Raw genomic sequence first — 144,179 nt, forward strand, 5'->3', positions numbered from 1 at the left:
CCATATACGTATCATTCAACGGTTCCTGCAAACGAAGGTTTGATCTTGAATTAAACACGCTTCACTGTGAATCCGTCTGGCTTGAATTTGAGCATACTTTTCTTAATCTAGATAACAAAAGATTCATATTAGGCTGTATTTACCGCTCACCATCTTCTCCAGTTCCTGAATTTTGCACAAACTTGCAACGCTCTCTAAATGTTATTTCCCTTGAAAATAAAAATGCTATTATCATGGGTGACATCAACATTAATTTACTAGACGATTTGTCCTCTAACTCAATCAACTATCTAGCTGCACTAAATAGCTTCGGGTATGAATGTTTAATCAGTCTTTCAACTAGACCAACCAGCAATAGCAATGGGTCCCTCGTTGATCATGCATTTTCAAATCTACTCACGGCACCAGACGCTGGAGTGCTAGAAATTAATATTACTGATCACTATCCCATATTTATGCGTTTCGATTCCGTTGCAAAACGTAATTCACCTTTCCTTTATTCGGCATACATTGGACAAACAGAAATTTATCGATGCCGTTGCTAACACTAACTGGTCTGAAGTTTATCTTAAAGCCGACGCACAAGAAGCTTTCACTCTCTTTTCATCTTTGCTCCTATCACATGTTCAATCCTGTACAGATAAACAAAAATGCAAAAAAAATAATAGCATCACCAACAAATCCATGGCTGACGAGCGGATTGCTAACGGACATGCGCAAACGTGACAACCTTTACAAAAAAAAACTAAAAGGCAACCGTTTAACACGAATTTGATTGCTCGTTACAAAAAATTTTGCAACCTAATAAACACGCAGCTAAAAGAAGCTAAAAGAAAGTATTATGAGCAAAAAATAACTGAGGCCGGAAATAGTACGAGAAAAAAATGGGAAATCATTAATTCCTTTTTGAATAGAAACCCACATTCGGATAAAATAACTACAGTTGTTCACAATGATGTCGCTTACAGTAACCCAACTGACATCGCTGATCAGTTTGCAACGTTCTTCTTTAACGCCGAGTCCACCCTATCTCCATTAAATGAAGTGGTCTTAGATCGCCTACCCCATTCGTTCTTTCTGTTTCCCACGACTCCAGGTGAAATAATCAGCGTAATAGGTACTCTAAAAATGACAAGTGCTGGCCTTGATGGCATTCATTCCTCCCATATAAAAATGGTAGCTCACCTTATATGAAATGTATTCTCTTCAATTGTGAATTTATATTTAAAACTGGTGTTTTCCGACGTGAACTGAAGCAGGGTAAAATAATCCCCGTACATAAAAAAGGAGATACTTCGTCACTGAATAACTACCGCCCCATTTGCATCTTGCCCTTTTTGAGCAACGTAATTGAAAAACTGATCTCTACACGTCTCACAAATTACCTGAACAAATTTAATATACTATCTCCCTGTCAATTTGGCTTCCGTTCCGGCTACTCCAGTGACCTTGCGCTAATTTCACTTACTTACCAATTAAAAAGGGCTATCGACAGCGGTTAGTATGCGGGAAGCGTTTTTATCGACCTAACTAAAGCTTTCGATACGATCAATCATCACATTCTTTTTAATAAACTTGAAGCACTTGGTATAACTGGCCCACCGTTATTATTATTGCGTAGCTATCTCCATAACCGTACACAAAAGGTGGTAATTTCTAATGCGCATTCCTCAACCAAATTAACTAACATTGGCGTACCCCAGGGCTCCATTTTGGGGCCCCTTTTGTTTTTACTCTATATTAATGATTTGCCGAATTGCCTCTCTTCATCCAGTTGTATATTTTACGCAGACGACACCACAATTTTTAACTCCGATTCCAGCGTTACGTCCTTAACTGAAAAACTAAATTCTAACCTGTCACAACTGGCTCGGTGGTACAGTAATAACATGTTACAAATTAACGCGTCTAAGACAACATTTGTCGTCTTCTCTTCACCGCAAAAACCTTCACCTTCTATCCCTCCCGTTAAAATTGCTCGCAATGACATCCCTGTAAGCGACTGCTGTAGATTCCTAGGCGTTGAACTCGACAGTAACTTGAAATACCACCGACACATAGCATATAATAGGAAAAAAAAGACGTATGGCGTTAGAATACTGATTAAATATCGCCTTTATTTAAATCCCTCAATACTAATGTCACTGTATTTTTCTTTTGTTTATTCACACATTTCTTACTGTATTACTTCATGGGGTAACACATGCACCACTCATCTTACTTCAGTTCAGACAATTGTAAACCAAGCGATAAGAATTGCCACGTCAAGCCCATTTCTCACTAACGCTACGTCATTACTTCACGAGAACAATATATTAACTGTAACCGAACTTGTTAATTATAGCCTTGGTATTTATATGTACATAATTATAAACAATCAACTTCCGCACTTAAATGCTATTCTTTCAAATAGGAATGTCACAAGGTTTGCCTTAAACAATAACTTTCTCTTGCCAAAAGTTCGCACTAATTACGGCATGCATTAAACCGTTTATTTTTCTGGAATTTCTTTTTGGAATAGTTTATCTTCTGACATTAAAGCATCCCGCTCCCTGAATGTAATTAAATCGAAGTTAACAAATCATATCATGTCAACAAACTAGCCTGTTTCTCTGTTTCTTAAATTGTTTCTTGTTCATTGCGAATTGCGTTCTGTAATCACTTGCTTATGTAATAAGCGTATTATTCTTGGTTTTCAATTGTTTCTGTGAGATTACAAGTGTATATTCTTACTTTATTTGTCTTAATTGCATTTTACTGTAGTTCTGTCTCTCTGCTATATACATTACAATTTTTTCACTTCTACATTGTACAAGAGGTCCCCTTACAGTCTCTGACTATGGGACCTCTTTCTGTATATCTTGCACATGCTATCTGAATTTTGCACAATAAACTTTTTCTAATTTCTGATTTCTGAAGCACACTGGCGCATGCCACAGCTTCCCTGTAGAATCAAGGTTTTGCGCGGCTGTTGTACACCTGTTCTAGTCACGTGCCATCACGCTCAGCTGTCACGCGGCTCGTACTATTCTAACCTTTTACTCTTCCAATAATTCGGAATTTTGTGAAGCTTACACATTCTCCCTCAACGCTCCTGATTGTGGCCAATCTGCCCAGTGTGTATGTGCCACGAAGAAAAGAACAACGACAAGTTTTTTTGCGCACGTACCATTGCGTGTGCGTGTGTGTGTGCGTGCGCGCGCGTGCGTGTGCGTGTGGGTGTGTGTGCGCGCGCGTGGGTGCGTGTGTGTCCGTGTGTGTGTGTGTGTGTGTGCGTGCGCGCGCGTCTGTGCGTGTGTGTGCACACTAAACTTTCTTACACCCTTTTAGCCAAAAAGGGTGTAGCATAAGTGGACAAAGGGTGTTGGGAGGCCTTTAAACCTTTTTTCTTGAATCTCAACACACTTTTCCTAGTTCTACACCCTTTTTGCGTGAAAAAAGGGTGTCAACTTTAACACCCTTGGTTTTTCTTAGGGTGTTGAAAGGGTGTGGAAAAGGTGTTCAGCTGTGCATTGAAGAACGCCATGTTTGGATGCATAATAGCACTGTAATAAAGAATACATCCCCTCATATACTCCTCTACTCGCACGAAATTTTCAAGCGCAAAAAAAAATAATAATTGCTCGTATACAATGATCGCTCGTTTCCATATGCGGTGCACCTCATGCCCCAAGTTTAGCTTTGGCACGTGAAACACCAATTTGAACCTTCAAAATTAAAAAGACTACAGTCGTGTGGCGAAAAGGGTGTTTACCGACTGCAACACACTTGGCTTTCTGTAGGTTGTTGAAACGGTGTGAAATAGGTGTTCAGTTTCAAAAAAAAGAACAGCGGAGCTGGGGGGTCGACCTAGTTTCTCCCGGTGTTGCCAAGTTTTGTTATGTTTGCGTTTTCTAAGCTTTCCAATGTTCTTACTAAGCTAGGATGACCATTGAGGGGTGAGGCCAAGTTTAAGCGGATTTAACAAGGCTGTTCCAGTGTCCCCCCCCCCCCCAATGCCAGGGGATCCAAGGGGAAAACAAGCTAGGTCGGACCCCAGCTATGCTGTTTGTCCAGCCTTGCAATACTATTGCAAGCTGCGCCAATTTTTTTGCCTTTTAGAATCCATAAAAGACTAGTACCTTTGAAATGGTACAGTAAGAGGGGCGAATACGCATTCGCCCCTTGGGCTCACTCTCTAACAAGCTCGAAAGCCGTCTTTTATAATACACTATCTGCGGTGGTTCACCCTTTACAGGTGCCGCAGTTCTTTTTCTTTGTATTTTTTTGCTAACGCCGCTGAAACTACCTGAAGCTTAAAGAGCTTCACTGGTAATAAATTCTGCCAATTCATATTGCTTTAAACATCGTGAGGTACAAAACACCCCCCGCTTGTAGAATATATTCAGTCCACCCGTATAAACAAGTAAAAATGCCTCCAAAGTTGGAGGTCTGTTCACCTTTTTTCTTAGTTTTGCGGTCTTTTCTTACACCCTTTTTTCTTTACGCTTTTTTTCTTAGTTTCGAACACCCTATAGCTTTACGCCCTTCTAAGAAAGAGGGTGTTGAAATAATGAACGCCCTTTTTGAAGGGTGTTGAGGTGGCGGGGAAGATTTGTTTGATATTTAATATAATTCTATAAGTTATGAAACACAAAACTACCTCGCAATTAAAAAGTTTTTGCAAATCGGCGTGTTGATTTGTATATTGTCATAGTAAATTCATACTTAAAATTAGCGCTAAAATATCTGTTTTTTGCGACAAGCCCACCGACTCCATCGGGGGCTTTCCTTTGCTGGATATAAAAGCAAGAACAGTACATGTAGTACTAAACCGCTTGCATCCTGTTGGTTTTCTTGCTCTATTCATTTGTGTTCCAACTGTAACTTGTGCGTATTGACTGTGTTGAATGATGCGCGCTCCGCCGATTCACATTGGCACTGCGCATGCCATCACCTTAAAAAAAGGGTGTGAGGCTCAACACCCTTTTTTTGGGGTGTTGAGCATTCTCAACACCCTTTTTTAAGGGTGTTGAGCTCAACACCCTTTTTTTGCCAAAACACCTTTTGAGGGTGTTAGCCATGGGACAAGATTTTTACACCCTTTTTGGCCAAAAAGGGTGTAAAAAAGTTTAGTGTGTGTGCGTGTGCGTGTGTGTGTGTGCGTGTTCATGTGTGCGCATGTGTGTGTGCGCGTGTGCGTGTGTGCGCCCGTGTGTGTGTGTGTGTGCGCGCGTGTGCGTGTGTGCACCCGTGTGTGTGCGTGTGTGCGCCCGTGCGTGTGTGTGTGTGCGTGTGTGTGTGTCAGCACGTGTGCGTGTGTACGTGCGCCCGTGTGTGTGCATGTGTGTGTGTGCGTGTGTGTGTGTGTGTGTGCGTGTTCGGGTGTGTGCATGTGTGTGTGCGTGTGCGTGTGTGCACCCGTGTGTGTGTGTGGGTGTGTGCGTGTGCGTGTGTGCACCCGTGCGTGTGTGTGTGTGTGTGACAGAGATAGAGAGAAAGAGAGAGAGAAATATCTTTAATTGTCGAGCAGAGGCTGATGTATGGGCCGGCACCCCTAGTCCGTGATTCCTTTGCTTCGGCTGGCTGTCCTTGCCCGCGTAACCAGGTTCAGCTGGGGGGATCCGGGTCTGGGCTGATTAGGGAAGCCCTCCACTGCTCCAAGGTGTGGTTGGGAAGTGGGGGAAATCTGGGGTGCGTTGGCACGCCTATACCATGTGGCATAGAGTGCCAGGCTGGTGACAGTGAGCACAGAGGTAAGGTTGTTGGGTGAGAAAGTTGAGGTGTAGGCGGGTGGGATGGGGCTAGGTATTCGTTTGGAGCCGCCGATGAGTTGTAACTTCATCTCGGGATAGGCGCCAGTGGGGTGGCGGGAGGCTGCGACGAGTTTGCCTATAATGGGCGAGAATTTCTCTGTAGCCATTCAGTGCGTGTGTGTGTGGGGGGGGGGGGTTGATCTTGTGGGGTGGGGGGGATTAGAAATTGGCCGCCGTGTGTATGAAATCGCGATCCAACTTGAAACTGTTGGGACTATTGTTCTGTAATGTGTACAGACTCAAAGTTCTTCTTGGACATTCTACAACGGACACTGAAGAAGGACATAGACATCACTTCGTATGTTATTCGATTTCTTCCAGTGGGCAGAGGCAGTGCAATTCCATGATCTCTTAGCTGTCCAGTTTGTGGAAGTGCCGCATGATCGATCGTCATGCAGACCACCCTCGTTCAACGAAATCGCTCTTTCAGGGGCAATGTGCACGGGTACGAAGCGTGTATGCTGCCCAAAGTGAGCCCCCACAATGGTTCTACCTCCTTGATGTGTGTTTGTGCCTTCTGACTTTTTGTTAGAACTTTTAACTAGTTCCCCTTCTTAAACTGTGAATGTTTTAAACTGCCCATATAGTGCGCATTGTAAGCGCATAAAATTTGTATGATGACTTTGTAAAAAAAGAGAGAAAAAAAAAGGTAGTGTCTCTTATCACGGCAACCTTGAGACTTACCGTCAGAAATTTCTCACGGCAGTCGCCTCTGATTAGTAAGCACGCCACCCGTCGATTCTCATGGACAAATATTTCCCGAAAACACGTTCCTGTAGCTGCTCCTGTGGCGCTGTGGTATGTAGCACCCGCTTTGAAATGAAGAGGCTCAGGTTCGAGTCCGGCATGGGGAAGTGCTCTTTTTTTTTACCTTTCGGAATTTTTGAATTTTTCGTTCATCGTGATTTTCTTAATGCTATTTTTGTCCTCTGGTTAGTACTATATCAAGCGATCGAGGCACAGGACTCCTAGAATGGGCATGGATTATGTTTAATAATATAGGTTGCGTTCTGTGTCGTTGCGCTGGGTTATGTTAGGCTCTTTGCGGTTGGGCTGGATTTGGGTGGGTTATACGTTCTTTTTTTAAATTTTTTTGATAATTTTTAATAATTTTTGATGCTAACATCTACAATGTCTATCAACACGACCGCACCGAGAAAAGAGGGGACGGAGTGCTATTGGCAATTAGAAAAACTATACCTTCATTCAGTATCGATACTAACAGTGCACTCGAAATCACCTGGGCCGCATGCTTAACCCCCCCTGGTCAAATATTGATAGGTGTGTGCTACCTCCCACCGGACTTTTCAAATTCGTTCATAGAACAACTTCGCAACAGTGTCACTATTGCTACCCAGTGGTGTAAGTTTTCCAATATTTACCTTTTAGGCGACTTTAATTACCCCCTTATTGACTGGCCTAATCTATCATCGTCTTGCCATACTTCGTTTGAATTTATCAGCCTTACATTAGACTTTAATTTGTTCCAAGTTATTTCTGAACCTACTAGGGGTTCTAATACTTTAGACCTTCTTTTAACTAGCTCCCCAGAAAACGTTGGAAACATTTTATTCATTAACGGTTTTAGCGACCACAAAGTACTCCAACTACCCATTTATGTTCCATCAACCTTCCATGGTTCCAAACTAAAAAGAAATTGACATTACAATACAGCTAACTATTTGAATATGAACACTGAACTAAATGTGTTTTTAAACGAAACTTTTTTACCCTTGTTCTCTAGCCGATGTGTCGAAGAAAACTGGATGCTGTCCAGGAATAAAATGTCAGCGCTGATTGATAAATATGTCCCTCTAATCTCAATAAGTACGGATAAAACTAACCCGTGGTTTAATAAGCATCTTAAACGTTTGAGGAACAAAAAGCTTGTATGTGAACGCAAAGCGTGCTTCTAGCCCAAGCTCTTGGGCGAAATATAAAGAGTGTCTAAATAACTACACGTCTGCTATCACCGCTGCTCAGCACGAATATTTTCGTTTCGACTTGCCTTCACTTTTCAAATTTAATCCGAGGAAGTTTCGGGACACAGTTTCACCTCGTAAATCCGATAATAGCATTTCTTTACTAGGGGACAATCAAATGCCTCTTAGAATCGATGAGTGTACGTCAGCATTTATTACGTCTTTTGCATCTGTTTTCACGCGGGAAGATCCTTCCAATATCCCAACAGTTCAAGATTTTGACTGGTCATTCATGGAACCCATCGACATCACAGTTCAAGGAATCGCATCACTAATTACTAACCTCAAAACTTCAACTTCCACTGGCATAGATGGTATAAATTCTAAGGTGTTAAAAAATACGATGTCCCTTTCAAGTCAGATTCTTTTTCACATCTTTCGACGTATCATCCGGGCAGCTACCCAAGGACTGGAAAACTGCTAAAGTGGTTCCGGTATTTAAAAGTGGCTATAAAACTTCCCCCCATAACTACCTCCCCATTTCACTGACTTGCATTTGTTGCAGGCTTCTCGAGCACATCATCGCCTCCCACATTTACAATCACCTCGAGTCTAACAATTTCTTTTCACTTATCAACACGGGTTTAGAAAAGGCTTCTCATGTGACACTCAACTATTTGAATTCACGACTGACTTGCACTTAAACATGGATAACAGTAGACAACTCTAAGGCTTTTGATCGCGTCGCTCACAGCCGCCTCATCTCTAAATCATCATCCCTTCAATTAGATTCCGTTACACTATCATGGCTCCATAACTTTTTATCTTTACGCCAGCAATTCACAATAGTCAGTTGCTTCAGCTCCCCTTCACTGACGTCACATCGGGCGTCCCTCAAGGTAGTGTTCCTGGCCCTTTGCTCTTTCTAATTTACATTAATGACTTACCTACTAATATTTCGTCTTCCATGCGGCTTTTTGCAGATGATTGCATTTTTATATCGTCCCATTAGTACCACTCATGATCATATGGCCCTCGAAATGGCCTAAACATAATTTATAATTGGTGTAACACTGGCAGATGACCCTTAACTTATCTAAGGGTAAAATAATTTCTTTCTCTCGCAAGCGAAATAATTGTAACCATACATATTCTATTAATACGACTGACTTGGCAAGGGCAACGTCATACAAATACCTAGGAGTACACGTAACACCTAACTTGTCATGGTCGTCTCATATAATCACAGTCTGTGTCAAAGCATCGAAATCTTTAGGTTATCTACTCCAAAACTTGTGTAACGCACCTACTGACATCCGTAAATTACCTATTTAACTTTCGTTAGTCCACAATTAGACTTTGCTTCATCGGTATGGTCACCACATCAAGCTTATTTAATAAGAACAATATAATCAATTCAAAATAGAGCCATGCGCTTCATTTCTCGGTATTATGATTTTCACGCTAGTATTACCCAAATTAAAATAGATATATCAATTCAGCTGTTAGAAACTCGCCGTTCCATCGCTCTTCTCTGTCTTCTGCACAAATACATAGATTCAGCTATGCCATCACCATTCCCTCTGGAAGATCCTGTACGCATGTCAGCACGGCTTCGTAACCAATTCAGTTTCAAGCGAATATTCGGTAAAACTCGTTCCTTCGACTCATCCGCCCTGCCACGTGCCATTTCATTGTGGAATGATCTTCCAAACGCCATCGCCTGCTTATCAAACCGTAATGCATTTCATGAGCGGCTCACCAGCCATTTTGCTCAAAGCTTACTCGCAGATCCTAATCTTGTTGTCATATGGTCAAACTTATTTTTCGTTTCTTTGTTTAACATCGATATTATAGCCTACTTTAGGTGTAATAACACTTGCTCATAATTGTATAATGATGCTGTCATACAATAATGTTTAATGCCATTCGCGATGCTTGTTTTACTTTTCTACCCAACCTGATACCAACATGTTCATAATACCCCGCATTACCAAATTCGTGATGCTTCGTTGTTTTCATTCTTTACCCCAAATTAAATTTCATTGTACCGCGCTGTGTATTTTTGTTTTATTTTGTTCCCCGCGAAATAAGTAAATAAATAAATAAATAGTCTAGGTACAATAGGTTAGGTTAGGTTAGGTTCGGTGAGGTTAGATTGTTAGGTCAGGTTGGGAGGTAATATTGTTCAGCGAATTTTAGGCCAGCCAGCTTTTATGGACAGTGCCATGATAATTTTCCGGTGGTAATTCTCACGGTTGGCGTGAGATTAGATGCAGCCGAAAAAAAAGAAAACGTGCGGATATAGCACAGTTGGCAGAACACCATGGGCTGCTACTGCGCAGACCCGGGTTCACGTCCCACCGGCCCACACATGTATTTTGTATTTACTCTTTACAGAGGCGGCCATCTACTTGACCGGAGAACTACAACGACAACGGCACTTTTTCGCAGAATGGGGCACTCGAGGCTTTCTTTTTAAATGGGGCACCCCTGCAACCTTTAATCGGTGGGCAAATGCAATCTGCTTGAGCTTTGGATTCTTGTTAAAATGCTGCATTAGGGCCCCTCGCGGATGGGTTTTCCTAGACGAACAAACGCGTTTTGCAACAAACGCGTTTTGCGTTTTGCAACGTGGCAAGATACACATAAACAAGGCGATCTTACAGCTGTTTATTCAATGGAATCATACCCTAAACCCATCACACCAGATACAGTTGGCTTTACGTTTTGCGTCCTTTGAACGTCTTATCTCCCTTACTCCAGACCACAGTCTTTCAACGCTTCTGTTCAGACACACAGCACATACACACGGCCACAACACGCGCAAGACGGCGTAAAAGGATACGAAAGCGAAGAGTGTCCGTCGCAGGGGGGGACCACACGACGCATCGCAAGTTGGCGGTTTACTCACTTCTTCGACTTCTTGTTCTTGCGCGATGCGCACTTGTGTTTAGCCGGTTTATCGTCGGTCGAGGCCTCGGGCACAGCAGCGTCGTTGCCATCTGCGGTGGTTGCAGGGGCCTCCTCTGACCCGACGGCCTTCTTGGGGCAGCTCGAGCCGGCGTGTCCCACGCGGGCGCAGACAGCACAGCGGGGCGCCATGCATTGCTTGCGCAGGTGTCCCTTGCCCTTGCAGCGCAGGCAGAGCGGCAACCGGCCCACTATGGTGACCAGCGACACTGTGCAAGCCTTGAATTTGAAGTGGTGTGGGACGTCTTCGACCGTCAGGCCGTCCTTGAGCGTCACCTTCGCCGAGACCGTCGTCCACTTGGGCTGCTCGGGCGGCTCGCTAGCCAGTGCCGCTCGCTCGATTCCTTGCACGCTGCAGCAGTAGTGCTTGAGCATTTTCTTCACGGCCCTGTCGCGCACCTCCAGAGGAACCCAGTGGATCTTGACGTGAACTTCCCTGCTTCGGGCATCGAGGACCAGGCACCGCCTTCCCTTCACCGTGAGCTCCTTAGCTTCGAGCAGGCGTTCCTGGCTCTCAACGTTGCGGAACCGCACGTTCCACAAGTGGTTCCTTTGAACAGCAACGCAGCCTCGGAGGCTGCCGAATACCGAGAGGCGCTTGAACTCCTCCATGAAGTCGTGGGCGGCGTATGGCCGTCCATCCGGATCGCAGTGGAGGTAAATGGTCTTGAAAGAAGATCCTGCCACTGGCAGCGGAGGCACAAAGAACTTGTAGCCCACGGAATCCGCGACAGTTGCCGCTGCACAGCTGGGCGACGCCATCTCCGAATATTCTGCCCCAGTTCTGACGACGATTATCAGGATGATCATGATACCAGGAACGGCCGCATTTTTCATGCGGCGCGCACTCTGCTAGCGATAACTGTAGCAGACGACGTGGCACCCTCGAGGGGCAGCTACGGCTCGCTGAACTATATTGGTTTACACCATATCCTGAAGGTCCGAGATATTACATCAGGGGAAGGAGAGAACACAAGTTGCCAAATTTGAAACGTGACTGTATAGTAACGCTGCGCACTGCTGTGCGGTTTTTTGCTACATGTATTTACGAGCTTTCCAATGACATGCAGAAAAAAAAAGTAAAAACAGATATCCAGACGAAACATTCCTTCTCCTCCTGACCCCGACCCTTAATGTAATTATTTCTGAAATTAATGTACTTTAATGTAACAGATCAAGATGCGATAGCGTACAAGACAAAGCTTAAATGCAGCAACCGGGACTTGTGCACAAGCGCCGCCATGTCTGCCGCCGAGTGAAGAAAGAGAAAACAAAAATGTCTATTAACAGCGGAGCTCTTGTAGGTCGGGCCTTTTCGTCCTTCTGCTGTAGGTCGTGCGTCACGCAGGGGCACGGAGCAAGAATATATTAAAGCGAAGCTTTCTATGTCTCCCTGCTGGCGTATGCAGTGTCGAAAACGCACTGCAGGAAAGCCAATTTTCTCTGGCGATGATGACGATCCTGGGCGGTGTGAAAGAAGAAAAAAACGCTTCCTGTGGTGAGAATCGAACATGGGTCCCTCGCGTTATTAAGCCGACGTCTATCCGATTGCGCCATCGCGACACTTCCTTCTATGCCTGATTTGGGTCAATACATACATGCAAAACATCAACAAAATTACACCTCGTGAAAAGGCACTAGCACGTACTATTATGAGCAATATGAAAGGGAACACAGGAACCCGTAAAAAACACCCTCAGACCCAGCTATGAGTGATACGCAGCGGCCGCCGTCGGAAGCAAAGTGGAAAGGGGGGTGCTGTTCTAACCACTGTTCCCCATCCCGCCGTGCGTCTTATCGGCTGTCGCACGATACCATATTATCGGCGAAATGACGTAAACTGCTGCTTTGTAGAAATGCCAGCGTGGTGGGAGTGCCAACAGTTAGTGGAAGAGCGCCCTCCTTTCCACCTTTATTTTTCACAGCGCCATCCGCGTATCACTCCGAGTCTGTTTCGAGGCTGTTTGCCACGCGTTCCTGTGTTCCCTTTCATATTGCTCAGAATAGTACCTTGCTAGTGTGTCACGGCCGAAGTAGTTTGGATTTGTAGAGGGGTGCATTGACGTGCAAAATTACGCAGAAAAATCATGCGCCCCTCCGTCTAACGATGGCGACGTTTGAACGCGAAGCTTTCTTCGAGCGAACTCAAATGACGAAGGGTCAAAATCAAAGCCGCTGCGAGCAAAAGTCCAAACTGCGTGCGAGTCAAAGTGAAATCTCAACGAGTCAAAGACCAAACCTCCTGCGAGTCAAAGTCAAACTCAGACGACAACCAAGGAATCCCGCACGAGAAGGCTTCGCGTTTGACCATCATCGTCGTGAGACGGAAGGGTGCATGGTTGTTTTTCTTTAACTTCATCCACTATCATCATCATGGTCAGAGAAAGGTGGCCCTCCTGCAGTCCGTTTTTAAATGCAGAGCATTTCAGTAACTCACGATGTCACCCGTATTGGCGTCCGTAGTCCGCACGCTTACTGCGCATGCGCGTCGAGTCGAGGCGAAAGCGAACACATCTCTCGCGAGGGGCATTGGATTGGATTCGAACACTCTCTCGCGAGGGGCATTGGATTGGATTCGATTGGATTGGCTTGGATTGGATTGGCTTGGCTTGGATTTGGATTGGATTGGATTGGATTGGATTAAAGTGGATTGTGTTGGATTGTGTTGCGTCATAGCCGCGGCACGTTGCGTCATAGCCGCGGCAGACGCGCTTGGGCCGGCGCATGTGCAGTACTCTCTCTTCCGCGGTTTTCTCTCCTTCGGGCGCGCTGCGCATATAACCGGTGTGCCGTTCTCCGGCCAAGCAACATCCGCGGTTGGCTCAAACACCTAGAGTCCACGCCGCTTTACAAGTACGCCAACGTCGTCGACTGGGACCGGCTTACGCAGTCCCCTCAACGTATATAAGCGGTGGAGCGCGCGTTCGGAATTCAGTCAAGGGCGTCTTTGCATGGCTTACGCTTGACGTGACGCTTTGCTTGACTCGAGTAGATGCGACGCATTTACTCGAGTTCCCCCCGTGGGAAGATGCGGGCGGCTTTTTGACGCAACGTACGCCATCGGTGACAGCATGCTTCGCTTTAAACGTCACTGAAAGAGAATACCTCGAAATGGTTTCAAATCGGGATAGTTTTCATTTCCTGATAACTTCAACTTCAACGGTAAAAAAAAGCACAGTACAAGAACAATGAACGAAATTTGGTAGGGGCTGAGGACTATTAATGGGATGCTTTTCGTCATAACAAAAAGAAAAAAAAGCACGACAGGCACGTTGACAGTCCTCGAAATGCTTGTGCGCATACATCCTAAAACAACCAACCGAAACCATCCTCTCAACTAGACCAAACCACAACAGCTTTATAAGACATGCTTTCGTGCAGACCGATGCTGACACGTGTTATTTCATTTCAAGAATAGAAAGCGATGTTTCTTTTCGTCTTTTGCTCGGATGCGCTAAATTCAGAGATGCCCCTTTTGACGTATACAGGCGCGGTTTTTACATAGATGTAGGTGAAAGAAGTTCTAAACTACTTTCGTCCGATTAATTGTGGGGTTTAACGCGCCGACGCAACGCAGGCGATGAGGCGCGCCGTAGTGGAGGGCTTTGGACTAATTTTGACCACCTGGGCATCTGTAATGTGCGTCGAAATCTCGTACGCACGGGCGTATTTGCTTTTCGCCTCCATCAGAAAAGTGGCCGCCGCGGCCGGGAATCGAACCCGCGACCTCATGCTCAGCAGCGCAACGCCTCAGCCACGAGCCACCTCGGCGGGTAAACTACTTTCGTCCGATCCACCTGTTATGTTATACACGTTACATCGGCTTGAGTATCTCCCGTCCACCGCGTCGTATTACATTTCATGCATTTATCTTCCATTAAAAAAGGGAGAAAGGGAATAATGATGTCATGTCGGAGAGCGATATTTTATGCACTGCGACGAAACATTCATGCATGAGCGAGCCGGTCGACGCCCACTTGTGACTGGCAGCTTGAATGTTTGATTCCTCCGGTTTAAGATTTGGCCTTCTAAAGAAGGTTCTCACATGTTGTGGAAATACGCAACTATGAAAACACCGGCCATGAAAATTCAACTTATACGACTTAAGGTACCACTGGGCTTTGAAACCCACCACAGTTGCTTATTCAACAATGGGTAGCAGAACACCAGGTCGTCTGAATAAATTTGCAACCCCATATCACTGCGCTTTAAAATCACGAAGTAATTTCGGCGGGTTGTACGTGAACCCCGCATTCAACTTCGGTCTACTTTCTGCTTTGTGACCGTCAAATAATACGTCTTTTCAAAAGCATGAAAGATAAATTCAGCGCAACCAACACGCTAATGCAACAGAGCAAGAAGGCGGAGAAAGATTAGTAATTACCCGAATTGATCAAAATACGATACCCGCACCAATCCTTTTCTAGCGATGGCTCCAGAGCCAATGCAACCTATAACACCTCCAAAGCCTTTCGAGATTGGGATTTCGAAGAGGAAGCTTTACCCAATCCTGTCACTTTTGAATACTTTCGCTTTTTTCTGTCTTGTCTTCAATACGTCGCTCCAAAAAAAAAAATTAACTGAAAAAGATTACAAATTTTTGTTTAAGGGTCCCCCTTACCACGGGGGAAATTCGAAGCCGAGTCCTCCTTTGCCTGCGACCGTCACTCGAGCGATTCTCATGCATTTCTATGACTCGGAGGCAATCTCTCCCGGCGGGAACGAGCACCGGACGACCGGAACGTCGAAACAAAACAGACAGTATTAGAAAAGGAACTCGGCACGAGCGCCTGTCGAAGCGGCGTCCCTTCGCCAAACGGCACAGGCGCTCCAAGGAGGACGACACCTTTCGGGGTTCGGGTCAATGACCTTTCGCTCCATGTAAAGTAAGCCATTTGCAGGTCAAAGCCTGCCCCGCCGTCGCTACGAAATGCGGCACCTATAATTTAAGTACGTTCGCTTATTTTGCCTTTCCTTACATTGCTCGCGCGAAAAAAAACAAAATGCGGTAAGCGCTGGTGCAATTACTTCCATATTAGCATTCACGGTCGCGCTCGACATTGGTAAAGTTAAAACGGGAACGCGTGAGCAAGCAAGTGGGTGAGTTAGCAAGTAACCGAGCAAGCAATCATTGATAGTTTTGGTTCCATGGAGAAGGGGGAGGGGGAATAAACTTTATTTGCAGTATGCAAATTATGGGCGGGTGGTGACCGCTGGTCGCAGCCCAGCGATGACTTCGACAGCACGTTCCACTAGGGCTTTTTGAACCCGGGGTCAGAGCCGCCCAACGGCCATTGATCAATAGAGGTGGTTAAGGGGGCACGCCCACATATAGTGTGGCAGATGGTGTCGACATCTCTGTAGAGGTGGCATAGGGTTGATGGGTACTGATCAGGGTTTATGCGATGAAGGTGGGTGCAGAAGGGTATTAATTTGAAGGAGCCGCCACAAGCGTTCTGGACTGGGGGTATTCCTGGCAGAGGATGCGGTAGTTCTCGGTAATATTCGTGTACGTAATAAGGCTAACTCTCGCAACCTGACGTATGGCGCCTGTGTTATCCTAGGCTTCCTCAAAAGAAGACTCTATAGAAAGTATTAACGTGTCATTCTGACAGTGTGCACGAAGTAACGAATTGACAGGCGGTTTTTCTGCGCCAAGCACAGAATCGTGCAAAAGCAGCATGTATCCCTGCCTATAAACCGTTGTCAATTACACCAATGTGGGTATGTAACACTTCATTATGTCTTCAGGTGCACAGGCTGCAGGATTAATAGAACGCGCGCAACTTTTTTGTTGCCAACCCCTCGACTGCTTGAGCTCAAAGTTATTGATTGATTGATTGATTGATTGATTGATTGATTGATTGATTGATTGATTGATTGATTGATTGATTGATTGATTGATTGATTGATTGATTGATTGATTGATTGATTGATTGATACATGCCCCAGCAAACCAAGCTTATAAAGCGTTTGCCAATACACAACGGCGGGTGTGTATTACTCTGTGGGTATGTGTCACTTTTCTAGACCTCGGCTATGCTTCGGCTTGGGCCGAACGTTTCACTTGTAGGCTCTTCGCCGTGCGCGGAGCTGCAGTGCAGGCCTCACCGAGGCCTATTCCCACCTATACGGCGTCCGATCCGCCACTTTTAGTGGCTTTCGAGAGGCGTGCCTTGTTGTCTTGCTAGATCAAGGTGTGGGATGGTAAAAAAAAAAAAAAACATCTTTATTGAGCAACCAACGGAGGGGAAAATGGATGTGGTCAGCCTCCTGTGGCCAGGAGGCCGCGAGCCGCCTGCGCCTAATCCAGGGCTCGTAGCACCAGTGCAAGTTGACGCTCCGGCGCCGAGCTGGTCAGTGCAGACTCCCACTGATCAAGGGAGGGGGTGGTGGGGACATGAATACACAAGGTGGTGATATTGTGTGAGGGGTGTCACATTCTAGGCGGTTGTGGGGGTAAAGGGACGGAGATATGTGGGCGGGGATAGTATGGTTGTAGAGTATGTTTGTAGACGCCGATATATGTGAGCTTGGTGGTTGGGGAGACTGTGGTGTGGGGGAGGGCATGTTCTTCTGGTGTGTTTAGTGCGCGAGGAGGAAGCTGTAGGTAGAATCCAGCGGAGTTAGGGCTTGATGGTCATAGATTAGGCGCCCGGCGCGGTGTCGGTCCTTGCGCATGGGAGTGTCCGGGTGAGGCGATCGCGGGCTGCGGCGTGCGCCGCCTCATTTCCTGCAAGCCAGCATGGCCTGGTGCACAGATGACCGAAACTTCAATATCCTCGGGAGGGTGTTGCAGCACGGGGAGGGCTTTGGGTGGTGCAAGGCCAGCTTGATACAGACGACAGGCTTGTTGGGAGTCCGTAATGACGGTCAAGTATGGTTGATGCTGGTGTGTGGTAGTGGCATGGGCGATGGCAAGCGCTTGTGCTGAGCTGACAGGCATATTTCGATATGTGACGGCTGTGGCAAGATGTCCGTTCGAGTGCACGGTAACTAAGGTGGTGCGCGTGCGGTCTGGAGTTTGAGCAATGTCCGTATATCATGTTTTCCGGGAGTCAGTGCGATAGCGTTTGTCGAGCATCTTCACCCGGGCCTCGCGACGTCCGCGATTGAACGAAGGGTGCATGTGTTTAGACGCTGGGCTAATCTTCAGGCGTTGACGAATGGATAGGGGGATGCGTTAAAATTTGTGTTGAGTGGAGGGGGTGGACCGGCCAATGTTTTGGAGAACGCGTCTACCAGAGGGAATGAGGGCTAGACGATGGAGGTGGGACGTGCCCTGTGCTTCTAGTAGCTCACTGAGCGTGTTGTGCAGGCCGAGGCGAAGCAGATCGACGCTCGTTGTAAGTATAAGTTTGGAGTCCAAAGGCAGCTTTGTAAGTTTTCCTGATTATAGCATCGAGCTTGTTGGCCTCCTGCGGCTTTAGGTTGACAAAGTTCCATAGGTTATGCGGCTGACCAGCAGTGCTTGCACCGGCGGCAGGTGTCTTGTTCTTTGAGGCTGTGAGTGGATCCCCGTATCCGTCGTATTAGGTGGGTGTGGATCCGGGCAAGAAAATTTATTCTATTCAGTTTTAGCTGTTCAAGTATTTTCAGTCTATGGCAGACGACCGCATGTGTAAAACAGGGTGCCCGGATTCACTGCTCGCCGGCGAGTGAGTCTTCCCTTTCAATTTCACCCACGCATTCCGAAATATCCAGAGGTCTACGTGTCGTCGTTCGCTTTTCTAGTGAATCAGAATTATGCTGGCATTTTTCCAGGCTAGGGGCACGTTCTCGGGCATTCTGAAAATAGAATTTCAAGCTTTTTCTAGTACAATGTCGTCTACCGTGCTGTGACGAAGACAGCGTACATCTAAATTGCGTGTCTGGAACTTCGAACATTCAGAAAGGCAAATAGACCGCAAGTGTTCAATGCACATGTCACACTCAACTGTACAGCACACGTGCAGGCGTATTGCTTACCTTAGCTGAAAATCTGATGGTTACCGTGTCGGAAGAAAAAGCTCTGATGTTTCATGGCCTGTTTCTTGTTTTATTGGAGGCTCAACTGGAACTCAGCTCAACTGGAACTCACCTTCAAGTCACTTTATGGGAGTTTATCATATACATGCGACGTTTGCGTGCTGCCCTCTGACGCATTGATAAAGTTCTAACTTTCAGGTTTTTTTCATGCTCTTGAGACATCATACTCAGGACGTGGACTGCCAATAATACTGCAGTGTTATCTAAGATATCTAAGACCACACAGTTTTTTTCAACCCGACTGTCATCCCATCCACGAGTATTCGTTTCCTCGTTCGTCTAGCATTATCTGTTATTTAAAGCAACAAGGAGTCGACCGATACTATCTACGCGAGAGTTTCTAGATGTGACGTTGACCAACGTCTGTACCGGTTTGTGCCTTACACTCTAAAATAGGTCACGCGTAGTAAGCGTGAAACACGCTCCCATGGCGTCGTAAACTTCGTTTTTAGCACTACGTGACTCAAAATACGCGTTGTTTTCTTCCATCCAAGCGTGAAACGGGTCAAGAAAATCCACATTCGCTGTCTGTTATGCGTGATGCAAGGTTATGTGCGTGTGAACCGGAAAATTCACACTTAAAAAAATTCAGCGCCGCCGATCCCGCCTCTCTTCATCACGCATATACATACCGTGATACAAATCCCGAAAGGGGCCGTGTGACGTGTTGCTGCATGCTGCTGTCACTTGCGCATCCTTTCTTCTTTTTCACGCGAAGGCATTGAAAGGTGGCGCTCGCTTCAGCGATTTTGGAGGGAAAACGAAGTTAAAGCTGTCGGAGGCATCGGCTGAGGCAGGCGCTTTGTGCGTCGTGTGTACTGTGCGGAGTGCTCGCTTTCGTGTGGTAAAAAGTGGCGAAGAAGGAACAACCTGATGAGTAATTTGACATCGACTAACCCGCGTGGTGTGCCGCGCCGTAGGTGCGAGAGCCCCGAGTGACGACTGTCGGGAATTCTCGCGCAATAGTACGCCGTTCACTGCGAACTCCAAGTTTCCGGCCGGATGGCGTTCTTACAGTGGGAAGTCAGCTGTTATATACGGTCGATTAGAATATCAATTTAAGCAAATTGTTTCCTAATGCCCTTTTTATTATGTATTTTAGAACTGTTATCCGAATAACTACGTTTTTAGTGTATTGTGCAGATCTTCCTATTGACCTTGGAACTTCGCATTAGTTCTCCATATAGCTTCTGTTTGACACGGGTCATGCGGTCGACCGGGAAAAATGACAAGAAGGAAGGAGTGGTTTTCTCGTTTTCGTGGCTGCGAGTCATTTCTCTTGTTCGCCGTCGGGTTTCCGCCGGTACCGCCGTCGTGCGCTCGGCATCTTTGGCTCGTTGGCGTAAATTTCGCGCCCGCGCTCGCGGTTCGCGTCGGTGGCCGTTCTCAGGAGAGGAGGCGCAACACCGCCAGTGGAGCCGCCTGCTCTCTCCGTCCTCCGCAGAGCACCTCGAGAACGACGAAAAATATTGTATACCGCCAATTCACAAAGTCGGCACGCCAGTTACGAAGCGTTAAAAATCATGTCCCATTCTACATAACCGCCGCTTTGAGGCCACATTAAAATGTGCGCGTTTGTGCTGCACATCGCGGCAGAAATTTGCGTGTCGCATGAGAGTGCTTCTCCGCCGATACCCCTCCGCTACGCTGACATCCTAGCCCATTTACGCCAACAACGCCAGCACTTCTCTCTACCCCATCCGAACCTTCCCAAGACCGACGAGTGCATCTTACGGCGGCTGCAAACCAACACCTTTCCCCATGGTACACGCCTTCATGCTATTTATCTTGCACAGTACTCTCCAAAACGCAAACACTGCCCATCCCCATGCACCCTATACACATGGTGTGGGAGTGCCACTTAACCCCAACTTTACTCCCCCTTCCCAACCCAACCACTGAGCAGTACAGTGGTAGGGCCAGCTGGCTAGCGGCGACCTGGGTGATCCCGGGTGCAACTGGCCGCACGTGTCCACGGCCTCCTGGACTGAGGACGCCCCCCGAGAGGAACGGCTCAACTAACTCCATTCCAGCTCAGTAAAACGTTTTCACCACCACCATGAGAGTGCGAACGTGTAAGTATTATATTGCAGCCGCATCTTTGCCAGGTTTGACATGTGGACATCGTTTGACGGTGCACTGTATGAGGCGACGTGAAGCAGCTGGTATGCAGCAGAACCCAGAGAATTCGTGAAGTTGCAACTCGACACGTCACTGGAGGAAGCCTTGGGGCTGTGTTCGTGTTTGTGTGTTACATAAAAGACGTTACACATCCGTCTGCTTTTGTGCAGTTGCTAAGATTAGCTCGGGTTAAGTTACGCGTGATGACATCGACGAAATTCCATGGGCGCTCAGAATGTACGCAATTTGTTGAGGAACTACACTTCGCCTAAGTTCATAGAAAAGTTTACGTGCTGCTTTAATGCGGCATCAAGAGTTCATATTGAGCCTATTTTACATGTTTTTCTTTCTCGGACTTCTCTCTATGAAACAATTCTTGTGAGTGATTGTGAATAAAAAGTTTCGCTCAAATTTGAAATCTGTTTAAATTTCTTTGACTCTAATCTTTGGTTCAAAATGTTACCCTTGGCAGCAATCTTCACCAAACTTCCTCACTTGCTTTTCTTCACAACCGTATGGGTATAGGTGCCGAAACAATGCACATCACCGGCTTAATTGTATGGGATTCGTAAGGTGCACTTGTTCAGGTTGCTTTATGAACGTTTTTCTTGCACTGCGTTCAACGAGGCTTGGGTTTATCACAACCGAAATTCAGAGGCAATCTTAAACCCCCTTATTCTGCTGACATTACTAAGTTTGGGGCCATGTATAAAAAAGAATTAACACCGCAATCGCAACGTGAGGCTTGTCGATCTGTGACTTGCGACTTTTATAACGCTTAGTGAAGGTGAAAAAAAAAGGATTTGTACTTACCTGATGCGGCATTCTCCAGCTGTGTATAAGACGTCTCCCTGACCGTCAAATCATTTAAAAAGGAAGCTGAACGAAGACGACGTTGACTTTGCCGTATTTATGGCCATGGTGGGTGTTCCAAGCTACCCAGACCATAAATACGGCACAGCAACCATTATCTTCTTTCAGCTTCCTTTTCAAATTACTTCTGGCGGTCTGAGAGGCGTCTTAAATATACACAGCTGGAGAATGCCGCATCAGGTAAGTACAAATCCTTTTTTTTTTTCACCTTCACTAAGCGTTATAAAAGTCGCCAGTCACGGATCGACAAGCGTAAGCGCTTAGCCTGATAGTTCACTAGGCCTAAAACAAGCGCGCAAATAACATCCTTTACTCACACTTCGTAAGCCCGTTCTACACGGTGCGTTTTTTTGCCTGCGAATTCGGTGGAACGAACATTCGCACTTCCGAAGTTCGCAATGTTTGGAAATGTCGTCTACATGGCCTGCGAACGTCACGATATTCGCATTTCAGAGGCACATTGTTTGCAGACTGAATTAAGTCTGCCGCGAGGAAAGCTTGTTGTGATGTTTTAAAAAAAAGGTTTTATTTTACTTTCTGTGCAAGTTGTTTCAGACTGTTTTGAATAAATATGAGTTTACCTGCGGTTTCATACAACAATCGTCCATTATTTATCAATTACACGCACTCATAGCGGAGAAGACAAACACAACAAGCAACCCTGCGTTCGCTTGTTGTGCGCGCCTAGCACATCTCCGTTTACCTCGGCCGGTTCTTCTTGGGTTCTGTACTTGTTCCGCCACTTGCGCGGATACCGATTAAGCATTCGATGAAAACGGCGCGTGGCATCGTGTTTTGAACGCGCGTGCGTGTGTTTCGGTGCACCCGCGCTTACGCCGCGCGTATACAAGCAACGCCATCTGGTTGCTAAGCGTGCAGATGGTGATGCCGTGACGTTCACCTAGCTGTGTTCCTATTGGCCACAGGTCCGGCCCCTCTACGCCGCACGAGCCGCACGAGCGGCGTTCGCGGGGGATGCTCGACCGTTTCAAACATTTGGCACTTCGCCGCAACAACGAAAAAAGGTGGTTTGCCGCACGAGCGGCGCAGGGAAAATCGCACCATGTAAAACGCATCCTGCGAGTGATGCTTAGGAAGCGTGATTTTTCAGCCTGAAAGCACATCACGCTGGGAACAAGCGTGCAAAAATTTATCGACACTCATGCTTGCTAAGCGTGAAAAAGTTTAAAGTGTACGCATGCTCGTGCACTGGTATGAGAGCGCCACTGCTATGGTGTGTTCGGTGCCGCGTCGTGGGCCATAAAACATCTTCGCCTTCGGAAGGAGACGGCTTCCGGCAACATCTCTCCTTGCAGGGTACAAATGCCAGCGCGTGCACCTTGCAAAAAAGCGTATCTTACAAAAGAAATAACGCGATAGAAAAAGCAAAAAGGTGCTTTATCAAAATTGAGCAGTCATCGCAGGCAACTGGCAAAAAACTCTTGAGCACAAAAACCAGCTCTAAATAAGCGCTACGGACACTGTTTCTGCGTGCTAAAAAAATCTCTCTTCCCATGGCCGCCTCCACCACCCCCAACTAAAAGAAAGAAAAAAATGCAAGACGAAGGCCCACCTGCAGAGTGTGCTCGCACCCGCGAGCACACCTGCAATAGAGAAGGAGGAAAAGATAAGTATGTGACAGAGCGACTCGCGAGGTCGGCAACATATTAATTCGTTTATTTCGTTTTAGATAGTGTGCAATGCCCACCAGATCTTGGAACAATTACGAAGGGAAGACAGGTCGGCGGCTGCCCTGACTGTCGATGCCTAACTCGGGATGGTGCTATACCTGGACCATCAACAACTTGGCCACGTTGCGCTCCCTAGGGTGCAGCGCTTTAGGTGCGCCGCCAAGCTCATTGTCTGGGTCGGATGCACACTCCCGGAGCAAGGAAGGCGGCGGCGGAAGCTTCACATCGGACAGCAGGGTCGACTGCGTGCTTGCCGCTAGCTCCAGTCGCACGAGTGCTGGCACCGCCGCTACGGACTAGTGGGGGTCCTCCGGACAACCTCCGTCTCCCGGCCCGGACTCGTTCTCCCTCGGATTCACCACGCAACGTCTGCGAATGCGCGGCACTAGGCTTAGAGATATTGGTGCAACACTGAACACCTTTCCATCAAGGCGTTCAATAACGTGGTTTACAAATAAAAATCCGCGGACCCCAGGGGGCCCGCGGGGCATTTTAGGGGTCGCGAAGCCCTCCCCGAAACTCCCCCACCCCCCTCCGCCAATTTTTTTTATCTTTCTTGGCAAAACCTTCCCGGTTATGCCAAAAGGTGGCCTTGAGCCTGTATGACTTGTGCGAATTTCCCCGTGTAGCGCAATTTTTATGTAGGCTTTTTGCACAACAGGCCAGCTATGCGGAAAAGCCAGACACATGAAGAAGGCAGCCATACCGGTGTTCGGGTGACTTTTAGCTGCAAGAGCAAATTGTTTTACAATACGACACAGCATAAAAGTTAGACACAGAGGGCAGGCATTTAATAAATATGTGGGCGACGTTCGCCGCAAGGGCAAACTGACATTACGGCACGGATCAGCATAGTTCATCGTATTGCAAGTCCGAAGGGGTCCCCGACAAACTCGGGGTTGAGAACCGCTGCTCTAATGCTGAGTGAATGATAAACAGAACACAGAAAAAATGGTAAAGCTCTCGCTTTGTAATGTGTGACTACAGAACATTTATTTTTCCAAATGACTTTTACTTCTTCCTCTGTATATCAGCACCTTTTTGTGTCACCACCACGAAGTAGCAGATGCGGTTGCAAGGGCACATAGGAGAAGCGGGAACATTCCCTCCCCCTCCCCCAACACATTCTAGGCAAGCATTGCTCAGCCATGATCCTTATTTGTTTTACCTTGAGAGAGCCGCCACAGCCACTCAGCTCCAGTTAAAGGTTTGTTATGAATCCGCGTGTGGTTTTAAGTAATGCACACAGTCGCCGAAAAAGCCAAAAAACCACAGGAAATTATGAACCTGCTTTGCTATTTGAACTAATAGTAAATATTCAGTACCCGAACCAGGCCATTCCTGTTATATTCTGGAGCATAGTTTTGAGATTTTTGGGGCGCGTTTAACCGGTGTTTAAGACCAGTGGGATGTTGTTTTAAGTTCAAACTGACTTTAGCTGTACCCAACCTACCTTAAAGGAACTCTGCAATACTTTTTTCAACTGTTTTTGATATGTTAAATGCTTGCAGAACGTAGTCAACCAACACATCAACCACTTAGATTTGGGGGTCACAAAGTACCTCAGCCAGAAATTACGACTCTATGCTCGTCAGATAACTTAGAAACTCGCTCAAACGATTTTTCTCTCTTTCCCGGTATTGGCGTTCTTCGAACGCTCGAATGGCGTTATTACAGAGATGTAGGGGCTATTGGCTGGCTTTCCTTCAGGTGCAGCTAGCAAGGAACGCATTCGATAGCCACTTTGAAAAGAAAGCCACAAGAGCAAAGCAGAAACGGAGGCGTATCTGCTGCGACGAGCAAACCACGCAGTGCCGCTCCGTGCTGGCAATAGCTATAGCTTTCGCAGTGCTTCGTGATGCGAAGTAAAGAATCAAAGCGTTTATAGAAAGTGTTGCAGAGTCTCTTTATTTTTTTTGTGTGTGTGCGTGCGTGGACACTTCAGGCGCATATCTGACAAAAATTTATGGGACATCTGTTGGCAAATCTTTAAGGATGTGTGAGCATCTTATCCCCCTACCTCGCTGACTTGAGGCCCTGTCCGATGCGCACGCCTTGCTTTGGTTTAAAAAGTCTGCAACACGGCGTTTCTCGCACGCCCCTTGCACACCGCACCAGCCAAGCTTTGCGTTTTAAAGGGGCCCTGAAAGGCGTTGTGAGCACACTAAATGAAGTAGCGCAATCATTAGACTGGGTCGTCAACGTCATCTGTGCCAAGTATTACTATTTTACGCGTAGCGGAAAGCTCGCAGTTTTGTTGCAAAATTTGTCGCTTTTTTTTCTCACCCTTCCCTTCGTGTTTTTGGACGCCGCCATCTTCACATGTCTACATCATCGATTCCCAGATGTTCGTCATGAGCTAGACATCCTGCTATTGGGCGGCTTTTTCACGCACTTCCGGCAAAGAGATGAGTCGTCTGCTCAGCGTCGGCTCGCCGGCTGATCTGCCAGCGGAGTGCCAGAGTGCTTGGACATTTTACGACAAACGATACAAGTGTAAACAAACGCTTAACCGTTGTTATTGAATGCAACACGGCCATAACACGACATGGATATTCTCTTACCTGAGTACGTTCCATAAAGAAAGCGTTGAAGCCTCGTGGCACTTCTTTCGTGCAATCGCAGAGAACGCCCTGAGCCGAATGCCCGGGTTTGACGCATACATTTTATTCAACTTCAAAACAATCCAGATATGCGTTTCGAACGAACACAACGTCACAACATGCGTTGCAAGACTGAACCGCGATTGACAGACGATGGGTTTCCTCCTCCTGCCCGTCGTAAATTCGGCACTCCCCTCGCGCGCGGTTTGCGGGGACGAACAGCAAGTCACTTAACTCTGGCGCACAAGCCGAGATGACTTTTAGCCACGCACACGGCACATACCCCATGCGAGGTTGAGTCGTACGTCGCCCGAGAAAGATAATCCAGACCATGGGACTGGGAAGCATGGGAAGCACTATCCACCCGCAGAAGCACAACGTCGCATTTCATCGCGAAACAGAGGCGTCCACAACACACACACACCATCGCCTCCTGTAATATCAAACGCATCTCGCACTTCCCAATGGGAGTGAGTGGTACGCCTGCAGTGCCCACATGTCGCGAGGTGGGGCCCCGAGCTGAACCGGGATCACGCAACCGTAACTGACTTCTGGAGCGGTTTGTGCCTTGTTGCCAAGGCAACCGATGTTTGAGATTGTCAAAGAAATGGCGCTCGCTCCAGCGCTAGAAAGCTCAGAGCCGCGCCGGAGCATGTTTTGCGAACGTTGCCGCTCTCCACCACGCGTCGCCCCAAGCTGAACTGGTCACATGATGGAAGCGTTTTGTGCACGCGTGTTCTGTATCGGCTTAAAATGTCTTTTTCACATGCAGCCGGCAGGAATTACCACCGCCGCAAAATAAGACCCGGCACCAGCGGGGCCACATCTGATACGCCGCTTTTTGGATAAACAGTGCGCGGTGCAAGAACGGGACCGAGCGCACGATCCTCCCCGAGCGGCTGCGAGTTCGCCGCCGATAAAAAGTCGCGTGCCGCCGATAGCAACTCCAGCAACGTACAGCGCGAAAGGGCATGGCCAGGCCGCCGCACAAATGCAGCCAGATTTTTCGTTCGCTTCTCCAGCCTTGAGCGGAGTGCGGGATTCATGGTGTCAACAAAGCTTGCCCGTAGCAGACGGCAGTCTCGGAGCGCCATAGAGGAAGTACGTCATTGCTGAGGAGCGCAGCATTATGGGAGGGAAGGCTCGCGCACCGTCAACAGCGAAAGGAGGAGGAAACGAGGCGCGACGATAATGCGCAGTTTTTAGATGCAGAGCATCTGATTCACTCGCCTTGTCCCTCCGGCGTCGTCGTCGTCGGCGTTGTCCTCCCCTCCCCATTCTCCTCGCCGCGCCAGCTGCGCTCTCCGCCGCTCACCCCCTCTCTCCGATAGCGAACGCTCTCTCGCGAGGGGCATTAGATTGGATTCGATTGGATTGGATTGGCTTGGCTTGGCTTGAATTGGATTTGGGTTGGATTGGATTAAAGTGGACTGTGTTGGATTGTTTTGCGTCATAGCCGCGGCACGTTGCGTCATAGCCGTGGCAGACGCGCTGGGGCCGGCGCATGTGCAGTACTCTCTCTTCCACGGTTTCCTCTCCTTCGGGCGCGCTGCGCATATAACCGGTTTGCCGTTCTCCGGCGAAGCAACATCCACGCTTGGCTCAAACACCTAGAGTCCACGCCACTTTACAAGTACGCCAACGTCGTCATCGACTGGGACCGGCTTACGCAGTCCCCTCAACGTTATGCGCGCTGTAAAACGCGGTTCCTTCGCCGCTCCGCCTATGCGTCGCATCTACACAGGGGTTCCCGCGAGGGGAGGTGGGAGTTTTTGATTTACGATTTCTCAGCTAATACTCATCGCTTTAACAAAATTCTTGCGGGAGGAGATTGCTAATACATTGCTTTATTTGGTTACATGTACATTCATGCATCGGCGGAAGGTATTTCAGGACCCCTTTAACCGTCTCAGTGGTTACGTTTGCGTGCTTCAGCAGCATCATTGGCTGCCTGTCGCCCCTTTCATTCTGAACCAGTATCGGCATTTCGGCGCCGTCATTCTCATTCCATCTCTTTTTTTTTTTTTTTGCCTACTCGGCTCTGCACTCGCTTCGCACTACATTTTACAACGCGTATGCAACCGGTGATAGGACGCGTCGGACAGTGAACGTAGAGAACAGCAGCCAGTTCCGCCGCCGGTTCGGGGCCTGGCTTGTCCCCACCACTTTGCGCACGCGCTCTTTTGTGGTTGACAATTCTCGACTAAATTCTCTCTGAATTCGCCATGTCGACAAGAAGTTGTTTTCTGATAGGACGTATTCCGTGCTTCCTGCCGACAAATGGCTGTGCGCGAATTCGCAATTTTGATGTTTTGTGACGTTTAAGGGGGACTCACCTGTTAACATTCCGAAGGGACTCACTACATCATGGCCCACGGGCTTAAAGGAGCCATGAAGAGAAAACACAAGTTTCGTTCATTCAAAAGATTGCGTCGTTAGAATCACACTGACACCACTTTTAAGGCAAACTTGGCTCAAATAAGCAATATAATTAGGAAAAAAGGAAATGGTCATGCGACCCACTAGCTCATTTCCCGCAACAGAACCTATGATGTCATTTGAGCCAGCTCTGCGATTGGCGGAGGCCGGCGAAAGCGAACGCAAATTAGGCAGAGCTTATAAGCTTCCCGAACGAGCTATCTACGCCTAAATTTAGGGCACATTCTTTTTAAAGCAGTAAAGCAGTAAGAATCGTGGGACAAACCGTGGAAGTTACGAAATCACACGTAAACATAGAAGTACCGATGCGTACTGCTGTTGGTACTGCGCGCACTATGCTTGGTTTAGCTGCACAGGACTGCGGGGCTTTGGGTTTGTCTCAGACAACACTGGCGGATTGACGCAAGCAAGGGTCTTACGTGGTCTTACGTAACCTTATTTTTCGAGCGAGCCCTATGTTTCATGAAGCGAGTATTTTCTCCCTGAAAAAAACAAACCCAAGGCAGAAAACGGCTTGATGATGATGACGATGATGATGATGATGATGATGATTAAAGGCCTCCCCTTTGAATCGGGGTGACGGCATGCGCCATTTAGCCTAGTAATTTAAATTTAGTTAACCCTCAACTCGGATTTCTTTTTAATTCTGCCCTGCCGCTACCCCTGGCTGGGATGACACTTTATCGACTTCCCTGCTTTTTTTCCACCAATACTCCAGCCGCTGCTTAGTAATACCTACTGCTGAGCAGTTAATGCTTCCATCAACTCCGAAGCCCAGTGCCTCAGGAAGTAGGACTTTCCCCCCAATTTTAGCCGGCTGAATTTTTTGGCATTCTATTACTATGTGGTCGATTGTTTCTTTATCCCTGCCACATCCCACACATGTCTCATCCTGGGACGAATATTTGCTCATGTAAGTTCGAGTTCTCAAGCAGCCAGCCCGCGCCTCAAAGAGCAACGCACTACCTTTATTGTTGTCATAAAACTTCTCTTTCCGGATCTCCTGTTTGCTTGCTTTATAGATTCCCAGTGATCTCTTCTTTTCCATCATCTCTGTTCACATGAGCTCTGTCCACTGTTTCCTTCGCTTGCTTTTTAACTTCCCCCCCTTGTTTATTCGCCGCGGTCAAGTTATATTTAGCCGCCACATTTCGCGTCCTCTTCCGCCATTGGGTGTCCACACTTTTAAGGTACAGGTACCTGTGCGCTCTGGCTGTCCAGTTCTCATCTAAATGTCTAAGCCGCTCCTCAAAACGTATTTTACTTTGCGCTTCCCTCGCCTCAAATGAAGCCCAACCCATATCGCCCTGTACCGCCTCATTTGTAGTCTTACTGTGAGCTCCCAGTGCTAATCAGCCGACTGCCTTTTGGTTAACCTCCAGTCCCGCCAGGATATCTGACTTTAAGCATAATACGGCATTAGAGAACGTGAGCGCCGGCCCCATTACCCCTTTCCAGATGCCTCGCACTACCTCGTACTTATTGTATCCCCAAAGTGCTCTATGTTTCATTACTGCTGCGTTTCGTCTCCCTTTCAGTTTGAGGTGTTCTTCAAGGACATTCAGGTAGCCTTTCCCGTCATTAAGTCAGATACCCAAGTATTTGTACTGACTTATGGCTTCCTGTTGAATCCTTACTCGCGCTGTATGTGCTTCCTCGTTAAACACCATGACTCCAGATTTCTGCGGGTTAAAATGTAGACCTAGGTACGTTGCCTCATCACCACAAATGTCGGCCAGTTTTTGTAGGTCTTTCGCATTATCTGCCAGCAACACTATACAGGGTGTCCCAGCTATCATGCACCAAGATTTAAAAAAAGAGTAAAGGTGTAACTCGAAAGAAACCAGGTGCATAATGTTTGCAGTACTGTGAAGAAGCGGACAGTATTTTTTTCTTTAATGAGACTTAATTAACTAATTGTAATTAATTGTCTAACTCGAGAAATACTGTCCCAATCACTAAAGTGTCAATGAGGCACTTGTAGGTAACCACGAGGGGCATCTAACTGCAGTATTTTGAGCGATGAACTAATTGCGTACACATTTATTCTGACTGATAAAGGAAACCCGCGAAATATGAAAAATACCACGTGACGGCGCCTCCGCGCGCACCGTAAAGCAACGCCCTCAAACAGGCTGCCTCTGAGTTAGCCAGAACGAAATAGACAAAAGAAAGAAAGAAGAAATCGCGACCGAGTTTGTTCCTTATCTGCACACGCGTCCCGCGAATCTTGCTGCTGCTGCTCCTTCCATGCATGCTATTATCAAGGTGATGCGCTGTCTCTTCGGGAGGGTAACACGCGAAGCAGTTGCTTTCAATCAGCTTTGTTTGGGGACGCTGCTTTACAATGCGCGCGTAAGCGTCGTCACGTGGTATTTTTCATATTTCGCGGGTTTCCTTTATCAGTCAGAATAAATGAGTACGCAATTAGTTCGTCGCTGAAAATAGCGCAATTAGATGCCCCTCGTGATTACCTAAAAGTGCCTCATTGACACTTTAGGGATTAGGACAGTATTTCTCGAGTTAGATAATTAATTACAATTAATTAATTAAGTCTCATTAACGAAAAAATTACTCTCCGCTTCTTCACAGTACTACAAACATTGTGCACTACGTTTTCTTCGAGTTACGCAATTTCTCTTTTTTTTAAATCTTGGTGCATGATAGCTGGAACACCCTGTATATCGTCCGCGTGCGTCAATCTCGGAATCCGTTGCTCCACTAACTCTCCGTTGCTTCGGTACGACAAGTCAAAGCCTAATCCACTCCTCCAACCGTATTTCCATTCGGGGCACCCCTGTTTTAAACCACTTCGATTGTACACGGGTTCTGTGCCTGTACGCCCTTCCCATGTAATATGCGCATTGTTATCCTCATATATTGCCCTTAGCAGCCCTACAAATTCTGACCCAATCCCCTCTTCTTCCAGTATATGCCACAACAATCCCCTGTCTACATTGTCATAGGCTCCCTTTATGTCCAGAAACAGTAGCCATGTTGGTCTGCCCTGAGCTGCCGAAATTTCGATGGTCTGGGTTAATACGAAAATATTGTCTTCTAAGCGCCGACCCGGCCGAAATCCATTTTGCAGTTCCCCTAAAATACCGTTACTTTCCACCCACTTCAACAACTCGGATTTGATGGCTTGTATAGCTAATCTATAGAGCACTGACGTGACTGTAATCGGCCTGTATGTGCTCGCCTTGTCCTTCTCTCCCTTGTCTTTATAGATCAAACTCATTCTGCTTTCGCGCCATTGCGTGGGAATCCTCTCAGATTTTATAGCGCGCTCGATGGCTGTATACAAATGCGTCTTTCCCGCTGGTCCCAAATGGTTGATAATCTCTATTGGGATTCCATCCGGTCCTGTTGCCGTATTTTTGGGAACATTGTGTTCTGCCTTTTTCCAGTCCGAAAATTCTATATTAAATTTTTCATCTGTCGCGCTCCTATTGACCACCTGTGTCCGATTAGCCGATATCTCGCGTGTTTGGCCAAAAGTATTTGCAATGACTCGATGTAGGTACCTTAATGCGCTGTCCCCCAAAAGAACGTTACCGTCCCCGTCCTGTATCCGAGTCTGCACCTCTTTAGTCGTCGTTCCCAGTGCGTTTAAATTATTCCAGAATTTTTGGGGGGCGCTCTTATCGTTCTTACGTATACCTGATTCCCATCTTTCACTCGCGCCTTTTAATCTTCGCTTGAGCTAGTTTTTGCACCACTAATTTCTTTTCTCGGTACCGGCTCCACCGTAACTGCACCTCTTCATCCTGATATCCCATTTGTTTTGCCTTTCTGTGCAATCTAGAAGCCCGTTGTCGCTCTTCAATAGCCAGTTTAATTTCCTTGTCCCATCACCTTCGTGGTTTCCTTTTACCCCTCCAGCGGTTTTTTTTTTTTTCCTTACTTAGTTTATTTCCTTTTTTATACAACTCACAACCTCGTCATATTCCCACACCTTCGTGGCTGGGCCTCTACTGCTCTTTCGATGCTATTGACGATGTCTGTTATCTGTTTCTCGCTTAATTTCGGGAGCCCAACCTCCGGTATTTCCTGCCTAGACCCTCCACTGTCAAATTTCAGGATTATACGCCTGTGGTCTCTGCCCAGGCTGTTTTCTCCTCCTTCATATATCGTCATTTGGTTCAACCGCTCGAACGTGTGCTCTGAGACCAGGTCGTAGTTATCTGCCCATCGCATTTATGCTCCCGGTTAACTATCACCAGTTGCTGTTCTTCACATATATCTAAACTAGGGCGCCGTTATAGTCCGTATATTCATCTTGATCCTCAATGTGGGCATTTAAGTCTCCTACTAATAGCACCTCGCCGGAGCTTGGCACCAGCCGAGTGTGCTACCTGCCCTTCCCCGCCCCCTCCACCAATGCAGAGCTGGGTAAGCTGCACCTTGCCGCAGACCTGCTCCTGGAGCAGGGAAATCAGAAATCAGATTCAGGGGGCCGTCATCCTCATCGACTCCTGGCCTGCTTTCTTGCGACTGCGAGCGGCGGACCAGCCGTCGAGCTCCAGCGGGTATACGTGGAGCGATCGCTGGCGGCGAAGTTTCACCTGGTGTTGTCCCGCGGCTGTGACCTGCGGCTCCACTGGTTGCCATCTCATGTCAGCATCCCCGGGAATGAGGTGTCTGACGCCCTGGGCAGAAAAGCTGCTCGCCAGGAGGGGTCCCTGCCTCCCGTGACCTGAGGATCTTAGATGCCGCACAACCCATCCGGGCGCGGGAGATGGAGACGATGCACCCGGACCCCAGAGTCATCAGCGGCCAAGCTCCACGGGTCCTTCCTGGCCGCATGAGCAGGGACGCCCGCTCCATACTTCTCCGCATACGGCTCGATTGCTGAAATTTGTCAGCCCGCTTGCACCGACGTGGCCGCCGGTCGTGGGCCACATGTGCCGCCTGTCCAGGGCCCGAGACCATGCAGCACCTGCTCTGCTCCTGCCGCCAGCACGTTTCCCCGAGAGCAGAGCTTCGGGCCACACTCCAGAGTCTCTGGCTGTCCAGCCACACCCTGATGAACCTGCTGTTCCCAACGGGCCCCAACTCCATCCTGCGGGGAGTCTTCCGACTTGTCCTGGCCTCCTTGAGGAGACCGACCTCATCAAACTGCTGTAGCCGAACGCCTGCCGGCCAGCCTTATGCCTTTCTTGTACCAACGCACTCCTCTCTTTCTTTCTCTCCCACTTTCTCCGTTACCACTCGTTCTCACCTATACCCTTTCGTTTCCCCATCTCCTCTTCCCCCGGACTGGGTTGTATGCTGGCGAACTCTCAAATGAGTTCAAAATATCCCCAGTCCACTTCTTTTCCACTTTCTATTTCAAGAAATCAGTCACTAACTCACACACTCCTAACGCCGGTAATGGCCGCCTTTTCTATTCAGTTTCGGTTCCGAAAAGCCAATGTCGTGAGCCGTTTGCGTCTCTCGCGTTCATGTTTGAAACGTAGTATTTTGCAGTTCGCTCTCTTTTTGTGCGTACTATTAGGTGACATTATTTCTACGTTCTCGAAAATTTGAGTGACCATTACCGGCGGCCGGACGTGACGTACGTGATGGAACGGAAGCAGTCTCGATAAAACTGGCGGCCGCTCAGAGCCGCCTTCAAATGCTCGTCGTAGCGTCGCGTTTCGCACTGTTATTTACACAGATGAACTCCCATTTATGTTTGCCCAGGATAATGGAGTTAGGCACAATTCCAACATCGCGTTGCTATCAATCGAAATAAAGTAGACCCCACGACAGTTCTTTTTCCATCAGAACAACTGCCGTCGTAGCAATCCTTGGCATTGTCAGTAAAAAAGCGGGCCGTTATTTACAAAGCTACTCGCTCGTACGATATCGAAAATCAGCTTTGGTTAGCCGGCGCCTCGGCTATCACATCGCTCTCTTTGAAGGGAACAAACCTCAAGCGGACAGAGATCAATCACTATTAAGTGCGAATGCACTTCTTAAGCGAGCCTGAATCGTCCACCGCCGTCGTCCGCATAGCAACAGCTGCGGGGGCGCGCGCTCCTCGTCTTCCCTAGCAACGGGGGGAGATGGGCGCGCGCTACTCTCCTCCTCCTCTCTCCGCTCAGTGACTGCGGGTGTTGGGCGCCTCCTCTCCACTTCGGGCGGGAGAGCTCTCGCTCGCGTAGCGGGCGCTCCGCATTCCGACGCGTGAGGGCGCTCGTGTAGCCCTCGCCGTAACGGCAGGCGCTACTCTCCTCCTCCTCTCTCCACTCAGTGACTGCGGGTGTTGGGCGCCTCCTCTCCACTTCGGGCGGGAGAGCTCTCGCTCGCGTAGCGGGCGCTCCGCATTCCGACGCGTGAGGGCGCTCGTGTAGCGGCCGCGTGGCGCGGGAGGGTATTAGTCGAGCGCGCGCCGTCGTCGAGAGCGGTCGCTGGTCCTGCATCTCGATAACGATGATGGCGGACCGGGCAACGGTACCAGCAATAACGAGTGAAATATCTTTCTTTGTAGTTGTGTGCGTGTGTGTAATCTCTCGACTACTCATTAAGATCACGATATCCACCGTAATCGCGCAATCAACAACCGTGCATTCGCACTTACACACTCTCCCCCTCGGGGAAGTGCGAGGGAATTTTTTTTTATTATACATTACTTGCAAACAGCTTCGTGAATATCAGCCCAAGATTGTTCGCCTTGCTGCACGTCGAGAATCGAAATATAGAAGGGATCTGAAACTATAAGCCAGCTTCCACACCTGAATGATGCCCTAAAACACGAAAAAAAGTTACCTATCTGCCGCTGTTTTCTACTTTCACCACAGACATGTGCTGAATGCATGCAGGCAACCAAGTGTGCGCCGCCATATCTGTGGCCAAGCGTCTGTTGCTAGGCAATGCTGTGCGCACGCCCCGCAGATCAGGCACCCCTCTTCTCCTCCATGCAACCGTGTGAGTGCGCCCACGGCTGGGCTAGAGCAGCGGCGTGCGCGCGTTGATGGCGGAACTTTACGTCGAGACGGAGCTGCATTGTTCTCGCCGGCGCAGCCGCCGCTGCGAAGGCCGTATCAACACAGCGCGCGCCGCCGCTCTAGCCCGGCCGTGGTGCGCCGTCACTCGTTACGTCGGGCTCCGCGGGATGGCGGTACTTGTCCATGCTAAGCACGGCTGTGAAACACATGACTGTTTCACGTTACAAACTCTACCTCACCGAACGCACAGTATTCCCTCGAATTCAATGCGAGTGTGATTAATAACATATCTGTTGACGCCACCGTTTAGAATCGGATTGGAACGGAGCTAGCAGATAACTCACGCCGGTGTTTTTTTTTTCTTCGGCGTGCGGGCGCAGTGGCCCAAGCTAAAGTGAACTCTTCCATAAGAGTTGCCCAAGCCGCGCCCAAGCCGCGCCGTGTCCTTGGCGCATCGGCCATGTCTGTGGCCGTTTCCAGTGTTGCCAGGCGAAGAAATTGACCGCTAATCTTTTCAACGAATAGCACCTATACTCGCGTGTACAACTCTAGTTAGGTGGCAAAATTTTGGACAAGTCAAAGGGATGGAGGTAGCGTTGGCCCAGCCCAAATATTGCAAATATTGAACGCGGGAGTGCATGAGGTCAAGAAGTTATAAAAAAAATACTTTTTTTCCTGTGATAGATGCAACAGTAATGACAAATGTAAGCCAAGTGTGCGCGTCGCGCTATTTTTTTTTAGCAGAAATATCCTTTTCAAGTACAGTAGACTCTCGATAAACGGAACTTCAAGGGACCGGAAAAATTAGTTCCGTTTAACAGGAGTTCCGTTTACTGAGAGAGATATTCCAAGGTGCAAATTTCTGTGCGTACACACTTCTAAGGGCATTTCATGGAACTCTAACCACTAGAAAGTGACTGTAGCTGATAGTTTTCAGAAAGCAAGAAAACTACAAGAAGCGTAGGCACAGCATTGACAAAGTTGATTTGGCAACAATGAGTCGCTGTGCACTACAAAATGCGTCAATTATTTTTGTTTGAGTCCTTGCAACTGCATCTTCACGGAGGCTAGAAGCCTCAACTTCGCGAGTGCTTACGAGCCGCCGAATTTAGAAGACGGCAACGTGGTAATGAAGGACGAATAGCACAACGATGGCACGAACGAGGCGACAGGAGTGCGTCTAGAATCGAGACCGAACGACTGGAACAAGAACTGCGATGTTGCATTCGTTGCGCTAACACGGCTAACCACTTACGAGACGAGGCTTACGAGGCCAACAAGGCTAAAAAAGCATGGAGGAAGAAAAAAAAAAAAAGAACGCAACAGCCGGAACCGTAAAAAGCTGATTCTCATGCCAGTGGATTTCACAAGAAGTTCCATTTCCGGTTCCGTTTACACGGTGATGCGGAAATTTTAGTTCCGATTACCGAGAGTTTTCTTTACGTTATGTGAATACAAAACCAACCAAATTCCAGGCAACTGTTCCGTTTAAGCGGCAATTCCGTTAAAGGGACTTCCGTTTATCGAGATTCTACTGTATGTATGTATGCATAAATCTTTATTAAGAAAAGGGGTGGCCAGTGGCCTAAGAACGGGGAGGGGGGGTTTGGAAGGAGGTGCAGGGCTCCTCTGGGCCCTAAATTATTCGGGCTACGCCTGACTCTTTGGAGGACTCCCAAAGGGAAAGCAATCTCTCCTTGGCATAGGATTCATGGGCGTACTCCACTCTTCGTATGATGCCACCTGTTGGGGGTGTCGGGCTCGGAGTTCACGGAGGCCCCCCCAGACCCACAGGAGGTGTCGAATGTCCTGCTTGACTGTGAAGTAAAAAAAATTTTGGTAACTCCAGAACGTTCGCAAGCGCGTGAATAGTGTGTAGACTTCTAATCTCTAATATTGCACTGAAAAAAAGGAGAAGTTTGCTACATATGTGGTTAGTTTTGAACATATGATGGCGACGGCGATACAGCGCGGTGGTGGGCAAACGCGGACGTCCCTTCGCCCGGCGGAGCGCCGTGCAAGTCGCCGGAGAAGCGCGAGCTTCACGGGACAGGTTCCCCAACATCCGTCACAGGCCGCACGGAACTTGTTTCGGCGACTCTCCGCCAGGTGCAAACGTCGTCTGCACGGAGCTACTGTCTCACGCAGTTTGTTTGTCGTCACTGGAGTCGTTTATAAGCATATTAAGTCCAAAAAATCACGCGAACGGCTCACGCCATGTTCAAAATATTCCCAGTAACGCCCTACTTGCGCCGCGCGGAGAAACATCCGTCTACGGTGATAAGGCACAGCGGCAACTTCCGGTGCCGTTCTTAAGTTGTCACCGAGTATAGAATAAACTCAGTTTCAAAGTTCTGACGCTCAGTTCATCTGTGACAAACGCACTTGAATTTTGTGAGTTTGAATCCGCAAAGCTTGAATCCGCAAGCTTGAAAGCTTGAATCCGCAATTTAAAGGTGCTCATGGTACGCCTGAATTAACAAGAATCTTTGACCGCCATTTTGATGTCTTGAACTCAAGAAATCCGTTCAGCTGGTCATACAAGACACCTCTCCGAAAGGCGAATCGGGCTTCAATGAAGACTTTTTTTGAAAAGGCTGAATTGTACATAACATGACGCAAGGATGCACAAAAAATCAGTGTTTGAGGGCCTCAAGAACACTGTATATTTGCAGGACTCCTTATATGTATGCACGGTGTCAGCACCTTTTGATGGGTTTGTGGCGACGGGAAAAGGAAAGGGCGGCTAAAACAACAGCCCTACTGTCTGTCAATTTACAGCTGCCTACAAGTGTCTTTTTATTAGAACAGAAGTTGCATCATCAGATACTGGAAACTCCTCTCGCGATATTGTGACTGATCTCTGCCCCTCAGGTGATGAAAACCTCGTTGAAACGCCAACAGCTTTCGCCTCGTTAAGAAGATCATCACTGTTGCAGGTACTGAATAATGATAACTATAACACCCAGCGGGTCGACTTCCACACAAGCCTTTCGCTTGTTCTCAGTGCAGTAGTGCCATATACAGCAGTATTTGGGGCACGGAGAGTATATGGAGGCACATCCCGCAATACTGCACTACACTGATGTCCACTGAGCTTCCAGAAGTCGTTTCTGCGAAAACAAACGGTGGTCTCGTGGCACCATCGAAATACTTCTTGAAATTGCGCCTCGTCGTGGAAAAAGGGTTAAGTGTTTGCAGGTTTAATGCAAGGGTGAATGTTCTACACGTTTAATGCAGCCGTTATATGCAAATAGTGAGGGCCAATAGTGGAGGTGTTGACAGTATTGTTTGAGCAAATATTACTTGCTGAGTTGGAGCCTCATCTGTTGAACTGCGATGCATTCGACAATCACATTTAAGTTTTGTCGAAGAAGGTTGCCAACGTGTATTCAAGAATCAGGTTCAGCCCATTGCGACTGAAATCAACCGGAAAAACTTGCACGCACAACGGTGTATGAACACAGCAGACAGTCTAATGTTTCGTAAAACCTGCAAACGACAGATAAGAACCAGAATTGAAGGAAGCTGGCTAGCTAGTATGCCTTCGTATTTTTTGCGGTTTTTAAGTGCGTGCGTTTTGTATAAGTCGCCTCATAGCCTAGGTTGTGATAAATCAGGCATTTTTTTTTAAAATTGGTTACTCTTTTATCGTGTGTGACTTTTTTCTTTTGAAATTGTGTAAACCCTGGGGTGAATAAAATTCGTGTACCGTTTGTTGCTTCCTCCATGTGCCTCTCTTCTGGAACGTTTCGAGCAAATATGCCTTACATCATGAACGGCTGAATGCGTATTCGCTCATATGTAATCACGTACGGCACATATGTAATTCTGTAAACAGCTGCTTTGGGAGGCAGTAATCTGTTGTTTTAGCCACCCTTTTCTTTTCACGCAACCAAAAAATGTTTCGATGTGGTATTGAGTCATCTTGAGCGTGAGCGATTTCGGCAGCTTCCTGTCGCCACAAACACATCAAAAGGTGCTGACACCGTGCCTACATATAAGGAGTCCTGCAAATACAGTGTTCTTGAGGCCCTCAAACACTGGTTTTTCTTGTGCATCCTTGTGCCATGTTATGTACAATTCATCCTTAAAAAAAAAAAAGTCATCATTGAAGGCTGATTCACCTTTCGGAGAGGTGTCTTGTATGACCAGCTGAACGGATTTCTTGAGTTCTAGACATCAAAATGGCGGTCAAAGATCCTTGTGAATTCAGGCGTACCATGAGCACCTTTAAATTCCGGATTCAAGCTTTAATGTGAACTCACAAAATTCGAGTGCGTTTGTTACAGACGAACTGAGCGTCAGAACTGTAAAGCGAACTTTCATCTTTGGTGATCTAATGTTCGTATGCACCACAGAGTGCACAAAGGGGAGATGAGGTGGGACCAGCCCAGCGGATATAAAAGTTGAGCATAGGAACTCTACATCGGAAGGTGGTTAACGGGACCTTGCACCGACGAGATTCAGAAAAACTGTCCTATTGCCGCGTGGAGATAAAAGCACTTATAAAGGCACTGCTTTCACAAACTCGTTGGGTCGTTTTTGGTCGAGGTGAGTTCAGTTGGCCTTTAAAGGAGCCATGAAGACAAAATACAAGTTGGGTTTATTAGAAAGACTGCTTAGTCCCGATAACAATGATACCAATATCATCGCAATCTTCGAACAAATAACGGAGATATTAAAGAAAACGTTTGAAGCAGTCGCGACCCCCTAGCCAATTTCCCGCAACTTTTCTATGACGTCACGGAACCTTGTTTGTGCGATTGGCGGCCGCCTAAGAGACCTGTCGCGACGACACATGACTGGACGTCTGTAATGGGGCCTCTAGTTCCATTTTACCGCATCACTTGAATGCTAACGTGCAGTTAACGCACTGAAAATTATGTTTTATTGTTGGCCCGTATGACGTCATTCTTGCTCATAACACGTCACTGTGGCGCAAAATTTGAAGGTTTATAAATACTTCTTGTTTTTTTTTTCGTTAAAAAAACATCTTTTGTGGCTCTAATGGAGCTGAGTGAGATACTGAATCCTCGTTCTTTCAAATTAAACAAAGTTGTATTTTCTCTTCATGGCTCCTTTAAACGCATTGAGGAAATAAATGCTTAAACGTCGTCATTGGCTGCGCCCCAAACCTAAAGTGACCTAAAACATACCAAATCACTATTAATAACAAAAACAACACGTAGACTTGTGTTTAAAAAATAAATTTAGAAAAAAAGAGGTAAGCAATCAAAAAGTGCCTTTCCACTCCGGCAAAGTGGAAGACTGCGACAACTCAAGGCCAATCCCCGTAGAGAAGAGACGCCAAATTCGATTCCCGCCAGCGGTAGCCGTTTTCCTGATGGAAGAAACATCCCCCTCGCGAGGGGCACGATCAAATGCAGAGCATTTGAGAGCGCGGCGATGAGTGCGTTCCAGCCTCGCCGACACCCGCCTTTATCACGCCACTATCGCGCCACGCGCGCGCGATGCTGACGTCACGATCACGCCACAGATGTTGTTGATCCCGCGATGCGCGCGCCCCCACCTGTTGGGCGCGAACCGACCGCGGTGAGAGCGCGCGATGCGAGCGGAGAGTAGGCGAGGAGGAGCGGGGCTGACGAGAGAGCGCGGCGATGAGTGCGTTCCAGCCTGGCCGACACCCGCCTTTATCACGCCACGATCGCGCCGAGAGGGCGCACCTGCGAGCGATGCGGACTACTACGGACACCTAGAACGGGTGACATCGTGAGTTAAAGAAATGCTCTGCATTTAAAAAATTAGGGCATAGACATGCTGGGGCTCGAACCCAAGCCGTCAGCGCCAGTACTCAGCACTCTACATCGAGGCCACAAAACCCGAGCTGTTCTAACCGAACGGTGGGCTTGTTTTAGCAGGCGCTCAAAAGAATGGCGCGCGCAGTGACATCACACATGTCACGTGGGTGCTCTGCGCAGCGAAGCGTTTGGAATCACGCGATTGGGCAGAGGCCGTGGCGGACAGTGCGTCTTCGCCGTTGACGAGACGCCGCGCAACCATTCTGGTTGGTGTGTGTCTTTCCTGCCTTGTATTTGTCGACATGCTTTATGCGAGACCGTGAATATAACCCCTGCCATAGTGTGTGTGTTTGAATCGCGGAAAGTTTTCGTACCTGATGGTCCTGGCTATGGGGCTATGGCCTGAGTCTGCCACTGAAAAGAAGCTGTCCAGATTAGGATGGGTAGAACTACTGGGGGCAGATTCCGATCAGGATTGCGATGCTGCACTGCCTGCTGTCACCCACATTGGCATTTACATAACATATTGCCTGTCTAGGGTTCGCTCACTCACTTAATTTCCTGTGGAAGATCGCTATTTGCTTCCTCCTGTCGTCATTTCTGGTCCGTGTTCCTAGATAAAGACGTAACTCTTAAGATTTGTCTTGTCCTAGTGGTGGTTAGGCGGGCTTCCTTAGCCATGGATGGATCAGAGCAAGGGTAGGAGTCATAAATTAGTGCTTTCTAGAATCCCCCGCTCTGTGCGGGTGCACGTACACGCGTTGAAGCCGGCTTGCAGGATGAGCTGTTGTAATTTCTTCTATTGTATTCTGGGGGCCTGTCTTTGTTAGCGCATCGTTTCGGGCACTAATAGTTATGCCAAGTGACACTTCAGCGGCCTTTTTAATAAGGTTTTACAATAAATTTTTCACCACACCTTTAGAAAGGGCGAGGTATAGCAGGTGGTATCTCATCCTTGAGATCAGCATATCGCATTCCTAACACGCAACACTTCCGCTTCCTGAAGGGCGACGTTATGCTGGGTAATCCTTCTAAGCAGATAAATGATTTGGCTGCCTTGCTTCAGAAGGGCTGCTGTGACGCAGACCTTTCGTTATTCTAGAGTCTGAGACTCTGAGCCCTACAGCCTTGATTTCTTCCTTTTGTGGTATCAGCGATCCATTACCCAAGCAACCACGGACGTCCGTGGGACGTCCGAAATACAGCCGAACATCCAAGGCCCATTTTGGACGGCCACTGTACGTCCATGTTTGGACGTACATTTTTGGACGTACAGAAGAAATCCAGAAACGGATCTACAAGTCCGAATTGCATCCGCCAACGGACGTGAAAAGTTACCACGAAGCATCAAATAATGACGTAAACTGGATATAAAAGCAAAAACGAAAAAGCTACTGTGCTTTTCAATTAAAAAGATTTTGTACATCAACACCCTGGCTTGTAGGTTGCAAGTTTCTTCTGCATATTTCTAGTATTAAGCGTAGTTTTTTTTTAAATTTTTTGAAGCACTTCACCAACTCCAACAATGATCTCTTCAGGGAAGGATATATAAGAATTGAGAACCGCTAACGAAACATGTGAAGCAAGTTCACTTTGTTCATGTGTGCTATCTGCCCGGCGCAGTGCGTTAGCCTTGCGCTGTGTACGGTACAATTCGTTGTAAGAACATTAGCTTGTCGTTATGTCGTTCTGGAAATTTTTACTGAACATGTGAAATACAGCCAATTTCGGATGTCCGACTGGACGTACGGAAGTGTTAAAACCGGACGTCCAACGGACGTACATGGTACAATCGTCCCTGAAACGGACGTCATACGGACGGCGTACGGCCGACGGACGTTCGGTGGTTGCTTCGGTAAGATAGATTTGGATCTTTTCTTGTTTCTGATTTTTGTAATGTTTAGTTACGATCAATACTAACTGTTTAGTGGGGGAGCAACTCAACCGTTTCTGATTGCTGTTTTCAATATTCTGTTTAATGCTGTCTGCAATATGTTTTCGATATGACCCATGCAGTGACCCCTTGGTGGTCCATACTGTGATACCGGTGGAATATTATGTGTATTTAGAGTGCGTTACTAAGACCTCTGGAAATGCCGAGCATGGGTGAAAGCTTGACATTCCTCTCCGTGGGTGCGAATTGTCTGGGAGGTGTATATGTCCAAAGGTAGTTTCAGCGTGCGGCCCCGCAAAAAGTCACGTACGTACTTTTGCATGCGACGCCCACAACCTGCCGTCTCAAGTATGCCATCATGTCGTACTCAGTCCTGTCATGCTCAGTAGATCACTCAGAATGCCATCATGCGTCATATAATCGAATGTCACTCAGACTTCTGTAAGTTGGAGTTTCACATTCTGTGTGGATACGTGTGCTCTAAACCCGACCATTTGATGCGGTAACAAATTGTTTTCTTCTAGGTGCTAATTCTTTCCATAACTTTTCCGACGCGCGATGTAAGGGTCTTAATTGGGCTTTCTGTGTTTAGGGATTAGCGACTTCCGCCTCTTTCCATTCGTTGGGAACTGACATGCATCATTCATTATTTTGGGGAGATAAGTTCATAGTAGGTCTTGCTCTACTATATATAATTGGGCCATTAATATATTCATTGCTGTTTTCTAGTCCTTCACAATTCTTATACGTTGGGTAATCTTTTTGGGGAAGGTTTGAGCCATCGCCCTCATAAAATCTTCATGCCCATCATACTTTGCCGCTAGAGTATCGATGCGCTTGCCCAGCTCAGTTCTCGAGGCCACAGGTTGCAACAGATTGTCTAAGGCGCGCCGCGTGAGGAATCAAAAAAGGACCTTTTTACGGTAACATGGGGTGTGCAATGAATTAATTTTTGAGACACGAAGGAATAAAACTGCGCGGAAGACGAGAACGAAAACAAGAGGGTGATCGGACGAGCGCAACTTTCAACTTTTTGTGGCCTGAGCTTATTGCCAGCACAGAACGATAGTAAATGGGTGGACTTTCATCAGGACGAGAATCCTATGTGCATATCATAGCGAAATGTCACAATATTGGCCCTGTCGCCCGGCACACTGCCCATGTGCAGGGCATTCCCGACCCAACAGAAGTTCAGAACCCCATTTTCGGCAGCCCGGACATGGGTCGCTTCAAATAAAGTTTCATCTAATTTACTAACAGCGTTAATTTTAATGTGGATTCAAAAGAAAAATATGATTCAAAAGAAAAAATATTCATCATGAAAAATATGATGAATAACAGTATTTGGTGGGCACAGCCTAGAGGGAATTAGCCGTCACCACGCTTCAAACCGAAACCAGAGAAACTTCTAACATCATCATCATCATCATCATCATCACCGAGACTGCTACAGCAACCAAAAAGTTGCTTGCACCTGCAGGTACGTTGAAGTGGCACCGTGGCTCCAAACTTGGAAGAAAGAAAACCAACGAGCAAGTCATCATCGTGTTTCTCTACTCTCATTAAGCACTTGGACAAGTTGCTCCCATCGCGGTGGAAACCGGACGGAAAAATGCCCCGCAAAACGGAAAGTTTCGTCATGTGGACCGCGCTGGGAATCGGCACCGCCGTCGTAGTCTCCTTCGCTACCACGGCACTTTTGCGCAAGCGAAAGCGGGCGAAGGCGAAACGAGTTATAGACACGGTAAGGGTGATTTTCAGCTATCACCGAGGTCGGATCATGCTTCCGCACTGCAAAGGCGGCGCGTCCGTCCCGTGATACTGGCCCGGAGTAATGACCGGCAAGGGTACGTCCTTCACGGCCAACCGCATTGGCGTGGCACCCGAGAGTTCTATTATGCTAGGCGTCTCTGCACCGATGTGGAAAACAACTGCGAGCAGATTTCCCCTTTCGGGAGTCGTAAACAGGCTGAAAGAAAGAAATTGGGTTCTTACACCAGCACGCTTTTATGAATCGCCAAGGTTGCGACTCCGGTTTATATTCAATGGAGTTCTTGTCTGTTCACAGAATGAATGGATGACTCAATGTCTAGCATTGCAGTCGCGTATTGAGAGAAGTACTTGCAAGAAGGTCCCTGCACAACCACCTGATCGCACAGGCACTGAGCGCCTACCCCGACTTGAGTTGTCATAACTGAGCTTTCCATTTGGTTGAAATGCTGAGGCAAGACGGTGTGTTTACATGTCAAGGGGACGAAGGAGCTATTTCATTCCTTCAAAAATCATGGGCTTAAAGCTGATACCAAAGATTGAGAACTAGTGAATCCTTTTAGGTGGTGTCAGTGACTTGTCTTTCAAAGCACGTTAAATGAAATTGATTTTAACCCTGTGGTTCGCGCATTACAACAATTGGGCTGCTGTACTATTAAAATCTAAATGGACTAACCTTTAGGCGACACTTCAACTTTCATGCTAAAATAAAAATTATATATTTCAGATCTTGGAGCTCCAGAAGCCTTGTGTTCGAATGAAAGACCCCGAACATGTTGAAGAACTTGTGTGCAAATTGATTAAAGGAGGCCCAAAGAAACTTCAGGTATTCACATTTCTCTTGCTCTAATCAGCTTTTCAAGTGCAGCCATTACTGGGTTTTTGATTGTTCATTTTTGCTTCTCGTTATTGGTTAACTATTTTGTGCTTCTGCAGGTTGTTACAGATTTTGACCACACACTCTCAAGGGCGCATATGAATGGGAAGCGTTGCTGTTCAACTCATGGTAAGTGTTTGTTGAATACATTTTAATATGTATGAGACTTCAGCTTCATGGCCACAGCCACAACAATGCAACTTACGACTGACTTTTCTTCAAATAACCACATTTTTTCATGCACTGCAGGGGTTCTTGAAAATAGCCAAATGATCACAGATGAGTACCGCGGACAGGTGAGGCACAGCTCATGTGCCGCTAATGTGGCTGTAAAGCATTACTTGTTCTTTTTTACAATGATCTCTCCTCCCATCTCCGTTCTTTTAGGCACAGAAACTGTTTGAAAAGTTTTATCCCATCGAAATCGATCCCTATATGTCTACAGAAGAGAAGATACCATTCATGGTAGAGTGGTACTCGGGGTCTCATGCCATTCTCGTCAACAGCGGAGTGAAGAAGGCAGATTTGCCCAAACTTGTCGCAAGTTCATCCATCAGGCTGAGGTTGGGCAACTTCCCAGTTCTTTTTTCAGCACATATGTGTTCTCACAAGCGTTGTTTTATTTCTTTATTTATTTTTGGCCTTGCAGGGATGGCTGCGAGCCGTTCTTTGAAATGCTGCACGAGCATCACATACCCACCCTAGTGTTCTCTGCCGGCCTTGGTGACATCCTGGAAGAAGCCCTGAGGCATTTCCAGTGCCACTTTCCAAACCTCAAGTTTATCTCCAACTACATGCAGTTTGATGAAGAGGCAAGCTTTTTTCCTTTTTTCTTTTCTCCTCCGAAGAAAAATATCATGACATTGATTGCACTTCCAGCCATATAATTTTCTAGTGTGTAAATTTGGTGACACATTTTTCGGTGCTGAAACTAGGACAGGGGTAGAAAGAAAGCAGAGGGAGAGGACAGGGGATGGGTAATGTGTGTTGGCGGAATTGCAGAGCTGGAGAAAAGAGCATTCTGATCGTGTTCCTTTCCCACTCACTCAGCACAGCACCAGTTGCAGTAATACAGGAAATGGACAGCCCTATTTGGTTCCACAAGAACCCGGAGGAGGGCGGGATGGGCAGGGGCAGTGTGCTTGCACGTTGCTGACGACATCTCAGAAGATCGCCTTTGTTTGCTTTCAGAAAACAGGAATTGTTTAACAGCCAGATGAAAAACGTGTGCACATGAGTATTGAAAGCCTTGACACGGAGCGAGGAAACAAGAGCGCATTTTTGTTCTTTCCAAATGTGCTGCCTTACATGTGAAAGAATTGCAGTGTAAAACTTTATTCTGCTCATTTTCTTGAAAGTGCATTTATCAGGCGATGCAATTACAGTGATAGGGGCGTGGATTAGAATGAGTATTTCAGTGACAGGCAATACATGCAGTAAACACGCACTGTACTTATTGCCAGGTGGTGCCTCTTGCTTGACTACATCAATGCATTGAACCGTTGTTAAACATTTTAAACTAAGTGCTACGTAAAAAGAAGTCTTAGAGTTGTTTTAATTTTCAAATAGGATTCTTGAGAAAGTAAAGTTTTTAGCAGAGGTGTGTGAATATTCGAAGCACCAAATAAATTACAAATGGTGTGTGCTATTCAATTTGATTCGCAGCACGGTTTTACCATTCAAAGTATTCAAATTTTTTTAGTATTTGAAGTTTAAGAATAATTTAGCAATAAAAGTTAGCTCTACGTCACAACATCTGAACTTTCAAGCTTTGCCACATGACATGTTGTTTGGGTTGCTTTTTTGTACGACGGCAGAGCTGTGCGAAAATGCCCTTCATGTGTAACCCTTGCACAGAACAAGTGTATGCTAACTCTGGTGTATGTTCGCTGAAGTAGAACGTTACGTATGCAAATTGTTTAAGCTGATTAACTGATTGTGTGGTTTAACGCACTGACGCTACGCAGTCGATGAGGCGCGCCGTAGTGGAGGGCTCCGGATTAATTTTGACCACCTGGGGATCCTTAACGTGTGCTGAAATCTTGAACACACAAGCGTTTTCGCTTTTAGAAATTGCTTAGAGTCAAAAAGAGGCTTTCTGTCAATACAGTTGCATGAGTGGAGAATCGAGAGATGTTAATTGTTGTCTTGCAGTGAGGCATTGGTCATACCAACCACTAGTATGGCTAGCAGGGGCCTGTTTTCAATGACCGAAGGGGCTGCAGCCAGTCATACAGTAAGAGCTTGTTAATTCAAACTTCATTAATCCAAATTTATGGATAATTTGAACTGTACCATTTGGCCCGGCCAAGTCTTTATATAAGGCTATGTATAAAGAAGCCCATTAATTGAAACCCAGGTGGGTTCTGCCACAGATCATTTGAACGACGCACCACTGCGCCATGCCTTGTTGCTTGGCTCACAGCCAGAGAAACGCACCTTGTGCCTACACACAAGGCTGTGTAGAACAGAAAGGGCAAAATATGGTGAAACCAATCTAAATCCCACATAATGGACATTTTGAGAGACGCATTCTTTTTGAACTACGTTGGAGAGGATGCAGTGGTGTGTGTGGCGCGCTGATAGGTCGGAGCCTCGTATCTCAGGTCAGAAGTGCAGAACCTGTCACTGCCCCGTGATGACAAGTGGAACGGGGACGAAGCACAGTGCGGCTGTCCGCTCAGAAGTCATGGCCGGTTGGAATGCTGCCCGTCTCTTCTTTAGTTTTTAAAAAGGCGAAGATAAAACTTTCTGCTACATCAATTTGTGAGAGCAAAAAGTGCCGAGTGTTGCCCTTAGGGACAAAGGGAAGGCTGCAAGGGACAAAGGGAAGGCTCAGTTGTAGTCTAGCGAGTGTCCTGTGTACTTCTTCTTCGTCCGCGTCTATTTTTCGCTAGTAAAATGCAGTCAGATAACCAACTAGCCCAACTTTATGCCTTAACTGCAATCACGGGATTTTTCGAGCATCAAAGTGTCGACATGCCCTTCCCAACTGCAGTGCACTGTTGTTATTGTTGACTTTCATTATTTCGAACTTTCATTAATTCAAACTGAGCTGGCATCCCCTTGCAGTTCGAATGAACGAGCTTTTATTGTATATATTTCATCCATTCACAGCATGTTGAGGAACCCACATTTCTTGATGGCAACGTAGGCCAAATTTTTGTTCCAGTCCTTTGCAATCACGTCTTAATCTTCTATTTTCAATTTCTTGTACTATTTTTATCCACCTCTAGTACATGAACACCCAGATGTGTTAAGTCCTGATTTTGTAGTTTATGTTTTGGAAGCTGCATGAGTACTAAAGCAGAGATTTTCATACTCGAAAATATTCTGTTCGATTCATGGTCAGTTTTTACTATTTGTTTTCAATTCACAGAGCCGCTTTGATATTTTCACATTTCTAGTTTTTAGTAAATAAACTTATCATTACTCAAATTCTAAACGTTTTTTAAAGCAATTCCTCTGTATACTTAGATGACAGGTAAGGCCAGAATGTGGGTTAAAAAAGTCCTCCCCTTTCCTTCAATGCGCTGGTATAGTTAGTGGCAGAGCAACTGAGGGTGTCACAATTGACAGTAAGAAGAGAAATCTTCCAGCAACTGCGGGAACATCGTCAAGAGTGAGAGGCAACGCTTGCGTGGCCTAAGTACTTACTCGTAGAATTGGCATCTACGTAGCTTGCCAGGCAGTTTTGCAGGCCCATGCGAGGACAGCCCTTTGTAGCAAGCCAGCATTGGCGGTGCAGACATACTTTCTCCCCTCCTAGGCCACTGCAGCTAATGTGGGGAAAGGGGCCATGGCATCCTGAGGGGGTAAGCAAGCAGGGCAAGAGCTGTGGACAGGCATTTGGTGCTTGTACACTGTGGCAGTGGTGCAAGTGTGAAGCATGCGTGCGGGTATGTTGACTTGACAGGGGTCAACATCCTCACTTTACATACTTCCTGATTTTCTTTCGCTGCTCAAACAGCACAGCTGCCATTTTAGGCTTTTGGATGGTCAAGTTGGCGGCCTAATGAAGCAGCAACAGTAGCAGCCAGGCTGCTCAATGAGATCTTGAACGTGTTCACGAAGAAAAAAATTTGTCCAGAAAAAAAATTACCACTCGTTTAGCTTTATTCGCAAAATACATGCAGCCTGCATTGATGGTTTGTCTGGGTGAAATTGCATTCCCAAAATGGTGCATGACAGTGAATGCAACCGAGGAGATATTCTCATCATTTCTCTGGCCTACCGCCATGGCGAAGCCAGCTGTAGAACAAAATCTACTGTGTAGTTGAATGATGGCAGTGCAGAAATAATTTTGTGCATGGCTTCTAAGAATTGGCATGTGCAGTTCTTCTTCTCTCCTTCCCCCTGGAATTTTCAGGTTTGAAGGAGGAAGAGGGTGGGGGTAAATATGCCTGTCGTGAGATAACAACCACCGGTAGTTCTTTTTCTTTTTGTGAGCAATGCAGCAAGCTTATGCGGCTTTGACATCTGCTCTCACCATGACCAGTCAGCCACTTAGCAGCGCCATTGAAGAAAAACTTAATAGCAGAAAAAGAGTCGTAAGGTTTCTTTTGCTGTATACAGTCATTTTTTTTTCTCCTTGTCACGTTCTCCCTCTCCTTTTTTTCTTCCCTTGGGTTTCCTTTCCCTCCTAAAAGAAAGCCTACATACACAATTGCTTCCAAGGACGTGCCAAGTATGTTGTCCCTGCTTGCCACTTAGCAAGAGACGTGGGTTTTTCTCACACCACTGACTGCATGCAGCATGGCATGACTGCTGCACCAAAGGGGCAGGCAAGCCAGGCTGTGGTGCTATGGTACAGCTGATCAGCTGGCTGAGCACAAAGCCTTGCACTGGGAGTGGGGCGGCTAAGTAGCCCCAAGGGGGCATTTGGCCTACACAGCCCACCTATGCTGAACCACGTCTCTTAATGTACAGTCCTGGCTCTCTGGCTACCAGAGAAATGCATTCTCCATTGAAGCAGATGATGAGAAATGTTTGTTATAGGAAGTGTTTGTTTAGGCAAAGCTGCCAAGGCCAGCTTCAGGTAAAATTGCGAGTTCCTAATTTCGCCGGAATGGCATCCAGAGAGGTAGTTTATAAATATTTCCCTTGCCCCCTCATGTCGTACCTGCCGCACTAAATAAAAGTTACTATTATTATTATGTGATCACATTCTTTCTTCATAGAGTTCTTTACTGCATTCCTCTCAGGGCACCATAATTGGCTTCAAGGGTGAGCTGATTCACATGTACAACAAGAACCATTGCCACGTGAATAGCTCCGAGTACCACCAAGCACTGAAGGACAAGACCAACATTCTTCTCCTGGGAGACTCTCTCGGTGACCTTGACATGCTCGCTGGCAATCAGCAACAAGATGTGGTACTGCGCATTGGCTTCCTTAACAGCAGGGTAAGACAGGCTACTGTGCAATCTGATTCAAATGTTAGTGCAGTGTTTATTTCATGATGAAGTTCATTACTTTTAGTTGTAATTGGATTGCGAGTTGCCGTGAAGGGAGCCGGAGCTCTTAAAGCATATCCGTACACTGTAAAAAAAATATATAACTACATGAAAAAGTTTTGTATCTTTATCTCAAACCCCTTCCCCATCAACCTTTTTGTTTGCACTTGAACATCCTTTTATTGTATTCTGCATTCTGAAACAGAAAGTACGTTTAACAGGATGCCAGAAATATTTGGCTCACTGACAGTCTGAAAGAACTGGTGACACCTGCCAGTTTCGGTGCTTTTGACTCAGCTAAAGCTGTATCATCTCCAAGTCAATGCTACATTGTGAGTGGCTGTTCACTGCACACAGTTCACTGTTCACAATACAGTGTCCTGAACGAGTTATTAACAGCGGAGAAAGTGCTGCACCTAAGTCCCCCAAGACAGAAAGGCTGTTGCATGTTGCATTGAATGACCTATTTGTGAATCGCAGTGCCAGAGTTGAGGGAAGAAATTTGGGGGTCAGTCCTCTTTCGCAGAACTTGAAAAGAGGTGTATTTAAATGCACAAACACATACGCACATCTCCTCAGTCGGCTTCTCATGTTAATGAGAAGTGGATGACACAATGTTGTCATTCCTTGAGGTGGTGTCATGATTCCGTTCCTCAGTGCGTGGGATCGTACACCACTGTTCCCTTTCTCAAGTGTGAAAGTGAAGTGTCTTTCTGCTCTGCTGTCTACTCACCATCCACTGCCTTTCACAAGGAGTGACCTCTCACCCCTCCTTCCTTCCCCACCGAGTGAGGAATCACTGCCGTCTTATGAGCGGAATCTTGATGATGCGTGGAGCAAGGTTTTCCTGGAACCAGGCACATGTGCTGTAAGATAAAAATCCTTAAGGAATTATGTTTCCAGTGGCACATAAGTGGGATTTATAAGAATCTTGTGCATCATCATAACTCCTCAACGGCCTTGAACCCCATTTGAGCCTCAGTGTTGACACCTTAGCCGGAGTGTGTATTGAGCAGGATGAACTAGTGGCGGAGGGACTTCATGACATACATGTGTACAGACAAATTTTCTGCTGTAGCGAGGTGGATATCACATTCTGCGATTCAACAGAACCCAATTGTGGATCTCCAAAGTTAGTGCAAGGTGGGCCCCAGAATGCTCATGAAGGCCACTAGACTGATGTGCTGTCAGGAGAACTTGGGACACGGTTCGTGAAGACAAAGTGGATTTTTTAAAGACGATAGTCTTTCTTGGGCTACTTAAACCCAGAATTTTTGGTCTGTCTGTATGTCTGTCTGTCCGTCTGTCTGTCTGTGACTCGATTCAGCCAGCCGGCCAAAGTAAAACAATGCCTGTGCAATAGTCTTATATAGTCACAGCTAAATGTGCCCGTCTAAGTCCGGTGTAATGTTCATACTTGTCAACATTGTTGAAGAAGAACGAGACACTACGCAAATATGAGACAACAAATTAATACAGAAGTGATATTTGCAGCGTTCCTTTATAAAAAATAGTACATGTTTGATTTTGGCGAGATTAAATACTTCATCAACTGAAGAAAAAAATATCACTGTGCCGTCGCGTGCTGTCGCCCGCGCCATATAGTTTCTGGCGGCATTTGAAGAAATCAAGTGGCAAGAGTTACGAAAGGTTCCACTAGATAGGTTCCACGTTCTGCTTAAAACGCACGTGGACTAGGGAAACGCGGTTCTATAAACTTTGAAGTAGGGTGCCTCGATTAACACGCGTCTTCGCCGTACGGCAGCGTTGGCATCGAGACACCGGGTTTGGAGCAGTGGAACGCGGGAAATTTAAAATGATTTAAGCAAACCTTTGGCGTCTTTACCTTGGGAGGAGCGCGACGCAACAGGAACAACACGAGAGGTGAGCGGGAAAGCGAAGGGAGGCATTTACTTGGCAAAATTCGATAAAGACTATCGTTTTTTAACGACATTTGCAACGAAAGGAGCAGATACGCGGCCAATTTTTTTCTTCAGTCAGCCCCCGGTGATGACACTAGGGTCTGTAACAGAGACCCGAAGTCCAAAATAGAGCCGATGCAGTGGAACCACAAGTCATAACCAACTACGAAAAAGTGCAAGACAGAAATTTACAAGCAAAGTCACGGTGACTGTCTTCTGGGATGTTGAAAGCCTGCTCATTGTGTTCATGCCACACTAGCCATTCATTACTGGGGAGAGCTCTGCAAGCAAAGAGAAGGGGAAAGCTTGCAGCCGGTGTCCTGCTCCTTCACAGCAATGCAGGTGTTCAAATGTTACATCACGCATTGCAGGCTGCCATCCGAGAGTGTGGGTTCAAGCTCCACCCATCTTTCACTCCTGACTTGGCTCCCTCTGATCACTTCTTGTTCTGTGTTCTGAACAAGGCTGTCAGTGGACAGCAGTTTTCAAGTCATGAAGACATCAAGGCAGCTGTGGCGTCCTGGTTTGAAGATCAAACTGAAGATTTTTTTTTTTTTTCCTCGGCTAAGTGACACTCACTGGAGGAGATCCGGATGAAGTGCACTCAGCTATTGGGTGACTGTATTGAGAAACAGAATAGGTTGAAAAACAAATTGAGAAACGAAATAGTGGCATGAAAAACAAAGGACTACATTGATCGGTAACTGGGACTTAAATGTTAGTTCAATGAACCACCTACTTGATTGAATGTTGCACAGACAGGCGTGCAACACAATGTGGTCGCCGACTTTGGCAACTGGAGCCACGCAAGTGACAGCATGGGAGAGTCACCTTCAGCAAACACGGGTGCGCTTAAAGGGACCCCGAAAAGCTTTGTGAAGGTGGCAATCAAATGCATTCAGGTGGTAGAACACATAACGGGGGATTTTTGAGCCAAGTGTGAGCCCCATACGTTGTACAGATAATTTGTAAACAATTTTTGAAGATCGCTTTTCTCAGCCGACGAGCGCGACGCCGCAGCGAGCCGACCGCGGCTGACGCAACGGCGACCGCGGGTGACGCAACGGCGATCGCTGCTGACGCAACGGCGAAGGCGCCCCCTGATTCGCCCAATCGCCGGCAAGGTCGGCCGCCGCCGGCGTCACTGCCATTGGCTTCCGGCTGCTCTTCCTCCTTCCTGCGCGATCCCGAGGCAAAGGCGGGTCCGCAGTGATTGACGCGAGCCTAGGCGCAGGAATGTAGCTAGCTGCTTTGAAGGAGGCAGAGAGGGAGGAGGAGTCGATCGGCAAGTGGGGAGAGGTGCCTTTAATTGCTTCTGGCGCAGCTAATACTGAATGTAGATCAATAATTCCAACGGCATTGCATCGCTATATTGGTGCTACGTGACAATGCAGGCCTTTTGTAACTTTTACAGAAGGCTTTTCTGGGTCCCTTTAAGTGCACATCCACTAGCTTTCTTACCTAGGTGTATCAGTGATTAAAAGCTCCTCGTAACAGGTTGTTCCGCAGACCTAACGCTAAGCAATTAATCAAAATGTCAGACCATAGTGTTTTTTTTATCCTATTCTGCTTACCCTGAAAAACAGCTGCAACATTCTTTTTGTGCAAAAAAATCTATTTTATGCACTACTATATAAATGGCGGTTAAACTACTACTACAGTAGAATCTCGATAAACGGAAATCGCTTAAACGGAATTGCCGCTTAAACGGAACGCAAGTAAGTTGGTTGGTTTTGTATTCAGATAACGTAAAAAAAACTCTCGGTAATCGGAACTAAAGTTTCCACGTCACCGTTTAAACGGAACCAGAAATGGAACTTCTTGTGAAACCAATTGGCATGAGAATCAGCTTTTTACGGTTGTGGCTGTTTCGTGATTGGTTTTTTTTTCCTCCCTCCTCGTAAGCCTCGTCTCGTTAGTGGTCAGCCGTGTTAGTGCAACGAATGCAACATCTCAGTTCTTGTTCCAGTCGTATGGTCTCGATTAAGACGCCGAGATTATGGGGCTCTGCGCCTATTGCCTCATTCGTGCCATCGTGGTGCTATTCGCGCTTCATTACCGCGTTGCTGTCTTCTACATCCGGTGGCTCGTAAGCACCCGCGAATTTGAGGCCTCTAGCCTCCGTGAAGATGCAGTTGCAAGGACTCAAACAAAAATAATTGACGCATTTTGTAGTGCACAGCGACTCATTGTTGCCAAATCAACTTTGTGAATGCTGTGCCTATGCTTCTTGTAGTTTTCTTGCTTTCTGAAAACTATCAGCTACAGTCACTTTCCAGTGGTTAGAGTTCCATGAAATGCCCTTAGAAGTGTGTACGCACATAAATTTGCACCTTAGAACATCTCTCTCAGTAAACGGAACTAATTTTTCCGGTCCCTTGAAGTTCCGTTTATCGAGAGTCTACTGTATTTTCTTGTTTTAAGCTGCATTAAATGCAAACTGGAAGAAAATACCTATTCTAGGCTTGTTTGTTAGTGCTCTTACTTTCTCTAGAGCTGATGTTCTGCTTGATAACAGGGGTTGTTTTGTGCTAAGACTTGACACTATTACAAAAAAAAAGCAGAAAACAAAAACTTGCCAGGGACATGACATCTGGGTGGCTAAACAAAGTTTAGTTTAGGGGCCTGGGCTTTCGGCATCTCGTGTCGTTGTCGTAACCGTCGTCTCATTTAGTCACGGTGCTAAAATACCAGGACACCCATTTATGCCTCACGCTAGAACGTAACACATGCTAATAAAGCACCGGGACCCTAGTTTACGCCTTGCGCTGAAACGTTTTGTAACGTTTACTAAAAAAACACACGTTTTCGCCTCGCGCTAGAACACTTCGTGCTGTGAAAACACGAGACTTTTACAGCAAAGCTGTATACCTCTATCCCCAATGGTTTTATCTCCGTTGGCAAAAATGCCAAGGCACCAAGAATACAGTTATACGCAATGCATACTTCTCCCCCCCTCACCCAGGTTTCACGTTAGTGATGTGGCCCGGGATTTTTTATTGCACAGATTTTTGGGTGCCCTGCGACAGTGTGAAACTTGGCCAGTTGGCACATACTATAAATTAACTGTAAAAGTATAAATACAGGGAAAAAAAAATTCCCGCGCCTTCCCGCGAGGGGAACACGAGTAAATGCAGAGCATTAGGGCCTCAGTACTGGTTGAAGGCAGTGTTGCTTCCATCGCTTCTTCTGTGATGCTGGAGTAGCAGACACGAGTAAATGTGGGAGCGAGCGTCAACCAAGGAAGGAAGGAGCAACGCAGTGACTGAAGCACGAGCGACCGCTAGCCGCTTTATATTTGCAGCGCGCGCAGTAGAGGGAGAGCAGTATGGGGGGGAGAGCGCGCATGCGCAAGCAGCGCGCACCCTTCTACGCCCCACCGCGCTGCTATCACGCACGTGTTACGCCGAGACTGCGACGGAGCGAACGGGCTGACTACGACGCATGCGCGCTCCAGCTGCTGTTGAGAGAGAGGAGGGAAGGAGGAGAAGCGCACCTGCTGCGGACGGGGAGCTGTGGATGCCGTCCGACGCAGGAAGAGGCTAAGAAATGCTCTGCATTTAAAACACACAACACAAGTTCCTTTCTTCACGTCTTAGTGCTGCTGCCCTTATTTCGCCAGGGTAACACTGTTTCACAAATCTATGGAGCTTATTTGGTTCGACAGACTATCCCAGATATCTCCTTCCATAAAAGTGTTTTTAAAGCATGAATTTTAATTGGAGCAGTAAAATACCAAAGCTCACTTCATCTTGGCTTTAAAAGGGCCATGAAGACGAAATCCAAGTTTGGTTCATTAGAAAGATTAGCTCATTAGAATAACAGTGACACCACTTTTATTGTGAACTTCACTTAAACAAGCTGTATAATGAGGAAAATAGAGAATAGACATGCGTCATCCTAGCTACTTTTTTGCGCTGAACTCGTAACGTATTATGGGCAGCTTGTTGCAATTGGCTGAGGCCGTCAAAATCCAACGAAAGTAAACAGGGGTTTTAAGCGTCCCAAATGAGCTATGTACTTGCGCCTAAATTTAGCGCAGATTCTTTTTATAGAAGTAAGACTGTTGGACTAAGCAATGGAATTTATGAACGACCATGCAATAAAAGAAGCACGAGTGCGTATGGCGTGCACCATGCCGGCTGACATCACAACGCGATTACTATCAACTGCAATGATAAGCCGGGTACAAGCCTGGCCAAGAAGAAAACTGTGTGTGGACACTGGCCCTTCAGCAGTCTCGTTCCACCATCTATGGAGGCGAACAGTAACCTGGCTAACAAAAGAAGTGTTTTTGCTGTGGGCGGCAGCCGTCATCAACATACTGACATTTGTTTTGTAATCCTGCCCTGGATATGTCATTGTCGACATCACAAAACACACAATGTGGCGGGAGAATTAAAATTTTGGCTTTAATTGTTTCCTTTCTCAGTGAATAGAGCATTGTTTGCTGCTGGAGAAGCGCTGAGGGAACTATAAAACGGCAAACGTTTCGAATAAGGCAGACTTGTATTTTGTCTTCATGGCCCCTGTAAGCCTTTGCTCTGCCTTGACCTTCTACTAACCTTAGAAGCTTGGTGTTCACAGGCTTGGTGTTGCAAAGGCCGTGATGGCCCATGCCACAAGGAACACAGGGTCATGATGCATTCTTTTTATATTCGTCAGGAGCTTCAGGCTTCGACACGCCGCGGCCAGTTGCCGTGGCACAGGCCTTTTTCCATCTGCTAAAAGCTTGAGTAGTGTGTAATTTTTTGCACCGTGTATATTACGATCTTGTAATGCATTTAAGCTCAATGTGCTGGCTCCCTGCACCTGCCAGTTGAATGAAGCATGCACAGTCATGAACCATGGCCTGGGGAAAGCTGCTTTGCAGCATTAGCCATTCTAAATGTTGCCTGGTTGTCACTACTGAATATAAGCTCAGAATAATTTTCAGAATAAGTGTTTACGAACACATTGGTATTGTTGGTTTGCCCTGGCTTACAAACTGTAATGCAACTTACAAATTGAAGTTTTGAGATTTCACCTAAAGGAGTACTGACACGAAATTTCTCGCTTTCAGGTTTTATGCTGTAAAGAATACCTATTGGCCCAGTAATTACGAAAATCGAACCGAAAGCCGTCAGCCGCCAGCATAGAATTAATTATAGCACGTTTATTGCAACCAGTTTCAAATTCGGTCGCCGCGCGGGAAAATGGCTGTTCGAAGGCCAGTCTGCAAGCGGGCCAGCCTTACGTCACGGTCTCACCCGTGACGTCAGGGACGTTCGTCGCATCGTCTGCTACGATTGCACATGGTCCACACTCGCCCGCGCAGTCGACATGTCGTCTGAATTGTCCGACTCGGATGAGTCGCTGTCACCCGACAGACAGAACAACTATTTGGCCAGGCGATTAGGCCGGCGATGTCTTCGCCGTCGTCCGTTTTTTAATATCACTGTGGCTCGAACCGGCGCAGACCGTGATAGCAACAGCTTGTCGCCACTCTTATAATCAATCTGATCGCGAAAAAGAAGTTCCACATGCGAGAAAGTAGATGTTAGTGTGGTGAAAAATTGTGCTAGGGGTTGTTATCAGCGCTGAATTTAAAAGCGGCGTTCAGATATATGCCGCGATGGTAAGCCTACGCTGACCGACAGCGGAGGTTCGGCCGTTCGGCGCTCTGACCCAGCACTGCCGGCACCGCGGTGCGGCAAGCGGCCGAAAGATGTTGCCACCTGCGCGCTAGAATCAAAACAGGCCACGGCAGATGTCTTGATCACTGATCGCCGAAACGGGAATTATCGCCAAAATAAAGCTCTATATGCGAAAAAGGGGACGATAGTGGATTGAAAAGTTGTGTAAGGGATGGCCATTCGCAGTTGTACAGATACCGGATCAAATATTCGCCACGATACTAAGCCTAAAGTTCCCAACACCCAAGCTGAACCGAGCAACGCCGAGCCCGCTGGCTTGGGCGACAGTTCTTGCGGCCGCCGCCGCGCACGAACTCAGTCCACGTTTAGCACTGCATGTCGTCGCGTGGAAAATAATGCATCTTGGCGTCGTCGTCGATTTGCTGGGGGAGGCTTCCACGAGCAGTACTTCGCATTCCGCGAGCTTGCCATAGCACAACTTGGGCGAGCTCGGCGACGCGCACCGCCGCCGACATCGCGCACCACGCGGTGCCGGCATCGCGCAGTTTTCGGCACCAGTGCAAGGCAACACCATGCGCCGGCCACGAACTGAAGAGCAAAGACGTCGAACTCGCAAAGTGCGCAAAGTTTACAAGCATTGCTCACACAGCTACACCCACGTCTCCTGCCCAAACGAATACCACCGACAACAGCAGCGCAGGATATCGTTTCCGGTTCCGAAAACGACTATATGAAGTCACCCTGAACCGGCCAGACACGCAGGCCGATGTTTCGTCACGCCGAAAGCGATTTCGCTAGTGCTGCCGATTTGTGGAAGCTCGCGGCCGGGACAATCAAACTCGATTTTAGATGTGATTGCGGCCTCGGATCACTCCAAAAATTTCTGTGAGGTATCTGTACAAACTACTGAAGCCATTTATATCATTTTTTAGGCGTCAAAATTGGTTACTAAGGTGGTTACTAAGTTGGTTACTAAGGAATTCGTGGTACATATAGCCTTTTCCCATGTTTCTGTTGCATAAACTGAGTTGCAGCTTAAGCGTGTGTTTCGTCTCCTCTTTACCTTTGTCTTTGTTTAATGTTCGCTAGTACCATGAATTCCTTAGCTGAGTTTTCACCATGTTCATCTGTTTAATGCGCATGCTCACCACGAATAAATAAAAAAAAGCAGTGCGGATACCAAGAAGCATTACTGGAAACCGCACTTGCTGATTAATTTTGTGCCACCCTTGGCTGCAGCATCGCAGAAAAATACACGTTCAGTGGGAATAACTGTAAAGTCAAATTTCTGCCATACTTCACATTGGAACAGTGCCCCCCCCGTCCCCCCCCCCCCCTCTTTTTTTTTTCAATATTTACAAGTTACATCCTTGAGAAACAAAATTTTTGCGTCTCAACAAAAATTTCTCAATCTTGCCAGAAGGGCTCTTACCTGGAAGGTAGTTTTGTTAATATAAGGTGTGAAGGCATGTTTCTGTTGTGTATGGCAGCAGCTGCCCTGCGTTGCTCTGAATAGGGAAAAAGTTGAGCCCATGTCAAGCCTGGCAAAGGCAAGGTGAGGGCAAGTCAGTCGAACAATTTTTGAGCATGGCTTCTCCCATTAAATAGCCAAGGTGCCAGCTATGATGTGGGAAGCCGCCAGTAATCTTGTAAACTCTTAGGGATAGCACTTGGCTGCGCTAACTCGTGTCAGTGTTGTTTATCAGCTCTTGGTAAAAGCCTATGCTAAAATGAAAAACTTCTCTCTTTGTACAGATCGAAGAACGTCTTCCGCAGTATATGAACAGCTTCGACATTGTCCTTCTTGACGACCAGACGATGGATGTTGTCAACGGGATACTGCGAAAAATCATCTATTAAAGCAGGAGAATGAGTGTGATGACTGGCGCAGTGACCCTCATCATACAGCCCTTCACTTCTCAGTCAAACCCGTCGCAGTGGCTCTGTGGCGAAGAGATTGTTCTGCTGAGCCCATGGACACAGGTTCGATCCCAGCCGCACCGGCCGTTCTTCTAATGGAGGCAAAAAATGAAAACGCCTGTGTGTCGAGATTGCGGTGCACATTAAAAGGTCCCCAGGTAGAAATTATTCAAGAGCCCTCCACTATGGCAGGCCTCATAACCCAATTGTAGCTTTGGTGCCTAAAACCTTCAAAATTAGATTTTTTTTTTCACTTTTCAGTGGAAAACAGCAGGGGAAGTTTGACATAGTTAACAAGTAGCGCATGGTTCAACCAGTGTGATTGTTTCTGCCTGTGGCAGCTGCTGACAGAAGACTTAGTACTATGCCTATTGATCATGACAGGGAGTTGCGAAGGCTTTTGTGGGTTTGTGTTTTGCTGTAGCATTTGGAGAAAGGGGAAAAAAAAGCACAGAGAAAACCAGTCAGAGGACAAGCATATCCTGTAAACCAGGTAGAAACTCCATTGTTATATTGACATGTTTGGGCTATTCCTTTGTGCTGTATAAACCTTAAGTTATTTTAACTTGACCTCATTTCTGTGTGTGACCTGCTGCGAGTGTGGTCAAATTCCCCTTTTTTTTTGGTCAAATAATTATGTAAAGCAGTCTTACTATGTTCGAACCTTTGAGCATGCTTGTGCAGAATAAAGAATTATTGGCAATGGCACTATATCTACCGTACATGCCGTGTCAAGTTTAGAACCTATACACATCTTTTGCAGCTTGTTAAGGAGGCACTGAGAAATGTTCGCAGTGTGGTAGAGCTCTTTCAGCTGGAAGCTGTCCCACTACTTAAGCCAGGCACTATTTAACCACAAAGGGATGTTGCTTTGTAAATAAATACTGCAGTTGAAGCACGCACATTGTCACAGCTACTTTGCCTTTTACTAGCCGTTCTACCGTTTTACTCTAAAGCATTTGAAGTGGTGTACATGTAGAGCAAGCTGGATTGCTTTTTAACTATTCTACCTGCTTGTTTTGAAGCATTTGAAGTGTGCATATTATTAGGCCTGCTTTGCTTTGTACTTGTTACTCTATCTGTTTCCTTTAAAGTGTTTAGGTGTGCACTTTCATGAACCCGCTTTGCGTCACATCACATCACTTTAATACCTTAAAGACCCCCCCATGTCGGGGGTATTACATAAGGGGTGGGTTACAGATAAATGTACACAGGTCGTCAAATGGGAATGTGCGTGGTGACCTTCTCTTTAAATGTTGATGAACACGTGATGGCCGGATCGTCACAGGGAAGGCCATTCCAGTCCACTGCTACACGGGGGAAAACATGCAGGGCCCCGGTGCATTGTATGAGTGACAATTTTAACAAAATTTATTATGACCCTCATTGGTGGTGTGCAAGCTTTTGCCATGGGCAATTTTTTGTTTTTAGATTTTACCAAGGAAATTTATTGTGTAAGGGCTATTTATACTAGTACACGTTTCCATCTCTCAGGGTGCATTTTGAAACGGTTGTGTAAAATGCTAAAAACACACAGCAAGGTTGTATAGTTTACAAAGTGGCTGGTGAGATTTAAAACTGCTAAGGGCATTATTGTGAATGTTTCCTCTGCGTTTAGCTGTAGATATTTTATGGCAATTTTCGCTCGTCTGGGCAGCAGTAGGCAGTTTTTATGTCAACATGGCAGCCGTGGCTCTGTGTGAGCATATAGTGGGGACAAGATTTTACAGGCACCATCATGTCTCGTTACTATTGATGCCTCTGTTCCCCAGACAAATCTTTATGCAGCGAGTTGTCCACAACAAATCAAGGTCAAGAACAAGCATAGGAAATAAAAATATCAATATCTATTTAAGCGAGAAAGACGTGGCTTTGCACTGATGCTTTAGAGCTTATTTTTTTGTGTCCGAACGGTGCGACGCATCGGCTACTTGAAATGCACGGTCTCCGCACCCTTTCTTTACCAAACCTTGACAACCTTCATGTTGAGTAAAGGTTGCCCATTCTTGATTGGCTGCTTCTCTCAGCAGTGTTTACTTCAATTTGACGTGCGTAAAGGGCAGCTCCACTGATAACCTCCAGCACCTGGTCGTGACTCTCAGGATCCCAGGCATTGATATCGTCGTCTGTTCGTAAGAGTGTTGACGCCTCTATTTGCGAGTTCTTTTCGTTTAACTCCAAGGAGCCTCCCTCCTGTCTTGTGCCATCCAGATCCATTCCTGGCCGTTGGATTTTTAAAGACTACCATAAAGTTCCGATCAAACGCCCACCCCCAAAACATCGCCCACCCCCCTTCAGGGGATAAATATTCAATTTACTAAAAAGACCCCAAAGATCGCCCACCCCCTAAAATTGATGGCTTTAGTGCCGGTGACTGAACAAAGTAAACACGAATCATCTATTCATGTGTTGATGCGGTCACTTATTTGTCCTTTCCACACTTGAGGCAGAAGTTTGCCCATCTGGTATTTTTTTGTGATAGCTACGCAGTTTTGGTTGGTTGTGCGGCCACTCTTTTCTAATTTTTTGCACCTGACCTGAAAGATTGCCCATCCCGTATTTTTCTCTTGATATCTCTGTGCTTTGAATGGGCGTTCTTTCGGAACTTTACGGTAGCCTTTCTTGGGCTACTTAAACCCGAAACTTTTGGTCTGTCTGTTTATCTGTCCCTCGATTCAGTCACCAGGTCAAAAGAGAAAAGAATTCTGACGCGAGAAGTTTATATAGGCAAAACCTTTTCAAACCATTCTGGTGCCGTACTTTATGGTTGTCTACATTGTTAAGCAAAACGAAAACGAAAGCCTCGAAGCATATTCGAGGCAAAACATAATGCATAACTGGTGATAGGAAGCGTTCTTTTAATTGCAAATACATGTAGATGTGTGCTTGATATTTCCGACAGCAAATAAAAAATGCGCATTGAAAACAATATTTTGACCCCAGCATATCAAAGTAGCTTGCGCCCAGGCCTAGACCTCGTGGCGGCACTCCAAGTCCAACAGTAACGAAAGGTTCGTGTGGGTGGCGCGTGAACAGAGGAGTGCAAGAAAATTGAATTGACTTGTACAAACTTTCACCATGTTTATTGTGTGAGGAGCCAGACAGGAGGGGAAGAGCATGAAATGTATCGGGGAGAGAAGAGAGGCGTTTACGTGGCAGGGGCAGCGGAAGACTATCCTCTCTTGGTGACATTAGCAGCAAAGTGAACAGACAACTGACAAATTTTGTGTCATTTCTCCACAGGGTTTTCTGGCTTTCCCTACTCCTCGTCTAGTCTCTATGCAGCCATTCTTTTGCTATTGTAGTCCACCTCTTCTCGGTCCTCCACATTGATGTCCAGCCGTACTCCTCTTTTTACTTTGCTCCTGAACCCAAGGCGCTCATTTCTTATCCCTAAGCATAACACCAGTCATGCTCATTTCGATGGCACTCTGGGTTAAGACTAGTTTCCTTTTTTAGGAGCCTAGTACAGCCCTAAATTCCTGCCCCATTGCACCAGGAGTACATGCTGGCTGTGTAGCATTCTTTCAGTGACGAGGGTAACCTTGTGTTCATTGCCTGAGAGTGCTGCCCGAATGCACCCTTGAGCCCGCACTAATTATGTGTCCAGTTTCTTTTTCATGGCGAGGGTTATGAGGAAAGAAATCAAGTATGGGATAGCAATATTATTGACTACAATATTTGCGTGCACCATATTATTTGTCCGTTACACTGGTTTAAGGACTCGCAGTTCGTGGTTTGTTGTGCGAGGGATGTAGTGCCGTACAAGTTAGTGGCGACTAATAAAAGGCAGTCCAGCCTTACTTTTTACGCACGATGAATGGTCAGTTATCTTGGAAAAAGGTGATGTTCCTTTTGGCTTTAAAAAAACAAACAAAAAAGAAACTCAACCATATTGAGGAGCACATACACCTTGTCTCAAGACAGGCAACGCACCGAAGTGATTTTGGGGGCACACTGATGACCTCTGCAGCTAACATATTTTTTGAGGTGATGTTAAATACGTGTATTATCCACTTCAGCCTGCAAGTAACTGTCTGAAGCCCAGACTGCAGGGCCCTATATTACCGAGGCACAACTGAAGGCAACAGACTGGTTGGTGCAAATTTTGGCCGCATTGCAAGGTGTCCATTTCATGGGGTCTGTATTGATGAAAGACAACGTGTTTCTTCTTTCATTGTCAAAGCTTGCCTAGGTCAACTAGCAAGAAGAAAGGAAAGAGGGATGTAGGTAAAATCTTGCTCCAGAGTGGGACTGAGCGTTTACTTTTGCACCAAGCCCCACACCAGATGAACCATGCAGAAATGAAATGGCTTTTTGCACAATCTGCATCACTTTGTAGATGTGAAGCTGAATTACAGTTTTATAACAGCAGCATCTGTGTCCCCCCAAGAACTCCCAGATGGCATGGGACAGTGGGAATGACCATGTGCCATCCTGCTCACTTCATTTTGTGCTCTAGTGCCCTCAAAAGTGATTGAAGGCTTATTCTGTGCATTATGTTATAATGTTCATCACTTTTGTTTGGTGTAGTCCTGTAGTGAAACTGCTTGCCCTGATTTAGCTGCTTCGAATCTAGTCCATGGAGTTCTTGCGAGAGTTTGGCAAAACGAAGACTGGTAAATATGCAGCAGCTAATCGTGCACCTCCGTGCATTCCATTGAGGATGCCACATTGTGTGATGTATAGTAAAAAGTGTCTAGCCAGTGGTTTAGGCAGGTTTGCAGGTTCCTCTTGAAGGGTGAATTGACTAGATAGAAGTACAGCGCTTACTTAGCGGAACACTAGTGGTGGCCACTACTTTACTTCCATGAGCCGAGGTATTTTGCCAGCAGAGAGATCTTTTCTTTTAGGTGAAACAGTCTTAGGCTATTTTTTCAGCATTTCATGAAGCAGAAGCCCATAAAAGACTATGGCCTATGGGTGTCCGAGCGTGCACTTTCCTGAACTCCCGACTGGTTGCTCTTTTCCGTGGAGTTGGCTGTGGGAGCACGCACCAAAGCCTGGGCTTGTACCCAGTAGTGCTTGCGTAGTGGGTAGAGGGGCAGCGGACAGGGTTTCCTTGGAAAGTCGAACATCAAGCAGAGCTGTGAATTTTTGTGTACTTTTCACGTACACAACACAATTGCTGAGAAATTGGCCACTTCTTTCTGGTATGCATTGCGTCAGTTTTTCTTTAGATTGATTGGCTTCATTGGCAAAATATCATTCAGTGCATGTTAGTGGCTAGCACATTAAGAAGAAGCGACTCAAACATGGGAAATAGGTAGTGCAGAAGGATTTCGCTTCCAACGTTGATGTTCAGCCTGGTGAATTTGGTATTTACTTGCATGATTTGTTTTTGGGTTTCATTGAGCCTAATGAGGCCACATGGGGACACGCAAAGTGAACCCCGTGTGTCAACAAAGCATATTAAAGCTTGTATATGATTGAACGTTAGAAGAAAACACTTCGGTTACATTTTTTCTTGCTTGCATCGCATGGTGTTTTACCTGGTTGCTAATGTAAAAGTTGGTGCTCGTAGTCCTTCTTGTGTTGAGTGTCAGTGCTATGCGTGATAAAAGAAATGCCAACTTTGTTGTCATGTTCGAGATGCTGCATAAAAAAATTGTATTGACAGAGATTACTTGTTAGTTGGTACAACTTGTGTGCCACAGTTTCAGGCTTATATTTTTAAGTGTGCAAGTACATAACTTGAAAGTATACGTCTGTCTTTATACCAGTGGTGTCCTGTGATAAGCTAAGGGCAGCATTCATCCAACACTGCTCCCTTTCTCCTGCTTTAAGTTCTGCCAACACTGTGATAAGCATGCTAATCAAGTCTCGCATTTGGTGACCTTTCAAACAAAATGAAGGATTATCTGCGAAGTCTTGTCTGATTTCTTGTTCGGAATCTCGTGGCTACACAGGCTTTTTAGAATGCAGATTCCAGATTACTATAAAGCCAGCGGCCCTATTCTCAAATTAGTTCTGCACCATTATAAGAGGTGTTGCCTTGGCAAGCAGTAGTTTTACAATAAAAACTGCTTTCTGCTTTTCTGGCCCCTTGTCCCATCATTTTTAGTGAATCAAACCAAACTGCAAGTAAAGCCAAAATAATGTTGCTTGACTCAGATGTTGCTGCACTGCAAGTATGCATGCTAATGACTCAAGTTCCTTTGTAATGCTGTGCCTTCATTCAATTGAGAGTGTCCAGGTTAACTGATGTCAACAGGGACAATCACTGCAGACATTGTTAAATATGCTCTTCCAGTTCCGCACTACGTAACTGTTACCATCAAGACTTGGCGTTGACTGTTAGATATGATTGTTCATGCGAACAAAATTTGTTCGCGCGCAACCAAATACAATTGTGTTTTGTTGGTTATCTGTGAACAAAGTGGTATTTCTTTACAAAGATAAAGATGGCAAATAAAATCTTGTTGCACTGGGGTTCAGTTGGTTGTCTGTGAACCAAGTTGTATTTCCTTGCAAAGACGGCAAATAAAGCTTGTAGCACTCTGGTCCAGTTATCTGTTTAGCGTGTAGCAAGACGTACTGTTAAGGAACAAGAAGAGAGCGGAGTGGGTCGGGGAACAAACACTTGTTATGGACATGTTAGTAGAAATTGAGAAGAAATGGGTGTGGGCAGGGCATGTTATGCGAAGGCAAGATAACGTTGGTCATTAAGGGTAACAGAGTCGATCCCTAGAGAAGGCAAGTGTGGCAGGGGGTGGCAGAAAGTTAGGTGGGCAGATGATATCAAGAAGTTTGCGGTGATAAATTGGTCGCAATTAGCACAGGACCGCGATAATCGGAGATCTGTGGGAAAGGCCTTTGCCCTGCAGGGGGCGTAGACAGGATGATGATGATGATGAAGAAGACGTACTGTTCGTGGTCAGCGGCTAATGACAAACACTTTCTGGTCCGGACTAAATGTGGAGAGCATGTTTTTGCCACGCAGTCTTGATCCAGCTATGCCGCTGTACGGGAGCACCGTCTGGAAGATTGCGGACCACGTTGAAGCCGAGTAACTTGAGATGAGCACACCCCATGCATCAGCTCGAGCGCACGTCCCCTTTCGCTTCCATTGAGTCATACACTTCAGCAATCTTTTCATTGACTTGGTGCCTTTCTTCGACACGAAGATCAAGAAAGGTGCGGCCACTTTTCGCATTCCTGAAGCTCTTGGGAACTATTCAATTGTGCTTAAAGTATCTGAAGAAGCACCACTGCCGCACCTGCTCAAGACGTTGCGCATGATGCTACAGTCGTCGAATAGTTCCCGAGAGCTTTAGGATGTGAAAAGTGGTCGCATCTTTCTTGATCTTTTTGACGATTGGCAGCGCTGACAAAGTCAACGAGTTCGCGCCTCTCCGGGTGCGCAACCAGAAGACACGTGTGTGGGAGTTGGAAAACTTGACCGCCAGATTGAATTTTGTCACGCCGTCACCAAAGTGTCCATGTAAACTGTGCACAGCTCTTCTCACGCACACAGAAATGTCCTCTTCTTTCACTTTCCTTAATGTGCAGATTTTGCCAGTCTTTGCATAATATTTTAACAAGCACCTAACGATGCTTCAAGTGCACCATGATTCATGTTCATTCCGAAAGAGAATAAACTTTAATTAAATCAAGGAAATGCTTCAGAGAGGCGTCCTCATTCCACGATGCCTTGAGCTCGGGCTGTGTCAGCGGCCCTTTTGATCAGGCGCAGCTGACGCCGATTGGAGCGCCGAACTGGCCAAACCACTCGCCGACCCTTCTCCCTCTACTGTGCCTTGAGCTCACTAGTGGAGCTGCCTTACTACCCTTCAGCCTTACGAGCTGAATTACTGCTCTTTAGCTGATAATCAGAGCGATATGCAACGGCTCATAAATATTAGTGGTCAGAAAGCCACAGACCTCGGGTTAAATTTTAGCACTGACGCAGTTGAGTGTGGATGAACGAAGGGGACAACTACTGAAGAACCCACGAGGAGAACCTTAGGAATAAAGGAAAGCGAAACACAGCTATTATGAAATACTGCAGCATAGAGCTCTGTGGGGGTAGAACAACTATGAAGTAGTGCGAGGAATGTGGAGAGGAGGAATGGTTCCAGGCCTCACATTTGTGAGTGCAGTACTCTGCTTAAAATCAGATGCTCTATCTTGCCTTGAAGTGAACCAGAGAACTGTAGTCCATTTGGCCTTAGGAGCGCATGGTAAAACATACAACGAATCAGCGCAGGGAGATATGGGCTGGGCGTCATTTGAAGTTCGAGAAGCTCAGAGTAAAATATGCTTTGAGATGAGGTTGAGGGCAATGGATCAACGAAGGTGGATAGCTAAAGTTTTTAGATACCTATACATAAAAAGCGTGGACACGCAGTGGCTTAGGAAGACTAGAAGGCTAACGATAAAATACGGAAAGAACAATGGAGAATCAAAGACAGCCAAGGTAACTGAAAATGAAGCAAGCAGATAGAAACAAATAAATGGAGAGAAAAAAAATGGAAGCTAAAATGTCGTTTGAGATGTACAGGGCAGAGAAATTGGACATCAGAAAGGAAAATTTCTTTGATAATTCCAAGGGCAGTGCTTTGCTTTTTGAGGCTAGAGCTGGTTGCTTGAGATCTAAGAGCTTTATGGGGACGTATGCGCAAAAAGACGAGGTATGCGAGCTCTGTGGAAAAGAAACAGAAACTATGCGGTGCATAGTTTTAGAATGCGAGTGTATCCATCCAAATCTACATGATGGAAATATTCGTCTTCCAGAAGCCCTGGGATTTAAGGGTAGCTCAGAGGGAGTTAACTTCAAGGCTGTCGAGGCGACGAGGACAAAGTCGAGGACAAAGAGCAGAGGGAAACATTGCTTAGGACACCTACCTAGCTAGGACAACAGAAGAGACTGAGAGAGAATAAACATTTATTGAGCGTAAGTGCTGATGGCAGGGCACTCGCCTGGTGGAGGGCACCCTTATTCAGGATACCCAGGCTGCGACTTGCCGTCCAGGCCCTCTTGACCAGTTCTTGCTGGTGTCCGAAGTCCGTATCGCCCAGACGAGCCATCCACTGCTCAAAAGATGGGAAGGGGATCGGGGGTAGGTTTGGAGTTTGTTGGCACCCCCATACCTGGTGGTACAGGGTGCCGGGTGTGGGACACAAACTGCAAAGGGAGGGATTCTGAGTGGGGTAGATAGGACGGTGCTGTGGGAATAGGAATTTGTCTGAACCGCTGAAGAGTGGTGGCTTCTTCTATGGTTAACCCAGGATGAGGTGGTGGGAATTTTCTTCTGCCAAGCCTATAATGTTCCAGGATGTCTGAATATCAGAGAAGTGGGTCTGTTTGCATGTCAGCAGACAATAGAAAAAACTTAAGTATTGTGCCTGCCCTAAGAGCAGCGCTAGTATTAAACGAAGAGTATAAAACATAGGAATATAAGCTTTTTTTGGTAAGATGACACATCAATACCCTGTTACATCAATCGTCATCAATCAGCCACTTCAGCTGTCCTAGGCTCCTTGCCATGCTCCTAACAGACCGCCACCTTCGCATATCAAGCGTGCCTTCCCTGCAATTAAAATACATTAAATGTTAGCAATGTGTTTTCTTCATTTTAGTGATCCCGACACTACGAAGCCTCGTCGTAGCAGCCAGGATTCCACAGGTGCCCGGACGTTTACTCGCACCAAACGACAATGTCGGCATTGTGCGTGGTCCTCGAAAGCCACGCCAGATGATTCGGTTGCAGTGTTTCATTAATTCAGTTTGTTTTTGCCAGAAATAATGCACTCTGACCCGATTAGAATCTAGAAGAAAAACCGCATTTAGACACTGCTTGGAAAAATTTTCAGCAAGGGAGCGATTGTTAAACCTAGAGTGAAAAATGCTCCCATTAGCTTTTTTTTGCCGCTGTCAGTAACAGTGCTCTAGCGTTCACCCGCATACACCTTTTAATTATGCTTGTACCACCAGGCAAAACAATTCAACGAAACTGAAACAAATTTAAACCTACCACCTGTGGTGGGGCATCCTATTTTATTACGTTTACCACGACCGGATCTGGACGCTTGCACCTCCAGATTAGCCGTGTGTTTACTAGCCGAGGTTTGTTGCTTTAAAAAAAAACGTGCTGCGCAGAAATTTCTGCGCATGTACTTATTGTACGTCTACATGTTTGCAAATTTGTATGGTTATAAATGTTTGGTTCAGAAAAATGCCTCGAAAAGCTCGATTAATTCTGTTACCATGCATTTAATATTCGTGATGTCGAAGTGCAGGAAAGTGTAGTATGGGGCGCAGATGCCCGTTTTCACGCTTTGGGCGCATTTCCGTTGTTCTTTAAAAGTAACGAACACATCAGGTGCACAAGGGTGAACCGACAACGCTAACTGAAGAAATCATGCATGCTGCACGTGATTGCAAGAACGAACATTATAAACTGAATCACTGCTCAGTGGAAAGTGGTAGTCATCCAGAGCGAAATATGTCCAGTGGACTGCAATGTTAACCGCGACTTTTGATTCTCAAGTTCCTTATCCGCAACGTTCGAAGTTGGCCAGTACGGGGCTCCGTACATGAGAGGAAGACACCTGTGCTAGAGGATGGTCAGAACACCGTGTTACGTGACGGAGGCTGGTGCAAAGGAACTCTTGAGCTTGGAGTGTCTGGGCTGACATGCACCTTGCTTCGCAGAGAGTTCCATTCGTGGACGTGCACCTTGGAAGGCCCAGGCAGATGTGCAGAACTTGAGCCTGTGCACTCTCTAGTACGCTGTAGTTCGTCTTAGACAAACTAATCAGCGCTGGGAGGCTGTACCGGAGAATGCAAAGAAACAGTGCTTTATAAAGTCGCAACAGTGAAGGCACTGAGCAGCCCCATTTTTTCTTGTCAACATAAGGAAAATAGGCATAAATGAGTGCAGGCATTCTCAAAGGTGACAGATCTGGGGGCCCAAGACAGTGATCAATCTAATGTTACTCCAAGAAATTTATGGTTGTGAACCTACGGTACTTCTGTGTCATTTATGACCAGGGGATAGTGGGTACATCCCGCCTCGTAACTGCGGCACACTTTTAGGGTAAAATCAGCAGCCCGCAGGTACTGAGGTACTATTGAACTGCAAGAAGACCTTTCTTCAGTTTGGATTGCGTACTTCTCCGGTTTTTGCCAGAAGCCCAGACACAAATGTCTTCAGCATAGAGAGGTGTGTTGACACCCTGGGGTAGTACTTTTGTGATGCTAATGAGGCAGATGCTAGACAGGACAGGACTTAGAACTCCGCCTTGAGAGATGCCCTGTGTGATCTCATGCCGCCTTCTATGGTGGTCATATAGACATGCCAATTCTGCAAGTAGTCACGGAGCCAAGTGTGGATCTGCCCTCGTAGCCCTACAAACGTCGTTTCCCTTCGAATAGCTTCATGAGCAATGCTTGATGTCAAGAAAGACAGCTACTGTGATATTTTTTGCAGCCTTTTGCCGATGAATGTCCCTCACCAAAGCAATGACGTCGTCAATGCTACTTCTTCCTTCTCTGAACCCCGACATCTCGGGGGGTACACTTCCCTGTCCTCAAGATCCCAGACGAATCGCTGCAGCACCATTTTCTCCACTACCTTCCCTATGCAGCGTAGTAGAGCAATAGGGCGGTATGAGTTGATGTCAGTCGGCGGTCTTCCAGGTTTGAGGACCGCTACTAGGTGAGCAACTTTCCAGCTTGCTTCCACGCGACCTGTCTGCCACGAATTGTTGTAGAAGGTAAGCAGTTGCCGGAGGGCATCACTGCCGAGATGTCGCAAAGCGGAGTATGTAACGCCATCGGCAGCTGGTGAAGAAGGCAGGTCAACGGACGCTAAAGCTGTGATTAGCTCATGCACAATGAACAATTCATCCATGAATGTAGCATTCGTAGCAGAGAGCTAATCAGTCAGGACCTCTGAAATTGCTGTAGAGCTCCCGGGAGCTGTAATCTTGGTGCAAAATTCGTCAGCTACATCCAGTTCATTGACACCATGCTGGAGAGCTATTGATAAAAAATTACGCCCACCTCCCCACGCGGGAACCCTGGTGTGATGCGACGCTGAGGGGGGTTCAAGCGCAAGCGGAGAGCAACCGTCGACCGAAAGGCCGCCGGAGAGCGGCACACCGGTTATATGCGCAGCGCGCCCGAAGGAGAGGAGACCGCGGAAGAGAGAGTACTGCACATGCGCCGGTGCCAGTGCGTCTGCCGCGGCTATGACGCAACACAATCCAACACAATCCACTTTAATCCAATCCAAGCCAATCGAATCCAATCCAATGCCCCTAGAGTGTTCGCTATCGGAGAGGAGAGGGGGTGAGCGGCGGAGAGCGCAGCTCGCACGGCGAGGAGAATGGGGGAGGGGCGGACGCCGACAACAACGCCGACGACGCCGGATGCAGGGACAAGGCGGGTGAATGAGATGCGGTCGCATCTAAAAATGGGTGAGCGTGACTCGGTGTTGCTCTCAAGCTGCGGAAAACTTGCCAAATGCGAGTCAGCAGTATGCGGAGATCAAGCCTGGAACAAAGTTCTCTCCAACGCTGTTTTGCGAGCTTATTCATGTACTTCTGCGCTTCTGGGCACGCCTTGAAGCTCGAATCTGGTGATAGCGTTTTTCTTGCACGGCACTCTGCTTTCCTACGAACCGTGTGAAGGCATTCAGCAAGCCTGCCTTTCCGCCATGGAAGTTTGCACTGTGGGATATATGTGTCACCATACCAGGTATAGGCATAAAATCATTTCTGCCCGAGCCAGCCTTGTGGTACTTCACACTGGAGCACATCAGCTCACGTTCACGAATATACAGACGGGTGTGTGAAATCTGACTCGTCAGCTATTGGAGTGTGGATTCCGCCGGTGGGACTAACTCTAAAAGAGAAACTCAGCTACAAGATGTCATCCACCTTCACTGAGTTAACTGCTATTAGGGCGGCACTCCTTCACATCACCAACAGTCCCGGTCGGCAATGGGTGATCTTTGTCGACTCGCAGCCTGCCTATTACCGATGAAGCCATCCCACCGCTAAAGCCAAATTGTGCGCGAGCTAAACAAATTGCACACACTTGGATTACAAGACAGGCACCGCATCTCACTTCAGTGGCTGCAAGGTCATTCCGGTATCCAGGGGAACGTCATCTCCGACGCAGCAAGCAGCGAAAGAGGCGCACAATCTGCTTGTCTATCGGAATCCAGTGTTCTAGACAAGACGGAAGTACGGCAGTCTCTGCACTGGGATGGGAACTGCAGCAGTCAGCTCGGCCGGACCCTCTTAGGATACCCTTGCCTCTGCATGCGATTGACCCTTAGTGCAATTTCCAGCTTCTGCGAGGTCTACAAAAGCAAACTGAGGGTGTTCTTCACCGACTATGCCTGAACGTTGCCTTCACGCGTAGAGGCTGAACGAACTCGCCACTGTGCTCTAGGAAAACATATGGCATGTTTTGTGCTACTGCCCACAGCATACAACTCAACGCGAAACCGCAAAAAGAACTCTTGTGCGACCCCTACGCAGAAACTCAGAACTGCATCACTTCCTTGGTATGTGGCAAAATCACACCGACATGGCACGAGGGACAAAGGCTCTAACTTTTGTTTCCGACTCGGGATTAATTGAGGTTCTTTAACCTTGCGATCCTCAGATTTTTTTCTCATAATGCTGTAAATTTTTTCTACATTCTGAACTGATTTCATTTTTTTTCTCTCATTCATTGTTGCTACATACTTTTTTCCCCTTTTAGCCCCGCCGTTTGTGGGGCTAACCTCTTCAGTATTCATTAATGCTTTCTCTCTAGACTCTCTCTCTCTCACCGGCAACGCGCTCTCCGAGAACCATCGTCTGCTACTTGCGGGCACTAATGCAAACGTGAACTCGTGCTTCTGCAAATTTCTGCCTGGACAAGGAAAATAATGCAAAAAGAAAAAGCAAATCCCTACAGATGTCCTTGTTTGTTTACCATCCCGCGAGCTTTTATGCTACAGTGTACTAGACTAAAGGTAAAATGTGTTGTACAGGGGGAAAACCAATGAAGAGAGTGGGTCCCTTTTGCAAAGAAAAAATTGTATAGAGTGCAGGCATTCTTTAAGAACTCCTGTTGTAGCCAGCACCACCTGCAAGTTTTTAAATCAAACTGAAAAATTATTTAAAGGGTTTTATTAAAAGTTTATATCATGAAATGAAGAAATAATACTACTATTTAGGGCATTAAATAAGGATTAATTTAAAAAACAAAACTTCTGAAACCAACTGGTAAGCAACAGCTGCCACGGGAACTGCTTACAACAGGAGTTCCTCAGCAGAAATTTTCATCGCAAAAGGGACCCCCCAAATCGCCCCCGAACGACACACCTTTCTCTTCTAGTACACTGTACTTATATGGAGGCATTGTAGCTTCGTAGTTGGAAGGTTGCGATCAGAGACGGCCGCGACGAGCGCTGTATGCAAACGCCGCATCACACAAAAGTAACCCGACCACTATGCTCGACCAGACAGGATGCTCTTTTTCATGGCTTCGCAGATCTTTGGGTGCCGCTGCGAGGCCGGGGAGGAAAAAAAACCTAACTTTTTGTTTTCCAGAATTCTGAGATATTACTTTTCGACTCCATTCGCTAAAATAAATTCTTGAACCATATCCGTAACATTTAAAAATGGTAATTTCTCCTTTGGCGTGGAATGACCCGGCCAGCTGTTATTGGCAGTGGGTGAGAATTGTGGTGCTTATGTTGAATGCTGCGGCCAAATTGGGATTGGAGGAGGCACTGTACTGCGTCACGACACAAATGCGTGTACCCACTCCCCTAGAGGCATCAGAAATGTTTTGTCCCATTAAATGCATCTGGCCGGATTGTAGGCGGGCACTCCAATGGATGCATGGATGTAGACCTGCACCCTGCTCCATTCCCGCAGGATAATCAAGTTTCATATTGCAAAAAAAAAAAAAAAAAAAAAAAAGGTGCCCCACTTCGTACAGATGGTTAATTAGCTAAGTTGCAACGTGCGGCCGGTGTTTGCCATTGCCACGTTGATGCTGCTCCGCCCGCACCGCCGCTGCCCCTGCCCGCCTGTCGCGCGAGCTGTGCTTTCGCAGTAACTCGCCGAGCATGCACTCTGCTGCGAGCAAGCTGCGTCTTTCGCTCCCTTCGATGCGCCGTTCAGACTTACCAATGTCGGCAGATTCGAGAGCGTAGCATTTAGCTTACTTGTCACTCCTTTCCAAACTTTTTTTTTGCCCATGCGCATGTGGTTGCGCCGGAGTTTTCTGCGTACACGGGACTGCTGGATTCGTTCACTTTAATATATTTAATACGAAAATCGATGACATCGACTGCCAAATGTCGCTGAGCAGGACAACGTATTTCTCCTATCAGGATTTCATTTCTGGAAGGGTGGTTTCCAAAGGAAAGTGGAAGCGCAGAAAAGGAGGAAAAAGTGAGCGAGTGAGTAAACTTCATTACAAAAAGTATGGCCTAAGTAGGGAAAGGGAAGTGGGAGAAGAGGGTGTGTGTCCGCTAAATAACGCCGGTACACTGCAAAGTCCCACAAGCTGAGGAGGGTGACATGGGAGAATGACTGTGGCGAGGACTAATCCACTTTCATTACAGCTAGAAGCTAGTATCAAAGTGTAGGCAAAAAGTAAAAAAAAAAGTAGAAAATTCAAAATTTAATATATATTTTGAAGTCTATCGTATCGTTTTGAAGCTGTGTGCGTAATTTGAAACATATATAATTAACAGTATCCTTTTTTTATTACAGGCTCACTTTAGCGACCATGCACCCTCCCGAGCTCAAAAATTTCAGGAGGGGGCCTGTTACCGGCTTTCTCCGATAGTTGACAAGATGAGCCGCGGCAGTCGTAATTGATGAACAGCTAGCCTCATTTTGTGCGAAGCACCCACACCGCGCTTTCTTTACAAGCCGGTTACACAGCTTAAAACGAATGCCTAGCAGCTGTCAGAGAACGTAGAAAAGGCCTAAATTATCCTATTAGTGTGAAATAAAGCGTGTGAATAGTCATCATGCCAAAAACATTCTTCGGGAGCTCGCTCATACCTGCAGATGGCAGCAACAGCACTACTTCCAATCAGTAGCGTTAGTTCTTGTTCTGGAGAAAAGAAAGCAACAGATGCAAAAAAGACAAAACAAGTGTAAGGTATTGGTTCAAGGCGATCATACACACGAAAAACCAGCCCAAGTATGGTACCTGGTCTCCCACTCTGCTGAGACTCTTTGGAAAGAATGGTCATCTGTTGACGCAGTCTGGCCAAGCTAAATTATTGTAATCTTTGCTGAGATGGGATTGATTAATTGATTGATATTGGCCTCGATCATGCTTTGTTGATACACAATATCAATCCAAGCTAAATCATCACCCTCATCCAAGATTATTCAGAAAAGGCCAATAAATTAAGACCACCATTTAACAGTTCAGCTGTTAATGGAAGTTTCCTGCTATATGTTCTTCGCAAGCACAGGTGTGGACATTCCTAAGAACAGCACAATTATAAAGAAGTTTCATGATGACCAGCTTACACTGACAATTGCAGCACGTGGTGTGGGTGCAATAAGTTTTTTCAGCAGGTCCAAGGAGCATTTGAAAGCAAGAAGCCACCCTGAACTAGGTCGGCCAGGGCTACCAACACGGCTGCCCTAACTACTGGATCTACACCTTGACGCACATAACCTATTGCCCCTCCCCCTCTAGGACATTGTATCAAACTGCACTCCATGAAAAGTTTGAAGGAATCACTCCCTGCTGCCTAGCACAGCCCCAATTTATTGCCCAGAACCTTGCCCACACCACTTTCCCTTGGCCTCCCCTTTCATAGCTGCTGCAAGCACTCAGCTACACTGCTGGCTTATTTCTGCGCTATCGCTGTACTATCCACAGCTGCTTTTCTTCCACTCAAGATAGCACTTGTTAGGGTTTGACCCACAGAGCTTGGCCGAGCATTCCATGAAACTGCAATGCTTACTCAATGCGTTTGCAACTGAACCAACAACTTAAGGAGCACACATCTGCAGTAGCGCAACTTCAGCCAGCCAGTGCAACCTAGGGACTCCTGCAGCAAATTAAGTGTGGCAGCTACCGATTTTTATTCACCTCCAAGTGCACCACCCGCAGTAAACAATGAATGGAAGACGTTTGCATTGGCTAATCAGAATATGCAAATTGCATACAGCACGTGGCTATGTGAATCAAACAGAAGGTTTCAGATATTTATCCCTTACACACTGACCCAAATCGAAAATTAAGAACTTTGGAAATATTAATGCAAGCCTACACATTGCACATGCTGAAGTCTTTCACAAATATTACAGCAAAGCTGTATACCTGTGCCCCCCAACAGTTTCATCGCCGTGGACATCAGTGGCATTCAGGTCAAACATGGAGAAAACAGGCAAAGCCAGCAAGTAAAACATGACACTTTACTTTCTGCAAGGTGAGACACTGCGCTCATCATTCAGCCTTCGCCTTCTTCTTCTTGGGTTTCGGCGGGGGACTTTTGGCCACGCTGCCATTGCAAGTGGAGTTTTCCACACTGGCGAGTTTCTTTTTCTTCTTGGGAACGGCGGCAGTGTCTTCAGCGCCCTCTGCGGTTGCATCCACGGCCACCTTCTTCTTCTTCTTCTTGGGTGGGGCTTCTTCGACCTCCTCAACCACCTCCTGCACCGCCTTCTTTTTCTTCTTCTTCTTCTTTTGCAAGGCAGCCTTCACAGCCTGTGCCTGCAGAGCATAAAAGGAAGAATAGAGGATACAACAACTGCAAGAGGAGCACAGAACGGCTGCTCAGACTCGAGAGATGGCTGGATACATTTACCGTGCTATTCACCCATCACAAAAATGGGGGCAGAAATAATAAAGGCCTGCCAATAATTTAATTAAAAAGGTACCGTAGCAGCAGCTTTACAAAGGGTGTCCCCTTATTCAGACAGTTTAGCGATTGCAGCTAGGACTGCAGTCAGACGGCATGGAAATGTTACGTGACCACTAACCCTAACTAACCGAAACTGCAAATATACGATATTGAAACACGTGTCCAGCAACGCTCGCATACAACAGCTTCACCATTCAAGCCTTGGGTGTGAGTGCAAACATGAATTCACAGGAAGACAATTAGAATAACTCAAAAATGCAACTTAAACCACTGCAGAAATAGGGATGTCAGAAATTTTTAGCCTTTAAATTCTTCTCCATGCCTGTCCCTACAAAGTTTTGTCAGAACAGCTGGCACCACATTCGGGCAGCAAGTGCTGGGGGAGTATATGTAAAGGAGGTATATGGTGTGCAGTACTTCTTTCCATAAAAAGCCCTTCAGGAGATCTCAAGGTGCTGCGCGTCGGGGTATAGGTCAGACATAAAAAAGGGCAAAGGTGAGGAGGAAGACCAACGAGGTTCAGTGGCAAGGAGATCTGGGCCCTTGGGGAAGCAGAACAAAAGGGTGATGATAGGTGGCAGGGCACCGGTGAGGAAGACTGCAGAGCCAAATGCCCCAAGACAGAACTGTGCACTGATAGCCCGAAGCTGGGTTTTATTTGATTGATTGTAGGGTATAACGCCGACGCAACGCAAGCGATGAGGTGCCCCGTAGTGGAGGGCTACGGATTACCGTATTTACTCGCATAATGATCGCACCCTGAACTTGCCGCAGCCATATGTCGTGTGCCAAGTCTAGATGACGATGGACCTGCTTACGTTAGTTTCCTTTTATTTCAAAACGGACATGGCTACATTATTGCCGCGGCCTTGATGATATTAGCGATATCGGCAAGCGTGCACGAGTTCATTAATGGTGCGGAAGAAACTCACTAAATGCACTAATGTACTCACAAAACATAAAAAAAAAAAAAAAAGCGCTCGGCTTGCTGCCCCGGCAGCCGTGTCTTGATGTCCCACACTGTGACAACAGCAGCCACTTATTGGTCGACCTGTTCTCACCTCACAGCAAACTCGTTCCGGCGCGTTCTGTAATGAAAACACTGCATTTTGTATCACTCGGTGATCATTCGGTGGTCAGGAGTTTTTATTATGTTTAGCGGTCAAAGCCGCCACCCATGTTGCCGCTGCCGGCAGCACCGCGCGCAGTGTGCGGGTGGTTCTGCGGCAGCGTCAGCGTGCCTGTGACGAGCGCGGCGCGTTTTCGCGAGCAGGAAACGCCCTATGTGGTTCACGCTTCATGAGGCTTATCGTAAACATTCTGACCTGCAACTTGCATTTTCTGCGCTGAAACTTTTTCCCACAAAATTTACTTCGCGTAATGATCGCACCCCTAACTTTGCATCATATATTTGGAAAAAAAAAGTGCGATCATTACACGAGTAAATACGGTAATTTTGACCACCTGGGGATCTTTAACGTGCGCCGAAATCTCGTACACACAGGTCTTTTTGCTTTTTGCCTTCATCAGAAAAGCGGCCGCCGCAGCCAAGAATCGAACCCGCGACCTCGTGCTCAGCAGTGCAACGCCTTAGCTACTGAGCCACTGCGGCGAGTCTCGAAGCTGGGTGGATTAGAAACACCCATACAAAACGATACAATAGTGCAAGGAACTGCTTGCAATAAACATGTCCTTCTTGCCTCCCTCCAAAACTTCAATTTTCCTGACTTTTCCATGTTTTCCATGACAATTTTGAACGAAATTCCCTGACCTATACAACAGGCGCCATTCTGTGGAAATGGTCCGTGAAGCATATAAAAAGCGTTTACATTGCGACTTTCAAAATAACTATCTCGGGTTTTTATTGAATGATCAATCAATTAAACCATTACAAACAGCATCACCTTGCAGATGCTGGAAAAGTATGCCGCCAGTAAGCATTTTTCCCCACTGAAATTGACAGGAGCGTTAAAATCCTTGGCTCTCAGACTGTTTTGGAGCAGTTTGGCGCAATTTTCCAAATTTTCAAGCTTTTGGAGCAGCCTGGCGCAGGAACACAAATTTGTATCAAAACTGCGCAATATGCGCAGCTGTGTCACCCCTGCCAATTGCTAAAACTGTGTGGGCAGGCCCCGACGTGGTTTTCCCTGACTGGTACTACTTGATTGAAAAATTCCCTGACTTTTCCCGGTGGCTCAAAATTCCCAGACTTTTCCCTGTTTTCCCGGTCGCTAGACACCCTGGGTCATACAAAAGTTGCATAAAACCGGTGACAAGTTGCAAGATCTGTGCCATAAAATTCCAGACGTACACGGAGTAAAAGGCTGCAGCTATGATTTTACAGCTGGCAGTGACAGCACGCAGCAGCTGCTCAGTGACTTACCTCCGCCAGTGCGTCAGTCATGACGTCCACATTCTTCTTGGGTATGGCCCCAGTCTCGTAAAACTTCAGCCTATCCTCCACTTGTTCTTTGAGCTTCTCGCCAAAGATAGTGGTAGGCAGATCTAATTTAAAGGAAGGGAAACAAAAAAGGGACATTTTAACAATTAGTGTAAAAGGGAGAAAACGAATTGTCTACAAAAATTAATAAGCCCAGACAGAGAGCCACTGAAAAGCAATTTTTTACAATAAAAAGGAATTCGGTCGCAAAACTGTTTGCTCTTGATGTATAACCTATTCCATCGCACATCAGCGAATTTGCACATGTATATTGATGTGTTACTAAGTGTAAATAAAATGGTACACTCATGTCACCATTTACTTCATGTCACTCCCTACTTAAAATAAGTGCAAGGCACAACATTTGTCAAACAGATTTTAATTAAAGCAGAGCTACAGACAAAGTGGGGCTGTCCTGGACAAGCCTGACCTCATTCTTGCAGGAAATAGGTATAGCTGTATTGTTTTAAGGGTTCACAAAGAGAAAATGTATTTGCCTTTGCTCAATTTTATCTATCTGAACAACCTTTTAACGGGGGGACGTGGCTTTCAAAATCAACTCTGATTTCTTGGCAGATTTTGATGAAAATTGGCACAGTAACTGGAAATGCTCCTGCGACACTACCATAAATATTTCAAAAAGATATTGCAAAAAATTTTTATTTATAAAATTTTCTTTCTGTTCACCTTATACCGAGCAACTTAATGCGACAGAAAACTTGTTCGAAGGGCTTTGCATTCCGTTCTTTATTTACAACACTTTTTCTAGTTTTCATTTTTTAGGAGTTGTTTGTTTCCACAATCGTGAAAAGCAGGATTTAGTGGTGCATACTCCTTAAAATGTAGCATGATTCACATTTTGACGCAGTGATGACATCACTGCACTATAAAAATAGCAGGAAAAGCTGCACAAAATCAAATGTTACATAATAAAGGTAAAACACAAGCCAGGTAAACTATTCATACTGGTGGACATGGGGCACAGAGCAAGGATATATAGGAGGAGAGGAACGGCCCATTGCAGCAAGCGTGAGCGAGCGACCAGATAATGTTACAATGAAAACCGAGGCGGACTGCAAAGCCTCGTAGCTGCGATGGCGAAGGAGAGGGTGGAGGTGGCACCAGATGGACAAAATGATAGCGGCCGCAACTCATTCTGTGGCTGCGTAGGGAAATGCCGATCGCGGTGGCCGTGCAGTTTTTCAATCGCGGCAGATGCCGCTAGCTTACATATGACGAGCGCTTGTGACATTATATGGCCGCGCTAGGAAGCCTCGTTTCCCCTCCTATCTTATTTTTGCTCTGTGACTTTGGGGGAACAGAAGGCACAAAGTGTGGATAAGAAATGCGCAGATGACCTAACAGCAAGCTTGCATGTGTACACAGCCACCAACGGGAAGATCAATTTTGCTTATGTTTTCTGTGCATTCCTTCAAAATAATGAAAAAAAAAAAAAATCGTTGAGCTTGCACTAGAGGTGCCAAGGATGGAGAAAAGGCGGAGCTGGAGTCGACCCAGCTTCTTCCCCCTTGGGATCCGCTGCCAGTGTGGGGGACCAACTGGCGTTGTTAAATCCCGCTAAACTTGGCCTCGCGCCTCAACACCTAGCCTAGCCTAGTAAGAACATCGCAAGGCCCAACAAAACCCAGGCGGCTGAGCCCCGCTAACCCTCTTCTTGTGCCAGTCGACCTTCTCTTATGCCATGCATTCCCCAAGAATAGTTAAGCCCAGTTGCGGGGCTAGCTCTCGACGCTCCTGTAAACTGGGCCCAACTAGAGTTGAGTACTGCTAGGAGGCTAGCACGTACCCTCAGCTCTTAGCTGACGCGCCCTGCTTTCACGCTCTCCCTCTTTGCCAGAATGTACCACATGCATCTTTTTTCTTGGTATTTTTCTTGTTAGCACTACCGGACAAAGCTCAAGCTGAAACAAGCTCTGTTGTAAAATAATAATAAAATAAATCAGTTCTTGTGGGACACATACCACTGAAGCAATCAATGCGAGACGCCAGGGAACACTTGTTAGCCAGGTACCGCGAGATGCGGCCCTTGTTCTTGGTTCCAGCCCGGCCAATGTAAGTTGAGTGGAAGATGAGGCCGTACTTCGGCGTGTTGCCCCGGGTTTTTAGAGCCCTGTAAGCAAACAGGCACTCTCACAAAGAGCCAACAAAACCAAACTGAGCTAACATTTCACACAATAGACAAAACAGTGTTACGCATAAAACTGTTGTCTTTATATTTTCCAGTACTATTAACCCTGGGGAGTGCAATAACAGAATCAGTTTCTTAACGCACTGCTTGGAACTAATTTACAGCTCATTAAACTTTGCTGTTTGAAATGGCCATTTGAAATGGTTTCTTGCCACTGGTGCCACCAAGGTTTAATGAGCTGTAAAATTAGTTTCAAGCGGTGCATCAAAAAACCAATTCTCTTATTGCACTCCCCAGGGTTCATAGTACTGGAAAATGTAGATTAGTTTTATGAGCAACACTGTTTTGTCTATTGTTCCTCCAAAAATGGCTAATTATCTCTAATTATCTTGGTAACTAATTGACTCACTTAAAAAATAATGACATATTTGAAATCAGTGGGGGAAAAGCAGCAAGACTGGCAAGTTCCACAGAGTTTACTTAAAAGAAATTGTTTTAATAGCCATGTCCCTCCCCCCTTAACTGGACGAACTTGTGCATAAAAAATTGTTGAACTCATCAGAACGGCACTTCCCCACATTTGAGGAACAGTTAATAAAACTGGAACTCACCTGAATAAGGCTTTCTCGGCACCCAGAATTTGGACAGTGGATGCCGGATACTTGGCCAGGTTGGTCAGGCTGCCAGCATGCGATATGAGACGCGCTCCTACCTGCAAGCAGAAAAGACAGGGGGATAAGCATGCATACTTGAAGTGTGTCAATCAAGAAAATACTTCAAGACACCAAGCAGCTCATGCTCGCACAGCAAAAGAAAGATAGAAAGTAGAAAAAGAAGAAGTAGCTAAGATACCACAGAAATCATCGCCAGCGATAACAACAGGTTTATGATTGCTTTGCTCATTAATAGCGTACTATACAGCAGCATACCTTGTTCACATCATCTGGACATGCATAACTTACATGTGCATGGTTCTATGCAAAGCTGAGCACCCAAGTTTATAGAAGGAAACCCCCCTACTTTCAAAATCCAGTTTGTTAAACCAGCCTACAGAATTACGGCAACCCACTGAAATAATTCAAGCCTGACAATGTTTCCCCACGATGTGCACGGCGGAAAATCTCTTCGTGTGCTTCTCACTCAGACTGCAGTTAACAAAGGAAATGGAAAAGAGTGGGCAAGTGCTAACATAAAGTTGGCACAGGACACCGCCAAAGCGGAAGGAGCAGTGTGCACGCATCCCTCCAGTCCAGCCGTGCACGTGAGAAGCCAAGGAAGAAGGCCACAGAGAAATATCACCCGGCAGTGGAAAGAGGACTGAACAGTGCGACAACAGAAGCAGCATCAAATGCAGGAAGGGCACCAAAGGCAGGTTCTCTTATCCGCTGTGGGGATTCTCCGTTACTAGTGAGCAGTTGTGTGATGCAGGACCCTAATGCTCCTGCACAAACCTTTGATTTTAACACCATTTTGTTTATGGATAAAAAGGTCGTACAACCGAACTTTTATTGAGTCACCTATACAACTCAAGGGGTTTAAAGGGAAAGAAAGGGTTCCAGGACTTCCAAGGCCTCAAAAATTCAGTTTTCAATTTTCGCTGGTTTTAAGAGCTTCAAGGACCTGTGCGCAACCTGAAAACCAATGTTACTACTGGGTCATTTCAGATAACATCGAACAAAGCATGGCTGGTCGACCTCTTCAATTCGCTTGAAATTTTTTTACCTCATTCCCACATGTATGTAATGTGCGGATTCACAAATATTTTCGGCGGAAAAAATTTTGGCCGACTGAAAAAAAATTTGGAACCCACCCGCGTGGACCCCGGCCGCTACCTGCTCATGCGCCTCGGCCAACTTTAGCGACGTCTAGCAAAAAATATACTAATCAGGCGGGAATGGTAATTTTTATACTTAATCTACGCCTGGTGTACATTTCGCGCCCAAAATATCATTGGCTAGAAGAACATATATTTTTTGTAATAAATTTCCAAATCTTGCTCAGAGCGCATTTTATTGTGTACTTTGCGGGCCAGTATTATCGTAAGTAATGGAGGTAGAGCGTTAAAATTTGTGTGAGGGCTGCTCCTGGCAAGCACAAATAAGGGCCATAAATATCGTGTCTGTGCACACTACGGTTAAAAAGTAAATGGCGCACAATTGTGAAGAAAAAACTAAAACACTCCGAGTTCAGAGGCTTACTAAAAAAAAAAAACACTTCTTCGATTTTGCTGAAATTCTCCCCAGATGTTAGCCTGTGAATGTACTTCAATGATCATTAAAAACATGTTGCATCAAAAAAGCCTGGTCGGCCAGGTCTTCACAAGATCCTGAGACACAAAACAGTGAGCAACTTCCAGTGAATGTGCAGACGTTTGATAATTTTTTTGTACCAAAGGCAAACTTACTTATTGATAGTATTACAGAGAATTCGGAAGCAAAACTGAAATTTTTATGTGAATTTTGGAACGAAAATAAACAATCTGCGCACCGTTAAACGTGTACTCTTCGAAGAAAAAACAGACACACTCCAGATTCACGCGCATTTAAAAAAAAAAAAAACGCTTCTTCGAGTTTTATGAAGCATTCCACAGATATTTTCCTCTAAACGTACTTGTGTGAGCCCTAGAAATATTGTGCGTCATTCTAAGCACAGCGCGGATACAGTCGTGCGGTGGCGAAACCGCTGCAATGTATGGTGGTAAAACGCGCAATTTGAAGGTTTTCGGGTCTATTTTTATAGCTTCCTCTAGATTTCCCCAACCGCTGTCACTCTTTGTCTTACATTATCAACGCTCTTTTTTGTGCGCACTGCTGCCGTGATGCGCTGTATTTGGTTTGTTTATCAGCTATTTGACAAGGTGCCTGCAGTCTTGTTTTTTAACTCGCCTGGACGTAACTTTCGTTCGCCTGAAATCAAAGGTTCAACGGAAGCCCGTCCGATCGGCAGCACACATGGCAAGCATTAAAAACGGACATCGGCCACACACGACCCCGGCGCGGGTAGCGTCTCCAGGTAGCATGCCCGGACACACTGGTTCAGTTACCGAATTAGCGACCAAACAGGAAGGCAAACGCCCTTGAGCCCGGTGGGGTCCGGGACGACACATGTGGGATCTTCATTTTTTTGTTTGAGTCGAGTGTTTTTTGGGCTTTTTCAACCGTATGCGGCGGCGGGGACTTGGCTGACAGAAAGAGCGAAAGAGGGGACTGGAAGAAAAGGGGCTGCATGCGTTCGAACGGTTACAAGTTTTCAGTTCTGTCACATTGGGAGAGTGCCTTGCGCTACCTCCCCACTATTTGACTACGGTTGCATTTTAATCTTCATTTCAACACTTTTTATTATTCCTTGTAAGTATTCTGATTTTATTATTCTTTTTGTATATATTTAGCTTGTTACTCAGTCTCTTTTGTCATAGTTTTGTGGTTGCAAGCGATGACGTCTGCCATGACTCTGCGCATGCCTGCTTGGCTTTAGCAAAAATCAGGCTGTGGGTAGACGACAATCTGCCACTGTACTCCAAGGTGACTTATGTGAGTGACGGAGCTGCCAGTCACTTTAAAAACAGGCACCAGCTTCATGAGTTTCATTGCGTTTCACCAGCTTCATGAAACGCAATGGATATTCTCTGCAACAGGGCACGGAAAGAATGCCTGCGACGGAGTTGGGGGAATCGTCCAACACCAGGCGACACTTTACAACCTAAGAGAACCACTAAGAAATGAGATTCAGACGGCAAAAGACATGGTAACTGTGTTGTCTGAGAAGATCAAGGGCGTTCACTTCATATACCTCGAGGGGAACGAAGTTTCCAGCCATCGCGAAACAAAAAAGGAAGAATGTGCCTTTTGGAAGAAAGGCACAGTGCGTGCCTTTCCCGGCATACAGTCCTGGCACGTGTGGCGTTTAAGGAAGTCATCAGAAGCAGATATATGCAAACTATGTGCAGCGCGGACTGTTTGTGCCCCTTTGAGGAAACTGAACATTGATGCAGCAAGCAACGTGTAAATAAGCAGCTAGTAGCTGCACGGTATTAATGGGGTGCCGATGGAACGTTGTCAATTCAAACGTTGACTTCGTTAATGTTTCTTGGCTATTCTATTCTCTTTATCTCAGAAGATATTCTGCCCTTTCTACAAAATACATAAGGGAAATCTGCAGAAAGTCACAATCGTCGTTTTATGTCTCAGCTCCTTGTGACGAGCATGCTTGACAAGGCTCTTTTGCTTTTCAGTGATCAAAATGATGCGAGTTTTTTTAATGGCTCACGCAATTAAAGTAGGAGGAAAATATCCGTGGAAAGCTTCATAAACCTCGAAGAAGGGTTTGTTTTAAATGCGCGTGAATCTGGAGTTCCTCCGTTTTTTCTTCGAAGAGTACACGTTTAGCGGTGCACAGATTGTTTATTTTCGTTCCAAAATTCACATAAGAAGTTCAGTTTTGCTTCTCAATTCTCTGTCATACTATCAATAAGTAACAGTTTGCCTTTGGTACAAAAAAATTATCCGTCTGCACATTCACTGGAAGTTGCTCTCACTGTTTCGTGTCTCAGGATCTTGTGAAGACCTGGCCGACCAGGAACAAAATGATGCAACATGTTTTTAATGATCATTGAAGTACATTCACAGGTTAACATCTGGGGAGAATTTCAGCAAAATCGAAGTGTTTTTTTTTTAGTAAGCCTCTGAACTCTGAGTATTTTAGTTTTTTCTTCACAATTGTGCGCCATTTACTTTTTAACCGTAGTGTGCACAGACACAATATTTATGGCCCTTATTTGTGCTTGCCAGGAGCAGCCCTCACTCAAATTTGAACGCTCTAGCTCCATCACTTACGATAATACTGGCCCGCAAAGTACACAACAAAATGCGCTCTGAGCAAGATTTGGAAATTTATTACAAAAAATATATGTTCTTCTAGCCAACGATATTTTGGGCGCGAAATGTACACCAGGCGTAGATTAAGTATAAAAATTACCATTCCCGCCTGATTAGTATATTTTTTGCTAGACGTCGCTAAAGTTGGCCACGGCACATGGGCAGGTAGTGGCCGGGGTCCAAGCGGGTGGGTTCCAAATTTTTTTTCAGTCGGCCAAAATTTTTTCCGCTGAAAATATTTGTGAATCCGCACATTACATACATGCGGGAATGAGGTAAAAAAATTTCAAGCGAATTGAAGAGGTCAACCAGCCATGCTTTGTTCGATGTTATCTGAAATGACCCCACTTTCTGTCAGCCACTGCTGCTGCCACCGTAAAGGGTGAGACAGCCTTAAAGAGATTTAGGAGCAGCGGAGCCTTAAAAAAAAAAAAAAAAGTTTGTTGCACACAACACTGAAACAGCCTTTGGACTAACAGAGTATTATGAGTGCGCTACCTTCTCACAACCATCTTAAAGGGAGAGGCAACTGATTTTTATTAACACACTTTAAGTTTAACTCCGCACGAGATGAAAAAAGGTATGTAAAAACTTGTCCCCGGGTAAAACAATAATGTGCAACCTTTCCTATTCATTCGTGCGGTTGTTGAATCGTACGTTGAAATCGACGGAGTTGTTCGGACACGTAACGTAATGTCATGTTTAGACACTACGTGTGTCCACCTTTCAGACTTCAGGAATTTAGTGCAAAATTATTTCCGCCAGTTTATTTCGAAATTCCTTGCAGCAACTGCAGTATATAAAACACTGGCTTTCATATGAGCTAGACAACTAGCACTCCACATAGGTTGTCTGTCCATTTAAATGAGTTCCAACACAAAATTTTACATTTTTTTCCCGCGGCTATGGGTGCCGCATCATTAGCAGCAGCCTACTCCGGTACTCTGCAGGATGAAGGCCTCTTCCATTGATCACGAACCACTCCTGTCCTGCACTGCTCGAGTACATTGCGTATCTTCAAACTTCCTTATTTTATCCCTCCATCATGTTATCATTGGCCTTTCCCTTCTAGACCCATCTCTTCGTATCCACTCTTACCTTGGTGGTCCACCAGTTGTCATTTCTGCTCACTACAAGGCCAGCCCAAGTTCATTTTTTTCCCCCGATTTCAACTATGATATCTTCTACTCGAGTTTGTTCCCTCGCCGAGGAAGCTTGTTTCCAGTCCCTAAGTGTTACTCCCATCATTATTCATTCCATGGCCCGTTGAACTGACCAAAGTTTGCTTTCCAGTAGTTTAGCAAGGCGCTAAGTGTCAGCCCGATTTACCAGCCCAGTAATCATAGAATGGCACCTTAAGGGAACACACTGTTCTTAAAATGTAACGTTCACTGCTCCATCAGCGAATCCGCAGAACGCGTGCAGACTGACACTGACATGCTGGCGAGTTCTTGTTGGCTTGGTGCTGTCATAAGCACTGCTTATGGGCACAGTCCTGAATCAGCCGTCCCTTGGCCTGGTGCAAACACGCTTCTTACGATATAGGCATGAGCCAGGCAAGCTCCAAAGATGGGGGAAAAGTGCATCGCATTTGAGCATCTGTGGTGACGCGGAGGGCATTCATCCACTGCGTACGCCCCGGCTAGTGATTTATGAGATTCCAAGCCGTGCTGGTAGGCTTACCTGAAGCATTTTACAGCTGACATAGCAGAAGTGCGGTATGCTGATTACCGAGATATCGAGAACGCCCATCTAACGATAACGCCGAACGTCAAGCATTCTGTTTCACAGAACTGAAACCAAAACTGGTTTGAATACTAATCTTGGACATCGTCCAATGACGTAGCACCTTGACAACACTGCTGTCAGTTGGTGCGCCAGCCGCAAACCGCACAAGGCAGTTTTTCTTCTTTTAAGCTTTATAAAATAAATACCACCTTATTGCCTGGATAAACGATGGAAAGTGTGTTCATTTCAGCCAACTGACGCAGTGCAAGCAAAAACAGAGCTTGACAAATTCACTTTAGTGTCCCATTAAGACATGTCATGCATGCTATTTATATTTCTGTAAAGATATTTGTTTGAATAAAGTGAGCCTAATTATGCCAAGTACATACAGTGTTCAGAATTAACGAGGTCATATTATTACTCAACATTTATACGAGGCACATTGAGCCAATAAAAATAGCAGCATGCAATTAATTTCATCCTGAACCTCAATTCAACTGTATAATGTTTAAAGAAAAAAAAAATGAAAACGGCGGTATGGCTAGAAACATGCAAAAACAGTGAAGCTGAGAAAATCGCAATTGAAGTGAAGTTTTACTACAAGTGACAGTTTTATCTATTATCTATCGTTTACTTGCCCCTCAGTCCCCAAGAAATGGCCCACATGGCGGGGCATCGATCGTTAATAAATGGAGGCACCCAGTGCACGATGGAAATTCTTGTGTACAGTGAACGGCTGCTGTTGAAACTTCCTGGGAGGTGTCTTTATATACAAAGGAAGCTTTCCACATTGTTTTCGTAGCTCTGAAATTTTGTCAGTACTCCTTTAAATTTTATTGAGGCTGTATGGAAGACAACGTTGAGTGCAGTTAAGAAAAGTTAGCAAACTTTGCAATAAGGTGTTTTCCTGTCATTTAAACGTTGCAATGAGTATTTTTGTAATCCCACACTGTGCCGTACAAACAAGTGTAGAGCCACGGCAAAGGTTACGCAAACCAAGGTTGACGGTCGTTGCACCCCACCTGCCCTCCCATTGCAATCCTCGAGGCGCATGTTCACTACGATCGTAATTTGAGTGACGCTGCTATGTTTAGCCACATTGCCTTCGTCATTAAATTTCCTTTCCCACACACCAATTACTATTAGTTGCGTGCAATAGCCTACAGTCCCGCTATTGGGCACTGCCTGAACACTCTGCGGCGATGCAGCCTACACCACAGCTTTTGCCGTGTTGACTGTCCCATTGCTCGCGGCTGCCAAGCACGGCAATAACTCAGCATTCTATAACATCGCAACGAGTCCAAAATTTCCCTCCACAAGCCTGGATTATAGAATCACACACCACGTTTCACACTAAAGGATCACGTTTGCGATGAGCTTTGTCATTGGAGCCGTGAAAACTATTAAACATGAACTCAGCCACTTGTATAACCTAAACGTCACAGAAAAGATCAGCGAAGCACACTGACCACCTGAACTACAAGCAGCCGCTTCGCCTGGCGTCCATGATTTTTGTTGCCACAGCGACACCCAATCGGGAAGGCCATTTCAGCAAACCTGTGAAGAAAGCCAATTGTGCTTTGGAAGCTACTGTTTTCTTCATTTCACAGTCTTTCTTTTTCTGCCGTCTTGTGTGTCTACAAGTGTGTGGAAGATGAGGGCTCAGCCAATCCAACCATACCAAGATGGTGGCACCCAATGGTCTTCCACATACAGCGCTCCAAAAATTGCCATTCTTTTGTCAACTTGTGCAAATAGTTTGTCACCTCAAGTGACATAAAAATTTTCGAAACACTGAATATAGAAAGTGTACTACGAAAATTAATTTTAAAAATAATAATAAAAAAAAACCTCTGGGACAGTTTTTGCTATCTGACCCTGACGTTTTTCGACTGATTGATCAACCAATCAAACAGCTAAAACCAGTGTCGCCTTGGGGCTGCTTGGAAAATCGTGTTGTCAAGTTGACATTTCCCCCCGGTGAAACTTACGTGAGCATCAAAATCTTTGCTTTTCGCGCTGTTCTGGAGCAGTCTGTTGCAGCAAAGCAAAATTGCATCAAAACTGGGCAATATGCACAGCTGTCTCACCCCTGCATTGTAGGGTTACTGTGATGTCAAACTAGAGACCTCACAGTCCCCTCTGCTTGTCCCGACAAGGGCCAAATAAAACTACTGCAAACGGGCTAATGATTCGAATGGGCCATTTCATGACTGGTGAGAAATTGTACATTTACCATTGTACAGCTGCTCACGAACTGTACAATAGAGAAGCAGAAAGTGAAATTTAGGTGTCAGTACTCCTCAAATGGCAGACCCTGGAAAACGTTACGTGAAAGGAACTTGCCCGCTACCAAGCGTTTTTCACTAACATTGCCAATGTTCAGAAAGTTCTCAGTTGTTTTGGTCAGTCTGCCAATCTCCTCTGTGCCATCTGCCTTTTCAATGTTCTGCCATGCCACCCAATAGCAACTGTGGTGTCGTGGCAGAAAATTAATGCTGGTACAGCGCATGCTGTCGGGGGGTCAACAAGGTAGAGCTAAATGCTACAGCTTTCGCAGAGAGAGGCCAAGGCCTGAACAATCGGAAGAAGGATTGAGGTAGACTTCCTTCACATCTTTGGCCCTCATGCTACCAACCACAAGTGGCGTGAAATGGCAACAAGGTGGGCTTGTTGGAGTAAGGTGTTCAGTAACGCCTGCACCCCTGCTCAAACAGGCGGGGCCCTGCCCCATATAACCCACAGCGCCCCTTTCATGACAGCATGAATGCTGGCTCAGAACAATAGAAACCCATTGATGCGGCCATGCAGCACAAAACCAGCAAGAGGAACACGTTCGAACTGGGTGGAGCTGAAGGTAGAAATGCTGGACAGCACGTACCGTTTCGCCAATCAGTGTGGCCAAGTTGGGTGCAATGTCATGCATCTTTGTCTTCAGGTATTCCATAAGCTCCTTGCGGTACTCCACAAGTGAGACGACCCGGGATGCAAACATCTCTATGTTGATCAGGTCCACGGGCGATATGTCCATACCTGTGGAAACAAGCACCCAGCACCGTGTGGCAAAATATGTTGCAATGGCAGTAAAAATTGTTACAGCAAGCACAAATTTTACAGAACATTTAGCAAGTCTCAAACTGAATGAACAAGTTTACAAACACACACACAAAACCGTGATCAGTGCACAGTTGAGGGATGCAAAGTAATGGTGACCCTCAACTCCTAAATTGTACCGATCTAGCCTGTCTGGATTTTCTTACACTGCCGTTTTTCACTATGCTACAACAAAAAACACTCTGAAGGAAGCCTTTAGAGTACTTTCTGCAGGATACCAGGGCCTCCACGAGCGAAGACAAAATGTGAACCTACAATAAATGCAAATCAGGATACAAGCCCACAAGGCACTGGAAGGCAAACAGCGAGGTGCACAGAAACAAAAATGATGCCAATTAGCCCAGCTAAGCACCTTGCAGCATGTTGAGACAATTCACGCGTAAGTCCATGCTTTGCGCAACACCCCCTTTCTGATTCCATGCCAAAGTTCTCGCCCCACCAACCCCACCCTACCCTTTAACGAGAGATGGAGGATCTTGCTGACCAGCCCCGCCCTGGAGGATCAGCTACGGCTGGTCACCAGGGGCCAGGCTGCAAGAGCAGCATATGGATTCCCGTGAACAGGGAACCACCTCCATCCAGTGTGGAGTTCGCAATGAACGCCTCTTAAATAAAGTTTATTCCTCCTCATCCTCCTCCTCCTCCAAAGTTCTGTGGTTTTGTGCAGCAACAAATGCACCCACGCAAGCAGCTGACAACAGCAGCACTCACCCATTGATGCCCTGGCCGCATCAATGATGGCCTGTGCCTTAGCACTGTCCATTACCACCTCCTCAAGTGCTTCAAGGTTTTCCTCGGAGAGTTCCTTGCGGTTCTTGATTAGCATGGCCGTCTTGGCGTAGGTGTAGTTGTCTGGCACAATCTTGACCAGTTCTGGAAAGTGGTACGAGTACCACTCCCTAAAACGTAAAAAGAAATTCTAAATACGACACTAAACAGGGCCTGTTCCTGCACAGCTGTACTGTTTTGAACCATCACATTACTCTTCCTGACCAAATCACCATGAAAAGCAGGTGATCAGAGGTGGAAATGAGTTTGCATCTGAAACAGTCAATCAAACCTAGCCAAAGTCCCTTCATTTCGTGCAGCAGCAGCCCACAGAACGCACCTGACTCTCATGGCGAAGGTGTTAATGTCTTTGTCCAGTTGATCCAACAGAGCGATGCTCTGAATGATCATGTTGTCGATTCGGTTCACGTTGAACTTGACCTTTGAGCGAGAGTAGCTGTGACCCAATCCCAGCTGCGCTTTGGAAGATGACACATCCGAAAGCCCCTTCACAAGCTTGTAGAAGTGCTGCCGCACACCTGCAAGGCAGCAAGCAGCAACACCCATGAAACGCTACCCACTCCAGCTGTTTGGAGTGTTTGAAAATCCCCAGGCAAGTCATGTACTAGCCATGCGGTTCCCTTTCTGTCATCAAGTCGGCAACAATGACAAAGGCTGGCAGTGCGGCAAAACACAGCCTTCGCGTGCCTTTTTTGTACACCACACATTCTGATTTGGCTTTTCCACACTGCGCTGACAACAAGTAAAAAATATAATGCACAGAATAAGTAAGTGCACTACACTAATGCAAAGCCCCCTTTGACTTGTGAGTTGCGTAAGATACAGACCCTTCTTCCTCTGTAGGGTCCACTTCCAACTTTGGCTAGTTCACAAAGGACCCATGGAACATTGATGTTCAAGAACCACTGGCCGACTACTTCAAAGATCATAGTAAGATGGGTGCATGCAAGCATGAAGCAGCAATGCAGAATTCCAGACTTACAAGTACGATTCAATGTAAACATAAAAACGTACCCAAAAAAAGCAACCAAAAACCTTCGGTCTACTTGCACTGCCTGCTCCTTTTTGGTTTAAGTTTAAAAGATGACCTGCAACTGTTGTAAACTGTTCATTTACAATAAAGGCAGCCTTTGTCTGCCTTTTCGATTTGTCACCCAGGGATAAGGAGGCAACACAAGCTGATTAAACCAGAGCTTTTGGAGCTTATCAACTCACACTAGGTCAGATGGCACTGCCCGTTAGGAGGTAACTATACTCGGTTACAAGTTAAGAACGCCAACGGAAGCTGCTGCTGTGTCTCATCACCGCAGCTGGATGTTACTCTGCACAGAGCAAGTAGGGCGTTACTGGGAATATTTTGAACATGGCACGAGCCGTTTCCTTGATTTTATTCGAATTAGCCCTTTCAGGGTCATGGACGTACATATACGTCCTCTGCAAACACCTTCAAAATGGCCAATAACGTATATGTACGTCATTGCTTGTATCTTTAAAAAGCACGCCTTTTTTGCCAACTTCTCTTGCTTGGCATGTGCTGCCACACTGCGGAAATACGTCAAATTATTTTCTTTCGCCGATGGCTCTTATTATTTTTCTATTATTTACTTCAGCGGCGCACCGGCTATTGCTTGTGCGTCCGGTAACGAGGGGGTGTGCTGGGTATCGCCCACCGGGTGCTCGGGCACCTCTCGCTTTTTGCGCCTGCCACAGACCAAGGGTGCCTGCGAAACTGACGAGACTCTCTGCTAGTTTTTTTTTTTTTTTTTTTTTTTTTTTTTATAGGAGTGGTGCGCCGTCTATCGCTCGCGCATCTGGCTGCGCGCCCGTGAGCAGCGGCTGGTTTCGGTATCTTCCTCCGGGTGCTTCCCACTTTTTGCACCAGCGAAACTGATATCTACCTGATTTCGATTCACTAAAAAGGTGCCGGCTTGTTACTCTCGTTCTTATTTAGAATTTTTCGTGTGTTACTCACGAATAAACCACATGCATGTAACAACAAAAACGATTTTTTTGTCACTTTATGGTCACCCTAAAAAATTACGACAATTTTTTATCGAAATAGATTCATCCGAAGAATTTAAATCAGCAATAACAAAAATCGACCCTGGGGGTTCGCATTTGGCGAAAAAATTCGACCCTCAAAGGGTTAACATGCTTATGAACGACCCCAGCGACGACAAACAAACTGCGTGAAAAAAGGCAGACGATATGCATTTAGCAATCCCCTTTCAAAACGCGCGCGCCCGTTGACATCCGGGTCCGTCGCTTAGGCGGAGTGATACCGCACATGAGCTATTGCTGTTCTTAACTTGTTCCCGAGTATATATGCATCACTTCCACTTAAATGCGAATTATTCTGAAGGCTCAAATAGGTTTATTCCCAGCGCTCTGCAGTCTGGCCGCTACCAGCAGACAGGCGAAACTTTTTCCAAATCGTGCCCAGCCTCAAGAGCTCCTTTGCCCTCAGAAAGCATGCCATACTTTACCTCTGATGACCTCTGGCACCACTCCAGTGTGCTGGCAGGAGATTGCCATGGACTCCTGAATCGCCATCCCCAGTTTAGCATCGCCAACCCCGAGGATCACCTTGGCCTGCTTCGTGGATTTGGGCACGTTGGTCTCGAGGAAGGTCTGCAGATCATCGTGCACCACACCTGGGAACAGGGAAGCATCAATGTGCAGCTGCCATTTTTTAGCCCTGCATACAGATATTTCCCCACACTGATTTGTTTGAAAGCTGCATCAAATTTAAATCACAATGATGATAGTCAACTAAAGTTAAACTCCACATTACCGACACTCCTAGGGAGAGTAAGCCAAAAAGAAAAGACTAAAAATATTTCCACGTTTGTGGGTACTAGCCACACAGTGCAAGGATTAGCCTTATTAAGGGGGTCCTGAAATACCCTCCGCCGATACATGAATGTACATCTCCTCGTGCCAATATAAGCAAATAAAAGAATGCATTAGTAATCACCTCCCTCAAGAATTTTGTTGAAGCGATAAGTATTAGCCGAGAAACTGTAAATCAAAAAGCACACAAGCTGCCACGGCACGTTCCCTCCTATTTTCACCATTCTCCTCACTGGTGACAGCGCGCGAGCGTTCGCCCCCCATGACGCTTCGCTCAAGAGGTGAGGCGAGGCATCAGTGTCTGCCCGGTGTCGGCCGTCTGGTGTCATACCATGCCACCAACTGTGCGACCCCGCCGCTTTGTTACCATGAAGTGACAAAAAAATTGTGTTGTAGCATACACGCAGTTTAATCATGAGTAACTCAAGAAAAATTTGAAAAAAGTTTCCCAGGTGCAAGAAGCAGGAAGTGCCCGGAGGATGAAACCAAAACTAGCCACTGCACGCTTGCGCCTGACCGGATGCTCAAGCGATAGCCCACCGCTTTAGTAAAGCACAAAAAAAAAAAAAAAAGAGCCATAGGCGCAAGAAACCACGTATTTGCGAAGTGCGGCGGCACATGCCAAGCAAGAGAAATGATCGAAAAAGGCGTGCTATTAAAACATGCAAGTGATGACGTACATGTACATCATTGACCCTGAAAGGGTTCATTAACGCAGACTAACTGCACTCTAGTTGCCTGTTCATTCTTGTAGATTGATGCCACACATCGCCATTGTGCTGCCCCAGTTGCCGAGTAACCTTTCTGTTAATCTATGCAAGCTGCACTAAACCAATATTGGACTAGGGGGACTACAATCTCGTCCTCCTAGGTTTTTCCATAATCTTCGTTTAGCACGATTTCATCATTAAAGGAGCCATGAATACAAAATACAAGTTTGACTCATTAGGAAGGCTGTTTTGTCCTGATAAAAATGATGCCGATTTCATCGCAAACTTCCAAAAAATAACGGAGATATTAAAGAAAACGTGTGGAGCTGTGGAGACTCGCCAGCCAGTTTCCAGAAACTTTTCTATGACGTCACAGAATCTTGTTTGGGCGATTGACGGCGGCCAAACTAATCAATCGCCGGGACACATGACTGGACGATTGTAGTGGGGCCGCTAGTTCCATTTGATCGAATCACTTGAATGCTGACGTGCACCTAACCCACTGAAAATTATGTTTTTAGTGCTGGCCCATATGCCGTCCCTCGCGCCCATAACACGTCATTGTGACGCGAAATTTGAAAGTTCGCACGCATTTTATACGTTTTTATCGGTAAAAAAAACCGCCTTTTGTGGCCGAATGGAGCTGAGTAAGGTACTGAAGCCTAACTCTTTAAAGTTAAACAAAGTTGTATTTTCTCTACACGGACCCTTTAACTTAAGTGTTTCCACCCTACACACACCGTACTGTCACACCTCACCAATCCTTGTGTCTGTGTTCCCATGGGCACAAAGTGCCACAGAAACACACGTAAATTAAGCCTTCCACCACATTACATTATGCGCATTTCCGGTAATACTACTGAAGCTCACTGACGACATGATCATACAACTACTGCTGCGGCATGGAGAGTCATTGCAAAGCAAAGTTCTGAACTTCACCCGGACGTGGTTTCCCAGTGTACACTTATTTAAAGAACTGCATGACACACACTTCATTATAGTTGTGGCCAACCAAGAAGTTACCACTGCAAGAAAGGGGGGCAGTGCAACAGATGACAAAACTTTGGTCCTGCCTGTTGCGCTGGCCCCTTTCTTAGAAAGAAATGTACCAACCAGGTAAAGTTCGAACTCTTCTGAAGCCATCATTGTTAAGGTAACTTTAACGACAAATTCAAAATAGACGGCTTAGTTTGCGTTTTTCCAACCTGTCAGCAAATACTGCGAGTGCAGGGAATGATGCTTTCGCGAGCAAATATATATACACAAAAAAAGACCTGCCTTCAGTGACGCAGTTCATGTTCTCCAGAGCATTCACTGCTGTGCGGAACGGGAAAAAAGCGATGAGCTGGACAATCGACTTGAACTTATTGAAGTCGAGGACGCTCTTCTCCACTTGAGGCAGGGTCATGCTGACCTCTTCGAACTCCTTGACCCGAAACAGGGCATAGCCCACCGCGTGCTCGAAGAGCACGAACAGTTGTTCTGACTGAAAGAGATCGAGGACAACCACGTCGGTGAACACGTGCTTCGCATTGACAATTTGTCAAAGCACCTGTACCACTATGCGCGCCCGTCCAATACACCAAATAGAGCTTTACCACTTGTTTTTGACAGTAGAAACAGCGCTAAGTAAACTTGCTTGGTCACAGCAGCACATGTTAATTTAACGCCTCTACTCAATATTCGTTAGTGCTACTTCACGACGATGCGTGATGTAGCACTACTCAATGCCAGCGCATAGGTTTACACTCATTAAAACCACAACACGATGTACTACAACAGCGCTCCAAACATATAGGTGCTGATAGCGCAAACGCAGCAGCAGGGTAAGGAAAGGTAAGGTAAGGTAAAGTTCAGGTGTAGATCAGTTGCCGATTGAACCAAGCGCGCGCATTATCATGCCTTGGAATTTGCACAACAAATAAGCATTCGTGCAAGTACAACGGTGCCAACACAGTCCCACAATGCACAAAACGCATCACAAAAAAATTATCTTTTCAAAATGTTTTACCAACATATATGTTTACCATTGTAGTAGTTCCGGCAGCGTCACTCCACCATACCAAAACACGTTTCCACGGCGGTTAGGCCTAGTGCAACTAACTCCGCATGGCACGGAGAGCACGGAAGGAGAGTTGCTTGAGGAGCAGCGAATGGCGCGCCCACGTGCAGATGCGCACTGCGCGGCGCGCGGCACATAGGCGCGGCGTGAGAAATGGCTAACAAAAAGGCGATTAAAAAAAACACCCTTTATTTTACTATCAACACAAAAATAAAGAATATTTTTTATGTAGAAACTAACAGAGTATTTGATTACACATTTATGTTTTATAAAAGTAACATTTTTACGTGCCGTTTCTTCCTTTCTGAACGCTGACGCTCCGTGCAATGCCGGAAAAATAAACAACAAAAACGGCCGGACAACAATACGGTGGCTGTAAAGCACGCAGTCGTAATAGCAATTTTTGTCATCATCCTGGGAGTGCAGTCGTGGTTTTACCCAGTTGTACAGTTTTTAAAGGTACTTGTAGTCTGCCCTCATGTGTTTTCGTTTGTCACTACCTCAACACAGCGATGCAAACGCTGATTTAATCCTTGTGACATGCTTTTCCCGTTTCGTTCATACAGTAACGGCGTACAAAGCAAATTCTCCGGATAACCTGGATGCCCACCTACTGATATGTGAAAGAGTGGAGCCGAGAAACGACATTGTGCTTCATGGTTTTCATTCCCCACGAATCCTTATCAAGACAGGTATTTGTTTCGTCGAGCGATCAGCTTGTGTGTTCTTGCATGTCAGTGCAAGAGAAGTTTCTGATCACTGCTGCTGACTCACCTTTGGAGAGTTTGAACGATATCAAACGCACATGCCTTGCGCCTTCGCGATGTTTACTAATCTTTGTGCGACCCCAAATGCGTCGGAAGCACACACCTCTACGAGAAGGAGATGCGTTGCTTTCTGGTTGCAGCGCAACTGCTCTTCGAAGTGAGTGTGTTCCGTGCGATTGAGTGGGAGCCAATTGAATAGGTGCAGTTGCGGTTTTACTCTGCGTGCTATGACTCGCTTTTATTATGTCAGCACTGTTGATAGCAGCGGGGTGTAAAGCGGACTGACAACGGTGCCCACTCGCCGTGAGTGGCATCATCAGTGCCGTGAGTGAGCCTGTTGCCTGATCCGTGTAAAGAGCGCGGAGAGCACGCCGCTATACAGAGATGCACAGGGAGACGCAGCAATGTGGCTCGAGATGCCGCGTGCGCGAGCCAACCAATCTCATACGTAGCACCACCTCTTGCGCGTCTCGTACTGCCGAGCTGTCAAGCACGATCGCTCGGCGTGCGGACCTCATTCGGAGTCCGGACCTCATTCCGAACATCAGCGCTGAACGAGCGGTGTGAGCTTTTAGCAGCAAAGATGCAGCGAGATTTCTCCCATCCTACGGAGTGTTGGCAAGATGTGTTTGTGCCTAGTGAGGTAATCAATTATATTGCCGCGGTGTGCGTTTGCAGCGACTGGCTTTTGAAATGCGCGTGCTGTTCGCGCTGCTAACGGTTCTTTCACGTGCCTGACTTGTGCAGATGGAAAGGCGGATTCGATTAAAAACGCTGAACAGTCACATCATCTGCAAGATATGCAAGGGGTATTTAATCGACGCCACCACAGTCACCGAATGTTTGCATACATGTAAGTGCCCATGTCCGCGTGCTTGGAAGACGCGGCACTATCCGGTGTTCGCACTGAGTTCACGTGACTGTAACTATGTTCCAGTTTGTAAGAGCTGCCTGGTCAAACATTTGGATGACAACAACACATGCCCTACCTGTGAAATCGTGATTCATCAAAGCTACCCGCTGCAATACATCAGGTATTACAGTGCGTCACACAGTTGTGTGGATCAGTAATTGTGGTTGACACGTGCTTCACTCTCGCAGCTACGACAGGACTATGCAGGACATTGTATACAAGCTGGTGCCAAATCTGCAATACAGTAAGTGCCTTACTTTCATTATTTCGTGGAAGGGCTTGGGAAATAGTGCATTTTGCTGCTGAGCTTGCACAAGGTAGGAGATTGAAGACAGGTGGACATAACTTGCTTGTAGATCACCTATTTTCAATTTATTTTTGTATTGACACATTATTGATTATATCTGGGTGCCCTTATCATAAACACATTATTTTATTCGCTTATACTTGTTGCAATCATTGATTTTTAGAAGTTCAGTTACCTTTCTATGTACTTCAGCATGATGATACCTTGTTATATTTTCTCCTGATTCTTTCCAGCTCCACTTCTCTTGACCCTACATTTTGGTTTAACTAGGCTCTTTACATGCTGGCTTCTGTAGTTTGGAGCTGCTTTGCCGTGGCCTCACATTTTACTCCATAATTGTTAGAGCGCTGCTAGCACATGTCACAAGGAGATCCTTTTTTTTCTTTTTTCTTTTTAATGCAGCAGTTTTTACTTCATGCTAAGAAAAATCAAACTTGGGTAATTCTAGTGTAGCATGAGCTGTAAAGGCAGACTGAAAGAGCATTTCTTCGAAGGCTATTCGCAATCATGATTGATCAGTTAACCATTTTAAGCGCAGTTTCAACCCATAAGTGCTTTGTCACTACCTAGACTTTTGCTGTGTTTGGTAACCCGTACTAGGACGGTCCGACTAGCCCTCTCAATTGGGGTTGGGTCTTGGTAATATCTTGTTGTTATCCTCCGCTATGTAATGCCCTTTAGGTTATGTCAATAAAAAAGTGGATCGGGCTTCATCCTCATTCTCAGTTGGTGTTTCATAGTAATGGAGATGGTATGTAATCTAAAATACGCCTCCCCCTCAACGTGCAGGCAGGTCCCTTTGCATTTAAAGTTACTCAAGGATTATCCTATAGTTTGGTCATTTTCGTGCATGGGTCCCGTAAAACACAATGCTTAGGATAAGATGTTTTCTAATGACATGAGCCACTGCATGGCTTTTGGAAGGGATGTTGCAGCGTAACATTCCAAATGTCACTGAACTGCGTTCACGGGCCATCTTGCTGATGTTGGCTTGGCAGCGTGAAGAAAAAAGGCTCTGTGGCTTGGTGAATCCGAGGTGTGGCATAATGCCTACTGCTTAGTGAGAGGCTCTCAGAGGCAGTCCTAGCAAATAAAGTAGGCACATTATTACATTGCACTTTGTGGCTCATGTTTTATGCCCCTAATTGCAGATGAAATGAAGCGAGAACGGGATTTCTACCGCCGTAAGGGCCTTCCGTGTCCCAAGGTGCACGCTCCTGGTGAGTTGGTTGATTGAACTCCTCTACAGTGGCTGGCAGTGTTCCACCGGAAGGGAGGGCAGATGCAATTTGCCCTTGAAACTTTCTCTGCAGGGATGCTCAGTGAGAAGGATGCTGGCTCCAAGGCTTCCTCTTCGAAGGAGGACGAGGCGGACTGCCACCGGTCGGACGAGCAGGTCAACATCCTGCTGGAGTCGGACAGTGCCCAGCTGAAGCAGATGCGGCGCAAGTTCATCCGGTGCTCATCACAGGCCACCATCACCCACCTGAAGAAGTTCATTGCCAAGAAGCTGTTCAACAACCTCGACCGATACAAGGAGGTAACACGTCGGCAGCCTTAGTCAGTGCTGTATTTTAATCGGTGTGGGATCTGTAAGTGCTGTGGCTGTGCCAACCGTGGAATATTGTGTGAAAGTGGCATGCATTCTGTCTTGTTAAGCATTGTCCAGTACACTGCCGTGGGTATGTGCTACTCTGTGGGTATGTAGCACTGTGCTAGGCTTCTGAGTACATGCACAGGATTCACGGTATGCTCAGATTTCTCAGGTTACCCCTCCTAGTGCTTGTGCTCTAAGTAACTGATTGACTTACTAAAAGGATTGAGTCGATTAGCCATTTTATGAAGTGCTGTCCAATATGCCTCAGTGTGTCGCGAGCTTGTAGAGGACATCTGTGCTTGGCTTGAAGTCATCATAGTCACCCTTTTCCCTTTGTGTAATTTCCTTCTCGTTGTTAACGTGACTAAGAGGCTTGGTCAATCTCTTTTGTTAGGCCTATGCTTATACTTCATGTTTGACAGTCCTAACAGCCTTAACGTGAAATTCAGGAACCTTTCAAGCAGCTTCATATCCATTGTACATCAATCTGGGGATACCGTTTGTGGATAAGCTGTGAATGTTGACGTCACACCTGAATGCATGAAATCACGCCTATGCCAGGCCAGTGCACACCCGTGTCCCTCTTCTTCCCCCTCTCTACACTGCCAGCAGTTTGGCTGGCTCCTTAGCAATAGTGATGTCGTTGGTAGGGCCTTATCTTCCATCTCTAAAATCCGGTGAGCCTTCGCACTATAAGAAGGGAATAGTTTTGAAGTTTATGACAAGCCACCAGGCTGTGCCATGCCAGTTTTTGGTAGCTGTGCACTGTCAGTGAGAACATGACACTTAATCAGTAGCAGTCCTTCTTATTTGAGGAATGCTGCTGGCTCCATTTTGCAGGTGGAGATCCTTTGCAACCAGGAAATCCTTGGCAAGGACCACACCCTGAAGTTTGTATATGTCACACGATGGAGGTTTAAGGTGAGCACGTTGACTTTGCCTTCATTTTATTTTTGATGGGAGTGAGTTGTTTGCGAAAGGCATTTTGTACAGAGTGTACAGAATGCCTTTTCAACCTGTGTACTTCTTTTTCTGGGGCGAAGATTGGAGCTCCTAAAAACGGGGCTGCTGTAGGCTTAAAAGTTTATTCCAAGTACAGCGGGTATAGCTTCGGCCTGCCATGATGTCGATCACTGAGACACTTATGTAAGTAGTCTGACTTGATGCCGCCGATGACCTGAGGAGCTTTTGCCAGGTCGGTGGAAAACAATACGCTCAACGTAGGGTGCCATCCCCAGTACAGGGTCTGTCTGCACCGCATTGCTTGTTGCAATAAAACAAAACATGTTTGTCTGATGCTGCCCTCTGTGAAACTAGCAAAACAGTGGCCTTGTACAGTACAGGTCCTCGTGTAATTCGCGGAATTTTGTGGAGAACAGTACAGAAAAAACTGTAATAAAGAGCACAATCCCTCTTTAAGGGGATTTATAGGAAAAAGATACAAGCTATGTATCAAGAATTGAAAATCACATTTTTGCACAGAACAGAAGCAGCTAATGCACTGGCCTATTTTAACAGCCCTGTTAACTTTGTCGTGCTATCAAGGCGGGCTGTGCATTATATAATTCACACCACGCTAGCCTGCAACCTTTGCTCTGCGTGGCTCCAAACAGGGTGCTGCTAATACTGAATGCAAGCGTAATGGGAACAACTGTCTTCTGCATACTACTGATGGGCTTTTAGTTGGCAGGGCCAGGTGATCTTTGACGGTGGTAGGGGGTGTTAGCAGCAGTGGCAGCAAGCAGACCAGTGGTCTCTGTGGGATTCGTCGACCCCCAGGGGCAAGACTCGAGCATCAAGAGGTGCCATAGAAGTGATCATCTATGTCGACGTTTAACAGCATGGCAAAAAAAAAGAGGAAAAGGGAAAAGCAAAACATGCGCTAATGTGGTCCAGGATATGATGATGATGATGCCAATCAATGTTGCGTAGCCTCAGGCACATCAAGGATGATCAAGTAGCAAGCATAGGTGTGCAAGTACTCATTAGCTCTTTTGTTACCACGCCTGTTCAAATCGATCACTGGGGATCGACGCTTTATATCGCCAATTTAAACATCTTGTAGTCATTTCTCGTGCACCTAATGCACCCCAGTGGGTAGTCTAGGCACTGCACTTTTAGAATCAGTTTGAATTTCTTCACTCCGGTGACATTGAGACTTTTAACGGCGTTTTTTGCGAGCTGAGGTGCGTGAATTTTTGCAAAAGGGGGCATGGCTGATGCGCTTGGCAGAAAGGCATGCCGCTCATGGTTATGCTGCATTACCATCAAATTTTCTTGATCAAAAGGCTCCCAGCTAGTCAAATACCGAATTATGTTGTCAGCTTTGTAATCTGACAGCGTTAAGAGGTGATAATCACCTAAAAATGACTCCAGCTATTCACTAGTGAGCTTTGGTTCAGAGAAAGGGTAGCTTCATAAGCTTATTTCTGAAGGTCCCCCATATGTCTAACAAGTAGAGCTGGAATTTTCAGCCAGTTTACAGCGGTTTAGGTTTCTTTTTTGCATTAAGAAAGTCTCCAACAGGCTTGATATTGTTTCTTTTCGAAAATGTTAGGTGGTGCTGCAATGTAGAAGGCTTGTAGTGTTGCTTTTCGTCAGGTGACAGCTTGCTGGGCTTGATTCTAGCGCATCGCGCCTTATTCCTGCAAGCAGAGCTACCATAGCTAGTCAGAAGATCATGATAAACCTCAAGTGAAAGTTCTGACAGACAAGTGATGATCAGAACGTCAACAAGCATCTACCACCAAGTTTGAACTCCAAGTGGGTTTCCTGGCATCACTTGCTTGCCCTGAATCTTCTGCTGGCCATAGTCATTGACAATGTGTTTTTCGACATGTGGGGACTAATTGGTGCCTCTAATAATATCAGACCATCAAACTTCTGCCAAAGAACCATCCAAAATTGCTCATTTTATAATGAAAGTAGGGCTTTACTACAAAGCGCAGGCATGACGTGTGCTAACATTTTTTTTTTTTTATATCTGACAGATTGTTCCGCACAATTCGATTTTTTTTCTAAAACGTGTTTTTGAAATGTTTACCTGCAAAATGTATGCAGTCGATCCCGGATATATCTAACTCCAAGGGGATGGCAAAATAGTTCGATATATCGATAATTTGAGATATAAAATATGCCCATCTGAAGCTTATCCGAAAACTTTGCACATCACCGAGAGCTTTCTGAAATTGCGACAAGCTTCCTCATTTGTTTCTCAAAGCACGGAAAATACGAAACACAGTGCAACAACCACCGCACTTTATTTAGTATGAAACAAGTCTGTGAGCTTCGCTTGCTTTATCTCCTGTGTCCTGAAGTTCACCAAACTCCCTTCAAGCTTACTAACGCCATTCAAATGAGAAATGCCGGCTTCCACTGTGCCGCCATGGCCGCGACTTACGTTGAATGCTTAAGCAAGCTCGGCTGCTGAGAACGTTGTCACGGTCGCTGATAAGGTCCAGTTCTTCGGTAATGGCAATCCCCACCATGATCACCGCATCATTGCGATCCGCCACAGCCTGCACGTTGTCGTCAACGCTTACGAACTTACGTGCCGTTGTGGCATCTGGAATTTTGCATGGAAATGTGGACAGCTTTCTAATTCACTCTCGAGGCATTTAACGCCGTCGTCTTTTGTATCCGAACACCTGTCATCGGAGCCTCAACGAAGCCACTTTGCAAAACCAGCTGGAGGAACACGCGCTTGCCACAGTCCAGAACGGCCGGGCTGCACTGCCTTCACCTTACACCTTATGTCAGCTTGCTGCGCAGTGTCATGCTCAAACGTGCTGCGAGGAATTTCGAATTTTGAATGTCTCTGCAACCGATGACTTCTTTTCAATAGCCTCCACCGGTCTAATGATGTTTGCTTTTGTCGCTAAATCCAAATTCTTCCATTTTTTTACAACCGTGGCTCCGTAGACAGGATGCCGTGAACAAAACAAACATGCACCACGCCCACCAGTCTTCATGCCAGCAGAGCCGCTGCTGGGTCACACGCCTCCCCTAGTTTTCCTTTTTCCCCTTCCCGTTTCGCGTCCAATCACACCGTGTGTTCTCGTCATGAGGCTATCCCCATGCTAGCGAATCGAGCTGGTCGAGTGGGTGTTGACGACCACCCAAGCGGCGCGGCGTACGAGAGGTCATCATCATCACCCACAAGTCCATCAGGAGAAGCGCACTTGCAGGGGCACTTGCGCCGCGGTGTTCCATATATGGAATGTGACGGTGGACGAGAATTCAGTACACATGTACAAAATTGCTATACTTTTGCATAGGATTTCAAGGGGATGGTTGGACTGATAGATGTATGCAATAATTCGATATATCCAGGATTGTCTGTATTCTAAATTTTTTCTGCTACTGGTGGTTTGTTATACACTTTTTTTTATTTATTTTCTTCGACTTCTGGACAACAATTCTGAATTTGATAATTTTTTGCCCAACCATTATTTGTGAAAACATTAAATCATTTGCATTTTATGTCACTGCAATATGTGCCTAACCAATATGTTTAGCACAAAATAAATTTTTTATTAGACCCTTAAAAATTCGTCCAATTCCCACAATAATGAAAAAGTTAAAAAAGACAAAATCCTCAATAGTGCACTATTATTTCCATCTGTGAATTTTGTGGTTAAGCAAAAAGTTTGGCAATGTAACCTTGCAAAAATTGTGAACAAAAATGTATTAGATGAGGCGTGATCCAGCACTCGCCAAGGGATCAAGAAGTACCTACCTGCCACACCTTAGTCAGTTGCGTGGCATGGATTGATGACATCACCAAACTCCCTTTGAAACGGAGCTTTTGCGTTGATTAACTGAGGCTGGCAGTCTGAGTGGTCACTGCAGACATTGCAGGTTTCCAAAATGCGAAAGTTTGTTTCATTCGAAAGATTTAGTGTTTTATAGGGCCCTAAGCACTTGTTTGGCAGCAAATGGTGCTTTATTCACGGAAAAATTTAAAATATTTAAAGTCAAAATTTCGATTCTCTCGCTAAATCGTGTTTTTGTGGCATCGACGATGACGTAGTAAGAGTGGGGCCTTAAAACTAAATATCGCTCGTTGACCCGAGCTGCTACAGTCTCACAGGCGCCCGTTTGGTTATCTTATTTATCGCCCACTTTCATAGATGGCGCTGCACTAGTGCTAAAGTGTCATTGTTCGCACTTTGCTTCTGGCTGGACTTCTACACCTGCCATATTTTTGTTACGGTTCATACTAATCGTATCCTAAATCTTAAGCTATGACTTGACAAACATGGTCACGTAGCGACCGTGCCACTTGTGTCAGTTGGTCAGTGTTGTTTCAGACAAGTCCAGCGCATCATACGGCTGTGTTAGCGGTGTCAGCCAGTAAAGTGCCACACAAACTGCTTCGGTGTTTCAACTTCGTGCGTAACTTTAATTGTTCACCCCACAATTCTTACTTCTATAAAATGAATCTGCCCTGCATTTAAGTGCAAAAAGCTCATTCGGCAAGCTTATAAACCCTGCCTAATTTGCGTTTGCTTTTGCCGGCCTCACCCAATCGCACAGCAGGGCTTATGACGTCATGGGTTCTGTTGCAGGAAATGAGCCAGTCCCTTTTTTCCTAATTATGCAGCTTATTTGAGCGAAGTTGACGTTAAAAGTGGGGTCAGTATGATTCTAGTGGGGCAATCTTTCGAATGAAACAAACTTGTGTTTTCTGCTTGGCTCTTTTAAAGTGTGTGGTGATAAGGTTGCCACTCCCTTTAAATGTTAGCTGCATTTTCTGCGGCGCTGGTAATGTCTAGCTAATCAGTCGAATCTACTTGTGGCACCGACTGATGTGTTGAATGAAGCCCCAAGTGAGTGGTTTCACTTCCAGTGAGTTAGAATGTCCTAGTCTTGTGTTTTTGTTTCTTTTTAAAGCTGCTAGTATAGAAAATAAGGCAAAGCTGTAACACAACCAACTTTCAAACCCTTGTTACACACTTTGCCATGTCCTCAAGAGTGGCTAATCCACTGGGCTTCTGATGCCTCGCTTGGAGCTGAACATTCTACTTCAGGCCTAGGAGTTTGCTAGACTTTGCTCAATTTTGCATTCATGAATGTGCAGTCTGTGCCCACCTGACGTTTTTTTTTTTTTTTTTTTTTACTGTTTGTACGCTAGTGTAGTTTGCCTTGTATAGCAGCCTTTTCTTCACCACATTATGTGTACTGACAAGCTGTAGGCGGGACTCGGTTGCCAAGTCTGATCCCCCATTGTGGTCACAGTAATAATGAGTCGCCTGTGGCAGCGCACATCTCTGGCTGGGCATCTTCGGGGAACATGTGTCCAGAGGCTCCGAAAGTGTTTTCAAGTTGGGGGGGGGGGGGGGGGGGGGGGGGGAACAAGGTGAATTGGGATTTAGGCACTGATTAACCTTGGCAGTTGGGTCTCTTCGTTAGCATGCACCCGGTGCTGTCTCTCAGTCCAATCCGGAGCAGCTTTTCTTTTCACGGATTGCACATTCTGGCTGGATCGCTCAGTCGGACCACTTCAGCCAGTTTTTTGTCGTTGTTTTAGAGCCATGATTTCTTGTGCTAATACTGGGGGGGGGGGGGTGAGGCGAGCACCCCCTGACCTCCCCCACCCCCTTCTGGAGCTCCTGCATGTGTCTGAACCCTCGAATTGCTTGCTGTGCAGGACCCCCCGCTCAAGCTCTACTACAGGCCCAAGGTGGAATTGTGACAGCGTGAACAGTGGGGCAAGCCCAGGCTGTTTACTGGTGCAAAGCTGTGAAGGCACAAACTGAGGGGAATCGGCACAGTGTTGAGCCAGTTTGTAAGCAAGCATTGTCTCTGTTGCTTGCTCAAGGGTTGCTGTCTGGGTTTCTTCCTGGAGTGTCCACACTCTGGCCTCCCTTGGTGTTGAAGCGATATTCTCCCACTGTACATAGACCATGATCACGCCTGTACATATGGGTTTCCCCACCAAAGTGGGCATTGAAGTGATACACGCGTTTCGAGGTTGCTTGAGTTGGAGATAAAATTACTATGCCAGCAAGATACAGGCCAAATTAAATATCCTGGGCAGGCACTTGGCTGCAGGGGGGCATCCTGTGAGGCTTTGATGTGGGCCATATACATCAGCTGTCGTGATTACCTTTTCCGTTTTCTGTTTTCTGTTGAAAAGTAAATATAAATATATCTAATAGGTAGGGCACGCGTTATTTTCTGAACCGCGCACTTATTGGTTTTGTTGGCTTGGGAGCTATTTTATAGAGGCCAAATACTTCTGATAGTTTGGTGGCAATTAGCTTGTTTCAACGTTGTTTTTTGCTTGGAGGTTGTTCTGGCAGGGCCATTATGTGAAACGGTTAGAATGCACATGAAGGGTGCAACGTTATGAATCAATTGCGTTTGTTGGTTTGTTAAAGCGTGTGTATCTGTGGTTGGCCATTTAGGGAGCTTTGGTGCTGTGCAGCTGCATACTGCACTCGCAACTGGCACATTGTTTTATCGATTGATATGGTTAATAATGATTAATGAATTTAATAATTATGGTTGACGATAACCAAAATTCAAGCATCGCCTATTGTGAGGAAATTCAGATGCAGGCTCAAACGACAAGGGCCAGTGGTCTGGGCCCACTTTGCAAGGTGCCCTGACCAGTAACACTTCGCTGTATGGTGAGGTTAACCGATTGTGTCACGTCTGCAAATGCCTGGAAAACATTTTTTTCACTTACTGTATTGTGTTGTCGGTTTGCCTTGCTGAACAGTTCAGCTTGCATAGGAAAAGTTGTTAACGAACGAGTTGTTGAAATCAAGTGATGATTCCCTCTGTTGCAGCAGTTGCAGTTCAGAACTAGGTATATATATCGGAATTTCCTTCCTCTAGCACGGTTTCTGCTCTTTGGAATTCAATAGCGTGGGCCCTAAACGTACGCAGTGGCCTTCTAAACACATTTAAATGCAAACAAAGTGTTTAACTTGCTCTCAAAAGCAGGCAGGAACCAAATCATAAAACTCAAGGAATAACATCAGTGTACAATCGGGACTTTTGCTGAATAGAAAGAAAAACACAGAGAGTCGTAGTTTAATACCATCCTGCAACCACAGTAGCACCACACAAGTAACTAAAGCTTGCTGCTTGGATGCATATTGGCACTGTTAATGGCAGGACTGGTGTGCTACGCAGGAATCGGCCCTGATTATACGTTTTGGTGTGGATGTTAATGAGTATGTATGAAGCACCCTGATTTAATGCTAAAAAACTTGCTGGGGCTTCGTAAGTCAATTTGTCATCTCGCCTGTCGTAAAACCCTTGCCAGTCTCTGCCATAGAAATTACTGCGTGCTGCCTCAACCTCTGGTAGCATTGACTGTGGCCGATGGTAAATATGGTGCACAGTTGGCTCATCTTATGTCAAGCCAGGTAATCGTCTTTTTGCTCACGTGGCCTTATCCGTAGTGCAGAGAGAGGCGGAGCAAGATCTTACCCAAGGGGAGGATTGTTTAATTAAAATAAAAACTGTACCATATTTTAATGACATCTGAAATAGGATTAAATGATGCATACTGCAGTACAAACTGCAAATGCCCCAATGGTTTGGTTTGTGGCAACACAGTAATGGGCTTTCAACTTCCAATGCTCCCCAGATGCTCGGCTTCTAAAGTAATTCTTTTTTTCAATGCCCCAGGTGAGTGATACACTGAAATTTTGGTTATCGTTAAAAAAAACATAGAAGATGTATGAAACACGAATAGAAGACTTCTTTGTACGTGGGACTTGTTCAGTCAGACTTATTGGACATACCGCATTGTAGTGTACCAAAAAGATTTAAGCCATTGTAGCCTGCTCCCTGAACTTTCTCTCCTTCCTCTTTTGACTCTCCACTGTAATCGTCTTTTCGGGTGCTGTTCTTGGTACGGTTTGCTGGTCGTTTGTTCTGCTGTTTAAGCACATTCAGCATTGCTGACTCTGCGGATTCGCCATCTGTATTGAGATGTGTCTATTGGAATGCCTATGCATTTGGGGGAGGGGGGGCAGCTAAAATGCTGAAAAAAAGGGTGATTAATGTCTGCTGTTATCTGATTTTCCTGTTTCAATAAAGATGTGTGCCTTGGCTACAAGCATGCCAGATTTGAATGGCCTGGTTGTGGGTGTCTGTGTGTTGAAACAACCCTGGTGTGTTTACTGGATGCAGAATGTTTTTGGTAAAAGCTGAACAGTGCATATGTGTTGGTGCTTGATTTGAATTTCACTTTGAAAGTGTTTAAAATTATTTATAATGAAGCTCAATTTTCTCTAAGTCGTTTCATTATTTATTTGCAGTTTTTGTCCAGATAAAATTTGTGCAGCTTGATTGCCTGTTACAGGTAGTTTGTAATTTATTGTTACTTGCTCAGTTGTCTGGAGTAAGGAAAGATAATTTTGGTGTAAAAGCTGCAGTCCTTGCATGCTACCACTGAGTTGGTAATCGTCCACTTGACGTAAATTGTGCCCGCCAATTCCTGTGTTGCGAGTGGGAACAATCCGCGTTTTGTGTCTGTGTCCTAGTAACTTCATCTCAACCTCAAGTAGTGTACATTGTGTAAATTTTCCATTCTGTACAATAAAATTTAGATTTCATGATACAAAAGCCTACTCATCATTTAGTGCAAGGGCAGGTGAGCATTTTAAGATGCATACTTACCACACTTGCTACATGGCCTCCAAGAATGTGCGAAATTCGTGCACGTTCAGGAACGAGGCCGAGCATTTGGGAATGAGGCATTTTGAATTAGTGTGAGCAACTAATTGGCCATAAGAGTTGTTTTGGCTGCGAGACATTTTGAATGAATGCTTGTAGTGTTTAATGTTGTAATGTGTGTGTGCGTGTGTGCATGTGTATGTAAATTTCGGGGGAGTGGTTTGTTGATCCCCCCCTCCTGGCTACGCCAGCCACTGCTGCACCTGCTGGCAAACAGCCATTGCGCAAAAGCCGCTGTGCGCAGGGTTTCCTCAGGCCGGCCGCTCGCTAGCCTGGCAATTCTCAATTTCGGTTTCAAAATTGAAGATTTTTGCTGGTCGTTTGCACCGTGCATGCGCATATTACAGGTGTCATATTTTCAAGAGGTCAAAATTTTCAGTGCAGTTGGTCTTCAACCGTCTGGCCCTCTAAAGAACCAAAGTTCGCCACTTCCGACCGTGCTGTAATACTACTGAGTTCCCATGACTTTTTGTCCTCCACTAGATTCAACCTCCCCAGTATTCTACCTGTGGCATTACTGACATGTATTATCACCCTCCGTGTGTGTGTCCATTAAATCCCTTCTTCCCTTCAGATACCAGATCTCCCACACTGGGAGCTGCTGTTGGGGAGCTCAGACCTCGTCATTCAACTCGCACTGGTGACATGGGCAATGGAGGTCTTGGTGGGTCTCTCCAAGCTAGTGCTGGGTTCTGATTGTGTTCAGTAAAGTGATTCTCCTTCTCCTCCTTCCGAGCAGACGGTGAAGAGGGCGGCAGAGTCCGTTTCAAATTGTCGGGCTACTCGTGTCATGGCCAGGTTGAAAAATCATGCACCTCTCCATCTAATGACGATGATGGTTGCACGCGAAGCTTTCTTGTGATAGTCTTTGGTTGTCCAATCCTACACTGTGAGTATGTTCTACTCTGGAGGTACGCCGACTTTTCTAGAATTACCCACAGCAACTCTCGGGTGTGCACTGCGTAGGCCTAACGTTTGAGTTGGGGGTGTATGGCGTAAATCGGTTGCTGTTTCTTGGCGTTCAGTGAGAGATTTTTTTAGTGGGTGCCAGTTTGAGGTGTTAAACCTGAAGATGTAATGTTAGGCCTAACGTCTTGTGGCTATCACCCTTACGGCACGGAGAGCAACGCCATTCTTCTCGTGACTGATTCTTTGGTTGTTTGAGTTTTCCGAACCGCTTCGACCGTGTTGAAATGGGGCAATCGGATAGACACCAGCTTCATAACGCGAGGGACCCAGGTTCGATTCCGGCCACGGGAAGCGTTTTTTAAAGACGATAGTCTTTCTTGGGCTACTTAAACCTAGAAATTTTGGTCTATCTGTATGTCTGTCTGTAATTCGATTCAGCCACCCGGCCAAAGTAAAATGCTTAGTGCGCAATAGTCTTATATGCTCACAGCCAAATGTAAACGTCTAAGCCCAGTTTATATGTTCATACTTGTCAACTTTGTTGAACAAGAACAAGACATTATGCAAATAAAAGACAGGAAATTAGTACACAAGGGATATTTACAGTGTTCCTTCATTAAAAAATTCCTGGATGCTTGGTTTTTCGATAGCAAATGATATTCTGCATCTACTGCAGAAAACCGCCGTCTGTTGTTCTGTTGCCCGCGCCACTTCCTGGCGGCATATGAGAAATCACGCGGCAACAGCAAAGAAAGGTTCCACTAGCTAGGTTTCACGTTCTGCTTGGAGCGCACGTGGAGCACGGCAACGCGGTTCTATAAACCTTGAAGTCGGCCGCCTCGATTCACGCGCGTATCGACCGTACTGCTGCGCTGGCATCGAGGAACCCCGCCTGAAGCAGTGGAACGCGGTAAATTCAAATCGCCTTGAGAAAACCTTTAGTGTGCTTACCTTGGGATGAGCGCGACGGAACAGAAACAGCATGAGAGGTGAGCGGGAAAGCAAAGAGGGGCATTTCCTTGGCAAATGTGTACAAAGACTATCGTCTTTTGACGACATTGGCAACGAAAAGAGCAGATACGCGGCCAATTTTTTTCCTTTCACTTCAACCACAATCATTCATCATCATCGTTGGAGAAAGTTGGCTTTCCTGCAGGGCGTATTGGTGTACAACGGCATCGGATAGGACAATAAAGCTCCGATTTAATACTAGCCGTCCCAAAATAAAATTTTGAGGAATCCCACGATGGTCCTTGGGGGCGACCTAGCCGGCTCTGCGGCGTAGGCCACTACGCTAGCTCCCGGCGCGTCAACCACGTGGGCCGCCGTATCCACGGCAGCCCAGCGAGGTTCGCTGATACCTTAGTAGTGCCAAAGCACAGCCGTTTGTTTGGTATATACCAAAAAATGCAAGTACGAAGCTCGACGGCGTTCACGAATCACCCCATCCGGTCGTGATTTGAACGGGAGGCACTGACGGCACGCGACAAAAACAGTCCCCACCTGAGATATGTCTCGCCGCGGCCGCGCTATTCGTCGTGTTCTGCCGATCTCTCAACATGAGAGAGAGAGAGAGAGGTGTGGTTCGGTTTGAAGGAAGAAAAGAAAATGCACTAGGGATATTAGAGAGTTTTAGCATAGCGTGCTCCGTCCGCTAACGCTACGGCGGCGGGTAGCGGGGCGCGACTGGGGAGAGCAAATTCGTCACGGTGGGGCGGATTAGTTCCGCGCGGCCTAGGGTGCCTGGATGTTCCTCCTCGCCCGCCCCTCCGTGCACGGAGGGGCGGCGAGGAGGAACATCCAGGCACCCTAGCGCGGCCCGCCTTCGCCATGCCCCATGGAGGAAAGAATACTCAGGAGAGGCCCCTGGCATTTTAATGCATTGCGAAAAGTGTGGAGGCCATGCCCGCTCTTTCCCTCCGCTGAGGACCGGGCAACCTCCTCGCACTCCCCGCGCGCGCATGCGCAGTCCGGTCCCGCTACCCGCTAACCTTTTCGTAGCGTACGGGAGCCGCTATGTTAAAACACTCTATTATTGGGCTCAGCGAGGAGCTCGCCTGCACACAACCCGGGGGGGGGGGGGGGGGGGGGAGTGAAAATAGGGAGGAGCATAAAAGGGGGATAGAAAAGATAGTGCGCCAAGAAAAAAAGCTTAGCTAAGTATCGCAGCCGCAATGGCCCGAATAGCAGTCTTCCACTTGCCACCAGGGCTAGAGACGCTGAGTGATACCGGTTGTCTACAGGTGGTCAAGTAGGTGGCGGAAAGCTTGCGGATGCCGTGACCCGCTGGGAACAGCAGCTCCTCAATGTGGCGGCTTGGCAGTTCAAGACGCTGGAGTGCAGCCTGGAGCGCTGCCATCGGGGCATTGTGGTGGGACAGGAGCAGAGCACTGTGTTCCAGCGTCTCAGTCTCAGGGCAGTCGACGCAGGTGGGGAATGCCCGGCGTCGACCGTCCCTGTCGGTGCAGCAGGGCAGCCACGTTGCAGCAGTTCAGCCGCATGCGTAGCAGGAGAGAGTGGGCGTCCCTGTTGATGCGCCCACGCAGAACCCCCGGGGCTTTGCCCCTCCCGACTCTGGGGTCCGGGTGCATAGCCTCGACCTCCCGGCCCCCGGGCCAAGATGCTGCGTGCAGTGCCAAACGCCGTCACGTCTCGGGAGACAGGGGTCTGTCTCCTCGTTGCTTGGGATGCCTTGGTGTGCTGGCAGCCAGTGGATCCGCACGACTGAGCTGCCTGAAGCCACCGTGTCCTCCCCTAATAGATGGTGAGCAGCATGCCCACCTGCGAGTTCGGCTGTGAAAGCGTTTTATAAGAGCTGCCTCTTCTGGAGTGTTCTGCGGGCGGTGGATGTTGTGCAGTCCGGTCTGCAGGGCCCGCATCTCAACGGAGCGGCTAACCGCGTCGGTGTCACAGGAGGCCAGCGTGGAAAAAAACACAAGCAGGGGTGGAGGGCTCGGTGCTGGCCCCACCGTCGTGGCTTCAGGTGGGGTAGCGCGTATGACACAGCCGAGGATGTCATGCCAAGGAATAAGCGCTCCACCACCTGGTGTGAACAGCCGTTGCCTCGTGCCAGTACCGCACGCCACGCTGGACCCCTGCAGTGCGCTCACGTTAACGGCTGGCAGTCGGCTTAGCCGGCGGTCGACCAGCAGCCCAAAGTAGCTTCCCTCTGAAAGCCTCAAATTTTGTTCCGCGAACAAAGGCCGATATCTGCTGAATTCTAATTTATAGACCTGAAATACGTTTGCATCACGTGCCTAAAGCTACCAGGAGCACGAAGATATCGGATTTTTGGTAGTAGGTGCAAAAAATTTATTTTTGCAGCCACTTTTAAATTTCGAAGCGGAGATGCCCCGCGAACCCTTACGGCGCTGGATTAGGGGCCTAGCCACGAATCAGGCGGCCCGTCATCGATTATGGCGTCCGCGGCTACTCTGTCAAGCGTCGTTTAATCCCACCCGCCGCTCCTCGGCAACGCTGACGATGAAGAAATGGACGTGCGCACGTCGCTAGGGCCTTCCAAATGCCACAAGTAAGAAAGCGACACGGCACCTTGGATTCAATACACCAACCGCGAGTCGCCACAAGAGGCAAACTAACGCTACCAAAGTCAGCCCCCACGAGCGCAAACTGACACCTCCACCCCTCCCTTTTGACGACTTCACATTGGCTATCCGACCTCGCAATGGTCTCCTGCTGAGCAAGGTGAGCCCGCTGCTTCGGCATTCTTCCACCTACCTTCTTCCCCCTGCAGGCTCCTCTTTGAGTGTCGGGAACTGACCGGAACGGCCTTGTAAAATCCGGGTAAACTTGGCCTCACCCCTCAACGCTTAGCCTAGCCTAGCAAGAACATCGCGAAACCTAAAAAAGTTAGCGAAGCCCAGAAAAACTTAGGAAAACTTAGCAAAATAGGAAGAAGCTAGGTTGACCCTAAGCTCCGCTGTTTCTCCAGCCTTGTGCCACTATTGCAAGCTGCACCATTTTTAAAAGCGGAGCTCTTGTTGCTGGCCGTAATGTGTGCAGCGTCATCGGAAAACCCCGGGTCATAGTTAATCCCACTGCTTACCGCGCACCTGAGCACGCGCCTCACGTGGAGCGCCCAGCGTCGTCCAGACTTTAGCGCGGTACTCGAAAAAAAAAATATTACCAAGAAACCAGTTCACGCGCGTCGACGCCTCAAAGGGGGAGCACAAGACAGCTCGTGCTACAGACGTCCAGTTCGTGAAGCCGGTTGCCGCCGGTTGTAGCCCCTTGCTGACGCGTTCCACTCTCGGAAAAAATATGAAAGCGTGCGGACAAAACGATCCTAAACCGACAGTCGTGCATGAGGAAGACGACAAAATAGATGGATATGACGATGATTACTACTACCACAGTGAAACACGACGACGGAACGTGTAAATAAACAATTTCAAACGTAATGCAACGCATGGTGGTGTGTCTTTCAGTGCTTACACAGAAAGAAATCCTTCAGCTTCGCTATGGTTCAAGCTATGTGCGACTTATATAGTGCAAGCATTTCCATTTTTTAAGTGGCTATCGAATGCCTTCATTGCGGCAGCTGAAGGACAGTCGGCCAATAGTCGCCTCACCGCTGTAATGACGTAATTCCGGCAGTCGAAGGAGGGAAAGAGAGAAAAATCTTTTGAGCAAGTTTCCAAGTTACCTGATGGGCATAGAGCAGTAATTTTTGGCTGAGGTGCTTTGCGACCCTCTACCCTAAGTACTGGATGTGTTGGTCGACTACGTTCTGGAAGCATTGAAAGGCCAACTGCACTCAAATTTTCCCCAACGTAGAAATAATGTCACCTAATAGTACGCACAAAAAGATTGCGAAATGCAAAATACTACGTTTCAAACATACACGCGAGCGACGCAAACGGCTCACGACAGTGGCTTTTTCGGAACCGAAACTGAATAGAAAAGGCGGCCATTACCGGCGGCCGGACGTGACGTACGTGATGGAACGGAATCGGTTGCGATAGAACCGGCGGCCGCTCAGAGCCACCTTGAAATGCGCGTGGTAGCGCTGCGTTTCGCACTGTTATTTACACAGACGAACTCCCACTTATGTTTGCCCAGGATAATGGAGTTAGGAGCTATTCAAACATCGCGTTGCTATCAATCGAAATGAAGTAGACCGCACGAGTTATTTTTCCATCAGAAGAATAACTGCCGTTGTAACAATCCTTGGCATTGTGAGTAAAAAAGTGGGCCGTTATTTACAAAGCTACTTGCTCGTACGATATCGAAAAGCAGCTTTGGTAAGCCGGCGTCTCGGCTATCACATCGCTGTCTTTGAAGGGAACAAACCGCATGCGGGCCGAGATCAATCACTATATTTTCAATATACATTACTTGCAAACAGCATCGTGAATATCAGCCCAAAATTTTTCGCATTGCTGCACATCGAGAATCGAAATATAGAAGAGATCTGAAACTATAAGCCAGCTTCCACAGCTGATGATGCCCTAAAACACGAAAAAAGTTACCTATCTGCCGCTGTTTTCTACTTTCACCACAGACATGTGCTGTTGAAAACCACTCGGCAGCGATGGTCGAGTTCAATAAAGAAAAAAAACGGCGATTGTCGAGTGGTAAAACACTCGTATCGTAAGCGGGAGGTACCAGGTTCGAATCCTGGGCCGCCGGATACCCACCGGTTTCTTTAAAGGGTACAAGTGTCCCCCGTACCGTAGCTTGTCTCGACAGTGGAACAAACGCTTGGAGCTTGACCACAAGCAGCCATGGGAGGCCATGTGGTATACGTCCCTCGAACCCCTTGGGGTGGGGTCTGGGTCCTCTGGGCACCCACCAGTTCAAAGAGTACAAGCACCCCCTGTCTCGGCGGGGGATGAAGGGCTTGGACACGCACTACCACTGCGGCAGACGTGGTAGGTTCCTCTGGAGCCGCTAGTCACCCACCAGAATAAAAATGGGGACAGGCGCCCCCGTACGAGGGATCCAGGGTACTGGAAACCGCTCCAGGGTACTGGAAACCATGGGGTACGAGAATGTGGGAGGTACTCCGGTGCCGCTGGGCACCAACCAGTAAAAATTGGTACAAGCACACCCTGGTCAGGGGATCTCGTGCTTGAGAAGTTACCCGACTTTGTCGGGAAATGCCCCGGTGGAAGGGGTCGTAACTTTTGACCGCAGCGATGGCTCAGAGGTACAGCACTCGCCTCGTGTGCGGAAGGTACGGGGTTCGAATCCTCGTACCGCCGGGCACCCACCGGTTTCTTTAATGGGTACAGGCGTCCCTGGTCGAGTGCGGACCCTTGAAAGGGGAGTCCACGTCTGGAACGCTGCCTTTACACTTGCGAGGGGCCCCTGACCCTTGTCCATCTGGCGACGCCCCTGGCCATCATGCCGCGTTGCGCCATTGCCGGGGGTGAAAGAGTCTGGCGGCATGTCCTTCCACAGGCGGTTGCGAGTTGAGCGTCCACTGTGGCTGTGGAAGGCACCATGTGCATTCGTGTGCCTTGGTTGCGCCGGGCACTAACCTATAAAATAGGTACAAGCGACTTCCCGGCCTGGCACTCGGCCCTTGTGTGGGACTACAACGCTTGGGAAGTTCACCCGGCTTACACGGGAAATCGCCCCTGTGGAAAGGGGCGGCTGTAAAAATGCAGGAACTTTTTTTTTGAGGGGAACAAACCGCATGCGGGCGGAGATCAATCACTATTTTTACGATACATTACTTGCAAACAGCTTCGTGAATATCAGCCCAAGATTTTTCGCCTTGCTGCACATCGAGAATCGAAATATAGAAGGGATCAAGCTATAGGCCAGCTTCCACAGCTGAATGATGCCCTAAAACACGAAAAAAGTTACCTATCTGCCGCTGTTTTCTACTTTCACCACAGACATGTGCTGTTAAAAACATTTCACTTTCAAGTAAACTAAATCTAGTGCTCTACAAAAGTAAATACTTCATTTTGAGAATTGAGAAAAAAATCAAGTTTGTTTAGGAGAGGAGCAGTTTCGTTAGTTTTCGCACTTCGCGAAGACGATGGCCGATATTTATGCGGATGTGTTTGTTTAACTTTTGTTACCACGAGCAAGGGCGATTTCGGTTCACTTAGTGAGTGAGGCAAAACTCGCAGAAATGCCTATACCCGCGTGTACAACAACTCTAGTTAAGTGGCAAAATTTTGGACAAGTCTAAGGGATGGAGGTGGCGTTGGCCCAGCCCAAATATTGCAAATATTGAACGCGGGAGTGCATGATGTCAAGAAGTTATAAAAAATCCCTTTTTCCTGTGATAGATGCAACAGTAATGACAAATGTAAGCCAAGTGTGCGTGTCGCGCTATTTTTTTAGCAGAAATATCCTTTTCAAGTAAAAAAACTCCCACCTCCCCTCGCGGGAACCCCTGTGTAGATGCGACGCATAGGCGGAGCGGCGAAGGGACCGCGTTTTATAGCGCGCATAACGTTGAGGGGACTGCGTAAGCCGGTCCCAGTCGATGACGACGTTGGCGTACTTGTACAGCGGCGTGGACTCTAGGAGTTCGAGCCAAGCGTGGATGTTGCTTCGCCGGAGAACGGCACACTAAGTACGGCACACCGGTTATATGCGCAGCGCGCCCGAAGGAGAGGAAACCGCGGAAGAGAGAGTACTGCACATGCGCCGGCCCCAGCGCGTCTGCCGCGGCTATGACGCAACGCAATCCAACACAATCCACTTTAATCCAATCCAAGCCAAGTCAAGTCAATCCAATCGAATCCAATCCAATGCCCTTCGCGAGAGAGTGTTCGCTATCGGAGAGGAGAGGGGGTTTAAGATTTCGAAAAAAAGTTGAAAAAAGTGTTGCACGGTCTCTTTGAGTCGCCTAAATGAGAACATTTGCACAAATAAACCTACAAAATGAATTTGTTTTTATACCGACGTTACAATGAAACGAAAACGCAGCACTAAAAAAATCAAACACAAAAGACACTACTGCTTTTTTCCCCCGAACCCGTTTGAACCGGTTCGAACCGGTTCGAAACTGAACGGAATGGTGCTCCGGAACCGAACCCGGAACTGAACCCGAAAGGCTTGAACCCGAACCCGAACCGTACCCGAAAAAATTAGCAGTGGATTAGCTCGGCTATGCCAGGATATACGTAGCGTGAGCTAAGGTTCAGCTCGTTATTCTTAGCTTTCCTGGTTGTCTAGGATTAGCGCCGCTGAGCCTCCTGGCGACGCCGCTTTGCTAGACGTTCCTCCCTTTGCTCCGGTGTCTCCGCAGCACGTTTAGCCTTCTTCCGAGAACTACTGTAGTGGTGGATAATTGGCGGAAGTGCATAAAAGGCGCAGCAGTCCTCTGCCAGGGGCTCTGAATGACACTCAGTGAGCTTAGTCCATAATTTCTATTAGCTTCGTAGCCGTACTTGATTGCTGTTGCTTATAAGTGTGTAAAGTTTACGTGTTTAACATTTTGATCTCACTGGATGTTGAAAATAACTCACCAGGAGCAAATACCATCTGTTGCCAATATTGGGAAATATACGCGGCCCGTCGCCAGAATGCGTGGCATGTACTTAAAGCCACCCGCTCCGTTGTTCGTATTTCAATTGATCCGGATAGTACATTTCAATGGGGTAAAACTCCCGGTAATTCGAACGCGTCGGTATCCAGAATGGTTAATTCGAACTTGGATCCCCTGGTTTCCATCGCTCCTCGCAGAAGAAGCCGGCATCGAGGGATTGCAATGTGTTGCAAACCCAAACCAAATCAAATTTACTTGAGATGCAAAAGAACCAAACAGAAAAAAATTGGCCGCGTATCTGCTCCTTTCGTTGCAAATGTCGTCAAAAGACGATAGTCTTTGTAGACATTTGCCAAGAAAATGCCCCCCTTTGCTTTTCCGCTCCCCTCTCATGCTGTTCCTGTACCGTCGCGCTCATCCCAAGGTAAACACACTAAAGGTTTGCGCAAGGCGATTTGAATTTACCGTGTTCAACTGCCACAGGCGGGGTTTCTCGATGCCAGCGCTGCAGTACGGCGGAGACACGTGTGAATGGTGCGGCCGACTACAAGGTTTATAGAACCGCATGGCCGTGCTCCACGTGCGTTCCAAGCAGAACGTGGAACCCAGCTAGCGGAACCCTTCGTTGCTGTTGCCGCGTGATTTTTCATATGCCGCCAGGAGGCGGCGGTTTTCTGCAGTAGATATAGAATATCATTTGCTATTGAAAAACCAAGCATCCATTAGTTTTTTAATAAAGGAACACTGAAAATATCCCTTGTGTACTAATTTCGTGTCTTATGTTTGCGTAATGTCTTGTTCTTGTTCAACAAAGTTGACAAGTATGAACATATAAACCGGGCTTAGACGTTTACATTTGGCTCTGAGTATAAAAGACTATTGCGCAATGTCAATTTCACTTTGGCCGGGTGGCTGAATCGAGTCACAGACAGACAGACAGACAGACAGACAGACCAAAGTTTCTGGGTTTAAGTAGCCCAAGGAAGACTATCGTCTTTAAAACTGTTTAAAACAACACCGTGCGGGCGTGGCATACGCTGCTGCAACAGCTTAGTTCGCGTCTGCAGCCGACGCCGCACCGCCGGCGTCATTGCTCCGGTGAATGCCGTTGCAGGTTTTCGTTGTGCCGCGGTCACTGGATGCAGGATAGAGGGATATCTGTGCCATGGGGAACTCAGTGTTCAATTTGTAAACAACCAGAAACGATAGAGCACGTTTTTAGATGCGACGCTGAGAGCATCTCTTGTCGGCGGCCCTGTCCTTCCTGTTTGCGTCCGTCGTCGTCGTCGGCGTCCGCACTCTCCTCCGCTCACCCCCTCTCCTCTCCGATAGCGAACACTTTCTCGCGAGGGGCATTGGATTGGATTCGATTGGCTTGGCTTGGATTGGATTGGATTAAAGTGGATTGTGTTGGATTGTGTTTCGTCATAGCCACGGCAGACGCACTGGCGCCGGCGCGTGCCCAGGTGAGAGCGAACACTCTCTCTCAACATCTGCGGGTGTGCGGCCCAGCGCGCTCTCACTCCGCCGGTCGGCGGCGCTGCGCGCGGTGCTGCGCATGTGCAGTACTCTCTCTCTCCGCGGTCTCCTCTCCTTCGGGCGCGCTGCGCATATAACCGGTGTGCCGCTCTCCGGCGGCCAGGGCTGCCAACTCTAGGAAAATTTCCCTAGTTCTAGGGAATTTGAGTTGTCTTTAGGGAAAAAAGGAAATTGGTCAAAATCTAGGGAAATTTTTGCGTCCACATGGACTTATGCCTTCAGTCGTGTAATAGTGTCCTTTGGAAGTACATTATAAAGAATACGCCGACCACAAAAGAAAATAAAACAATGATGTTTCGGCACCCCGAACGGGAGCCTTGTTCACACTCCCGTTCGGGGTGCCGTTCGGGGTGCAGGCTCCCGTTCGGGATGCCGAAACGTCATTGTTTTATTTTCTCTTGTGGTCGGCGTATTCTTTATTATGTTCTCCCATGTCACTCCCGACCAGACGGGCGTCCGTCGAAGCCTCGATTTCAATAGTGTCCTTTGTTAAAGGGTCCATGAAGAGAAAATACAGCTTTGTTTAACTTTAAATAGTTAGACATTAGTACCTCACTCAGCTTCATTCCGTCCATGAAAGACGTTTTTTAACCGATGAAAACGCAAGAAATACTTAAGGACTTTCAAATTTCGCGCCACAGTGACGTGTTAATGGCGCGAGTGACGTCATATGGGCCAGCACTAAAAGCATAATTTTCAGTGGGTTTAGGTGCACGTTAGCATTCAAGTGATTCGATCAAACGGAACTAGCGGCCCCGCTACAATCGTCCAGTCATGTGTCCTGGGGATTGATTAGTTCGACCGCCGTCAATCGCCCAAACAAGATTCTGTGACGTCATAGAAAAGTTGCCGAAAACTGGCTAGCGAGTCTCCACAGCTCCACACGTTTTCTTTAATATCTCCGTTATTTTTTGGAAGTTTGCGATGAAATCGGCATCATTTTTATCAGGACAAAGCAGCCTTTCTAATTAACCAAACTTGTATTTTGTCTTTAAGGCTCCTTTAAGTTTAACATTTATTATTTTTTATATACCTATGCATTTAAGTTTTTCGATGAAGCGCAGATATCTATTTCCCATAAATGTGCATCGAGCGAAGTTATCGCTCCTACGTTTGACACTGCTGGTTTAAATAGCAAAATAACATGATTGATGAAGTTAACAAACTTGCTCGCTTGAATATCTCATGCACTGCGCATCGCCTGTGCTCGTTCCTATTATGCTTCTTTCGAATATACTTGGATGCTATTACAGTGTGTCATAGTACAAGATTTTTGTGTTTTGCATTGAACTGCGGTGTTCTTGATTATGTTATTTTTATAATTTAACACGTCTTCGGCTTATATACAAGGCGCTGTAACACGTAGTGCTTCTTGGAATGTCGTATCGTTGCGTGTGCGCCGAGCGATTGCTTTCACTTTCTAGGTAATTTTTATATCTATTACTCACTAGTACATGCCCCCCTCCCCACTTAATGACCCTGAATTGCTTTTGTGGTTTGATCAAATCAAATATTTAAAGCATTAGAAATTGTGCTCCAACATTTTTTTAACTTCATCTCCGTTACTTCAAAAATGGTTTCAAACGAATTCATAATTATGCCTTACAAGTAAATTCGGCAGTCATATCGCATAACACTAACCCAATATCTGAGGAAAAACATCTGATAACCGCAGTCAGCAAAAATCTAGGGAAATCTAGGGAATTTTTTTCATCTGAGCTAAAGGAAAAGTGGCTTCGCAGGTTGGCAGCACTGCCGGCCGCCTTTCGGTCGACGGTTGCTCGCCGCTTGTGCTTGAACCCCCCTCAGCGTCGCATCACACCAGGGTTCCCGCGAGGGGAGGTGGGCGTAATTTTCTGCATTGTTGGGCTGCGGTATTTTTGTGGGATGTCCTCCAGTGAGAAACTCTATGCTCCAGAGGACCCTTCATAAAGATTTCCCGCTGATCCCCCATGGCATACGCTATCTAGCGGTAGAAAATGCGGACTGGGCGCTCTTGGACCTCGTTATGTTGGTGGCCTTGCATAGCATATGGCGCTCGCGCATGGCCTGGCTCCACGGTATGTGGACGCCCGCCCTACGCGGCAGTGTTTTCGTGAGCCCATATCCCAGTACGTAGAAGTCCAGAGGCGCAAGACATGCGCTCCTGAGTGGCTGTCAAGGATAGAACCCTTGATTACGCTTAGGGAATTTTAGAGAGACATCAGCCTTCATAGGTTGGTGGCTTGTCGCTCGAGTTGCTCATGTGAACAAGTTTGTTTTGTGTTTCTGTGTTGTGTCGAAGACCGGCATTAAAGAAAAAAAAACTGGTCTAGGCATGGAGGAAAGGTGAGCGCAACAAGTGTGTAGTAGCGCCTAATTCGAGATAAGGAGTCCAGAGGTGGCTGCTTTCATTCTAGTGCCCGCCCGATAATTCGAACGTCGCTTAATTCGAACCATTTTATGGATCCATTCGAGTTTGATTTAATTAACGAGCTTTTACTGTATTTGGTCTAACGAAATTTTGAAACACTGAGAAAATAAGAAAAATACAAAAAAATTACGGGAAATGGCGAAGCGTGTAATGCCCTAGGCTCTATTTCCACAATCACGCGATTTCGCGAAAGTTCCACGTGTAATCGTTATAATAGAGCAAATGGAGATAATTGGTCGGAATGGATTTAGAAAAAAAAATTGACTCTAAAGAGCTGACACTCAAAACGAGTGGCATCAGAATGATACGAACTGGTAGACAATTCTTTGAATTTCTGCAGAATTTTTTCTACTCTGTGACACCTTTACCCTGCCGTCGTCGGGTCAACCAGCAACCTAAATTTTTTTAGAGAATGCTGTTGGGTTTACCAGCCTGTGAATTACAGTGCACGCGATGCCTACGTGCCGCATTGTAAGTCGAATCGAATTCCTCACGAAACGCGGAAGTGTGGTACCATGAGAGAGAGAGAGAGAGAGAGAGAGAGAGAGAGAGAGAGAGAGAGAGAGAGAGAGAGAGAGAGAGAGAGAGAGAGAGAGAGAGAGAGAGAGAGAGAGAGAGAGAGAGAGAGAGAGAGAGAGAGAGAGAGAGAGAGAGAGAGAGAGAGAGAGAGAGAGAGAGAGAGAGAGAGAGAGAGGGAGGGAGGGAGGGAGGGAGGGAGGGAGGGAGGGAAGGGGGGGGGGGGCTTTATTCAGTGTGCCGAGCTGCCGTCCTCTGCATCCCTGGAAGCCTAACTGCCGAACATTTCCAGCCAATGAAGTGACAAGTGCAGGCAGTGGCAGCCAAGCTCCAAGACCGTTGTGTATTTGCTTCACTTCCCGCAGATGTTTACAAGGTTGACAATTACAAGGTTGAACTCGTTGAATTAAACACAAGTTGCTACTTCCAGCAGCCGTGCCGACTCAGTTTCCGTCCTATACCAACCTACATGTTGCCGTCTCGTTCCAATGCGTGCACGCAAGCGAGCAATTCATGGCGGGCCAGCGTTAGTGGCAGCAAAGCAAAACATCCTCTTCTAGAAGAACCCGAGGCTGAACGCGCACGCACTGGATACCAGCGTCAAGAAAACGTAGCTTCGGGTCAGTATGCCGATGGTGAGGTAGACTTGGAAAGTGGATTAATATATGCACCCCTCCGCTTAACGGCGACGATGGTTGGACGCGACGCTTTCTCGTGAGAGATTCCTTGGTTCTTGTCTGAGCTTGGACTTTGACTCGCAGACGGGTGGGGCTTTGACTCGTTGAGCTTTGACTTTGACTCGCACGCAGTTTGGACTTCTGATCGCAGCGGCTTTGACTTTGACCCTTTGCCATTGGACTTCGCGTTCAACCATCGTCGTCGTAAGACAGAGGGGTGCATGATTTTTCTGTAGAATTTCGCACATCTATGCACCCCTCTCGAAATCCAAACTGCTTCGATTGGGTCGGAATGCCGCAATCGGACAGACGTGGGCTTTATAACGCGTGTGACGCAGGTTTGATTCCGATCACGGGAAGCGTTTTTCTCATGCGCTTCCACGATCATCATCAAAGTTGGCTTTCCTGCAGTTGCGTTTTGTGGTGCGTACGGACGCCATCAGTGAGAGGTAGAAAGGTCCGCTTTCTACCTCTCAATCCTCAAAATTGAGAGGTAGAAAGCGAGAGGTTGAGAGGTAGAATCCTCAAGAATTAAATTCCAAGACTAAAGCGAGGTTCAGTTTACAAAACAAAGTCGCTACCGAGAACCCGTTGCGCTGTTTCGTAACGAGAAATAAAAAGGTACGTTTTACTACATCTGCAACAGGGCAACTTCATTATTTGCCATCTTTATGGTTCGTAAGCGATATTACGCAAAAATGCAAACACATCTCGCTGTTCTAGGCACCTGTTAGATTTTAAAAGGAACGCAAATGGTCAACAGCGCAGCCGTAACAGAAAATCTGTGCTCACTGTGAGGTCCCATAAGCTTGGTTTACACACTGTAAACCTGCTTGTTACTTTGGAAATGTAGCTAAACATGAGATATTGATTTTACTGCGCGCGTTAGCAATTTATTTCGCAAGTTCACTTGTGACCAAAGCCGTAAATAAGTGATCCGACACCATTATTTATCAAACCTGCCTTTAGAGTCGCTAAAATTTCATTTAACTAAAGCTGCGTGCAAAAGACCCGTTAGAACGGTTGCATTTATATCTCTGCGCTGGTTAAAATTCAGTAATTTTATGTCGCCTTTCGAACACACAAAAATATTGTAAGCTCTTAGAAAGAATGTCGGGGAAGTTAAGTGGTGTTACCGTTTAAGGGCATCCCACAAATGCAAGAATGCGTCATCCTAACAGTGAAAGCGATTGAAATTACTGTTAAAACTGGATTCCACAGATCGAGGCTTCATAATTTGTTTCTATTTATGCTTTTATTGAAGGCTCAAAGCCATAGTCTGGAAAGATCGAACTTGCTATTAGCCACAGCGTAAACGTTCATTGTCATTATTGCGGCCGTGATTCCCGACGGGTCACCGCTTTTTTTTCGTAGTAATGAAAACTTATTGCCGCTTCCATGCTATACATTGAACATCGAGGAACCGAACTACAGCATACCACTCTTGTTTGCACCTTTTGTGCGCACATACGGCGCGAGAAAGGCAGGAAGTGCGCCGACAGTGTGCATTCTTCCGGGCCGCTCAGCGGAGCATCCACACTAGCAGCGCGACGCTGTCGCCACCTACATGTCGATCTCGCGGCGAATAACACCGGTGGTCTACCATTACTCCCGCGATACACTTGCACCTCCATGGAAGCATATTACCATCCCGCGTGGCAAGCCACTACCCGTTCACATGCGACCTCATCACTGAGGTTGAAGAGCAGCCTATACGAAACGTCACACCCTCTCCAAACAGGCGGCACTTAACCAAGAACGTGTCATCTACACGGATATAGCCATGCCCGCTTCAGCCGACTCACACATCGTGTACGCCACGGCCTGGTTCGACGAAACAACTGGGCCTGGTCGGCGTCACGATGTTTGTGGCACTCCAGCCAGCACACGAACTGAACTGCAGGCCATCTCTGACCATCTCGATGCAGCTGTTAAGGGAGACCTAGTGAGCTCACCAGCGCATCGCCAGCTGTACACGGACTCACAGCAGCGCATCAAGCCAGTGTCAATGTTCAATATACCTGTCCCGTCACCAAAGCCATTCGCCGCAAAGTTCTGGAGCTCAGGGAATCAGGTTGCGACGTCACACTTCCCTGGGTGCCAGCACACTGCAGCATCCTAGGTTAATGAGAAGGTGCACCGACTAGCACGCGCCAATTTACTCTCCGTGTTAGCTCGGCACTCCTCCCCAACCGTGACGTCGGCGTCCTTGCTTATACCTCAAGAAGCCGACCCCACAACTGAACGACTGATAACTCAAGCCCTCCGGAAAGCCTACCTTGCGGCGATGGCAAACCCACTCCACATCCCTGCAGCACCTTCCTCTGACTTCTCGCGACGGGGAACTGTAACCGTACGCCCAATTCAAACGTCTACGCTGCTTACACCGTTTTTGTCCCACCACTTTCATCGCCGTAGGGCCCCTCTCAATGTCCCGAGCCCCTTGTACACTTGGCATACTAGGGCGGACCTACAATACCTAGCGTGGGACTGCCCCCGCTACAGCACCCCTCGGTACCGTGCTCTCGTCAATGTATGATTGGGACCATGGCTCACGTCTCTCCACTCCTGGTCCTGCCCGCCGCCAAAGGCGACTACTGGGTACGCTATTAGCTTGTGGCGTGTGCTGCTGCTCTTCCTCCTGGACCCCGCAGCCCCAATTGCCGGTGACCGGCTTTACGGCGATGCGCAGGAGACGACAACGACGACGACGACTCCCGGCGACCGAATAGTTGCCTCCAGACCGCTGACGCAGTAACTGGAAGGGATAATTGTCCCTTCCCACTTTCCACATCCCTAAAACTCCCCCTACTAACCCTACACTCAGCCATAGCGCCTAAGCCCAAAATGGAATAAACGTATTTTCACTCACTCACGTAGACGCGCGTCCAACGGGACAGCATTTTCGGGAAAGTGCCTTGCAGCTCGTTCAAGTTCAGAGAGCGAAGAACTCGGGACCTGAGTGGCTGTCATCCCTAACTGCATTTAGGAAATTTTAAAAGACAACGCTAGCCCATGATGGCATGGCGGCATTCCTGTTGATTTTTCTTTTCCAGTGTACCTGGTGTCTTGTGTTGTTACTGCCGAAGGCCGGCAATGAAGAGGAAAGCAAGCCCTTGTGGTGTAGAGGTAGTTTACTGATAACAAGAGCGGTGGTTTGAGACCGGCTTTTCCATTTGGATTGTATTGGAAAACGTTTATTAAGCATAAAACTGGGTGGCTTTCTTACTCCGGAAAGCCGCGAGCCATGCTTTAGCCTTCTTTATTTTTTCATCTTTAGTTTCAATTGCAGCTTTCATCGCTTAGGTGGTGGTGGTAAAAACATTTTTATTGAGCAGCCAAGGGAGCTGGTAAGGGACGTGGTCAGCCTCCTACGTCCAGGAGGCCGCGAGCCTGCGCCTAATCCAGGGCTCGTTGGTCGGGACTCGGGATACGCCGCAGACGATACGCAGCAGAAAAAGAAGCTGAAACGAAGTGCGTAGGAGGGGCAAGCATGGCAGACAGTCCGATCGAAGGCGATCCCACCGTTGTGCTCGGTACATAGAAGTTCGTAGCGCGCGCCATCACATCATTCGCTCGAACGCCGATCGCCTGAAATCAGACAGCTCCGGGAAGTGGTCTCGCCTGCAACCTGAAACCAAGCGGCTTACGTGGAGCGAATATCACCGTTTTGCGTGGCACGACACGGACACTTCCCATGAGGCTGGGCCATGTCATCGGACGCGGTGGCGATGTCTCGCCACGACGGCTTGCGATGCTCCCCGACGGTGGGCTGGCAAAGAACTCAACATACCTTCGTTAGCTGATAATTTCCCCGAGCAGCTGAGCTGTGCTCGTACAACGTTGAAGCAGAAAGACGCGCCTGAGCGCGCAGAAGAAGAAACCGGCAATAAATTTATGGTGAGAAATGTGATCCTAGCGGAACGCCGTCTCCAGCAATGTCAAGCAGGGCAATAGACGGCGCCGCCTCTGTGCGGGCGCCTTGATTTTGTAATCCAATAGGGCAATGCAGAAAACAGGAAATCATAAGCCATGATTGGGAAATGCAAGGATGCAGGAATGTGTCCGAACTTTGTTTTTCCCCGCAGAGGAACTGCTCACAGAGAAAGAAAAAAGAGCAGCAGCTGGGGTTACCAACCGTCCCGGATTTTGCAGGACTGTCCCGACTTTTCATACATTGTCCAGAGTCCCGCGCCGTCCCTGTCGGGACAGCTATATGTCCAGGATTTGTTCCGGACCATCCACATAGAGATTTGGATGTGATCAAACGCACGCCCAAAAGCGCGCGTCACACCATGGAACATGAAGTTAGCATGAGCTTGTTGCGGCAGAGATGCAGGTAAAGGTGTACTTCCGCGGTGAAGTGCGACAACTTTTACAAGTAATATCGTCCAGCAAGATGAAGTGTTGCGAGCAGCACGTAGCCAGCTGGAGTACCACTTCAAGAGACCGCAACAAGAAAGAAACAATGAATTTGTCTGGAAGATACCCCACTCAAGAAAACTGATTTCGCTGGCTTCTCTATATTGGTGTGTGTCATGTGTCAGGGCACCCCCGGAGAGGGGATGCACCAATGCACCAACCCCCCCCCCCCCCCAAAAAAAAAAAAAAAAAATTTGTAAGAATTTCAGCACTTAACATTGTGTTTTTAAAATACTATTTTAACCTCCCAATGTTTTGTACGCAAATATTTAAAACACCAAGTTCAGTACTACTCTCCAATTGCGGTAGTCAACAATCGCTTTGGCTTACGCAATATCCAGTCCAAAAACATCCCCCTCGCGAGGGGCACGATCAAATGCAGAGCATTTCCCCGGGGGGCGCGCCTGCAAGTCGTATGGATTACGTATTGGTTGTTGTTGTAATTGTTGTCTTCTAGCGTAGACATTGTCGATGAAGTCGATGGTGAAACGTGAAACGTGCCGTGAACCCCCTGCCGCGGCTATGACGCAACGTGGCGCGGCTATGACGCAACACAATCCAACACAATCCACTTTAATCCAATCCAATACAAATCCAATCCAAGCCAAGCCAATCCAATCGAATCCAATCCAATGCCCCTCGCGAGAGAGTGTTATAGCGCCGAAATCGCGCCACCACACGAACGCGTGATGTTGACGTCACGATCACGCCACAGATGTTAGCGACCGGAGCGCGCGCGAACGACATATGTGGTTTAAGCGCGAACCGACCGCGGCGAGAGAGCGCGATGCGAGCGCCCCCACCTGTTCTTGCGCGCGAACCGACTGTTGGTCAGCGCGAACCCAACGCGGCGAGAGAGGGTGTTGCGAGCGGAGAGAAGGGGAGGAGGACGCGGGGGAGAGGGCGCACCTGTGGCCGACGGTTGAAGGAGTTAAGGATATAAGGCGCGTTCGTAACCTTCCGTTCTGTGTCGGCTTTGTGGCGTAGTGGGTAGAGCACCATGTACCTTGCGTTCCTCCCGCAGAGTCGTGGGATCGAAACCTGGCGCCGGTAAGTAGTATTTGTTTATATAGTGTAGGGGGAGCGATGCGGACTACGGACGTCAACGCGGGTGACATCGTGAGTTAAGGGGTATTCACACGAGAGAGAAATCCGCCGTTTCGCTCCTAGGAGTGCGCGCCACGTGACCCCTACGTCACGGTTTCTCTCCGGCGCACCGCCTCCGATGGGAGATCGGAGCTTCTGCTCGCGAGCTACAAACCCTCCGACGCTCCGCGGCGGAGGAGGCGGGATTTCGTCTGCTCGTCGGGCAGCTGCCCGCGGCTGAAGTTCTAGAGCGGTTGCAGGCACTCTATTTTTATCGCTTCTTAATACATCGGACGCGAAAATGCGTGGCGCACATGACAGGCGCACTGAGGGAGCCGCGTATACCACCAGCACGGGCGCTGAGCGAGCGGCGGCCGCGGCCGCGAAGTGGCGCAGGCCGGCGCCGGTAGCTCGAGCGACAGCTTGTTATTGCTCCCCAAGGCGCAAACAAAGCTGCGTATACGAGAAATGGGGTAATGATGTGATGGAAAGTTGCTTTAAAAATCGTCACCTGAGCCGCTTGCCAGAGCGCCGATCGAATATTCGATGCAGTGTTAAGCCTAACATCAGTATGCGGGGCTGTAGGTGGGCCGGCCGGCTGCTACCACGTCGCGCGCCGTTCTCTGCACGCGGCAGCACCTGCATCGCGTCGACGACCAATTTTTGGTCGGTTGACAAGATCAGTACGTATGAGCTTAACAGAAATTACCGCCGTCGCGGAATCGGCGGTGCTACGGCAGCTCTGCTTTAGAGATAGGCGACTGCAAACAGTGATGTCCGTCCGAAAGTCGCATCCTCCGTGTGAGCGAAGGAGCTGGCCGAGTGGAACTCCGCCTGCGGTGACGTCACGACCTCCCTCGGATTTCTCCGCTGAAACGCTCCGTCGTGTGAATACCCCTTTACTGAAATGCTCTGCATTTAAAAAAGTGAAAGAAAGAAACAAAGGAACGGGAATTTGAAGGCAGCCACAGAGGAAAGAAGACAGGACGCGCGGAGCCCACGCCGTCCAAGGAGTGTCCGCGCGCATCGAACGCCGGCGCCGAAGCGAGACAAGGACGGCTAGCACCGAGTCGCGGCCACGCAGCGGGTGCGACACGTCAGCGCCGACGACAGCGGGGTAGGCCAGTCCATTATGGACATAGTCGTAGGCCACAACTAAGGAGTTGTGGTAGGAAAGACATTAACCAGGACTCAGTGTAATGAGTGTATTTAAACTAGGTGTGTAGAACTTTATTGTATACTTTTGGGTTTAGATTTGATTTGTGTTTTGGGATTGTTAGAGGTTTGAGTGTTTATCATTTGTGTGTACTTTAATTATTGAGTGCTTTGCGTTAGGGTTTTTCAAGTGTGCATTAAATGCGCGTTTTGTCAAACTCGTCAACGGCTTTCCTGCGTCCATCTCTCTGAGCTGGTAAAGACAACCCTACCATCCGTTCACGTGACAGTGTGAGCTCCCCCCTCTCTCCCCCGTCCCGACTTCCTTCACTGAAGAGTTGATAACCCTAGCTGCAGCAGAGCAATGTGAGCAAAGGAATGCTGGACCAGTGCAGCACCAAATCTGTCACGTACATACCATGCTTCTCACGCAAAAACATCAAAGGCTGCAAATAATGCAGTTGTTTAATTTACAGCCTTTAATGTTCGAAAGGGAGAAACTAGGTATGCCTATGCAAGTAAATATTGTGGGAGACCAGCGTGAGCTGGAAAGGAGGAAGCAAGAAGATGAGAAGAGCCAGAACTGTAGAAACACCACAGCCCTGAGGTGAATAGTGTACCACCTGAAGTAGAAGCAGGTAAGCAGACGCATACGGAGCTGCGTTTCCCTACAGGCAGCTTATCACCCCGGAAAAGTCAACTTCTCATAACAGAAACTTTGAAAAGGTTCATTATGAACCAGCTTATGACTCAGAAAGAGGTGTGGAAAGGAATCGAATAAACTCTTCAACGCAGACAAGAGAAGGAGGAATAAACTTTTATTGTGCACACCACAATGTGCTCAGCCTCCCAAGTCCAGGAGGCCGCGAGTCACAAGACAGGAGGAATAAACGTTTATTGTGCACACCACGATGTGCTCAGCCTCCCAAGTCCAGGAGGCCGCGAGTCCGAGCTGCGTCGAGAGCTCGTTGCACCAGGGCTTGGTGTCGCTCTGGTGCTGAGCTGGTCAGCTCGGACTCCCACTGCTCAGGGTTGGGGGATGGGATGGGGTTAGGGTGGTGAGGACAAGAGAAAACAAGGTGGTCACAAGACAAACGATTTTATTTTTGTCAAGGCTGACGTCTACATTCAAGTTATTGAAGTTAATGACGGTAAATTTAAACTCCTACCATTTTAAAAACTTTTGTGTGGCAGGAACTACGCATACAGAAAGGCAGGAACAAAAGTACAAAAACCCATGAAGGCATAAGACCGGTAATATGTATTTTAAATAACTGTAGGCCCTATGTTTAAAACATGCAGAAGGCATGATCCTGCGTTAAACAACAGCAATACAATTTGAAAATCTGGCAATGATAACTACCAGAAGCTTCAGCAAGCCTAAAAACTGATCAATTGAACTGAACTGAACGACTGAGCTGAACAACTGAACCTAGTAACAATTTACTAGGTTCATTTTTCACAATTAGTGTGACAACAAAATATATACAGCGGGTTTGGAAAAGAAAAAAAAGGAAGAAGGAACAAAAGACTGAAAGTTGAACAAAGTAGTGCAATCAAAGAAAAATTAAAATCGAATAAATTAGGCCGGGAGAAAATGCGAAATTAAGCACAGGTGCACAAACAACCGACCTGACCTCACGGAATGTGTGGTGCATGAGAAGTCTGTGCTTTGGTTCACGAGCGTTAGCCGACTGGGTATGTGGAAAATCTGGTGTTCTGTGTGGCGGGGTGGTTGTGGTTTGCGGCGGGAAAAGGAAAGGAAATGCACTGGGGATATTTTGAGCTCGGCAGGGAGCTCACCTGCATACAACCCAGTGCAGGGGAAGGGAAGTAAGGGGGAGGCACAGGATAAAGTAGAGAGAGAGAGAGAGAGAGAGAGAGAGAGAGAGAGAGAGAGAGAGAGAGAGAGAAAGGTATAAAGAGAGCTGTCAGTCCTAGAAAGCTGTCAGTCCGGGCACAACAGTCAATCACTGCACTCCGGGCTACAGCCGCTGCGTAAGGCCAGCTGACGGCATAAAGGGAATAAAAGTAAAAAAATTCTTCGGGACACTTAAGTCTGCTTACGTCCTTTGAAGGCGAGAGTCCTGCGTATTATTGTGACGGCCCCCCTTTTATATACACGTACCGCTGTCGACACAGCAGCAACTCTATTTTACCGTCCTTAAGGGGACTCTTCAACACTTTCGATAAGCGCTTTCACTCTTTCCTTCGGGTCTGGAAGCACTGTGAACGCTTTAGTTATCGCCAGAAGAAAACGGCACTGCGTTATTTGCTTGTCGCATCAGATCCGTCTTCCTTTTGTGCTTTTCTGCAATCCAAACCTCCACTCTATCCCCAACCTCTCACGCGAGCAGTGGGATAGTATTCTGGCCAGCTCTTGTCTCCTGGAAGAAAGGGTGAAGACGGCCGTTTGCACCAGCGGGATTTCGGACTGAAAACCCCGACCACGAATATGCTAGCCTCTACTCTTCCCTCTCTCGTCAGCCGATGTCTGCAGCTTGACGTCAGTGAGTTTGACGCTGCCCAGTACGCTGTAGGGTTTAGCGTTAGGGCCACCTAACGCTAATCCTAGGTATGTAGGACGAACAAGGACGATTGGCCACAGCTCTCAGCCGTAGTAACGGAGAGAAGAAAAAAAGCAAATGGTGAAATGATGGTGATGATGTTATATGATTACCCATCGCACATTTTCCCTATTTGCTTACAACTGCTGAAACCTTGTCATATACGTACCTATAGCCAAAGCTAACTATCTTTGGATGAGGGGGAAAAAACGAAAAAAGAAAGTTTCGTTAGGATTCACCCACCTTTTGACGGCAAGAGTAGAGCAGCATTAGTGTGGCTTTCAATTGATAGTGTTATGGCGTGGATACGCCAACCCGCGGGCACACCCAGGGAAAACATCGAGTCTCGAGTGAAATCATAATTCCAGACACTTCGACGTTTCGGTGGTTCAGCAATCCACTCAGAAAGCCTTGTTCGTGAAATCTTATCAGAATTTAAGGTGCTTTAAATTCTGAGTTCTTTTTAAGTGCTTTCTAAATTTTAAGGTCCTTTAAATAAAAACTAAAAGAACGAACAAGGGCCTTTATGACAAATCATCAGCGTGGAAGCTTTCTCACCCGGGCTTGAACGGGAACCAATAATATTGACAATATTGACCCCAAGTAGCAACAAAACGCTCCATCCAACATCCGGTCACACAATACGCTTTTCAGCGAGCCAGATCTACAGACCTCTCGGCGTAGAGAGGAAATTGGTTGTCTGTGCACTCGTCTATAGTTCGCTTTTGAGCGGAAAGCTGTGATAGTGCGCCGCTTGAAGAATTTTTTATGGTGGAATAACGGTTATATCTCTTCCCTCTCGGAGATCGCGCGAGGCAGCGCTTCTGTATCACCAAACAAGTTTATTACGGAATATATAAAATGAATGAAAGAAGTACAACAAAACAGTATAACTTTTTGTCTGCTTTTTATTATTTTTCTATGTCCTTCGGGACTTGCCTGTTGTCCCTTTCCGTGTTGAGATGCCCCTTTCCGTCGTCAGTTGCTCGTTCCGCCTTCGGTGTGTCGCTGCGGCCAGTGACGAGCGGCGTCGCCACCGCCGACTCCTCCCCCACCCACGTTCTCTCACCGGTGGACGGGTGGGCGCCGAAGAAGAGAGGTGAGCGCCACTCCGCCAGAGCCCTCCGAGTTCTCCGCCGCCGGTTCCCGCTTCTCGCGCTTGCCTGGGAACGGCCTTCAGCGCACCGCAGAAGACAGTGATCATCGTCTCCTTCTGTTTCCGGTAGGTCCTTGTGCTTGTTTCTTGTGGGAAAGTCTAGCAAGAAAAATGCCCCACACATAGATGACAAATTGCAACAAATAATTGCACATGTTTCGTATTTTTCTTCGTGCCCGTTGGGTTTCGTTGGGAATTTTCGATCTTTTATTTTTTGTTCTGAATTCAGAAGAAAAAAGCGCAATATGGACTTCAAAATTATAATATTCGAGATATTAGACTCGTGGCTGCCTGTATTTGTGCGTGTCGTCACTTTTCTTGAAGTCTACCGCAAGTTGACGGCAAAGACGGAAAACGCGCCCAGCTTTCTTTGTTATTCCAAACTTGAGTCGCCTTGCCTGTCGAATGCGAACCTAGAAAGTAGGCTGCACAATACATAACAGCGCTAGAAGCAATACTACCACTTCGGCAAGGATGGCTTGATAGGCTAGTTCATAAAGTACTTTAGGAGAGGGAAACACTGTACTGAGACAAGGACGCACCAAAAACGAAATACAGGCCACAGCTCCGTGTCCTGTATTTCTCTACAGCAGGCTACGCAAGAAAACATACGTACCAGTACTATATAACCAATAATATGAAGTTAGCAAAGATGGCTTAATGGGCTAGTTGGCAATGCCCTGTGCACTGTATTACCCAACAATACACTGCACAAGAGAAAGTATGCAGCAGTGCTACAGCACTAATAATATGACGTAAGCGAGGAGTGCTTGATGGGCTAGTTGATAATGCATCTGAAGAGAGTGTTACTGTGCACTGAGGCAAGGACGCACAAAATAAGCATAAGGACACATCGCTGCATCGCTTCCTTCTTTTGTGCGTTCTTGTCTCAGTACCCTGTGGTTGCCTTTCAAAATAGTGCTAGCCGCGACATTTTTTTTTGCTTCGCCCGCTCCTAATTTCAGCATGCACTACATCGTGAAGTGAAATGTCTACTGTTTTTTTCTGTGTGAAATTAAAAAGATAAACGCCGATTAAGGTCCCAGGTCATGCCGTTTCCCTTCTCGAAGGCATGAATCCGGAATTTCTAAAAAGAAGAGCAGGCGAAGAGAATTGTTTGAATTTGTTAGGATATGAAAAGTACTCCCAAGGATTGGTGTGTATAAAACTTTCTCGCGTGACGACACACCTCGATGTTAGTGCATGCAAGTCCAATGCGTCAGTACAAACTGAATCAAAAGAATTGATTATTTACCCCTTGAAGATCTAGAGCGTTGGTTACGGTTGAATTGCGCGCCTATGCATAGCTTTCGTGCTTTCCCATCGTCTTTAAGTGTCGTACATTTGAGAAATTAAGAATGCCACCCGAGAAAAAACGGCATCGGGAAAAGGAGGAGGCGAGAAGCGGTGAAAGGAGGAAGGAAGTGGATCCAATGATCCAAACACTCCCCGGCGAACCTGATTCCGAATGCCTATATGTGTGCTTCGATTCCTGCTTTACGCCTACTTCCTTTTGTTCTCAACAGAACGCTGTGCTGCGCTTCTCACGTAGTCGTAGTGTCAACTGTCTTTCGTGCCTTACTCCTTCACGTACAATGGCGTGACGTCTTTTCTTACCTCTCGGACTACGTGACGGGAAGCGGACACCACAAGGTGGTGTTCGCTTGTTCCACAGCCCTCGTGTCTTTGTACTCCAGTTTTGTACCCGTTCCCGAACAACCTTTGTTTTGTTTGTTTTCAGCGGCATGCCGTAAAATTTTGGTGACTCTACAGGCGCACACATACCTCTCAGCAGCAAGGGCCACGGAGCACCAAATGTTTGTGCCACTACGGCTGATGTGCTCATTCGGCTGTCTCAGGCGTGCTCATTAAAGTGTTTTATTTAGCGGAGTATTTTGAACAGAACGTTCACCTGAAGACAGCCGCACAACATCAAAAAATGACAATGCAGCTTTTCAGTGAATATAAGTTTGAGGATAGAGAAAAATCATTGCTGTTTTAAAGGGGCCTGGAAAGCAAAATACAATCTCGTTCAGTTTGAAAGAATTAACTTTTGGTAACCCACTCATCTCATATCCAGCCACGAAAGGAATCTCTATACCCTGAAAAACACAAGCAATATAAAAAGGCGTTCAAATTTTGCCCTACGCTACGTCAGCAGTAAAGCATTGGCAGCAGCAGTGACGCTATAGAAGCTAGCACAAAACATTTATCAATGTGCAACCGCGCGTTAGAATTCAAGTGATACAGGCAAACTCCACTGAAGGCCTTTCTACAATCTCCTGTCATGTTTCTTGGCGCTGGCTTTTATCGGCAGCCGCCATTCGCACAAACAAGATTCTGTGCCGTCATAGAAAAGTTGCCGGAAAGTGACTGGAATGTCGCCACCGTTTCATCTGTACCCCTCAGCACCTTTAATATTTGTTTAGACTGTGCGATAAAATTGCGACCACAGTTATCGGAACGAAGCAGTATTTTCAATTACCCAAACCAGAATTTTGCCTTCATGGCCTCTTTAAAATATTTATGCCGAGCTACCACGTTCCATGAGCGTGACACACACACACCTTTTCTTGTAGGTACATGGCTACGCTCGAACGGTGTTCAATATTCCTACCCAGAGGCTGGCTTCATTGAGTTACTTCACTTTATAAGTCATTGCTGCCTTACTAGGCGTACACCATTTTAAAAAGAAATTAATAGACGGGCACTGAAACTATGCCGGTACAAAATGCCTGCTTTTGACGCGTTCAAATAAGGCCTTAACGTGTCTTAAAACGGCAGTTTAACGACAAAGCAGGCCATTTTATTCGCTCTATTTGTCCACAAACTTCACGTTGAATGCCTTTAACTTATTCTACAGCAGTTTCGCAGCCTAGTGAGGGCGAGACGTTACGCCGTATAAGGACCTTCGCGTCTTATAACTATATTTCCGGCGCAAGATTAAATTGCATATTCCTGCCAGGTTGTTCTCAGTAACACGCTGTGTAACGCTCTTACATAAACTATGTGCTCGAAAATCCTTTTAACCGGGATTTAACAACGCTTTCGTGACTGCTGTGGCAAATTATTTTTTCTTTGTGCGTTGTGGGAGTACATGGCGTTCTGGAGACATAATTACGTTATGCCTGCCAATACAGGTGAAGATGCGACAGCCCCCGAGAGACGGTAGCCACGAGGCAAAGGATTTTAAATGAGAGGTGCGCACCATTTAATTAGGCCGCATTTGGCTGTATTATCAAAACGATATTGCACTACATAGCCAAGGGTTACCTCGCTATTCAACGCGGACCGACTGACGCGTTGCGTTTTTTCGTTACTGGGAGAAGGAAAAGGTCGCACACAAAAAAATCCCGCCATCTCCACGAAGTGAATGATAATGTGAGGGGCGAAGCTAAAATTCTTATCGGTAAAACCGTGAAACATTCGCCCGCACATCATATAAAGACTCGACACGTCAAGCTTACCACCGCTCCGTTGACAAGCCCGTCGACGACGTCGATGTTTGTGGTGATTATGTAGGGCTTGTTTGGGACGATGAGAATCTCCATTGGTAAGTTGGCGAATTCGGTGTGTGACATTTTAGCCACCTTGGCCGTCGCCTTCTGCAGACCGTCTTGTGTCGCGTACCCCCGGTACGTGTCTTGAGCTCGCAGGCGACGAACGACAACCTCTTCTTCTTCCTCTCCTCCTTGTTGGGTAGCAACGAACTCGTTGAGCGTTTTGACCTCTTCGGCCAATCTTTGGTTGGCCAATCCCTAGGGGGGTCCTGCCACAATCATCATTAATGTGCCGGATACAGCAGCAACGAGGGACGGGACATGGCCCGAGCAAGAGGAGCTTCGCCCCTTAAAAAAAAAGTAAACAAGAGAAAAAGCTGGCGGATACCTGCAGCCTATTATATTTAGTGGAATGCAACTAGTTCACGAGAATAACTTTATTTCTTAAATGTAAAATTCACTAGAAATATGATTTCTGCTTAGAATTCGGCCATTCCTAGATTGCCGATACAGGCCTAAACCACGCAGTGCGTTGTTTAACAGTTGAAATGGCGGAATAATTATGGTTCTAGCCTTCATTAGCGTTGTCCGGTTGAATGGGTCGTTGGACGGCGACCTGGAGTTTATGACTACGCATGTCCGCGTATCCCACTTCTGGTGCTGCTTTCTGTGAGGGCGATGGGCATCTTGGCAACTGTCCAATAATTTCAGAGTTGAAAAAGTTTCCTTTGGCACAGCACGCACTTACCGTGTGGATTTTAACAAAATGCATATGTTTTGTACCAATTCTGCCCCCCTCCCCACTCTTAGTATTACTAAAATTAGTATTACTAAAAAGGTACCTAAAGAAAGGCCATAACTCCAGTTGAGCGCTACGTAGTTCGAAGCAGTCGTGGTTTCTTACTATAATTATAATATGAACCACGGATCTGGCTGGCGTACCAGAGCCGTTCGCAGATACTACACGATGCCTCGAACGAGCAATTATAGTCAAGTTCTTCTCGATGTGGCGGTCCGCCGCCGCACAGGGGTACTCGGTGCTAATGGTCCCTACATCCAACGAGTCAGGACGTCCACGAGGTCACGTGATGCCTGAGTCAGAACATCCAACGAGTCAAGACATCCAACCAAGTCACTAGATCCAACGCGTCACTAGATCCAAGAGTCATTACATCCACCGAGAAGAACCGCGCGTGCTTGTCTTTTTTGCCGTTGGGCGTCCATTTCCAGTAAAAAGAGACTCAACTCACTAAAAAAAAAGCAGGACAACCATAAAGTGACTTCAAAAGAGCTGATGGGCTTCGTAATTTATGCATTTTTGTGGTGGTATCTTTTTGCGTTGGTGAGCTTTTAGCTTTTATTTTATTTTTGTCTTAATAGTGTGAGGGTGTTGCATAAGATGGATCTTTTTGGTTTTGTTCTTTTATACTTTACTTTTCTACAGGTTTTATTTCGGTTTTGTTTCTTTTTTGTTTGGGTGCATCTTTGTAATTTTGTGAGTATATGAATTAGTTGTATGTAGTTTTATTTTGTTGTTGCTTCTTTTTGCATTTTGAGAATTTTAAAGGCCGTCACGCTTGCCTGAGGGATCACCTAACACCCCGAAAGCGGCAGGCCCACCGGGGCTAAAGTGCTGATTGAGTGATTATACGTTAAATCGGTTTTGTGTCCCTTGGCTAGCGTGAATAATGCTATCTTCTGTCCTCTACCATATATACATGCCTTCATTTTAGTAGCTACCACGAATAACCGGTTCACGAGCTACTTGCGATCTCCAGATCCGTGAGTGTGAAAGCAATAAAAAACTGCCCGCAAAAACTTTTCGCCATTGAATTCTGAGTGGTTTTGCAGTAATCAAGAACAAGTCTCAACCGCGAACTGGATATGCACTGAGCTATAGTTATCAGAAGAAGAAACAGAGTGCCCACCTAAATGGCTGCAGTTTCAGCCTACTTGGTGACTGCAGCACCGACTTTTCAAAACGTCTGCAACTACGTCGACAGGGTCCCAATTATTGGAGCTCTGCCGTAGATTGTGTTGATAAGACGCGAGTCAAGTAGCTCGAAAAAAAGTAACTGTGAAATGTGCTTCCCTGTAACGGTATGCGTTGTAACTATGTGCACATGTGTAACTGCATCTATTTCTTGCACATGTATGTAGCTGTGTGTACAAAATAAACTATATTGCGTGCTAATAAAATAATTCTTGAATAAACACACTCCCCTCAAAAGCCGCGCGGTCACGCATGAAACTAATTTTGGTACATAATGCAGACTATACTGCCACCGCAAAAAAGCCCATTTCAAGCGTAAGTGACACTTGAAGCATGATAGACGCCCATCGCGGTTACGCACTTTCTTTAAATGATCGTGAAGACGTTGCTCTGAAGCGCTACATAGGGAGCCAAACTTGTCAAAGGCACCAAATAAGGTTTCCAGTGGATTAGGCTGCGTCGCATCGCCACGATATATCATCTAGGGCGTCCTCTCTACACACCACTATGAACTTCATTTCTTTAGGCCTGCCGAAGCACTCTTGCCAGCCCTCGCTCAAGGTAGTTTGCAAGACGTGCACAGAAAAACAGCAGTTATAGCGTGAATTGAAGGGATAATTGCGTGACCCAACTGAAATATTTTGGTAAACTTAAGCACTAATCTCCTCAGTTCATGTCAATTTCCTGCAACCGATCGGTGCAAAACTGCGTTTTTTATGCGCGAAGCCCCTTAAGGGCTCGGGATGTCGTCGTCTCATGTCGTCGTCGTCTCATGTCATCGTAGTATCATGTAGTCACGGTACTAAAACACCGGGACACTCGTTCTCCAACGACCCGCCGGGGTGGCTCAGTGGCTAAGGCAATGCGCTGCTGAGCACGAGGACGCGGGTTCGATTCCCGGCCGCGGCGGCCGCTTTTCTGATGGAGGCGATAAGCAAAAACGCCCGTGTGTACGAGATTTCGGTGCACGTTAAAGATCCCCAGGTGGTCAAAATTAATCCGGAGCCCTCCACTACGGCGCGCCTCATCGCGTGTGTTGCGTCGGCGCGTTAAATCCTACAATCAATCAATCAATCAATCAATCAATCAATCAATCAATCGTTTTGCAACGCCTCGCGCTTGAACGTAACGCGTACTAAAAGAACACACTGGGACACTCGTTTTCCAACGCCTCGCGCTAGAACGCTTCGTGCTTCAAAGACACGAGACTTACAGCAAAGCTGTATACCTCTACCCCCAACTGTTTCATCTCCGTGGGCAAAAACGCCAAGGCGCCAAGAACATACT

At 46.8% G+C, this 144,179-nt stretch overlaps 3 protein-coding genes across 3 annotated transcripts; 2 read left to right on the forward strand and 1 right to left on the reverse strand.

Annotated features, from left to right (window-relative positions):
• Positions 1-44,463: 44,463 nt before the first annotated feature.
• On the forward strand, positions 44,464-67,054 carry Cn-iiib (cytosolic 5'-nucleotidase IIIB). The gene is made up of 8 exons (XM_077687951.1): positions 44,464-44,780; positions 45,534-45,632; positions 45,743-45,812; positions 45,933-45,979; positions 46,071-46,246; positions 46,333-46,495; positions 50,888-51,088; positions 60,453-67,054. The coding sequence occupies exons 1-8, from the start codon at positions 44,649-44,651 to the stop codon at positions 60,555-60,557; spliced, it is 993 nt and encodes a 330-aa protein (XP_077544077.1). The 5' UTR covers positions 44,464-44,648; the 3' UTR covers positions 60,558-67,054.
• A 10,958-nt stretch (positions 67,055-78,012) lies between these two features.
• Positions 78,013-99,320, reverse strand: Nop56 (Nop56 ribonucleoprotein). Its single transcript, XM_077687952.1, has 10 exons — positions 99,160-99,320; positions 98,411-98,618; positions 96,056-96,223; positions 93,889-94,087; positions 93,492-93,679; positions 92,548-92,699; positions 83,676-83,776; positions 82,898-83,046; positions 80,859-80,980; positions 78,013-78,324 (listed from the first exon to the last, which is right to left on the reverse strand). The coding sequence occupies exons 1-10, from the start codon at positions 99,160-99,162 to the stop codon at positions 78,058-78,060; spliced, it is 1,557 nt and encodes a 518-aa protein (XP_077544078.1). The 5' UTR covers positions 99,163-99,320; the 3' UTR covers positions 78,013-78,057.
• A 180-nt stretch (positions 99,321-99,500) lies between these two features.
• Positions 99,501-112,363, forward strand: L(3)73ah (polycomb group ring finger 3-like lethal (3) 73Ah). Its single transcript, XM_077687953.1, has 9 exons — positions 99,501-99,653; positions 99,761-99,886; positions 100,709-100,814; positions 100,899-100,995; positions 101,063-101,118; positions 102,333-102,401; positions 102,495-102,721; positions 103,619-103,699; positions 109,431-112,363. Exons 2-9 carry the CDS (start codon positions 99,851-99,853, stop codon positions 109,473-109,475), a joined length of 717 nt encoding a protein of 238 aa, XP_077544079.1. The 5' UTR covers positions 99,501-99,653; positions 99,761-99,850; the 3' UTR covers positions 109,476-112,363.
• The last annotated feature ends 31,816 nt before the right edge of the window (positions 112,364-144,179 follow it).

This window comes from Haemaphysalis longicornis, unplaced genomic scaffold (genome assembly GCF_048455015.1).
Source record: "Haemaphysalis longicornis isolate Haplotype H1 unplaced genomic scaffold, Haemaphysalis longicornis Haplotype H1 scaffold_1, whole genome shotgun sequence".
Lineage (NCBI taxonomy): Eukaryota > Metazoa > Arthropoda > Arachnida > Ixodida > Ixodidae > Haemaphysalis > Haemaphysalis longicornis.

Coding starts and splice junctions, on each gene's coding strand:
- Cn-iiib (XM_077687951.1), top strand. CDS start 44,649: ATGCCCCGCAAAACGGAAAGTTTCGTCATGTGGACCGCGCTGGGAATC. Junction 45,813..45,932: donor GCGTTGCTGTTCAACTCATG/GTAAGTGTTTGT, acceptor CATGCACTGCAG/GGGTTCTTGAAAATAGCCAA. Junction 46,247..46,332: donor AGTTCATCCATCAGGCTGAG/GTTGGGCAACTT, acceptor TTGGCCTTGCAG/GGATGGCTGCGAGCCGTTCT.
- Nop56 (XM_077687952.1), bottom strand. Junction 93,680..93,888: donor ACCTTCGCCATGAGAGTCAG/GTGCGTTCTGTG, acceptor TTTACGTTTTAG/GGAGTGGTACTCGTACCACT. Junction 80,981..82,897: donor TCGCATTGATTGCTTCAGTG/GTATGTGTCCCA, acceptor CCTTTAAATTAG/ATCTGCCTACCACTATCTTT.